This window comes from Glycine max, chromosome 3 (assembly GCF_000004515.6).
Source record: "Glycine max cultivar Williams 82 chromosome 3, Glycine_max_v4.0, whole genome shotgun sequence".
NCBI lineage: Eukaryota > Viridiplantae > Streptophyta > Magnoliopsida > Fabales > Fabaceae > Glycine > Glycine max.
The window spans coordinates 40,058,238-40,196,403 of NC_016090.4; the positions used below are offsets into that span (position 1 = coordinate 40,058,238).

At 32.7% G+C, this 138,166-nt stretch overlaps 20 protein-coding genes and 1 non-coding gene across 41 annotated transcripts; 12 read left to right on the plus strand and 9 right to left on the minus strand.

The window, feature by feature from the left end:
• The first annotated feature begins 1,471 nt into the window (after positions 1–1,471).
• LOC100812698 (serine/arginine-rich splicing factor RS2Z32) lies at positions 1,472–4,180 on the plus strand. 2 transcript variants are annotated; one of them, XM_003521310.5, is made up of 7 exons: positions 1,472–1,577; positions 1,849–1,973; positions 2,715–2,754; positions 2,935–3,030; positions 3,164–3,351; positions 3,471–3,572; positions 3,697–4,180. In XM_003521310.5, the coding sequence occupies exons 2-7, from the start codon at positions 1,867–1,869 to the stop codon at positions 4,025–4,027; spliced, it is 864 nt and encodes a 287-aa protein (XP_003521358.1). In that variant the 5' UTR covers positions 1,472–1,577; positions 1,849–1,866; the 3' UTR covers positions 4,028–4,180. The 2 variants fall into 2 exon arrangements, with proteins under 2 accessions (XP_003521358.1, XP_006576996.1); XM_006576933.3 differs by lacking the exon at positions 1,472–1,577 and having other exon boundaries at positions 1,844–1,973; positions 2,473–2,754.
• A 1,817-nt stretch (positions 4,181–5,997) lies between these two features.
• On the plus strand, positions 5,998–9,684 carry LOC100813237 (RNA recognition motif-containing protein). Of its 7 annotated transcripts, none has more exons than NM_001361476.1 (8): positions 6,061–6,126; positions 6,440–6,564; positions 7,436–7,475; positions 7,642–7,737; positions 8,463–8,656; positions 8,779–8,877; positions 9,019–9,407; positions 9,513–9,684. In NM_001361476.1, exons 2-7 carry the CDS (start codon positions 6,458–6,460, stop codon positions 9,380–9,382), a joined length of 900 nt encoding a protein of 299 aa, NP_001348405.1. In that variant the 5' UTR covers positions 6,061–6,126; positions 6,440–6,457; the 3' UTR covers positions 9,383–9,407; positions 9,513–9,684. The 7 variants fall into 7 exon arrangements, with proteins under 7 accessions (XP_006576250.1, NP_001348405.1, NP_001242616.2 ...); XM_041013812.1 differs by having other exon boundaries at positions 6,074–6,288; positions 9,513–9,617; XM_006576187.4 differs by having other exon boundaries at positions 5,998–6,126; positions 6,425–6,564; positions 9,019–9,617.
• Positions 9,685–12,065: 2,381 nt separating this feature from the next.
• LOC100813774 (uncharacterized) lies at positions 12,066–16,312 on the minus strand. The gene is made up of 4 exons (XM_003521312.5): positions 16,106–16,312; positions 15,819–15,994; positions 13,202–13,397; positions 12,066–12,490 (listed from the first exon to the last, which is right to left on the minus strand). Exons 1-4 carry the CDS (start codon positions 16,170–16,172, stop codon positions 12,258–12,260), a joined length of 672 nt encoding a protein of 223 aa, XP_003521360.1. The 5' UTR covers positions 16,173–16,312; the 3' UTR covers positions 12,066–12,257.
• A 1,327-nt stretch (positions 16,313–17,639) lies between these two features.
• On the minus strand, positions 17,640–20,042 carry LOC100814304 (protein ALUMINUM SENSITIVE 3-like). The gene is made up of 3 exons (NM_001254536.3): positions 19,594–20,042; positions 18,721–18,966; positions 17,640–18,109 (listed from the first exon to the last, which is right to left on the minus strand). Exons 1-3 carry the CDS (start codon positions 19,909–19,911, stop codon positions 17,798–17,800), a joined length of 876 nt encoding a protein of 291 aa, NP_001241465.1. The 5' UTR covers positions 19,912–20,042; the 3' UTR covers positions 17,640–17,797.
• A 2,229-nt stretch (positions 20,043–22,271) lies between these two features.
• LOC100814837 (dirigent protein 17) lies at positions 22,272–23,949 on the minus strand. The gene is made up of 2 exons (XM_003521314.5): positions 23,791–23,949; positions 22,272–23,015 (listed from the first exon to the last, which is right to left on the minus strand). The coding sequence occupies exon 2, from the start codon at positions 22,991–22,993 to the stop codon at positions 22,514–22,516; it is 480 nt and encodes a 159-aa protein (XP_003521362.1). The 5' UTR covers positions 22,994–23,015; positions 23,791–23,949; the 3' UTR covers positions 22,272–22,513.
• Positions 23,950–31,348: 7,399 nt separating this feature from the next.
• Positions 31,349–32,781, plus strand: LOC100815366 (uncharacterized). Its single transcript, XM_003521315.5, has 3 exons — positions 31,349–31,608; positions 31,718–31,838; positions 32,013–32,781. Exons 1-3 carry the CDS (start codon positions 31,532–31,534, stop codon positions 32,436–32,438), a joined length of 624 nt encoding a protein of 207 aa, XP_003521363.3. The 5' UTR covers positions 31,349–31,531; the 3' UTR covers positions 32,439–32,781.
• Positions 32,782–37,725: 4,944 nt separating this feature from the next.
• Positions 37,726–40,739, plus strand: LOC100815902 (probable protein phosphatase 2C 38). Its single transcript, XM_003521316.4, has 5 exons — positions 37,726–38,321; positions 38,407–38,821; positions 39,424–39,791; positions 40,120–40,356; positions 40,452–40,739. Exons 2-5 carry the CDS (start codon positions 38,533–38,535, stop codon positions 40,629–40,631), a joined length of 1,074 nt encoding a protein of 357 aa, XP_003521364.1. The 5' UTR covers positions 37,726–38,321; positions 38,407–38,532; the 3' UTR covers positions 40,632–40,739.
• A 1,459-nt stretch (positions 40,740–42,198) lies between these two features.
• On the minus strand, positions 42,199–44,736 carry LOC100816435 (protein MODIFIER OF SNC1 11). The gene is made up of 6 exons (XM_003521317.5): positions 44,320–44,736; positions 44,153–44,230; positions 43,923–44,051; positions 43,756–43,816; positions 43,585–43,658; positions 42,199–43,460 (listed from the first exon to the last, which is right to left on the minus strand). The coding sequence occupies exons 1-5, from the start codon at positions 44,583–44,585 to the stop codon at positions 43,623–43,625; spliced, it is 570 nt and encodes a 189-aa protein (XP_003521365.1). The 5' UTR covers positions 44,586–44,736; the 3' UTR covers positions 42,199–43,460; positions 43,585–43,622.
• An 899-nt stretch (positions 44,737–45,635) lies between these two features.
• Positions 45,636–48,322, plus strand: GSTL1 (glutathione S-transferase). The gene is made up of 10 exons (NM_001255211.3): positions 45,636–45,706; positions 45,809–45,883; positions 46,027–46,087; positions 46,598–46,684; positions 46,776–46,874; positions 46,965–47,067; positions 47,149–47,225; positions 47,468–47,575; positions 47,754–47,834; positions 47,961–48,322. The coding sequence occupies exons 1-10, from the start codon at positions 45,696–45,698 to the stop codon at positions 47,964–47,966; spliced, it is 708 nt and encodes a 235-aa protein (NP_001242140.2). The 5' UTR covers positions 45,636–45,695; the 3' UTR covers positions 47,967–48,322.
• Positions 48,323–48,387: 65 nt separating this feature from the next.
• On the plus strand, positions 48,388–48,454 carry MIR10199 (microRNA MIR10199). The gene has a single exon (NR_161657.1). It is a non-coding gene; the product is annotated as a microRNA MIR10199 (primary transcript).
• A 4,920-nt stretch (positions 48,455–53,374) lies between these two features.
• Positions 53,375–57,589, plus strand: LOC100817490 (ATP phosphoribosyltransferase). The gene is made up of 11 exons (NM_001255287.3): positions 53,375–53,606; positions 53,694–53,753; positions 53,837–53,950; positions 54,035–54,100; positions 54,175–54,282; positions 54,395–54,478; positions 55,876–55,977; positions 56,119–56,232; positions 56,319–56,399; positions 56,557–56,676; positions 57,069–57,589. Exons 1-11 carry the CDS (start codon positions 53,430–53,432, stop codon positions 57,162–57,164), a joined length of 1,122 nt encoding a protein of 373 aa, NP_001242216.2. The 5' UTR covers positions 53,375–53,429; the 3' UTR covers positions 57,165–57,589.
• Positions 57,590–59,413: 1,824 nt separating this feature from the next.
• Positions 59,414–62,865, minus strand: LOC100818024 (probable serine/threonine-protein kinase PBL7). The gene is made up of 5 exons (XM_003521320.5): positions 62,461–62,865; positions 61,640–61,830; positions 61,217–61,406; positions 60,735–61,126; positions 59,414–60,177 (listed from the first exon to the last, which is right to left on the minus strand). The coding sequence occupies exons 1-5, from the start codon at positions 62,558–62,560 to the stop codon at positions 59,911–59,913; spliced, it is 1,140 nt and encodes a 379-aa protein (XP_003521368.1). The 5' UTR covers positions 62,561–62,865; the 3' UTR covers positions 59,414–59,910.
• A 2,719-nt stretch (positions 62,866–65,584) lies between these two features.
• WRKY29 (WRKY transcription factor 29) lies at positions 65,585–75,230 on the minus strand. Of its 3 annotated transcripts, none has more exons than XM_006576935.4 (7): positions 74,805–75,230; positions 74,552–74,705; positions 68,837–69,094; positions 68,620–68,751; positions 67,444–68,093; positions 66,633–66,791; positions 65,585–66,228 (listed from the first exon to the last, which is right to left on the minus strand). In XM_006576935.4, the coding sequence occupies exons 3-7, from the start codon at positions 69,053–69,055 to the stop codon at positions 66,042–66,044; spliced, it is 1,347 nt and encodes a 448-aa protein (XP_006576998.1). In that variant the 5' UTR covers positions 69,056–69,094; positions 74,552–74,705; positions 74,805–75,230; the 3' UTR covers positions 65,585–66,041. The 3 variants fall into 3 exon arrangements, with proteins under 3 accessions (XP_006576998.1, XP_014629344.1, XP_025983670.1); XM_014773858.3 differs by having other exon boundaries at positions 67,444–68,054; positions 74,805–75,201; XM_026127885.2 differs by having other exon boundaries at positions 74,552–74,655; positions 74,805–75,199.
• A 4,324-nt stretch (positions 75,231–79,554) lies between these two features.
• On the minus strand, positions 79,555–82,365 carry LOC100818561 (adenylate kinase 1, chloroplastic). Its single transcript, XM_003521321.5, has 4 exons — positions 81,998–82,365; positions 81,341–81,481; positions 80,864–81,136; positions 79,555–80,784 (listed from the first exon to the last, which is right to left on the minus strand). Exons 1-4 carry the CDS (start codon positions 82,241–82,243, stop codon positions 80,641–80,643), a joined length of 804 nt encoding a protein of 267 aa, XP_003521369.1. The 5' UTR covers positions 82,244–82,365; the 3' UTR covers positions 79,555–80,640.
• An 858-nt stretch (positions 82,366–83,223) lies between these two features.
• Positions 83,224–86,173, plus strand: LOC100805021 (thioredoxin-like protein AAED1, chloroplastic). Of its 10 annotated transcripts, XR_003266529.2 has the most exons (8): positions 83,237–83,589; positions 83,673–83,750; positions 84,042–84,078; positions 84,170–84,249; positions 84,390–84,481; positions 85,259–85,290; positions 85,468–85,583; positions 85,764–86,173. XR_003266529.2 is itself a non-coding variant. In XM_026127887.2 (7 exons), exons 1-6 carry the CDS (start codon positions 83,587–83,589, stop codon positions 85,577–85,579), a joined length of 402 nt encoding a protein of 133 aa, XP_025983672.1. In that variant the 5' UTR covers positions 83,224–83,586; the 3' UTR covers positions 85,580–85,583; positions 85,764–86,173. The 10 variants fall into 10 exon arrangements, 7 of the variants coding, with proteins under 7 accessions (XP_025983672.1, XP_040870047.1, XP_025983674.1 ...); XM_026127887.2 differs by lacking the exon at positions 85,259–85,290 and having other exon boundaries at positions 83,224–83,589; XR_003266527.2 differs by having other exon boundaries at positions 85,259–85,583; positions 85,764–86,143.
• Positions 86,174–86,253: 80 nt separating this feature from the next.
• Positions 86,254–92,781, minus strand: LOC100805564 (pentatricopeptide repeat-containing protein At5g02830, chloroplastic). Its single transcript, XM_026127886.2, is given in 13 exon segments — positions 86,254–86,424; positions 86,455–86,643; positions 86,812–86,872; positions 87,262–87,472; positions 88,311–88,408; positions 88,721–88,801; positions 88,934–88,999; positions 89,590–90,165; positions 90,318–90,482; positions 90,879–90,986; positions 92,194–92,265; positions 92,267–92,399; positions 92,613–92,781. Coding segments are annotated over 13 exon segments (2,004 nt in total). The 5' UTR covers positions 92,759–92,781; the 3' UTR covers positions 86,254–86,326.
• A 2,813-nt stretch (positions 92,782–95,594) lies between these two features.
• Positions 95,595–98,691, plus strand: LOC100806617 (zinc finger CCCH domain-containing protein 11). The gene is made up of 8 exons (XM_003520591.5): positions 95,595–96,058; positions 96,167–96,251; positions 96,338–96,478; positions 96,589–96,677; positions 96,818–97,006; positions 97,096–97,226; positions 97,409–97,517; positions 98,140–98,691. Exons 1-8 carry the CDS (start codon positions 95,888–95,890, stop codon positions 98,293–98,295), a joined length of 1,071 nt encoding a protein of 356 aa, XP_003520639.1. The 5' UTR covers positions 95,595–95,887; the 3' UTR covers positions 98,296–98,691.
• A 1,490-nt stretch (positions 98,692–100,181) lies between these two features.
• Positions 100,182–101,970, minus strand: LOC100819096 (uncharacterized). Its single transcript, XM_003521322.5, has 2 exons — positions 101,732–101,970; positions 100,182–100,545 (listed from the first exon to the last, which is right to left on the minus strand). The coding sequence occupies exons 1-2, from the start codon at positions 101,892–101,894 to the stop codon at positions 100,280–100,282; spliced, it is 429 nt and encodes a 142-aa protein (XP_003521370.1). The 5' UTR covers positions 101,895–101,970; the 3' UTR covers positions 100,182–100,279.
• Positions 101,971–104,838: 2,868 nt separating this feature from the next.
• Positions 104,839–108,873, plus strand: LOC100807156 (protein REVEILLE 8). Its single transcript, XM_003520592.4, has 10 exons — positions 104,839–104,847; positions 105,214–105,344; positions 105,647–105,704; positions 105,802–105,925; positions 106,012–106,170; positions 106,297–106,422; positions 106,517–106,626; positions 107,473–107,532; positions 108,198–108,321; positions 108,405–108,873. Exons 1-9 carry the CDS (start codon positions 104,839–104,841, stop codon positions 108,300–108,302), a joined length of 882 nt encoding a protein of 293 aa, XP_003520640.1. The 3' UTR covers positions 108,303–108,321; positions 108,405–108,873.
• A 755-nt stretch (positions 108,874–109,628) lies between these two features.
• On the plus strand, positions 109,629–115,395 carry LOC100819636 (60S ribosomal protein L4). Of its 3 annotated transcripts, none has more exons than XM_026127892.2 (3): positions 109,629–111,136; positions 111,382–111,413; positions 115,269–115,395. In XM_026127892.2, exons 1-3 carry the CDS (start codon positions 110,042–110,044, stop codon positions 115,348–115,350), a joined length of 1,209 nt encoding a protein of 402 aa, XP_025983677.1. In that variant the 5' UTR covers positions 109,629–110,041; the 3' UTR covers positions 115,351–115,395. The 3 variants fall into 3 exon arrangements, with proteins under 3 accessions (XP_025983677.1, XP_006577004.1, XP_006577005.1); XM_006576941.4 differs by lacking the exon at positions 115,269–115,395 and adding an exon at positions 113,899–115,232 and having other exon boundaries at positions 111,382–111,421; XM_006576942.4 differs by lacking the exons at positions 111,382–111,413; positions 115,269–115,395 and adding an exon at positions 113,899–115,179.
• A 14,196-nt stretch (positions 115,396–129,591) lies between these two features.
• LOC100808212 (APETALA2-like protein 3) lies at positions 129,592–132,556 on the plus strand. The gene is made up of 10 exons (XM_003520593.5): positions 129,592–130,330; positions 130,427–130,452; positions 130,543–130,573; positions 130,665–130,752; positions 130,842–130,987; positions 131,177–131,221; positions 131,340–131,443; positions 131,573–131,715; positions 131,845–131,961; positions 132,066–132,556. The coding sequence occupies exons 1-10, from the start codon at positions 129,903–129,905 to the stop codon at positions 132,315–132,317; spliced, it is 1,380 nt and encodes a 459-aa protein (XP_003520641.1). The 5' UTR covers positions 129,592–129,902; the 3' UTR covers positions 132,318–132,556.
• The last annotated feature ends 5,610 nt before the right edge of the window (positions 132,557–138,166 follow it).

A 138,166-nucleotide genomic window follows, 5' to 3' on the forward strand; every position in this document is an offset into this window, starting at 1 on the left:
AATTCACTAATTTTCTCTCTAGTTTGGCAATTCATATTGTGAATGATCTCAATAGCTATTATATAAAACATTTTCAAGAATTGATGAACCTTCAACAAAAGTTTACTACTCATGGGAAATATACTTTGGAAGAATGAGTTTAAGTCAATTGGCTAAAGCTTTTGAATTGATCTTGTAAAGCACATTAGGAATATATAGGACGAAAATCCTTCATAGTGATTATATTTTTTGGAATAAGAATAATATCAGTACTATTCAAATAATTAATCAGGTGGAAAAGATCTGTGCTCCAACCAAGCCACACTGTTTTGGAAAATTTCATCACCTAATAAATTCCAAAATCTCTTATAAAAGACTAGATTTAAATCATCGGGTCCTGATGAGAAATTATCTAAGTGCATCTAAAAAAGAGCATTCTTGAATTCTCACTTCTCTAAAGGTGTCAAAAGTCGTCACACATGTATATATGCAGCATTTGATTAAGTCATACATGTATATTCCGTCACTTACTTTCTGTCTCCATGCGTTTAAAACTTAAAAGCGAAACATTAAATAGTCATAACCTTAATTAGGCCAAGAGACTCATGGAGAAAAGAGTAATCATTGCATCTTTTGCTAAAATAATACCAGTGCAAACAATAACGACGGCAAAACTAGATAATAATCAGGATAGAGAATTAGGTAAGAAAACATCCATAGATAAATAGATTACTTTCGCATTAAGACGGTATTTGATTGAGAGAATCAGAAAACAAATTAGAGAGAAATTTTGTGCATTTCACGAAAGCCTCACATCTTTTACCTTCTATTTCAATTAAAAAAATTAGTAAAATATATTTAAGGTTGCTATAAAATTTAAAAAATATTAATTTTATCGTTATAATTTTTTTAATATTAATTTAGTCATTATAAAAATGAAACTTATTTTTATTAGTTTTTAGTGGTAATTCTATTAGATAGTAAGGTAACATAATTAACAAATTTATACGTATAATTTGATTACAAATGTATTAAACAATTTATTATGGTTAAACTTTTCAAATGAATTAAATAATTTATGACAATTAAATATCTAAAAAAAATTGTAATTTTTCGTCCAACTTTCTAATAAGATTAAGAGAATGCGTTGAAACAACAACGAGTTTGGGTGTTTTACAGCAACCTCAAACATATTTTACCTTTAAAAAAATTATTTTTATTTAAATCCTTTCTATTTTAATTCTCTAAACCAAATACAACATAAGTTACAAGATCAAAGTACTTTAATTTTGCGTTAAATTTTTAAATAATGTGGTAACACCTTCAGGTTCAGGCTATATAAAAAAAACTCTTTTTAAGTACCGACTATATTACAATAATTTATACGGGCTTTATCTGTAGATTAGTTGGCAAGCCCTTCGAAAGCCCATTCTTAGCCCAATTTCGATAAATGGAAGAAAAAGCCCAGTTACGTCAGGACAAAAGAAAACGTGGGCATCGTCGTGGTCTTTTATAAATATTGTAACACACGGTAGGGAACAGAACACAGATCCACTTGAAAGGGTTAGGTTTCGGGAGAAAAAGCAATCCACTCAGAGGTAACTCTTCTCTTCTTTCCGTTCCCCTTTCGATTTCGCTTCCTTTTCAATTCGATTTGTATCTGCAGTTTTCAGTTTTTGATTTTCCAGTTTCAATAAAGGAGCGTTTTAATTATTCATTGAGTTTAAGTTTTAAATTGATCCTAAGGGTTGAAATTGGATCTAGCGTCATGTGTTCCGATTTGTTATTTGTTTCATTCACAGAGAAGGGATCTCTGGGTTACCTTTTTCTTAGTTAATTACGCAATTTGAGTTGTTGTTGATTTTGCAGAGCTAGAAGAATTCAACGATGCCTCGCTATGATGATAAATACGGCAATACCCGCCTCTATGTGGGGCACTTATCTTCGAGGACTCGTTCCCGGGATCTGGAGCGTGCCTTCAGCAGATATGGAAGGTAATTCCCCCTTTTCTTATCATTCCATCGTCGAGCATGGTCTTAGTTATTTGCTATGTGCAATCACAGCATTTTCTGAAAGTTGTAATTTGCATGCAATTCCTAATTGTTTATTCTTTTTTGTATCTTTTCCTTGTATGTTCTATTATATGTTTATTGAATGATTTTTATTTGTACGAGTCCCGCCTTTCTTTTTGAGATCCGACAGGAAATTTCCGTAATCAATTTGTATTGTTTTATCGCCATATTACAAAATTTTGTGTGGGGAACTAATTGTCAGGTCTCCTTGATTAGTTTTTATTTTTTGAATTGGCAAGAGAGCTAGCTAAATTAGTGACGAGTAGACATGGGGTGTCCTTCACGAGTTTCACTGAAGCTCGGGGGATAATATACAGGTTTTTCCCAAGCTTTGTTTTGTGCTTGGATTTATTCGTCATGTTATGTCTGGGAACTGTACCCCCTAGGCGTCATGTTTTTAACTTGAATAATCTTATTGAAGGTTTCTGGGGTTTTGGCTAAACCTGGAGAGGTCTGTGGTGGGAGGTTTGCCATGGTGGAATTGGTGGAAATTCCTGTCGAGTGTTGACTTTGGCGATTCTTTCTGTAATGTTATTGCTTGTTTTTATGGAAATGGCATCAATCACAAACTGGTGTTTAGTTCGTCTTTGAGGGGCGAAGTATCATACAGTTCAAGTAGTTAAGTAATGATGGCCTTACTGTTTCTGGAAACCATTTCCGCAGAGTTCGGGGTGTGGATATGAAGAATGATTTCGCCTTTGTTGTAAGTTGTCACCCTTTCTTTATCTTTGTCTATTTATTTATTTATTTCCTAGGACTTCAATTTCTTCTTATTTATTTGCTAAAATGTGGCTTCTAGTATCTGCTTGGAGGAATTCAGTTGTAGATGATGGTATGATTTCTGTGTTACTTTCTTGGCTTGTTCCTTACAACCTTTGGACAGGATTTTAGTGATCCTCGAGATGCTGATGATGCAAGATATAACTTGGATGGTCGGGATGTTGATGGAAGTCGTATTATTGTGGAATTTGCAAAAGGGGTATGAAACACTTTAATACAAGTTTTATGATATTATTACAATAGTTGTACATGGACTTGGGAACTGTTTTTGTTAGATTATTTGCATTTTATATTTTTGTATTGTTGTCTGATCATCACTTGTTTTTAATCAGGCTCCTCGTGGGTCCCGGGAATATTTGGGGCGAGGTCCTCCTCCTGGCTCTGGACGCTGCTTTAATTGTGGCCTTGATGGTCATTGGGCACGGGATTGCAAAGCTGGGGATTGGAAGAATAAGTGTTACCGCTGTGGGGAGAGAGGACATATAGAAAGGAACTGCAAGAACAGCCCCAAAAAATTGAGGTATGCAGTGCTATTTAGTTTCCAAGGTGGTACTGCTTCTGTGTTTTCTTAACCTGCTTTTTCCATTTCAATGGAGTCTCTGAGCTCTAAACTGACGATGCTAATCTGTCTGATTCAAGCACAAGGCGAGGACGGAGTTATTCACGGTCACCAGTCAGGTCACATTCACCTCGTCGTGGCAGAAGCCGTGATCGCAGTTACAGCCGAGATCGCAGCTACAGGTAAGATGATTTTATAGTTCGGAATTCTTATGCATGCGATGTAGTGATGCAGCAAGGTTTCACATTTTTTGTTTGTAAAGTCTTATCCTGTATGCTGAGTTTTGGGTGCCTTCGGCCTTGCTAGTCGATCACGATCCCCTGTCAGAAGAGAAGAAAGCCCCGTTCGTGAAGATAGGTCACAAAGCCCTCAACACAAAAATAGTCCTCAGCCCTCCAAGACAAGGAAGCATAGTCCATCACCTGACCGTAGCCCACAGAGAAGAGGTGACACATCTCCTGACAATGATAGGTTGAGCAGAAGCCCTGCAAGGGACCGCGAAGATAGGGGCTATGACAGCCCTAAAGTTAATGGTCGTAGTGGCAGCCCTAGCCGTAGCCCCAGGGATGATGACAGGAGCCCCATTGATGATGAAGACAACCACCGCCACTCACCAAGAGGCAGCGAGTCACCTTAAGAAGTATTTCTTAGAGAAATGAACTCTGGACGTGGCCTATAATTTATCTGCTTTGGTTATCTAATGCACTTTGTTGTGAAGTATGGGACAATTTTTTCGCTTAAAAGAAACTATTATGAATTGTTTATGATTTATGAAGAACGGTTTTATGTATGGTATTATTCAGTTTATCTTTGGTTGCGCAATGTATGGCTTACAAAGAATATAACCTTCCCAAATTTGTGTTGAAACATTGTGAATTATGAGAAATTTAAATCCAGCATGCTTAGCATCATTCTTAATTTAATGGGTATTTATTTGTCTTTCTCGCATAATTATCTGTGGATGTCACTGTGTCAACGTAATAATACCCTATGATGTCTAGTTTTTATGTAAACGTCAGTTGATAGTGAATTGAATTATTTGCCTATAAGTTTTATTTATAACTTAAATGAAAATGAAGTTTATGTCATAGCAATCGTTGAAAATGGTTTATTTAACTTGAATAGTATCTGTACATAATTACATGAGTGGAATTAAACTTGAATACGTCAAACATGATGACATATAAAAAGAAGTACATGTGGCTCAATAGGAAGGAGTGATTATAAAACTCCTTAGTTAAGAATTTTTTTAAAAGCTCTTTTGTATAAAATAAAACAATACCCAAAATATTTTCTCTCGAGATAAAGATTTAGAGACGGTATGATTTGTTAAAAATATAGTGTCGGATAGGACAAGAAAAGAAAAGTTATACATACAATGCAAGTAAAATAATAAAAACTTTATTAAATACCTAATTTATATTAAATTTAACGTGTTTATCAAAATAAAGAAAGAGACTAAAATAAAAATCTCGGTGTTTTATTTCTTTAGTTATTATTTTATAATTAGAAATTTTATTGTGTTTCTTTTATTTAATTTGTGTTATTTCTTAATTATTTTTTAAATTAAACATGAAATAAAAATATTTATATTTATCTTGTGTGGTATGATAAATTAACAAATCAAACTAATCCTTAGGTTCATAATACAATAATGTTATATATATATATATATATATATATATATATATATATATATATATTAAACACAACTTTAAAAAATATATTAAATATTCTCCTTTAAAAATTTATTATATATTTATTTACTATATATTAAAAAAAGAATTTTAAAAAGATAATATAATTATGATAAAATGATAATATTTTTATATATCTAAATTTTTTAAACATATATCTTATCTTACTATGACTACAAATATGTAACATTTTTTCCAAATCAAATATTATAAGATTTTAGGGGAGTTAGCATTTTTTCTTTCTTCTTTTTTTTTCTTCCAAAAAGTAGTATTAAATAATGGGTGTTGCTAGGTGCACCCAGCAATTTTCCATTTTTCTAAAATTGTCCTTCCATAAGACTTGAACTTGTAGCTTTCAGGTTATTAACACAAAGCTCTAACCAATTGAGCTAATGAACCAATTACGTTATAAAATAAATAATGTTGTTATGCATAACACTAAAATTTCTAATGTATATTTAATGCACATGTAAATAATTCGTATGATTTATATCAAAATTAATTGTCAGAAAATTTATTATTTAAATTTACATGCGCATTAAATATGCATTAAAAATTTTAGTATTATGTATAACAACATTATTTATTTTATAATGTAATTGGCTCATTAGCTTAATTGGTTAGAATGTTGTGCTAATAACCTAAAAGTCATAGGTTGAGTCTTGTTTGGATTATTAATTTTAAATTAATTTGCCACAAATATTTTTCAAAAAAAATTAAAAGAAAACTCTTACACTTTATGGAAGAATTTCTTCCATAATGTAAACTCTTACGGAAGAACTTTTTCTATAAAATTTTATGAAAAGACAATTTTAGAAAAATGGAAAATTGCTGGGTGCACCTAGCATCAACCTTAAATAATCCGTCAAAAGCCCAACTGTCGGCCCAATTCCACTTTTCAATTAAAGAAACCAAAAAAAATCTATGGAGATATGTGGCAGTGGTGTTTGTATAAATAATAATAATAAATCGTAGGTAAGAATGCAAGATACCGATCCACTTTGAAAGGGTTCACGAAGAAACACCAATCCGCTCCGAGGTTGTAACTCTTCTTATCTATCCCACTTTTTTTCTTAGATTTCATTCTCTTCCCTTTCAATTCGATTCACCTTTTCACTTTTGGTTCCGAATCTCTATCGGATTCCGTCTCTGCATGCTTATTTTCATCAATCTCATCAATTCCCGATTCAACAATTTATCGGTTTGTTAGTTTTCTCCGAATTAGGTTTCAAATTGATTGCATGCTTGAAATTCAATTTTTTATTCGTTATTGTTATATGCTCAAATGATACGATTAATAAGGGGTCTCTTTGTCTAATTAAATTTTGAAATTTCTGTTGTATGTTTTGCAGAGCTAGAAGAAATCAACGATGCCTCGCTATGATGATAAATATGGTAATACCCGCCTCTATGTTGGACGGTTGTCTTCGAGGACTCGTTCCCGTGACCTGGAGCGTGTCTTCAGCAGATATGGAAGGTAATTTTCCCTTTATGATTCATCATTATCCTTCAAATTATGTATAGACCAGTCTTTATCCTTCAAATTATGCAATCTCATCCTTTTAAAAAAAAGTTTTTTACTTGCAAGGTGTTAAATTGGGGCTGTGGCTTCGTCACAATCTTTAATGTTGTGGGAAATCTTGTAAAAATATGGCGATACTTCTGCAATTGCGGAAGTCTTGGTCTGTGACTGTTTTAAATCATTTACTTGTAAATGACGTTGGTTATTTAGTCTTTTTCATGATTATTATGATTGCGTGTGTGTCTATTTGGATTTGGATGAATGTCTTATAATTTATTAGTACATCATTTCTTGGTTAGAGACGGCAGGATGTTGTCCGTTGTTATGTCCTATCACACTTTAATGTGTTAATTGTTTAACTTGTGCAATTTATGTTTGAAATTGTTTAACTTTAAGATTTATTGTTTAAATTGGCAAGGGAGCTAAGTTGGTGATAAGTTGCCATGGGGCGTTGACCATGGGATGGTATACAGGTTTTTCCCAAGCTTTGTTATGAGCTTGGAGTTATATTGGTTATTTGTCATATTATGTGTGGGAACCAAATCACCTAGGTGTCATGTTTTGACTTGAATGATCTTGTTGAAGGTTTCTGAGGTTTTCTCTAAACCTGGAGGTCTTTGTTGGGAGGTTGGCCTTGGTGGAATTTGTGGAAATTCCTGTCGAGTATTGACTTTGGCGATTCTTTCTGTAATGTTATTGCGTGTTTTTTATGGAAATGGCAACACTCCCAAACTGGTGTTTAGTTCGTCTTTGAGGGGTGATGTATCATACAGTTCCAGTAGTTAAGTAATGATGGCCTTATTGTTTCTGGAAACCATTTCCGCAGAGTTCGAGGCGTAGATATGAAGAATGATTTCGCCTTTGTTGTAAGTTGTCACCCTTTCTGTCTTTATGTATTTCTTTTTTACTTCAATTTCTCCTCATGCCTTTGCTCCAAGGTGGCTTTTAGTATCTGCTCGGAGGAATTCAGTTGTAAATGAAGGTAAGATTCGGTGTTACTTTATTGGCTTGTTCCTGACATATTTTGAACAGGAATTTAGTGATCCTCGAGATGCTGATGATGCTAGATACAACCTGGATGGTCGTGATGTTGAAGGAAGTCGTATTATTGTGGAATTTGCCAAGGGGGTAGGAATTACTTCCCTTCATGGTTTACCTTTCTATTTTATTTTATTTTTTCAGAATTGCTTATCTCATTTGTTACTAGCGATCAAAGGGATATTTTCCGTTGGTGCTATATTCTTGGGTTAATGCATATGTACTGTAAAGAGTTCAGTCTTCACCTGAAAGTGCTTGCTTTGTGGACATATATTTGCATAATTGTTGGATCTTACAGTTACATATAGGGATTTTTCTATATAATCTATTAATTGGGCTTTTATATATCCTTTGTGTTTCTAAATTCTAATTGCACAATTAGTTCTGTTTTCAATATATCTCTTCTGATTAGATTAGTCATTTTCTAATCAAAACAATCCCTTGAATACTGATTGAAGAGTACCTAGTTTAGTATTTGATAAATGCTTTGATTTGTTTTTTGACTTTGTTGTTGATTTTTGTATTATCAACCTAACCTTTTTGTATTTAAGTAATAAGTAACAACAAAGCCAAAAAACAAAATAAATTTCAGTAATAAGTACAAAATTTAAATTAGGTATGCATAGTTGTATACCTTTTTCTAATTTGTTTTTATTACTGTTCTAACTGTTTTCCTAAATACTTCGTACTCAATTTCTTCTGAACCCTGCCATTTCTGATATCACTGCTATTGTTCTTTGACTTGTTTGAACAAATTTTGTTAGCTTTTGATTTCTTGTTAATTTTATTTTCTCATTGGATCTCTAATTAATCAGGGTCCTCGTGGTTCCCGGGACCGGGAATATATGGGTCGGGGTCCACCTCCTGGATCTGGGCGATGCTTTAACTGTGGCATTGATGGTCATTGGGCCCGAGATTGCAAAGCCGGGGATTGGAAGAACAAGTGTTACCGTTGTGGGGAAAGAGGTCATATAGAAAAGAACTGTAAGAACAGTCCCAAAAAGTTGAGGTAGGCCATAATCTAATTTCCAAACTTCTACCTCGTGTTGATTTGCTCTTAACATGGTTATTGCTCTCTAATGGGTTTTATGAGCTTTAAATCATTGATGTCAATTTGAATTGTTCTAACAGCCAACGTGGACGGAGTCTTTCACGTTCACCAGTAAGGTCACGTTCTCCTCGTCGTGGAAGAAGCAGGGATCGAAGCTACAGCCGAGACCACAGCTACAGGTTTGATTTTAACAGTCACTAATCTTATTGGTTCTGATGCAACGACTCTGCAATTTCAATTGGCTGTAGTTTCAGTAGTCAGAATTGTTTTATAACATCTTTGCTTGTAAGCTGAGTTTTGGTTACCTTGGTTCTTGCCAGCCGATCGAGATCTCCTGTCAGAAGAGAACGAAGCCCAGTTTCTGAAGATAGATCACAGAGTCGTGAGCCCTCCAAGATAAGGAAGCATAGTGCATCACCTGACCAAAGCAGCCCACGGAAGAGAGGTGACACATCTCCTGGCAATGATAGGTTGGCCACTCATCAAGATGGGTCTGACTACAGTGATGGTCCTAGAGGGAAAAGTAGAAGCCCTGCTAGCCCTGCAAGGGACCGTGATGAGGGTGGCTATGATAGCCCTAAAGCTAATGGACATAGCCGCAGCCCCAGCCGGAGCCCTAGGGATGATGACAGGAGCCCCATTGATGAAGATGATGACAACCACCGTCGCTCACAGTCACCTTGAAAACAGCACTTCCTGATAAAATGAGGTCAGGATGTGACCCAATTTGTATCTGCTTTGTTTATAAAATGCACTCCAGCTTAATTATGTGACAATTGTTTCTGAAAACAGTTTTATGTATCCTATTTTTCAGATTCTTGCTGGTCAAGCAGCATGTATGGCTTACCTAGAATATGGAGTGCATGAATTTGTTTCAAATGTTGGCATAATTTAAATCAATATGAACTATTGTGAGAAATTTAAATCTGGCATGTTTTGAATCCTTTCAACTCAAATAATATAGATCTTAAGGTTTTTCTATTTTTTTCACATTATTTTGATAACTGGCTACATATCAGTGTTGTGAGCTACTTCGATGGCTTGCATGTTATAGTTTTTTTGGTTACGAACAATTTGGTATTTCTCATTATTCATTGTTTTGTTTTATTTTTTCAAAAAACATGTTTGGAAGGCTCCAAACACGATTGATGAAACAGGACAGGTGGCTCCGGCAGTCGCAGCAGTGGTTTTTTGTTGAGAAACAAGACCTGCATACACTTGCACAAAATATCCGATGCCAAAGTCAGAGTGCAAGAGGTGAGTAATGAAATTAAATTGTATACATGTAGGCATGGGATGCCTTGTATAGCGATAGATGAAGGAAAAGTTTAAGTAACTATTGTGGGCCATGGACCACATGGATTCACAACAGCTATCTAACTAACTTTCCCTTCATCCATCACTATATAAGGCATCTCATGCCTACAGGTATACAATTTAACCTCGTTACTCACCTCCCAGTCTTTGATTTTGGCATCGTAGTGTTTGTGCAAGGTGTTTGCAAGTCTTGTTGCTCACAAAAAACCACCACTGCTGCCGCGAGAGCCACCTGCTTCGTCCACCTTGTTTGGAGCCTTCCGAACATTTGGAGCTAGAAGTTGAAAAAAATAGGCCTGTTTATTTGGAGATATATTTATATCTTGTTTTCAATTTTAGTTACAAGAGAAAATAGATAATGTATTAATTTTTTGTTATTCAATAATGTATGATAGTTTGTTTATTTTTACAAACAATTTCTGATTAGTTACCTAGTTAACCGTGTATAACTTTTTATACTGTCAACATATTAATTAAACTTTCTTACAAAAAATCTTTAAAAAGTAAGATGATATTTTGTTAGACAATAAATGTTTTCAGAACGTTAGTTAAAGAATTATTAAGTTTTTTTTTTATTAAAAAATGTTAAATGAACCTGCAACTTGATTTTCACAAGACTATGAATTATTATATCACATCTTTAACATATAAATTATAAAGTGGTATTTTTTTTATAAAAAGTAAAAGCAGAAAATAATATTTTCAAAGAACTACTTCCTTGGAAATTTTGCATAAATTTATAATGTTTTTCAAAATGAATTTTTTTATATAATTATAATGAAATTAAAAGAATTTGTACTTTCATGAATTTTTAAAAATTTGAATTTGCAAAAGTGTTTTGATGACTTTTGTTGACGTTGAGGTGGGAAATTCCATCATTCGCCTACCTTATAAAAAATTAAACAGTTTAACTCGTTCTTCGCTAATGATCCTTCTATTTCTAATTGACATACGACCATAAATTGACAAAAATTCTCGCATTTGAACATTAAGTTTTGAGTTACACTAATTGATAAGTTTTGAGTGAACATTAAATTATATAAATCATTTTGCATATGAAAACTTAAAAGACCAAATGTTCACGTTTTTAAAAGTTCGAAGATTAAAATAGACGTGATAAAATGTTAAATACTATAAGTTGGATTTTTTTAAAAAATAATCATACTAGTAGGTTCGATTCATATCCCAAAAGGTTGAAGTTTGTCCTAATTGATGGTGAGTTTCAGAGTATTCAATTTACCTGTGCAAAGTGCAGAAACTCGTGTGTTCAAAGATCATTCCGCCAATAAAAATAATGGTCCAAGCTCAAACGCCTCACTCTGCTTCTTGATTCTTTTGTTATTTTTCGGGCCGAAAACTGACGCTAAATAGTCTAAAAATAATTTTTGGAGGGTAATAAAAAAAATTATACACACGCGTATTGCATAATTAATCCTTAGAAAATGGTTTCCAACGGTCCATCATCCCCACATAAACATTGCAGCTGAGATGTCCAGTTTCCAACAATTTAGAGCTGCAGTGCTAAAAATTGAGAACTAGTTGGCATTATCTTCAATTGGAACTTCGATAATTACTACAATTAGTTACCTTTCTAGTTTGGATTGGCCTTATGACAGCTAGTAAATATTCTTTCATTGAGAAACAAACACCTGAATTTCATGAGGGTTCAATATTTTGCCAATAATTTTCAAGGATAAACCTTTTTCTCTCTGTTGAAGTTTTATTTCTAGTCAACAAGGAACCTCAGCAAACAAGAACTTGGATTCAATTTTCAAATCTAGACCATTTTATATTTTAACATCCTGTCATTTACCTCAAGGATTGGTTCATGAGTTGCTACTCCTTTTATCATAACCGAGTAATCTCACACCATCATCAGATCACAGTATGAACTCACATACAGTGCCTAACCAGCATCTGAGCTTTGGTTCCACAGGTAGAGGCACACACGTGTATAAGTTGCATAATGTATTCTTTTAATCTCCATTGAAGATGGAGGAATCATTGAAACCTTAGTTTTTACTAGATTGTTATAGCATTTTCAGTTAGATGAAGTCCAAAAAGAGCCATATGAAAATGTGTAGTATGTACAGGTGATATGAACAACAACATATTGCTGTCCACTTTGACGACTATCTCTTATAGTGTAAGTTGCATGTCAAATAAAAAAATATTTTCTCATCCATTTTCTTGAACAAAATTGTGAGGAAAACCTACTGTACAGGGGGTATTTTGTTTGCTGTCATATTATAGTGCCAAGGCCGAGCTCATCCTCAATATCATCTCCTTCTTCAAAGAGCTTCAAAAACCGAGCCTGATCCTGCTCCCTCTTCCTCTTTTGCCAATACTTGTATGTACCCAACATTCCCAGAATCAATATGGTTGAGCCCAAAATACTTAGCAAAATGATAACTGCTACATTCATTCCTTTTTTATTGGGATTGTCATTCTCGGCAGGTGGTGCAGAGACAGAAACTACACACATGAACACAGTTTTTGCAAACATAAAATTGCAAATATTAGCAAGTATAGATGCAAGCATACACAAGAAAAATAATTTGGGAAACAACATGAAAGGTTGATTCAGAAATGCAAGGAATTGGAACAAAGTTAATTTGAGCAATCCCACTAATTCACAGATCCACAAGAACAAAACGAATCAACATTGAAGAAAAAAGTCTTTCAGACACAAGGTGATAAACTGATAGTATCAACACTAATCAAGCGTTATCCCACAAGGTGGGATCAGACCAAAGGTAATAATGTTGAAGATACATAGCATACTAATTTGAAGTTTAAGATAAATAATCCTATGCACCTTGTGTTCAATCAATACTGTTTAAGGGGCTGGGGGAGTCAGGATAACTTTTTATTTCTTTAGATTCTTAACTAAATCATCTGCTATAGTTAATTTAAATACTTAGATAATTGAGGTTACTTGCTCTCTGATAATTTAAATACTTAACTAAATCAAATTTTTAAAAACATAACTGCAAAATTGAACTGTAAGCACCATCTAGAGTTAAAAGAACCATCAAAGTTGAAATTGATTTCCTTTGATGACTTTATATTTGTTGCATTGGCATCATATATGTCACAACTACTATCACACTGTTGTTTGCAAAGTCTAATAGCATGATATCCGTAAGAGGAGTTTTCAAAGAAAAAAGGTAGCAAGAAACTCACCACCAGAAAAAGATAAGCACTCTGGACACAGAAAACTAGCATTGAATTCTTTTTCCTTGAAGTGGGCGTATCTTCCATCAGGGGTGGTAAAATCAGAAGGACACAATTCCCACTCATCAAACACATCATCTGAAAAAATGTCTTCCTCATAGATTCCACATCTCTTGCACTTTTTACCTGAGAAATTAGTTAAAGGCTGGAACCAAAAGGCAAAATCTCAGTAGTTGCTCCAAAACTAACACTGGTAATTACAAATGCAAAGCCGCTTGAATTTAATGAGTAAGCTTCAGGTTACTAAGCAAACCCCTAACATACATATAATAGTTGTTTTTTTGTAAGTAACATACATATAAAATAATGAGATGAGCTAGCTGCCTAAATTCAAAAATAACTGTTGTTTGGCTAAAGAGGCAAGGATTTCAATCAACCAATTTATCATAAACCATGTTGTTACCTGAGCTAAAAGCTGATGGGCCAGGTCATCATTGCCAAATAACTATCTAACCAGCTCAACATAACTGAATAATACCTACCAGTATTCTTTTGTAATTTTAACTGTATGCTGAGCTGTTATAGGATGCATCTTACCTCAGGGAATTGCATATTGCAATAGTCCCTTTTCACTAAATACTGTACAAGTGACATATTGCTGAATAATGAGAATAATAATTCATTTGGTTTGGTCACTCCTATTTTCTACAATCACTTTCATATGATGGAATCAGAGCTCCACTCATAGAGCTCTGTTGTACACTCTGACATGGATCACACAACTCAAACTAATGTTTATCAAACACTAGCAATGGAATTATTGATCTCTAGCAGAATCCATTATGATGGACCTTCTCTATTGTCGTGACTCCACCATTGAACGGAGCAAACTACCATGCCTGGCTCAGATCAATGCAAAGAGTGTTGAATGGGAAGAACCAATTCAGATTTGTCGATGGAAGTATTGACGTTTCATTGGAGTTAGGTCTATGTTATCAATCATAGGATTGTTGGATTATGAATGCAATAGATGTGTGGAAGGACTAGAGAGAATGACTCTCTCAAGGCAATCTCATTCACATATCTGAAATTCAGCAACAGATAAATGGATTGAAGCAAGGCTCAATGTCAGTGACTAAAATTTTCACTGAGTTGAAGGTTCTACAGAAGGAACTTGAGAGCCAAAGACCGGTTCCAACTTGTAGTTCTCTGGATCTAAGTTCATGTGTATCCATGAGAAATGCACACATGTTCCAACTTCAAGATCAAGTCATCCAGTTCTTAACAGGATTCAGTGACCAATTCTCTGTTTTAAAATCGCGAGTCATTGGTGGATCCATTTCCACCACTCCGTGGTGTTGCAACAAGAAAGGCAAGGAAATCTTGCTAATCTTGATGATTCAAAGGTTCTGGTCAGTGCAGTTGAGACTCCTTGATACTCGAAAGCCACAAGGCCAAGGAAGACGAGCAAATAGCAACAATTATATTGGAAGAAATTCGAACTGGGGTTGTATATACTGTAGGAAAACTGGACACACCAGTGAAACATGCTATAGAAAGCATGGTTTCCCACCAAATTATGGGAAAGGTGTTCAACTTGTAGCAAATGCTACACAACAACTGCAGAAAACTGAGTCAAAGGATGAAGTTATGGTTAATGAACAACTACAAAACAATTTACATTCAATCTTATTTCAGAGTCTAAGCTTTGTCATTTTTTGAGTTGTACTCTCCAATTTCATGAGTCTGAGTGCATTCTGCTGATCAAGTTGAAGGGCTATATCACTTGGTGATTGATGAAAATCAAGCTGAAGTTCTATGTGTACATAAAAATGTTTCTGTTGCCATACCTGAGCCAAGATTGCATTGTCACACTCCTGCTGGGACACTTGTAACATTAGAGAATGTCCTTAATAAGTAAGTAGTCTTTCTTTACTCTTTCCTTTCAGTCAATAAGAAGTGTGATGTATGTCATTATGCTAAGCAGAAGAGATTACCATATACTCTTAGTCACAATAAAGCTTCTCAGAGATTTGAATTGCTATATTTTGATATATGGGGTCCCTTGTCCATTGCTTCTATTTAATGGACACAAGTATTTCTTGACTGAGTTGGATGATTTCAGTAGATTTGTATACATTATATAGTTGAAATCCAAAGCTGAAGTAAAGCAGGCCAGCATCATATTTAGAATTTTGTTGTTATGGACTTATGGCTGAAACTCAACATGAAGCATAAGTGAATTAGATTCGTACAAATAATGGATATGAAATTCTGATTCCTCAGTTTTGTGCATCTAATGGAATAATCCACCAAACATTTTGTGTTGAATTTCCCCAACAAAACAGGAGAATTGAGTGGAAGCATCAACATAACTGAATAACTACCTAACAATTATTTTTCTGTAATTTTAGCAGTATATAGAGCTATTACGGATGCATCCTAGCTCAGGGAATCTTTCCATACAAGTGACATTTTTTCTGAACAATGAGAATTACAATTCATTTGGTCATTCCTAAAAAAATAAAATCTTATGACTTAGATAGGCATGCTCAATTAGCAAAAAATAAAAATCCAGAATGATCATAAACAACAGACACGGTTAAGGAAAAGCCGTAAAAAGAACCTGCCAAGACTCTTCACCCTTAAAAGAATATAAGAGATGTGGTTTTTTGATGTCAGGCAATTCAGTTTTGTTGTCCCCTTTGCACAGAAAATAGACAGTTGGAGTGGCTTTAAGCAACTCGTGGGTTGTGAAGATCTCAATCGAGCTCAGCGTCATGTCCGCAGATATAATCAATCCTGTGCTACCAACATGTACGCGTTACGTTGGGTTTCACCAAAACTATAAACACACAAATAAATAAAAGAATAAAGGTGCGAGTTTGTGTGAAGGGAAAATTGGAAAATAACCTGGGAAATAGGTGAAGAAGAATATGAAGGTGAAAAGAAGGAGAAGAGAATTGCGCGACATGGACATGGCAACACAGGTTGATTAAGGAAGGACCAAGGTGGAGGGACAATTTCAGATTCGAAGGTTAAACGACAGCGTTTAAGATTGTGGCGCGGGTGATCGCGACTGCTTAATTTTTATTTCTTACGGTCTGTAGTCTTTCTCTCTCTCTCAGTGGTGTATTTTGTTGTATAAATATCATTTCTCATTTTAAATCAATTTTCTGATAATCAAAAAATTTATGTAACATTTTTATTATTTATCTTAATCTAATAAGAGTAATGTGATAACAATTAAACTCATAAGATTTTCACCTCTCATGAATTTTTTTTCGTGGAAACTGTTTAAAAAGTATTTCCAAAAAATATCATTTCCCATAAATGATAATTTTTTAAAAATAAATATTAAACATAAAAACTAAAATTTCTGTCTAAAATTCTCATGAAACAAAAAAATTTTCCCTACCAAAGTTTTGAAGGAATAATTCGGGGAGGCAAAGGACTTGGGTTTTATTTCAGGTCAAAGTTGTCAAATATTTGATTAAATTTATTTATTTTACTGAATACATAGGTTGAGTTTATTTTTAAGTTTGATTATATAACTGAATTACATTTGATTTAGTTAAATTTCTCAACAAGTATTTATAAAAGTAAAATGAATCAAAGTTTTAATTAGTTTGAGTCATATGTAGTTTAAATTTTAAAGAAATTAGATGAAAGTATTTCTTTTATAAATAAAGTGTATAGATATATATATAAATGTTAACATATAAAAATGTTTAATTTATTTTATATTTTTATCTTAAAAAAAGCATTTGTTGATAAATTTATCTAAATTGAACTTTATGTGTATTTATATTAACTTAAAAAAATTCTTTTGATGATCAATTTTGTGTTAAAATTGATTGTATACAAATTATAAATAAGTTATTATAAAGAATGCCTTTTGAATTTAACAAATATAAATTTTTTTATATATAAAATATTTTTTTTCTGATCATGATATTGATAGAAAATAATTCTATTAAAAATTATCATTAATCTTTATAAAAAAATATAAATATACATAAAATGAATATTTCCTTTTCAATATGATTTATTCTAACAATATAAAAAAAAATTGGAGTTGGAAAATAATTTGATCCAGAAATATTTGATGTTTTAAATAAAAACCAATCTTTTTTTGTACTGAAAATAAAACCAATCTTGTTGAGTACCGTAATATTAAACTATGATTGATTATGTCAAAAAAAAAAAAAACAGATTGATTATAAGTAAGCTTTTAGGTTTTGATAGATATACATTTATAATTTATTATACATGCACATATAATATATATTAGTTTTCTCATTAACAATTGAAATAACTTAATTTATCTTTTAAAATGAATCGCTTACATTTTGATATATATGACGTGTGACTATTGAGAAGATAAAGCCTGTAAGTTTCATGTTTTTTTAGAAGATTGGCGTAGCTATATACGATCATGAAGTGCAATCAAATACCCGCGTATTTTTAATGAGCTAAATCCATATTTGAAGAGTGTAAGATCATTTTGATTTACACAAAATTCATCTAACCACTTTTAACAATTCAAAATTCAACAAATTCAATTCTACTGAACTCGAAATCACCGATTCAAGTTAGGTGGAATCAACTTGAGAAGACTTTGGTTTCCAATTGGTAGGCCTTGGTGAAGAATGCTGGCCAACAGAGGTATGTAGCCATTATGCTGCTAACAGTTGCTGCACCAATCATCATATTCATCACCACAATCTGTAGTTGAATTGCTTCCAACGGCGATGCCCCACCCATAATGAGACCAGTCATTGCCCCAGGAAGGGATATTAGACCCACTGTTTTGGTGTTGTCCACCACCGGAGAAAGGGCCAATATCAGAGCCCTTTTCACTTGTTCATGCGTTGCTTGTCGTGGGGTTGCACCAAGAGACAATGCTGTCTCAACCTGAAATACAAATTAATACACTCTTTCATTCATCCCTCTCAATTTACTCATCCACACCTATTACAAATAAATGTTAACCCTAAAGCCTATCAAATCACTTGTCGTGTGTGTTTCAACCTTATTATGCATGAAAAAAAATATTTCACTAAAAATGATTTGTGAGATTCTAGTCATTAACAAATTTAATAGATATTTTACATGATGATGAATTGATGAGAAAAAAAATCTTTAACTGTATAGTAAAAAGAAAAAATCATTGTACAAATATTTTTTTAAAAATAAAAACAATTATTAAATGATTGCACAAAAAGTAATAATTAATCATCAAAAAAATTATAAGGCTCCATTTCAAATTATTAAAAAATTATAAAAAAAAGTTTCATAAGTCAAATCAATTATTAACTATAATCTTCAACCAGAGAATTTTATTATAAATACTAAACGAAGAACTTTAAATTAGTGGTTGCGGTTAAAAGAGCTGGAGATTTTTCATTGACTTATAATTTTTTTTGTTTGTTGCGTGTGTGGATCTGTTCAAACTCAATGATCTGTTCAAACTAGTTTATAAATTTATTATTAGAAGGATACGGACGAGTACAACTAAGACATACCAAGTTCATTTGAGTTTTGATGTCGTCTCTGAGTCTTTTCATGGTAACACCGGTAACTGTCATTGAGTTCCCAACCATCATGCCAGCCACAGGTATGATATATCTAGGAGTGAAAGGGAACACGCTCAAAGCTACCAGCACCAACATGGTCACTGCAGTTCCTGTGAGAATGGAGGCCCCTGCCACATACTTCCCACGAGGAACATGTTTCGCACGCTGACCCGCAGTGTAACCCGCTATTGATACCTGCAAGGACAATTATATGCATTTTTTATCGATAGAAATTTAACAAGATACTCACTTATCTTATTCAATGTCTTTATAGACAAATATATACATTGCTTAGGAAAAGGCTTCTAAAATTAATTCATCTTTTATTAACTCTATATATGTTACGGATGCCATCCAGATATATGTACATGTACATATCACAGAAAGACAAAACATTAATCGATCAAATCAGGATAATAATTAATTGTTGGGAAAAATCCTTTTTACACAACAACGAGGATCAAAGGATAGATTACACACAAAATAACACCATGAATGAAACAATCTAAGAACACAAATTTAAATGTAATTCGATATCTTTTGCTTAACAGGAAGATCTCTAGAAATATATTCTGATAGAAACTACTTAATTCATACCAATATCATGGGTAAGCAAAACAAAAAAAATATATCATAAAATATTTAGTATCTCAAATAAGATTAACCGTTAGAGGTAAGACAACATAAATTCAAAAATTGAACTTTGTCATATGAAATTAATCTCTGGACATGTACATCCAAAACGAAGAAAATGGATATATAAGACGTTATTATGGAACATAAATAGGTTAAGAAATTAAGAATGAAGAGTGGAGTACAGACCATGAAAAGGTATGCTAGGAGGATCCATCCAGCGTTGTCCTGGCGGAAAATGAACTCCAACACAAAGCCAATGATAGAAAGTTGAATAAATGCCCTCACAATGGCAACAACCATCTCTAGCTCCAGCCCCAGCTTCTGGTAGAAGGACAAGGCCACAGCCAAACACACCACTGCAGTGGCAGCCACTGGCTTCACCATACCCTTCAGGAACTCCATCATCCATGACCAATCCGTGCCAACTAAAGGGACCACTAATTCATGCTGCAATGTGTGGTTCAGAGTTAGCATATTGGTTTTAAAGAAGAAATTAGATTCCATGATACGCTAGCTAGCTGGGGAGTGGAGGGGAGAGTAAACGTTGCTTTAATCACAACATGTATTATGTATATCTGAAAGGGCAAAGTCAGAAACGACCTTCCCCAGAATGTGTGTCACCACGTGGAGTCACTAACCTTTGCCTCTGGCGTGACACAGCAACAGATTCATTCCGATCAGCACTATTTTGGCACTTTCTTAGTTTACTTATCATTTTTTTAACTATTAAATTTCATTTCTGATCAATCACAATTCACGGCTAATATCATCGTGGGACCCCAGCCACATACATTATATTATTTTACACATTTTATTCTAGTTAAGAAAATAAATTGAAAAAATCAAATAAAAATGCTAAAAAAGTAAAGTAAAAAAAGTTTTCTAGAGTGTTCGGGAACTTTTTTTCACCTGCAAAGAATAAGAAATAGAGTAAAATAATTTTATATTGTGATTGAATTAGGATGTAATTAGTAATTAGATTATCAGTGTGCAATAGCCTATTTTCTCTTAAATTATTTTGCCTTTCAAAATATCGATCTCAAAGTTCAAAAACAAGCAATTGAATTTCATAAACAGTTATGCGTAGTGGGGTATTTACTAGTTAAACTTGCAGCTCAACCTATTGTCCAAATGCGGTTTGGAACGGCGCATGTTAGTGGAAGTATGACAAAGTCTTTCAGCTTTTTAGTTTAGCCCTTTTGAGTTCATTTTATTTTAATTAATTTTTATTTGTTTTAACTGGGTCGTGGTGAGTTTACGGAAATGTTGTGGCTTTCGTTTTGTGGGTCACTGTTATCCTTTTCCTTTTGGTTTAGGTACTCTGGATTGTGCAAGCACATGTCATCGCAGCTTATACATGTGATATTCTTTTTTCTTCAACATTTAACATGAATCTCAGTTCGTTCGATCAAATATTCTCTCAAGATCTTAACCGTTGAATTAATTATTCTGTTCTGGTATCATAATATTAATTATGTAAAGATCTTAATTAACTGTTGAATTAGTTATTCATAGCTTACATGATCAAGATCCCGGGTACAAAAAAAATCTGCAGGAGAAATAAAAGAGGATCTCACTAATGAAAGAGAGGAATTGTATCAAAACAAAATCCGATACATTATTGTTTTGTTTCTATTAAAAAATATAAAACAAAATCTTAATAATATACGTCACTCTTCAGATGTCAACTATCAATTAGATAAATTGTACTCTTATCTTTCGTCACATTATGTTTTTACTTAATGTTTGGTTTAAGATGATGAAAGCCTTAGTTTTAATTTTAATAATAATAATAATAAGACATAATATTGGTTATATTTTGATGAAGATTAATGACTTTCATGTACTACATAGTTTAATGACTTTATTCAAAGCGTTATGATACACTCCACGTTAGTTATTCGTACTTTTTGTGTGTTTAGAGTTCCTATTACATAACAGCTCTTCTAATCAATATAAACCTCTGTATTCATCTTTCTTTCCTTTATCTAGTTTATTTAATTTAACAATCAAGGGAGCTGAACTATGAAAAACTGATTTTGTTTTTATTCAATACGTTTTCATAAAATTGGATTTCATTCATAGGACAATACTTTTAATTTGTCTTATAAACATTGTTAGATTTATGAACTAGCTTTGCCTAGGTGATTTATTATGCTTGATTAATTTGTTAATTGAATAGTTAATTACCCCTCATTCTCTAAATTCCCTTTATCTGTCTTTTCCTTCAACTCAATATTGTTAACAGTTTACAGAAAAGAGGCGAACTGGGGAAGAGAGTCGAATATAAACACTTGCAAAAGAAGTAAAGAACCTTACAGCTCAAGGTTCGCTAGGCAATCAGCACGTATCTATACACTTTTCTTTCAGGCTGAGGGCAATGGAAAAAAAAAAAATCAGTTGTCATAAAAATAAAAGGACTACGATGAATCCAGAAACAACCCTTTGTTTTGTTCAGGCCCAAATAGTTGGTTTAGAGAATCCTTTATATGTCAATAATGTTTTGACTAAAATAGTTGCTTTTAGAAAATCCTTTATATTTGAGGAAGGAAGTGATTCTCACTCAAGTTACTTAAGAGCACCAATACATATACTACATCAGATGATAAGGGGAAGGCAAACTTGACCTTCTGATTTCGCGTCACCTTACGAAATAAAGCTGTCATTTCTTTGGCGCAATAGAAATGTATATATACTCGTATAACACGAATCACATTCATAATGTTGAATCAAACATGCTAATTCTCAATTTTCTAGTTGTTAATAACATAAAATCTTTGACTTGATTCTTTCCTTAATCTTTGGTGTTAATATATTGTTACGAGGAATACTATCTTGCAACTATATTTACACAGAACAGAATATCATAGAAAATCTTGTTGTTGCCATTATAGTAATGTAATTCACCAGGTAAAACAATTTTCAATCATCACTACAACAAGCTTTGTAATTCTCCTTGGGATCAATTCCCTAACTACAAAACAAACAGTCCCCACTGCTGTAACAAAAATAAATAAATTAATTGCTCTTTCAGTTGAGCGTTTTCAGAACTGTTCAGCATGCTATGCAATTGATATCTACAAACCACTAAAATTTCATCTATGATCTACTTTCCTTTTGTTGTACTTCTTTTGATTTGGGGATTTTGTGAATGAGCAGCTTCCTTCTTAACAGATTTAGGAACAGATTTCTTGTCTTTTCTGACAATCCTCCGTGCCAATGCCTTGAGCGGAACTGTAACGTCCAAAGGAAGAAGCACCTCTTCCAACTCTTGCCAATCAAGATCTTCTGAGTCACCATCTTCATAGTGAACCCTGTACCACCCAGAATCTTTGTCGAAATCAGTTACCATACCTGAGAAATATCTTCCCATAAACCACTTTTGGACATCCCTCCCTTCAAACCATTCACCCAAACCTGAAGGCGCATGCATTTCAACCTTGCTTGAAGCATTACCGGGAGCAATGGTGCAGCCACCAGGGATTATGTCAGGCACCCCATTAATTACAATAGCAGGTTCTCCAGGTAATTCATAAACCCCTGCTGCTGAAGCATTTGACTGCTGCTTAATTCCATTGTCTTCCATTTCAAAAATAAGTTCCCAAAATCTACGGAAAAACAGTAAACAATCAAATTATGCATGAAATGATAATCTTGTGTCTACACTCCAAAGCTTTATGAAGATTGTGGCTCGGAACATGATTTAACAAAATTAGTGTTTGACAAAATAAATCAAAGAACTAAACAGATCATGCAAAACATTTCAGCTCCTGCAAAACTACAACACACGAGTACAACAAAGGATTCATATTCCATTAGTATAAATCAAGGTTTTAAATTGTGGTTTAGTTGCAATCCTTGATGTTGTGGGAAATTACAGATGAATGCGGCCAATATGACCACAAAGGCAGTTGCCGAGACCTCAAAATTGCGGCCAGAGTCGTGGTTGCAGAGCCTGACATAAATGTTAAAAATGTAAAAAGAACAAAATTATAAAAATACAACTAAAGGTTTTTGAAGCCTTTGCGCATCTAACATGGATACATGTCGAAGACTCAACTACTGGTTAGAAGTGTATATGCTTCTTAGCTGCAAAAATTGCGAGAGTTGTTTTATTCAAGATAATGTAAAAAATATAAAGTGAAAAAGATGGTGCAGGAATAACAATTACAGAACCTAAAATGGATCAATTTGTTTTGCCTTCAATAGAGAGCCTAAACCTCGTTAAATCTCGTTTAGATTCTATGTGAGATTAGAGAAGCACTCGAATTGCACAAAAGTCTCACTATATCTCTGATTTTTTTTATTTAACAGAAGTAAACTCAATTTGAGTGTAGTGAAATGAATCAAAGGGGAAAGAGAGTAATATCGCAAGACACGAACCTGTGAATGACCAGCGACCTTCTGGTGTGTTGTTTCGGTCATCCGAATGGGATTTGCAAACCGCACTGTCTCTTGCTCCTCGCACGCTCTGAAAACCCTAACAAGAAGTTGGTGCTGACTGCCGAGTGAGCTGTGACAAGGGATTATTTATTTTTGGATAAATAGTAACTTTCTTGTTAGAGACATATTTATTATAACTATCCACGTAAGTATTAATTTTGTGACATTATGGTGTCGTTAACTTTTTCCATATTTTTTGTTTATTCATTTTCATGAGTAAAAATCTTTTTTATTTCCATTTTATTAATTGTATTATTGGCACATGCATTATGCTTTTGATAAAATTATATTATATATACCAATTAAAAAATAATAGCATTATTAACACATATATTTGTTTTTTATCACTAAATTCAAAAGGAGCTTAAATAATATAAACTATAAATGTAAAATTATTACACTGTTGATCAATTAGATCATTCTTAGTGTTTGATGTTTAAGGTGGACTATGAAAAATATTATGATTCAATCAATGGGGAGTTTCTAATATATATGCTTCATAAATTGAGCTTTTATGAGAGATGGATTGAGGGATGCTTGGTGAGTAGTAGAGTTACGGTGTGGTTAATGAAAGTCTGATTAAGGAGTTTGTAATGACAAAAGACTTAGATAAGGAGATCCGTTGATCCTAGTTTAAGATTGTGACAGAAAGATTAAGTGAAATGATGAGGGAAGCTATAAAGAAGTTTATTCACAAGTTATCATGTGGGAGAGCATAAAGTTCCGATCAACCTTTTACAATATATGGATGATACCATTTTTATTGGAGAAGCCACTTTGGTCAATGTGGTGACTATGAAAAGCATGCTTAGAGGGTTTGAGCTTGTCTTCGGGCTTAAAGTCAATTTTCTTTAAAAGCTGGTTTGATACCATTGGGGTACTGGTTGAAAACATGGAAATGTATACTCAATTGTTGAATTGCTTGACTTTAGATTTTTCTTTTGTGTACTTAGGTATCCCCATTGCCATAGGTACAAACCCTAGGAAACCTATTGTTGATAAGTATGCAAAAATTTGTCTAGTTGGAAACATAAAACTTTGTGTATGACGGGGAGAGTGTGTCTCATTAATTTCGTTTTGTCATTATCTTTGTTTTTCTTGTCTTTTTTTAGAATTCCTAGGAGGGTGGGTAAATGTCTTATTCAAATCCAAAGAAATTTTTTGTGGGTATGAGAGGAAAAAAATAAAATTTGTTGGAAAAGTTGGGACAACTTGTGTCTTCCTAAAGAGAAAGGGGGTCTTGGCATCAAAAGTACTTTTCGTTTTAATTTAGCACTTGTGCCGAAATGAAGGTGGGAGCTTATGAGGGAGAAAGAATGAAGGTTTATGGTGTGGTGTGTTGGGATCATTATGAGGGATGGAGGGGTCTAGAAAAAGAGGAGATATCAAAATCATTTTCTATATGGTGGAGGGATTTGTGTAAAACTTGTGGTGGATTAAATGAGTCCAAATGGTTTGATGATATGGTTGTGAGGAAAGTGGGAAAAGGAGACAAAACTCAGTTTTGGAAGGATATTTGGGTGGGAAATCAATCGTTGGCAAGTGAGTACCCAAGATTGTTCTTAAATTCTCTTCAAAAGGACGAGTATGGAGCCAATTCAATATGGGGTAGTGAGATGAGGGAGTCTGGAGGTGGAATTGTGCTTGGCGGAGAGAGTGGTTTGTGGGAGGGTGACATGGTTGAGAACAGTTATGGGGGTGGGGGGGTCGTGTTGGTTGAGGGAGCGGAGGATTCTTGGTTGTGGCCACATGAACAATCTGGGTTAAGTCTTCATATAAGGCTTTGTGCGAAAGGATCGAGGATTCAAATATTAATGCACACTTTAGTTGATATGTGGAAAGTGAAACTTGCTCCTAAGGTGAACATTTTCCTATGGAGGATGATGAGAATCAGATTAACTAGTAGGGATAACTTGATGAGAAGAAACATAATTGGGGAAGATGGAGATTTGAGCTGCCTATTCTGTCAAAATTCCAATGAATTTGTAATACATTTGTCGTTTGGGTGTTTGCGGGTAGACGAAATTTGAAAAATTGTTATGCATGGCTGGGTATTAAAACTGCTTAATTTCCCATATCATTATTAGCAACATCGTATTCCTTTGGAGAACAAGTCATTACAAGCACGTTGGAGGTTCATATGGTGCAGCACTGCATGGGTGTTATGGACAGGAACAACATTGTTTTTAACGGTGGCCACTTTGATAAGCAGAAAATAGTACAGGAAATAATGTTCCAATCATGGACGTGGATTAAGGAATTTGACAAGTCTTTCTCCTACTCTTTTGTCCAGTGGAGCATGAATCCGGGTCTCTGCTTGTTGGGGCAATGAATCACGATAACGGTAGAATGGTGGATAAGCAAGGAAAAATGCAGGTATGCTAGGAAACAAAATTCTGGTATTGCCGGAATTCAACCACGTGCAAAAGGAGTAACAGGGGATGTCGGGTGGTGAAGTTAGAGAAATTAAAGGTGCAACAGTAGTTGATTTTGTCAATATGCTGATACATAAAACAACAATGAATGGTTGTTAGATTAACTTTCAAGAATGGTTGGTGAATATCATAATGGCTACAATGTGATTGGTTGGCACAAAGGCACCATGTGCTGATAGTGGCTTCGTGTAGGGCTGGAGGTTTTGTTGTTTTGACTCTAACTAGTAGATTGGATGATTTTTTGGGATAGTTTTATGGATGGGCTGAAACATGGTTCTTGATGCAGGATTCACAAGGAATAGTACATTATCTTGTAAATGGTTTTATCTGTGTCCTTTTATTTATATATATATATATATATTTGTTGATTGAAATATTAAAAATAATAACATTATAAAAATATGGTTTGTAATCGGATGTGATTGAATAACAACAAAACTACATGTATTATTTATTTATTTATTTAAAAAATATTTAATCACCACTATTTTTTTTATCATTTCAAAAAGTATTATACTGATCTGAATTATTCTACAAATAACACTTTCTGATAAAAACAATTGAAACGTGATATTATCTAATAAAAAATATATGTTTGAGAATTACTTATGTCAAGTTTGGACTTGTAACTAACGCCATAGAATGTCCTAAAGATTGGGTTTTATGAAATAATATGCCGGGTTCTGTCAAAAAAAGGTGTGGCACGATTTACTTCTAATCAAGTAATCATGTGAGTCTGTTGACAGTGTATGGTTTGACAAATGAGAGTCGAAGATGGTTGCACATTTGCATTGTAATGCGGACTGTAAAAGTTTTTTGAAAAAAGAAATGAGATGAAAATGAAATGACGTAATTTCAATTCAGGGTACATGGCTATGCATATATAATTCCATCAAATAGAAAACCCAGGAATATATTAAGTACCTGAATTTTTCTATGATTTTTTTCTGGTATATGGTACAAATTACAAAAACCCAGCATATATGTGTGAGTCTTGGGTTTAATTCAACAAATGGGAGCTTCCTGTCCTGTACCAAATTCTGTCGCATACTTACTTGCAGTCTTACTTCCTCTGAGGAGGGAAAGAGGTACATGCTTATCAGCTTATGTAGTCAGAAAATTTTATGACCAAAATGTTATGTTGCCACTGCCATTATTTATTGCCATACTAATGACAAAGTAATTAAGTTGGGTTTTTTATCAATCACAATTCACAAGTCATATTAAAGAAGAATCATAACAACTTGGATAGTAATTATATATATATATATATATATATCGCTTTTTATGCTAAATATTCATGAAGATTCTAGTTTGGCACTTAGTTTCTATAGATACATATATAATCGAATACAACCTGGCCCAGTTGCAACAGCACTACAGCAGTATTAATTTTGGCAGCTTGTGCTCATTAGGGATTATTGACGAAGCTTGCAATATATTCAACATGCAAGAAGCAATTCTTGCAACGCAGTTCTTTTAATTAATCAAAAGCTTGAAATAACATTAAAATTACTTCGACAAATTAAAGGCTTAAGGACGCACGAATTATTAATACATGCAAGAGTTGTTGCTGTTCTCAAAATATACACTGCTAGCTAGTTGGATAGTATATGTTGCTGCTATGCATATTGTTTTTTGTTTCTCAGCAAAATAGCTATGCATATTCTTTGGGGTATTAAAAATTGACTGGGAACTTCAGTTATGGGTTTTGGGAACTTAAAATTGATTATGGATTTTAGTTACTTTTCTACGTGAGTATATGTTAGGAAGCAAAGTCTACTTTACACTACTCTACTCCTAACATTCTACTATTAAAAGAACTACAAAAATAAATATAAACTGAAATATTTTATTCATTGATCATAGGTAAAGATAAATACACTTATATAACCTAAGGAATATTAATTAGTGGATAACAATTATCCAAGTATTAACATTATATTATTTTAACATAAATAAAATAAAAACTATAATTTATAAATATCTAACTCCATCCTATATAACCTTTGAGTTACTTAATCATCCTTCTTTTCTGGTATAAAAGCTACCAAAAATTGTACCAATAAAAAATGCCAAAAGCACACTGACTTTTCTGGTAATTCCTTGATTTGTTTTGGATAATGGTGGAGTTGGAAACCCATTTCTAGCATTAGGCCAGTATAAACAAGTACTTTAGGTGCACTGCTTCAGTTGAACATTTGAAAGAGATGGATGTGTCCATGGCCAAATCTTGATTCCAACTGGGTGAGGTTCATTATATAAAGTTTCAAAATCACATTATATATAGATCGAGCTTTCCTTTACCCACACCATGATATTTATCTTAATATCTCCCACCCGGCCAGCTAGTGATCGGGGCATTGCCACTTGCTATGGCACTAAATTATAGTAGCGGTAGATCGACATGTATGGAAATTAGCTTAGACAACATATTTATGATATGAATTAATGTAATCATATATTGTGGTGCGCTTTATTGTGAACGTTTTTAGTTGGGTTGGAAAGCTCTCGATCATAAGCAATAGAGATTTTGGTTCTCCAAGTTTATTCAACTTAATTAAGTCTACTCTCTTTAAATTAAGCAAATTTAATTAGTTCCTCCACGACTTTCTTTTACCTAATATTAACCTTCACATTCTCATTTTCTATCTAAATATTTGATGAGTTGACGACGGATTAATTTGTTTTAATAACATTTTTAAAAGTTTAGAAATCATTATTTAGTGAATTTTTGAAGAAAAACAAATTTAAAGGAATTTATAAGAAGTGAGATTAGGGTTTAAGAGGGGAAAATTGGAGAAATTTTTTTTAGGTCAAACATCTTGATGCTTGTATTAGTGAGTTTTGAATGGAAGGTTTAAAACAATTTCATTGAATCAATTTATGAAGATATTGAGTTGTAAATGAAAACTTGAGGATTTCAAGTAAAAAATTAATGAACCATTGAATTACTTTTGTCACAATATATTTTTTTGTGATAATGTTAAAAGTTTATAATAATTTATACATATTATTTAATCTGCTAAATTCTCATTACATTTTTGTCACTATATTATTAATAGTAGTTTATAAACAATTGAGAGTGTATTTTATTCTCGAAAATATATTTATTTTATTTTATTTTTTCTCTTTATCTTATAGTACACTTTTGTATTAGGTTGGTTAGATCTTCACATGCATGTGGAAAGATATTCATTAAATAAAGTAATAAAGACGAACCCGCTCCCCGACAATCCTCACTAAAATGTTTACATAAGAAGATGGAAGCACATGATGGCAGCAATGTTGTTAACAATTGGACTTGGGTTTGTGACCCTACTCAAAAGGAGGGATAGTATGCCCTTAAATAGAAATGGAGTGGTTCAGGCAAAATGTCAAATAATAAAGGTGGAAGTTTAGAGTTCTTTCTTTGCATTTGTTTATGGATAGAATTTCTTTAATGCATGTAGTTAGGTGGAAGGCTTTGATGATTCATCATGTATCGCAAAATCAAGTAAATAAACTGCCACTAATAATGCTAATCCATTTCTTTGAGTGCAATGCAACCCTAATACGAAACCTCATAATGATAATTTATTGTTCAGTGTTTAGAGTTTTAATGGAAACATGAATTTGAACACTTCCGCTACTACTTTCTAGAATGCACGCATAGTTTGGTATGATAATAACGACTTGGGCCTACTCGCCCATTTGGTATGTTGTACCCATAGTTCTCTTCGTGGTTGTCAATACTACAATGGTCAATGAGGAATGAAGGCTAAGGATCCCTACAATATCCAATTCTAAGGAAATATGCTCTATTTTTAGAATAATTACTTTAAAACACACACATATAACAAAAAAATGTATAATTTAGAGGAAAAAATAATTTATTAATAGTTATATTAACTGATATAACTTACTTTTTCATTATTAATATTAATATATTATAATTATAAACCAGAGAAAATCAACTAACATGGGTTATTTCTTTCCGATCAAAGGTTTCGAGTTTTAGTCTTCTCTTTCAAAAAATATATATATAGTAAAAAAATTAGTAATATATTTTTTTGATATCACACAAAAAATTATTTCATTATTAATTTTAGTTTTTTAAGTATATTTTATTAGTTGATAATGTTTTTTTTACACTGATAATACATATACATGAAACATTTTTTATATACTGAAACCTGCAGACAAAGAAAGAAGTTCTATCCAAATCAAGCAGAAGGTTAATCATTCGGGCAATGTAAATTTATAGTTGCGATTGATTTAGAAAATTACTTTTTTTTCCTGCTTGGTCGCCTGCAAAGCTCTGTTCATTGGTTATTGAAACTTGAAGTTTTTATTATTATTTATTATATTATAAGCCTTAAGAATTTTTTGAAGCTAGAGATCGCCCGTGAGACGATATATATTGATATAATATTACGGAGATGAGATGGTGGAAAAAACTAAGGAGATTAGGCATTAAACTGAGCATATAAGGGAAGGATGTGCATAATAAATAATATTGCGTATTAATATGGTGCACAAATGATAAATATCTTTTCTCAAGTAATACGGCTTTTGTTTAATCCACTAGATTTAGTAGTTTACACATGACTGTAGATTTTAATCTCATTGAGGTCATTATAAAAATAAAAAAAACTTTCTTTAAAATATTTTTTACAAGAGACTATTGATTTCAAGTTGCAATCCATGATGCAACTATGTCAGTAATAAAAAAAAACTATCATTTTTAATGATAATGCATAACTCGAGCATTATAATCATCGATCGAGAACTTTAAATTAACATGAACTAAAAGAAATTCAAGCTATGTCTTGCCATTTTACAAGATTATATAAAATTATATTATTCATATAATTTTTTAATCTCTATTACATCAGTCATTTTATATAACATATGTTTACAATATTGTTATTTTTTCTCTATACAAGTATATGATACTTGCATTTCCTTTTTTTATTATTATGATTATGATACTTGTATTTCTTATCCTTCTTAAACCTCTCTAATTATAAAAACACATACAAAAAAGTTTCTTACAAATACGTTCTGTTCTGCACAGCACCGATTGGCATATTTTTTAATCTGTACAGTTACACAATACGTGTTCTCTTTTCAAATAAACCAGAATCATCACCTTTTCTTGTTTTCTATAAAACAACAGTGACAGTGACAAGAGAAACTTTCAGTTCTGATCTGAAGCCGTGATCATAGACAGCACTACTAGCACTTTTCTGCAACACTCAAAGATGGCAACTTGCTGTGGCCTAAGGTCCGATAATAAGCCAATAACAGCTGCCACTATTAAGCAGAACCACGCATGGAGGTGGATTTCTAAATTCTCTCTCACACATTACTCTTTAAAATGTGCTATCTCACTGGCAAGGAAAAAAAGAAATAAAATGGAACTCACATTGTTCAAATGGTTGTTTCAGTGGCAAGAACATGGAAGGACATAATGGTTTGGATACTCTAGAGTGCCTCAGAGGGAGATTACTAGCAGAGAGACATGCTTCAAGGGTGGCAAAAGAAGAAGCAGAATCATTGGGCAACAAGGTAATTTCATACATTGCTAGTTGTTTCATTCAAGAGACAATTTAGATTAAGGAAAGAAAATGGCATTGCTATTGTGTTTTCTGAAGCATTCTAGTTTTTGCTAGAAAACTTTTTTATTAGATTTTATTTCACTCCCTAAAATTGAAGAGAAAAAAATTATTGGGTGGTTTGCAGTTTGTTGAGCTGGAAAAGAAGCTTAAAGAAGAGATAAAACTAAGAGACAAAGCAGAAAGAAAGCTTAAGCTTTTGAAGAAGAAGCTTGAGTGTTTCAATAATGTGACCACCCCATCATGGCAAAAATCTCCTTCGTCTGAGATATGTGAAGATTCTTGCGGATCATCCTTATGTAGTGCTGTTTCTAGAGATTCAGAAGCAAATGAAACGAAGCTAGTTCATACAGTGAATCCAGCTTTGTTAGAAAATGAAGTCCACAACCACTATGTAGCAGAAGAATGTGTACTCGTTCAGACCCATAATAGTCCATTGACTACCAAAGATTGTAATTCAGACCAAAGTAACTTCCTCCCTCAAATTTTGGGCAATAATCCAAATCAAAGCTCAGATAATTTGAAGAATGATGGAAACAGGTGTCCAAGATGAAATTGGAATCATTGCATTTGACGAAAAATTTGGATCTTATAATTGAATATTTATTGGCTGATTTTGTTTGGCTCTATGTCAGGCTTTCACTTTCAAGCTCGAAATCATTGCCAAAAGGTTATAATTCATTGTAGCTCAAATCCAAGCCCAACTAAAGCTTTCCCTGAAAATATTTGCCATAACTCAAATCCAATTTAATAATAGCAGGTATTACATTCGAACATGCATTGCGGAGACATTATGCTGAGTAGTTTTTATCCTTCAATTTAATTTCTTTGTGATGGCAACCAATTTTGAACTTGGGGATATGTTTCAGGCTTTAAACTCAAAATCACCATAACTTACTGTCCCTACTTGCTGTGACTTTTCCAGTAACATAACTGGCCACTTGTAATAAAAACCATTTAATGGAAGAGTACTTGAAGCTCTAGATTTAAGTTGGGAATTCAAGTCCAATGATTTAAGTTGCCGATATTAACCTTATAGAATGCATATTGAGATAGTAATAATGCTAAGTTGTTTCTATATTAATGAATGTTTGGAGGTGAGAAATATATAGAATGCAAATTAATTTGATGGGAACAGCATTAGACCGTGTGGCCCTTGGTAATAACTAATACTATTAAGTTATTAAGATCACTAGCAGAAGAGTAATAAAGCTCATGTGAGTTATGGTTTCGTTTATCACATAAAGCATGTGAAAGTGAGGATTTGGTGTTAGTTCTAGGATTTTGACTTTGGGGTACAACTCTTTTGGCCATGCTGTTTTCTTGTGCCTTTCTTTCTATAGTGTGTGCACTTCTGGAAAATTTCGATTCATTGAATGCAGTCATCACTTGATTCCTGTGAGGTAGTAACTTCCATTTACATTAGGCAGAAAAAAAAAAGGAAAAAGAAAGCCGGTTCGATTTTCTCTGCTAACAACTACATTCTAACAAACTAACATTTAATTATAGAAAGAAAAGCTTTCATTTACATTATCATAGTTGGACTTGCTGGTTTATAGACTGAAAAATCATAACAGGAGAATTTTATGATTTGCTGCTTTAGCATACATCACTGATCACTTGGCAACCATCACAAACATTCACGCTGGACAAACGTGCCCACACATGGATGGTTAGGGATCGAGTTTATCAGGTTAAGAGTGTAAACTCGAGAGACCAAGTCAACCGAGTGTGTTCAAGTTTACTTGAATGAAATAAATTTAAAACTTGAGTTTGTCTTGATTAGATTTTCTTTACTAGATTTTTCCTTAAAATAATATTTCATTTGCTTATTTAATGTTTAATGTATGCTTTTATATTAAAAAGTAAAGTAAAATTATGATAAAATACCATTTTATATTTATAAAAATGACTAAAGATGAGAGATGCTTTTTTTATGATGAAAATGATATATTTTTTTTGGATAAAATTTATAAATATTGATTTAAAATATGACTCTTGAAAATTGACATTAGGTAAATAGTGTGTATATAAAATAATAATAAATAAAATTATAATTTTTTAGGTAAATTTAATCAATAAAACTGTATTTAAATGAAATGTGTGTGATCATCAAAAACATAAATTAGTTTACCGTGTATTAATATGCAGTTATGTTAAATATTGGAAGAGTTATTTTATAGGCCATAATAATTATAAAAAGGTCAAATATGATTGTTTTTTTCCGGAGGATATTTGCGATATCAAATTGAATTCACAATGTAAAATCTTTTGCATTCATAATACATATTCATTAAACTCCAAATTGAATAAGAGTTTTAGCAACTGTTATGGTATTATGTAGTGAAATTTGCTCTATAGATAAATTTAAAACTTCTGAACTTACTTCCTTTTAATTTGACTCAGATCCCTCCTCATTCTAATTTTCTAATTTGTTCGATCCCACCTTGTTCTTGTCTTCTTTCACCAATCTCTTTCTCAATCATCAATTTTTTGTAAAAAAATAAATCCTTGATGAAGTAAATACCCTTGGAATTGTTGGCCTCATATTGAAAAGAATTACATAAATTTGGAAACGAAATCTCAAGAATTAGAGTTAAGGTTTCTAAAATTAGGATTTAGGAATATGAGAGCGATATGAAGATATAGGTGTCATAAAATCATTCACATCAACTCCATATCATATTATATGAGGTAAGTTGAATGTCACTTTCACAAATAATAGAAGTATTGGAAGGATTATGCGGAAATGAAAAAGGGTTTTTGAGAAATTCATTAAAATCATAAATTTCTCGAAAAATAAAAAATTTATTTAAGCCATTGGGGTATAATACACTAGCTAGTTAAAGAGTTGTTGGGCATTTTAGTCTTACTACCTTGGAAATAAAGGAAGCATGATGACTTGCTTCACAAAGAAAGACCAGCAATTGACCTATATATGACAAGTAACATGCATTCTAATAATCGAGCATCCCATGTACTAGTGTTATTGTATTATTAAAAGTTCTGTTGCAAAGTTTTTGCTAGCAATCCAGATCTTCTAGGAGTCTTAAAATGAAATTGACCTCTTGCAAATGAAAATCTTAGAATAGATCATCAGTGATTTAAATTTAGTTTTAATATTTTATCATTAAATAAATTATTTTCAAGAATTATTTGAGATCTTCTATGTTTAGAAAAATTACGCAAGATATTGAACATTCACGCAAATCTCAACCATGTTTAAAAAAGTAAACCCAAGTATAATTATCTCAAATTCTTCATAAATTTTGGAGTAGAAACATATGGATAATTATAAAAAAAAAAATATGATAAGGTAAAAAATATTATCTATTAACTTGTTCAAAAGTACGAAAAATTATGAGAAAGGGCATATGATTAATCCACACAAATTTGTAAGGATTAATTTATTAATTTAATCAATTGATTAATTAATGTGTTTAAATTAAGATTGAATTGTTTGAATAATATAAAAAATTATTAATCACGACGACAATTATTTTTTTAGTCGGTAAAGTGTACAAATATTTATTTTATGGTAAATTAAGATAGAAATATGAAAAATTCAAAATCAAAAGTAACTATCCTTAATAAAATAATCTTATTGTGTAATAAGTTATGGTGATCAAGTCACATCTCATATGTACGATTTTCATTTATGAAATTCCATTATTAAAAAAAAAAGACACTATTTGTTCTGTTGTACATACAGGACTTCAAAGATCAGGAGCCATATGTTTCTCTATCATAAATTCATAATCTTAACGAATTCTGTTATGCTTTTGATTTAACTTTTTTATTTATTAACTTTATTAATAAATTAGCACAAAATATTTCATATAAGATTTTTTTTTGTCAAGCAAATATTTCATATAAGATACTATCATCTTTAAAATGTCTCTACCACTAGAGTCGGCCTGGTAGGGAGTTACGTAATATGCATGAGACTTAAATTTTAATCTCGGTATAATTATTGTTCACACAAAAAAGAAAACTTTAAAATAACTCTCTTAATTAATTTTTTTAATAAATATATTCGTTATGGGTTGAACTTAGGTTCAATCCATAAAATGATCAATCTTGATCCGATCATTGAGTCACCATGTTAACCAAGGTCAATACTAAAAACAACATTCTTAACATACACTTGTGATTTAGTGTGAACACTGGATCAAGTCTAAAATAAAGTTACCCGGTCCGTTGATATCCTAAGACAAAGTATTATTGCTTGTGAGATCCAGGCCTTGGTTTTCATACTAAGAAATTTAGCCACCTCACATCTCTATAAATATAATCAATGTCACTAGTATTATTTTGGTGAAATTCTTATTGATTTTAGTATGTGAGAATTTCATGGTGTCTCAACCTCATTGGGGAACTAACCACATTAAGAAGACTACAAACCTCAGTTCACTTAGAACACTTCCCATAAACATCTACTAAAGCTTAGTCTCAATCAACAGTCCACCTTAGACATGTCAGCTTAGTTTATCTCAAACAAATCAAAATTCATCAAAACCATTTAAAAAATAATTATAATCCAAAAAAAAAAAATCAACATCAGCAGAAAAGTATGGTAGAAATTTGAGGATGAGTACATGTTACTATCATTAATAATTTCTTTTGGATCTATGTTTTTCATGTTTCCATATTGAGTGAAGTTGAGTTGACAAGCCCACCTGCTAGCCTGACTATTCATTGAAAATCTTTTAATGCAATATATATGATGTATCATGCGGTCCTGTTTTTAAAACTATTCTATGAAGAGCTCACATCCAAATTTATTATAAGTGGAACCCATACATAACTATCATTCACTTTGCCAACATCCATAACCACAATATATAATGGCTAAATCCGTCTTAAAACCCCTTTTATATCCATAAACTAATGCTGGCTAACTAATACACGTTCACCAAATTATAAGATGACCACAAGTTTATATTGTTGGTTGAGGAATTAGAAATTAAAACCACAGTCTGTTGTCTACAGAGAATGCATGCACGATTTCAAGTTCCAAGATGTCTTATCCAAGTATCATATATTTTTGTGATGGCAACAGCTGAAGTCCCTCGTGACCCTTCCCTATCATAACTTTCAAAAGCTTATACCAAAGGGGTTGAGTTTATCAAAAGGGTTAATATCTCTTAACATATCAAATTAAGGTTTAAATCTCAGTCAGAAGTACTTACATTTAGTATATTATACGGTCTCCAATAAAATTGTCTTAAAAAAAAAGAAAAAAAGAAAAATGTTGATTCATGATGCAGTGAGTCGGTGACAGAAATTCCAGGCTGATCCATATCGAAATGAAATGACTACACAGGAGAAATTGGGTGAATGAATTTGGTACTGCATAGATAGATATGACCTGGCTTTTAACATGGTCCATTTTCTTTTCCTGGTAAAATTTGTTAGGTCAAAGCAAACGTGAACTTTGCCTTTTTACTTAAAATCTATTTGACCATCTGAAACATTTTTGTCCACAAAATCAATTAGGTAAGTAGTGTTAAAGTCTTAAAGAACCACTTTTAGACATATTTTACTCCTAATATTTTATAATTCACTTTCATTTTTCTTTATCAGATATTTACATTTAACTAGATTTTACACTTTTCTTAAAATTCAGACGTATAGGAATCAATCGATAATATGTTTGGTTCCAGTTTAATAATTATAACTTATGTATCTCAATTCTCAAATCTAACTCAATTATTTTTCAACGAGTTTTCAAACACGCTATTATTCTCAAGTAAAACAAATAGATATTTAACAGAAATCTCGAAAGAACTACTGTTACAGTTGAAAAGATCAAGTGCATGAACCAATTATGGTAAGAGGGTCAGCAAAACCGGTGGGCCCTAGACTCTAGATCTAGTAAAGTCATGAATTATCACGAAAGTTAAACCAGGGAAAAAAAAAAAAAACATGACGTTTACCCAGAAAAATGTAAAGTGGAAATTGTAGACAAGCAAAGTTACCTAACAAATGAGGATTATACCCTCTTTTAATGTGATGGAACTGAAATTTTCCCAGCCATGAAAACCTTGGGAACCCACATGGCCACAAAACTCATTAAAATCATGTGGGACAAACATATGAAAGGACATGAGTTACAATGTCAGACTTTGTAGTTTAAAATCTCTTTTCATTTTCTCATCCTTTAGATCTAGCCTCAGTGCTCTGAAGATCCTCTGTCAAAAAGATCCAAAACCCTTTTCTTATCCATTGTTTTGTTTCCTTTCATCACTCAAATCTTAGACCAACTCTGCCATATCGAGTCTTTTATGTGCTTTTACAGCTAAGTCTGTTGCTGAAAATTGGCACAACTCGAAGCTCCCAAGTGCATGCAGCTCAGGTTCAAGGTACATAGAACCAACACGCCATCAGTATTCTCTGAACTTGCATGAAAGCTACTTGCTTTTCTCATCCCAAGGTACACTTCTCAGTTAGTTTGGCCCATACCAACTTGGTTTTTAGCTAAAGGTTGTTCTTATCCTATGATGTCTGTTTTTTCCTAGGTACATACTATATAACAACTTCAGAAAAAAAAAAAAAAAAAGAGATCGTGTGAACTGTGAAGCATAAGCAGCTAAAGAAAAACTTGATTTTTTATTACTTTTAAAGGATTGTTGCAAAAAAAAACTATGGTTAGATTCTGCTGGAGACCAGCTGCGGTGGGTGATGATGGAGATGTGAATGGTCGAGTTGAAGGGCTTCTATGGTACAAGGATTTGGGGAACCATCTTTATGGAGATTTCTCAATGGCTGTGATTCAAGCTAATAGTTCATTAGAGGATCGTAGCCAACTTGAATCTGGACCATTGACTTCTGACTATTTGGGTCCTCAAGGAACCTTTGTAGGTGTATATGATGGTCATGGTGGCACCGCAGCCTCGCAGTTTGTCAGTGACAATCTTTTCTGCAATTTCAAAGGTATGTTATATATGCCCTTAACTTTATTTTATAAGCATATGTGTATTTATTGGAAGTATAGTATTTTTTTTCCTCTTGATACTTTTCAAATGAACTGAAGACTGCGAAAAGGCATTAATATGTTCTTCCTTAACCCATGTATTCAAAATTATAACCATTCACAACCAAAACTGCCAAGTAACATAATTCGAACAATTGGACCCTATTTTTTGACAGTGAAAACTGGATTGTTAATGATTTTAAGTATAAAGACCTATTTGAAAATCAAATTGAAACAAGTATCATGTATAAAGATAAGGATCTTGCTAACTAATATTGGTGAAGAAATTAAAAAAAAGAAAGTATTCAGTGTGAAAATCGTAGGAGAGAGTAAAAATGTCACGAACAATGAAATTTTATGCATCTCCATAAAAAAAAAAATTGCTTTTAGTTTCTTAATCAGTATCCTTAACCAGTATCCTTACCATACTGGTTGGTATTTGCCTAAAGACAACGTTAAATTGAAAAGATAGATGTTTAAGAAACTTACTCCATAACAAGCATAATTTTGTTCTCTCATTATTAATATCATTTGTGGTGATGCATTTTTCTGTGTGAAACAGATTTGGCTGGTGAACATCAAGGCATATCGGAGAATGTTATACAAAGTGCCTTTTCAGCAACAGAAGAGGGTTTTCTGTCTGTTGTGAGGAAACAGTGGCTAAGCAAGCCACAGATAGCATCCGCAGGTACATGTTGTTTGGCGGGGATAATTTGCAACGGCATGCTATACGTTGCAAATGCCGGAGACTCGAGGGCGGTGTTGGGGAGAGTGGAGAGAGCAACAAGGGAAACAACAGCTATCCAATTGTCTGCAGAGCACAACGTTAACATCCAAACTGAGAGAGATGATGTTCGGACCAAGCACCCTCATGATCCACAAATCGTGGTTATGAAACACAATGTTTGGCGTGTGAAAGGCATCATACAGGTACAAAGTCGATATATTCATGGCACTAGTTGTTAATGAGGAAGCTTTTTAGTGATCTTTTTCTTTATGAAAGATTAAAAAAAAAAACATGAGCATTTCTCTAAAAGTAACTGTTTATTCTAGAGCCAAACCCTTTAAGCAAGAAGACTCAAAAACTCAAAAAGTAAAAGTAACGTGCTTATATACCTATAGGGAGAATGATGAGTGCCATTCATGATTGGTCGGTCATGACTTATGATTGACATTGTTGAGAAGGCTATAAGCTACAACAACAACAACAAAATCGTGTTGATTCCAAGTTAACAGATTTATCATTTATCCTTTGCAGGTTTCAAGATCCATAGGTGATGCATATCTGAAGAAAGACGAATTTAATAGGGAGCCTCTACCGAACAAGTTTAGACTACCTGAACCCTTCTTCAAGCCAATTCTTAGTTATGAACCAGCAATATCAGTGCATAAACTTCGCCCTGAAGATCAATTTATCATCTTTGCTTCTGATGGTTTATGGGAGCAACTCAGCAACCAAGAGGTTGTGAATATAGTCAGCAACAGCCCTCGGAATGTAAGGTTCCTTTACCTCTCCATTAAAGTATGTTCTCTTATTATGCAATGCAAGAGTCCTCTATGAATATTAATGTTTTGTGATTCATGTAACAGGGAATTGCTAGGCGGCTTGTGAAAGCGGCGCTTCGAGTAGCGGCTAGGAAGAGAGAAATGAGAGTCTCAGACCTTCAAAAGATTGAACAAGGAGTGAGGAGACACTTCCACGATGACATTACAGTTATTGTTGTATTTCTAAATCACAAACTCATTGATAATAGCTCTCTCTTCAATTAGAGGAAGTTTTTAGTTCAAACAATTATGCGCTTCCTGTTTACTACAGAAATTGTTACCAAAAGATGAAAAAGAAGATACGCAAATAATATTAACATCACACTTCCACAACCGCAGCATACTTTTCCATGTCCTTAAAGCAGTTTGTGATTATTGTTGAAGCTTGAAGGTTATTATGGTTTGAATCTTTCAAAACCTGTGATCAAAGGATATACTGAAAAGAGGAGCATCTATACAGATTGTTCCCAACTCCACCACCAATAAATAAATAAACAGAAAAGTCATTGGTAGTATTTTTTTTTTATGTAGGAATTGAAGAGAGTGTCAGGAATTCTTATAATAATTCACTCATCATGTTCAATTAACTAAGTTAGATCTCCTTAACTAGTCATTGTAAATAGTAACAATTTACATATATGGAGACAAAAATAAAGCAATTATCACTATAAACAATCAAGTTTAAGACTTCTGTTCTGTTTTATGATCTGGTTAACGAGAAATATATTTTTTGTGCAATCTTGTGTTTACTACGACGAATCTACGCCCTCAGGACGCTCAAGAAAGGGCGCATAATAGCTGAGCTTAGTAATTTGCATACTAATTTGTCCTTGTAGGCATTATGGAAATGCATTCAGTATATTTCCCACACCACGAGCCAGCACCGAGGACAATAAGAAAAACGTTGTATCGAAAACTTGTTGCTTCTCTAGCTTGCGATTTTGAAAGTTCTAAACGCTAGTAGTGTTAAATACAGACTAAACCAAACATTTATCAGTGAGTCAGACAATGTGTTGCATTTGGAGACAACTGGTTTTTTTCGCTATTACATATCATCTATTATTCACTGACCTGTGACTTCTTTTTGTATTGTTATAAAACATAAGGAAAGAAATTAATGGTAAAAATAATTAGAAGAAAATGTTTACTAAAAATTTAACACTATCATCGGTTACAAATTTGTCGGAAATCACGGTATAAATACCACTAATGAAACTACTCTTGTAGCCAAGTTAGCTCAAGATCTTACGGAATTGGATAATTTGAACAACTATTCTAGTCCTGCAGTTCCATAGGTCATCAATAGTGCCGTGCAAAATTTTGATTTTTAAAGAAATCAAACCACTCCCCATAAAAAAATAAAATCAAACCATTATGGAAACAGTTCAGTTAATGTTTTTATAAAATTATTCATTTTTTTTCTCAAAACAGTTCAATTTTTACAATTTAAGTTCGTTATATTTTGGATCAGTTCAAAAAATTTTTTTACACCCGTATCAGGAATTCAACCTCGTTTAGAGCACCCTGATAAGTTTGGGAGGCTCAGACTGGGAATTGGAAGAAAATTCCACAGGTTATACCCCATCTTCTTAAGCTTAATCTCCCTTAAAAGATCGACGCTATAGAAAATTAAATATAAATGTGTTAAATTTTTTGTTTTGAAGATGTGTTTCACGAAAAAAAAAAATGTAATGTTTCGCATAAACTTGGGGGGTCATTTCTAAATATGAATCACATGAAGTAACGGTCCTTCCATTTATACTAGGCTAGCAAAATATATAACATTCAAACATTAGAACAAACAAAGCTTAAAATAAATTACAGGGTAATAATACAACAAAAAGTAAAGAGTTCCCTCCACATCCAGCCCTACAAATGTACAATTCCGAATTTTGGCAACCAAGTAAACAACGAAACATCTTCAAACTTCAAAGGGTTTAACTTATCTTAAGGTGACAGTAAAGATAATAAAAATTGGAAGCTACAGCCTTGAAAATAAACCGAGTTTTAAAACCGACTTGAAAACATACAGAATTCAGCCCCACCAAAACATTCAGCTAACTCTTTTCTTGAGTGCCAGAAGATAGTACCAGGAACTTGAGCCTCAACATTTCTGCCGATCCAAAGTAAAGTAGTGCAATAGCTCTATACCAAACATGATAACATTTCCACAAGGTACCCAAACATAGTATATTTATCCCCTTTTCAAGAAACATGCTTCTAATCAACGTGATGTGCTTTAAAAGCTACTTTCAAATAAGATCGAAAAACAATGAAGCAAAAAACACTAACAAACAACCTAAAGGAGACTAGGATTGAGGAAAAGCAATTTCAAACACAAGCCATCAGCCAATTTGACAGACAACCTAAAGAACACTACCCCCAAAACACCATTGTAAAACCAAAAGAAAAAAAAGTGATTCAAGATTAAGGATGATGAAATGTTAACTCTTAACTCTAACCCCTCTTCCCCTCAATGCCCAAAAGATGTATAGCATTAACCAGAAACAAGTTCATCCTACAAACAAGCTATATTCTATTTGAGGGCCTATTTTCTCATTTAATCATCACTCCTCCAAGACATATCAAGCAACAAAACCTATCCTAACATTACCTCATTCTGGATCAGCATGATGTTGGATAAAAAAAAACCTACCTTGTACTACCTTTTAGCACAATGATAATGATAATGATAAGGAACATTTCAAAAGCAGTAGATTAAAGACCACGATAAGGATGAAACTAATCAAGAAAAAGTTTTGTTTCTGCATATCTTCATCTATTAAATTCTTTTAGGCTGTAGATTCCAAAATTCAATTTTTTGAAGATTTTTAAGACAAGTAACCCTATGAAGATTTTTAAGCTGTCATCTATAAAGCCAACGCTACAACAAAACAAAAAACAAGCTTCTTCAGACCACTTGAATCTCTTCCATCTCATAGAGGAGGGCATCAGTGAACAAATGAAAGATAGGCACATCTGAGATTAATATGCTGAAAAGTAGAAACTGTGTGGAGGTTGCTCTTCAAATCTTGAACTGCTAAAAACTAAAAACTGCAGTAAAAGTTGAGGAAAAAAGTCTCATAATCCAAAAAAAAGAGAGAATAATATCACAAATCAGATATGCAATATGCCAAAGCAAAGGCTAATAAGCAAGAGCAAAAGATCATTGACTTACAAGAAAAAATCCTACAAATTAAAGACGCAAACTGTCATTCAGGTCCCTCCTCCAGCATTGCCTGCAATAGCAGCCTTGAAACAAAACAAACAGAACAACAGTCAACACAAAAATACATTTTTTTTCATCTTTGTATGACTCAAAGCATTGGAAGTGAAAAAAGGGTCTTACCGGCTCAATCTTTCCCTCACCATTAACATTAGCTATAGAAGTTGATGATGGATTCGCAAACCTGGGAAAGCAAAACAGAAAGACCTAATAAGACACCATGCATGCTTGATTTTTACAAACAATATGAATTGGGAGAAACAAAATTATGACATGTATGATGTACCCACCTAAGAGCCCTTGCTTTCCTCTTATCTTCTTCTTGAGGATCAACTTTGGAAGCAGGTGCAAACCTAGCAAGTCGAGCTTTCTTCTTTGCCTCTTCGTCAGAAGTTGTAGTAGGACTAGGCATTCCAAACCTGTGAAACAGGATAAGTAAAAGTGTTCATTTGCATTTCACAATGAAAAATAAATGATTCAGAGATTGTCAGGAAAAAAAAGGGGAAATAAAAAGTGATACCTTTCTGCCCTAGCCTTCCTCTTCAGCTCCTCCGATTTCGATGGCTCTGATCCCTGCGAAGCGGAACCAGTGCCGAATCTGCATGTAGAGAAAACGTCCAATTAAGACAAACCTAAATTACTAGGGCATCCAAATCAACACACTAATAGATAGATTTGGAATTGGACCTTTCGGCTCGGGAATTGCGCTTCTCTTTCTCGGACAACTGGACGGAAATGCCGAATCGCTCGGCGCGGCGCATTTTCTTCTGAATATCGGAGAGCGGAGCGTCGTTTCCAGAATCGGGCGGCGGGGAAGTTTTGGCGTCGGAGTCCTTAGTGTCGGCGGCGGCGTCGTCCTCGGTGGCAGGGATTGGATCTGGTTCGGTGGGGTCTAGGGTTTTGTTAGGGTTTTCCTGTGCAGGGTTGTTATTGTTGTCGGTAGGGGTTGTCATTGGAAGCGGGAGATGGATCGATCGAACGATTAACGATTCGGAAGAGGAATGAAAGGACGAAGCAGAGAATCAAACACCGAGATGGAATTGCAAGTGGCGTGGGATTCCTGTTCTAAATTGCAATTAAACAAATTGTTGATGTTATTACAGGAAATAGTAGTATAGTACATCTGAATTTTAATTTCTCGATTCTCTGCGTATGGGCTACTGGGCCTGGGCTGGAATAGTGAGTCCAACTACATACTATTCTAAAACACCATTTTAGAATGAGAATTTTGAAATGCAATAGGAGATGCATAATATAATTTAAATAAGGAAGTGTAGATTCAAATGTCCATACTACATGCTTCTCAATCTCCACCAATTTAATTCAAATTTTTCATGTTAGTTCGATTAGGTTACATTTTTAAATTTTTAATTTGATATTTTTTATAAAAAAATTATAATCCTATTGTATTATTTTTTAAGTTGAAAATTTCAATTAGAATGTAATTCTTTAAGACCATTTTTCATGTATGTTAATTATAATTTTTCATAGTAATTTAATTATAATTTTTCATGTATATTAAAAATATATTTAAGACCATTTCTAATTAATTAACCATGTAAAAATATCAAATAATTGATGTCAAATAACTAATTGGTCATGTATGAAAGTTAACACTTAAGTTGAAAAGTGGTAATTTGAATATCAAACAGTTGATATCATATATAGTACTAATTTTTATCTCATTTTTTGTAAGAATTCGTATATATAGACTTCTCAAAATTCAAAATGAACAACACCGCTTTAAGCAAGATTTGTTGCTTAATGAGAATTATTTGCAATTAACATAAAATAATTTTGCACCTCTTCCTTCAGATACGGCTACGCATTCATGAAAATCTTTGAATAGCTATTAGCCGCCAGACTCTCAAATCTCAAACGTACCTAATGCTTGGTGCCGCCCCCACTTGTGTAGAAATATCGTCACTGCTTGCGACTTCAAGCTTAACAGTACAAATTTAATTATGTCCTATAAATACAACATTCTCTTCTATGCGAGTGTCATTCAGTATTTGCTCTAAGTGTATTACTTGATCACCTTTTTTGAGAAAAGATATATATCAATGGCAACTCCGTAAGATTTATATCATACGTTTCTTTACTTTCTAAACAATTTTGGTGCATGGTAATTTGACCATTTCATCTTTTCTAAGCTTGTGTCCCTTTGTCAATTCAGGAGTGTGTTAGAAGTCCGCCCTCCTGCTTTAACTTCCATCTCTGAACCACTTCCATTTTTTGATGGAACCACAAGGTGTGGCATCTATCAATCAACTCTGTTTTTGTCAGTAATTATAGTCTTCCATTAATCCAATTACCCTATTGTCCATTATTTTGCTTCTTATTATAAATATAATAATCTAATTATGAGTGTGTTAACTTGGATTGTCTTTTCAGGTTATACATTTGCTATCTGTGCCCTTTTGCACAACGCGCATGGATAACTAGGAACTGTAAGGTTGTTTTCTTCACCATGCATCTTTTAGACAAGTGCTCTCATTTAACCTCTGTAAAATTTGAAGTATGTAAGTTGATTTTAGTACTCAATTTAGTTTAGATTTAATATATAAGTTAGTTTTTGAGCTATTTGAAACATTTTAATTAGAACCTTAAACCAAAAGGATTAGTAATTAGGTCTTGATTTACAATTTTTGTATTTAGACATCTGGTGTAAATAAAGCCCTCATAGATTTTTTTTCAAACAACATAAACTAATTTTAGACATTACAAATATTTTACAAGATCAAAGATTCAGTTATAAAAAAAATAGTTTAAAGATATAATTAAATTTTTCTATAAAAAAAAATCATGGGCTTACTGATTTATTTAACCTTCATTTTACCTTCTTGTTTTTTTTATTAAAAAATATCTCTGTTAAAATTTATCCCTAATATCTAGTTCTCTTTGAAATATCAATGAAAGCTTTGTCCCTTTTGTTTATTAATTAGTGATGATTTGTGAACTACAGGGACTGCAAGACAAGATCGAATTGGTTCCTATTGATCTTAAAAACAGGCCTGCTTGGTATAAGGAAAAAGTTTATCCCACGAATAAGGTAGAGATACCGTACGTGGTCATATATTAAGTGGTGAAAGCTATTTGATTTGCTTGATTGATCATATCACGTTCTTCTTCTTATGCTATAGGTACCTTCGTTGGAGCACAATAGCAAGGTTTTAGGAGAAAGTCTTGATTTGATAAGATATATAGATGCCAACTTTGAAGGGGCACCTCTATTCCCCACTGTAAGAACTATATATTAATATTAATTATTCCATACATTATTGCCAACCATTTCCTAGGGTATATGTCTGTTTTTAAATGGAATTTTCCAGGATCCTGCCAAGAGAGAATTTGGTGAGCAGTTGATATCCCATGTTGATACATTCACCAGTGGCATATACCCTACATTTAAAGGAGATCCTATACAACAAACCAGTAAGTTTTTAAAGTTTCTGAGTCAAAAGAAAATATGTTGAGATATTGGATGGTTTAAATTTGATATATAATTTGAATCAGGTGCTGCTTTTGATTACCTGGAGAATGCTCTTGGTAAATTTGATGATGGACCATTTTTCCTTGGTCAATTTAGTTTGGTAAGTTGACATTCTTATCAATCTTGAGATTTTTTTAAGTTCATTGGCCATTAAGAGCAATTGTATTCATTCACCAGAAAATTTTGTGGAATTCTGATTCATATATGATCTAGTTAGAAGGAAAATAGAAGCCCTTAATATATCATGATGTAATAAAAACATTGTTTTATTATAAGCAAAAATGCATGATATTTTTCCCCCAACCAACATTCTGATGATTTATAAATTGTGGTTATCATCAGGCGGATATTGCCTATGTTTCATTTCTTGAAAGGTTCCAAATTGTCTTCTCTGAAATTTTTAAGCACGACATCACAGCAGGAAGACCCAAACTAGCCACATGGATTCAGGTTCGTAGTTCTGTGCAATCCAAGAACATAGTAATTTGAAATTAATTAAGTTCGCATTCATCTATAAGATGAAATGGAATGGTCTATTTGAATAAGGCCCGACCATCCTCCTAATTTTGATTTCGTTAGATTTTTCTTTTCCAAAATATGTACATGATTTTGTCAATTGTTAATGCAGGAGGGGAATAAGATCGATGGTTATAAGCAGACAAAAGTTGACAGGGAGGAATATCTGGAAGCTTTCAAGAAAAAGTTTTTGGTATTATGAACTTCATTCATCAACTCATGATAAATTTTGGATCATTTTGTTTGAAAATTTGTGGTTGCTGTCTTGTTTATGCTTTTTGCTAGTTTGCTAAACGTTTTTCATGTTTATACTCTGTAGGCTTAACAGAGAACGTGAATTGCAGCCCCGCTGCATGGTGTTTAAAGATATGGAAATGTGGAATGCTTTTAAGATATAGTAGTCAATAAAGATTTATTTCCATTTGTGGAATGTATCAGAAAAGCAGCCCACAACACCAATCCAGCCCACTCATCAGGCCCAAGCTCAACATTGCTCCTAGAAGTTTCTAGAATATTTTTTGATGCTATGAACTGTTTATGCAGCTGTCATGTATAGCTGTTATTAGCTATCATTTTGCATAGGTGTCTTTTTAATAGATTCCTTCTTATCCTTTGATATAGCAATATATATTTTAATGTATGCTGCCAATGATTAATTCAAATGAAGTGAGCATTTCATCATTTTTGTCTAAGTTTTCATCCATAAACAGCTCATAGCATCAACAAATATACTAGAAACTGCTAGAAACTTCTAGGAGCAATGTTGAGCTTGGGCCTGATGAGTGGCAGTGGGCTGGCTTGTTGCTGTGGGCTGGCTTGCTGTTGTGGGCTACTTTTCTGATAGAATGCTTTTTCAGTTTAAAAATGATGTGTTCTATTTGCTTGTTACTTTGACTTCTCATTAATGCTTTTGTATGGGAACATCCAAATGTATAGTCCCGCAATCTATAATAAATAAGTTGAAGACAAGTTTGACTTGGAATTGGTGACTTGATGTTATGTGCTTATCATCAGTATATTTTGTTCTGATTTTTTTTTTTTACCTTAAAAGATAGACAACTTTTTTAAACCGAGTAGGAACATGTAAAATTATTCACAAGTTTCCATTAATCAATTAGCGAGTTAACTTTCACCTATTCTTTTAGCATACTCAACTGCATGCGATTGTTAGTTAAGTTATAGTAGAAGAGCCGCACGAGAATGAAATTGTAACTGGTTTATAAAATTTTGGAAACCTAGTTGGGATCATAAGCGCTTAGGTAAGGCTAGCAAACCTTCGTTTATAAAAAAAAATTACTGCAATATTTCTCACTTTTAAAATTAAGTTTTCCATCCCAAATTTTATTTAATAATTTATTTACGAAAAAAATGATAAAATGTGAAACGAGGTTAATTTGTATAAATTGAAATGAAAAAAAATATAAAATACTTTAATGAAATTAAGAAAAACAAAAAACCTCGCATAACTTTCAAAAATTTTACGCATTTTGCCAACAAATCTTTAAAATTTTGCACACTTTACCCTTATATTTTAGTTAAGCATATTTGTTTTGAAAATTAGGTGACAAGATACATGAAATTTTGATAATTTCATAACAAAATATGAAAAAAAGTTTAGTGACAAAATATGCAAAACTTAAAAAATTCAGTGACAAAATTTATAAAAAAAAAATGAAAAATGGATGACAAAAAGTGCAACTAAGGAAAATAGAAACAAAATAAGACAAATAAAAAGAGTTTTATCATTCAAGAAATGTTCGACATTCAACAATCATCTCAAATAAAGAAAGAAAGCACTATTCTAAACCACCCTTCACTTCAGTTAGCTTACAGATAGATTAATCTGTCAGAATTAATATGAAATTATCCCCGATAACTTGGTCAGTGGTTGACTCTGTTTCTTACCAATTGATGATGATAGATATATAATAATTTACAAATTAAAAGACATTATTAATTCATTATACACTACCAAAGACAAAAGCTGCTTCTTATAACATTCACACTTAGTATGAAAACTAAAGGCAAAGAAATCATCACTCTGGTGCCAGCACGGGACTAAAAATTTAATGTAAAAACTAAGCAACGGTTTCCTTGAATGTAGCAAGTAAACGCCTCTCTTCTTTGCATCATTTATCAGATCGCTAGCATTTCGCAAAATCATTAGATCAATGGCTACTGCTTAAGAATTTAATTATTTCTTTCAATTCATATTCCCAAATCCAAATTTTGGTGACTGTTTATCTGAATCAATTCGTTTCCTCCTACGCTTGGTGCCAACCTCTCTTTGATGGAACAATCAGGATAATTCACCCTGTTTTCATGGTTTTGTTTCGAGGTTTGCAACTTTGCATGACCATAGATTTTCTAATTCAATGGATTTGGGGACAAGCGTGATTTCTGATCCAGAAACAAAAAAAAATATTCTCATATTGGACCCTTTTTATCTTTTAGGTTGTACATGAGTTATTCGTGCCCATCTGCACAACGAGTATGGATCACTAGGAACACAAGGTTATTTTCTCTATCTGTCTAAAGTATTTGTTCACCCATTCCTGTGTTTGCTAGAATAATTGATTTATTTTTTTGTACGTTAGGGTTTACAAGACAAGATCAAATTGGTTCCTATTGACCTTATGAACAAGCCTGCTTGGTATAAATTGACTGAATAAGGTAGGTAATCTTAGGGGGGAGGGGGTAATTATTTTTATAAAGCAATGAAAATTTGACTGAATTATTTGATTATTCATCATGTTTTCCTTATATATATATATATGATAGGTGCCATCTCTTGAACACAATGGAAAAGTTTTAGCAGAGTATTGACTTGATTAAATATGTAGATGCAAATTTTGAAGGACCGTCATTATTTCCTAACGTAAGAATAAAAACATTAGCTTATTCATGATAAAAATTCTCTTTCCCCTAACTCTTATTCCTATTCGATAATAGGATAACCATGTTAAGAATAGATTTTTCAGGACCCTATCAAGAAGGAATCCGGAGAGGAACTAATAAAGTATGTTGATACTTTTACCAAAGATATATTCGGTTCATTCAAAGGCGATCCTACAACACAAATCAGTGAGAATTAAAATGATTACGTGGAGAATTCTCTTGGTAAATTTGATGATGGGCCTTTCTTCTTTGGCGAATTTAGTTTGGTAAGTTAAAAAAAAAGTTAGGAGACTTGAAAATTAGATTGGTTAGCAAGTCATCTTTGAGGAATTAAGTAGTCATTTGATATCTTGATAGATAAATTTTGCAGCCATGGCCATGATTAGAGTTTTTCATTCTTAAACAAATAAATAATTTATGGTAATTATCAGGTGGATATTTCACTGAAAGGTTCTAAATTGTCTTCTCTGAAGTATTCAAGCATGACATGACATTACAGTTGGAAGACCTAAATTAGCAACATGGACTAAGGTATTTCAGAATATTCTTTGACTTTCTTACTCAACCTAAATAATAATAATAATAATAATTCAAAATTCATGTCTAACATAAATCAAATTATTATTTTCATTTGCTCTTGAAGTCACCTTACTCTGAAAATAAAACTCTAAGGGTCCACATTTGACCACTTTTGATAGAAGTTAGGCCACAATGATAAACTAAAAAAAATTAGATGACTGGTCTAATTAACAATTTTTTACAGGAGTTGAACAATAACGATGCTTATAAGCAAACAAAATTGCTTGATCCACAACAGTTCGTTGACTTTATCAAAAAACGCTTCTTGGTACTGTATATAATTCATTTTTATTGTAATTAATTTCAAGTTTATATATACTTCTTATCTCTTTATTAATAAAAAATGTTATTATTATGCAGGGTCAGTAATATCATCATATATACAGAAGCAGGTGTCTATGACATTATCCACAAAGTGAGAGGTGAATGCATCATAAAATGATTTAAGTTTTTTACTACAAACTTATAGGCTTGTGCATGTAATGGCCAGCGATGCCAATAGTTTGAATTTGTTATAGCAGTAATACTATTTCTGTACTAACGTGTAATGCAGTGTGTAATATTGTAATATACTAGTAATAAATTAAATTATGAGTGGTATATATATGAAATGTCTGTCTTGAAAATATGCAAGCCCAACAATGATCATAATAATGAAAACTAAAATATATGAGGAGTGCATATCCTCTAAAGTAAGATTGTGCGGTATATGATAAAGTAATAAGGCTATTGATCAATATAAGACTTCTATAATGAAACTAATCACACTAGATTATTTTTTTTAATACCCATAATTATTTTATTTCATTTATTTTATTCTTTTGTTTCTCTTTTCTTGTTCGCCCACGCATCAAACCAAGACTATAAAACAAAGTTCAACAGAATTGCATCAATGTAACCATGTACTCCTAACTAAAGTCTAAAGCATCGAAACTTGTTCTATATAATAGCTGATAAATAAAGCTTTGATTGAATCAAACAGTCATAAAAAGATGGTTTAATGCTCTCAAAGCTTTGTTTATCAGCCAACGCTAGAAGCAGGATGAGAGAGGGAAATGTAGTAACATTTGTTTGAAGAGTGATATTTTGAAAATGTTTTAACATGACTTTTTTTTTTTTTTTTTTGTATTTAGGATGGACTTTTGTACTGGTTCAGTGTAATATTAATTAACTTGTTTAATTTGCATATGTGGCAATGAATTTTGTTATACCTGTGGATAGAGCTTCCCAGTGTTCTCAAAATGTTTAGCAAAGAATTGCTCGAGGCAATTAAACTCCCAAGAACATAGCAACAATGTGATCATATATACAACTAAGTGAATGACAATTTTTTTTTCGAAAAAAAAAAAAAGATCGTAATAAATATTATAACTTCTAAGTCAGAGTCATAACACCTTTTACCACTTAACTTCTATCCTGTCATTAATTTGAAATCCATCCTATATGAAAAATAAAAAAAAAATATTCCTTTTAAGTAAAAAAAAAAACCCTAATTGTTCACAAACACAAGCAACAGTCATACTAGTCAAACTCAAGCTTCTATCCCAACTTGAAAAGAGATCACAAAATGTAAAACATGAAATTGTACGTAATTCAAAATGGAGATTTTACCAGATATATAAATCAATATATATGCAGATAAATTCTTATATATGCATCTAAGACAGTATATGTTTTTTATTTTTAGTAGAGTATAAATAACAAATAGTTAATTACTAGTATTATTTTTTTAATAATAATGTATTATTATCTGATAGTATAAATAATATTATTTTTTAATAGTTGTCATTATCATAAGAACCTATATATGTGATATAATAAAAAAAGAACGTATATGTGATCATCTAAGATAGTATAATTTTAATAGTTGAAGATATGAAGAGTTTCTCATAGGAACGCATTAAAAGTCTCCACAAAATTATTTCATAATAAATTATTTGAGTTCATCTATTATGTGATTACAAGCCAGCCATCGGTGCAGCTAAGCATAAGGAGCGATTGAGGTAAAGCAAAAGTCCGTCGCGGCGGAGAAGAGGAGAAGATGCGGTGGGGAGGTTCAGCGAAGGAGAGAAGTGTCAACGTTGAAGAAGAATGAGTGAATGACCTATTGACGTTCGCAATTTCAAGGGCATATTAGGTGTTTAGGGCAGCTACTGATTAGTTTAACGGGTTGGGTTAGTGGGCTTACAGTTTTAGAAGCCCAAACACGTTTTAGAAGCCTAATTTTAACCCGAATGCACAAACACGTTTTGAGACGCCGTTTCCACGACCTTGCGATTCAGCGCAGCATTGAAGGCGATTTTTTACTAGCATGGCAGCAATAATGTTGACGACTATGAATATTCCTCTGCACACTTCGGTTTGGGTTAATTCCCGGCGGAAGAGTTGGTGCTGCTACGCCTCACTTTCGCAGCCAGATAGGAAGGAGATCCGTCTCGGTTTGCCCAGCAAAGGTCGCATGTCCGCTGACACCCTCGAACTTCTCAAGGTCATTCCAATTTCGACTCGATTCGCCACTGTTATCTTCTACATTCTACACTACTAACTAACTCTGCATTCTTTCTTCTGTGTGAAGAATTGTCAATTGTCAGTGAAGCAGGTCAATCCTCGTCAGTATGTTGCTGAAATTCCTCAGGTGCCTTCTCTTTTTTCCCTTTGCTTCCATCAATGTACTATATCTCTACATGACCATAAGCCAATTCTCTTGCACTATTGCAGCTATCCAACCTCGAAGTTTGGTTTCAGAGGCCCAAAGACATCACAAGAAAATTGTTATCTGGAGATCTTGACCTTGGTATTGTTGGACTCGATACTTTCAGTGAACATGGCCAGGTCAGCATTTTCGCATTTGCAGATTAGTGCCCCTGTGTATTCGCCAGACTCAAATTGTTTTATCGTCTAATTTTCTTTTGTTAGGGTAGTGAAGATCTTATCATTGTCCACGAGGCTCTCGAGTATGGTGATTGCCGTTTATCCCTTGCGGTGAGTTTAAATTATGATGTTACTAGATTCTGCTCCTGTCATTGTTTTGTACAATCAATTGTCTGTTATTTCAGATTCCCCAATATGGAATATTTGAAAATGTAAATTCAGTGGACGAGCTTGCAAAAATGCCTCAATGGACAGAAGAAAAGCCTCTACGAGTTGCTACTGGTTTCACCTATGTAAGCGTTTAAAGTTCAACTGATGTATCCAACCATTTATCTATGTGCTAGAGTTTCTACTGTTAGTTTTAAAAAGAGAGAATTTGATTTTAATTTTGGACCTACTTTTCAGCTGGGGCCTAAATTTATGAAAGAGAATGGACTTAAGCATGTCACATTTTCAACTGCTGATGGAGCACTGGAGGCAGCTCCTGCGGTGAGAGATAGTGTTTGTTTTATTAGAAGTTGCTCATTTAAAAATTTTAATTATCAAGCATATAATTGACCATTCTGTGTTATGACAATATCTTTTTTTTTTCTGCTGCCAGAATGGTTTGGGTTTGGGATGATCTTGCTTGCTATAGTTATTTATGGATAATATATCTTTGTTCTATAGCTTCATATACTAGTCATAGTTAAACACTGTTTTGATCCCAAAATTCATAGATATATATTCAATGAATGTCTAGGGGCTGAAACTAATGATGTTCAAATTTCATATATAGGATATATGACTGTTTAACTGCAGATACATTGTATTTGGCTAATTGTTGCTAGATATGCATACAGCTGTTAACTGAATTCTAAGAGAAGATATTTTGAGAGAAATGAAAAACTTTAGAAATGAGAAAAGGGAAATATTATTAGCCACTGAACTCAAGGTTACAGTTTAGAATTTATAGAGTGAACAGTTAGTTATGACAGCTGTCATTAACTAACTCACTAACTTGGTAAACTAACTCACTAGAACTAACTAGTGTAACTGATAGTCTGATACAAGGAAAACAGTTGAATAACTTCAACTCTTACAATACTCTAATAGCTGTCAATGTTTTGCATTCAGTGAATTAAACTTATGTGTTTCTTGAATGTTCCCTAAAAATATTTTTTTCCGATGCCAAATATTATTAGCACTATATATGCTTTTGTTGTAATCTACGCATTGTCGTTGTTAAGGTATGTGTACCATGGTGATCAGCATTTATTAAAGTGTCCAGTTTTGATGACAGCATTACTTTGTAATGTAAAGAATGAGGATATGAGTGATGTCACTGCTTGCCCAACCAGATCGTTTTTCTGCATATTTTGTCGCAGGAGAATGAGAATGCGAAAGATTTTAAAAATTCTGCAATGCTTTTATTGAATTGTGGAGTTTGATCACATTAACAATTTCTGGTTGGCTTTTGTTAAACTTTAGGTACTTCCATTGTGTGTGTGTGTTTATGTTTTATTCTATGGGGAGAAGTTGTGGGATGTGAAATGTGGTTAACTACTGGGCTAAAGGTCTGTTGGCATTGCGCTCTGCTTTTAGTGAAATGACTAAACAAACTTGGGAGTTCTTTATGTGGCAACATCTATTACTGTGATTGTTGGTTAGGATTTTACTCATTTCATGGTGCAACCAACAAACTCTTTTTTTAGAAATTATATTCCTTTCCCAGACATTAACTTTCCATTCTATTCCTTTGCATATGATTCTCATGTCTTTGCACCTGAATTGAAGTATCGATTGCTGCTTGTTCATTTTAGTGATGCTGCTGCCAATATATTCTGGATGCCTGGATGTGATATTTATGATTTATCTAAGTAATTGTTTGTCTTTTCTCTTTTTAGATGGGGATAGCTGATGCTATCTTGGACCTTGTAAGTAGTGGGACCACACTGAGAGAAAACAACTTGAAGGAAATCAAAGGTGGAGTTGTTTTGGAAAGCCAGGTTATCAATTGTTAACTTTTCTGACCTTGACTATCACCATTTGTTGGTTTTTCAATTAAATAAAAAAGTAGGCATGGGAAACCTGCTCTGTATTATGCATTGTCGGGTTCTGTCTCACTCTGGCAATTGAATGCTCTTCAGGCTGTGTTTATTGCAAGCAGGAAATCGATGATCCAACGGAAAGGAGTTCTTGAAACAACACATGAGATGCTTGAGAGGTTGGAAGCACATCTGAGGGCCATTGGGCAGTTCACGGTGCATAGTTTATAATTCCCAATCCCCCCTTACTCCACCAGTGTCTGCCTTTATTTTAATTCCATTTCTAATGCTAGACTTGACAGGTTACTGCAAACATGAGGGGAAGCAGTGCAGAGGAAGTGGCTGAGAGAATACTGAGTCAACCATCATTAATGGGTTTGCAGGTGTGATATGAAATGAAATTTGCTAACCTGGCTTTCCTAAACAACTTATTCCTTTCATCATTTGTTTTCTGCATTAGCAAAATCTGATGTATTGTAATTATGACATCCTTTGATACAACTCTTCCAATTATAAGCACACTTGATTGCCTGTCTGCAGGGACCCACTGTAAGTCCTGTTTTCTGCAAGCATGATGGGAAGGTAACACCAGACTATTATGCCATAGTCATATGTGTGCCTCAGAAGGCACTATACAAGTCTATACAACAACTGAGAGCGGTGAGTTTCTGAAACTAATGTTAAAGTTGTTTTTCGATTTATTATCATTTATCGAATGGGTGAAGATACTTGTGAGCTTGTGCGGGAAACATAGAAGGAAAATTAGGAGATGAAGGTAGAATAGGTTGTGGTGGTGGTTTGAATGAGCAGAGTGCAGACAATACAATTGTAATACTCGCTCTGGATAAATTATTAGTCTATATAATTCCTGTTGTCGCTGGCTAGCTGCGAACTGATTTCCACAAGAAAATTCTTGAATTCCCTTCAAAGCTTCTGCTTATCATGTGGCATTATATTTGAGCTTAATAAAATGCTTTTTATTTTGACTTGCGTATCAAAAACTATATGATTCTCATACTTGGTTTCCTGTTGACTACACTCGTATGATGCAGATTGGAGGCAGTGGAGTTCTTATATCACCCTTGACCTATATTTTTGATGAAGAAACTCCAAGATGGCGTCAGCTCCTATCTAAACTTGGGCTGTAGCCATTTATGATCAATCTATGGAGTCATTTGTGGATGTTTCGTTTTTCAGATACTTCCAAAGTAGATGAGCATTAAATCTATGGTGAAAGCTGCAAAAGCCTAGTACACCAAAATGGAGGACGTAGATAACTAAAATTGCACTTTTAGATTGTAATTTTTGTAGCAAGCCTGTATCTTCTTCCTTTCGTTCTCTTCATAACATTGGTAATCGCTAGAGAAGTGACTGTCTTCTTGGTCCTTTCCGGGGGGATTGTTATTTCAGTTGAACTGGGATTTTGCTTCGGTGTTTTAATTTTAAACTTTGAAGTAGATTTTATTTTATTTGTGACCTTAATGAGTTGGCCATCTTTCGAATGATGTTTGATACGTTAGAATGCCCAGCGAAGAAATGTGTCTAATGAATAAAATTTTGGTTTTTTTATTTTTATTTTTTTTGTCAGCTTTGCTATTTGTACTCGAAAATTTTCAAGTAAACAAAATAGGCTTTAAAATTTTGAGGTTAAAATGTAATTTTTATCTTCCTATTTTCTCTAATGTGATTTTAGTTTTTTATTTTTTAATTAAGGCATATTATCTTTCACTTTTTAAAAAATTATAATTTTAGTCCTTGTGATAAATTCTTGACGTTGATTTATGTATTTTGTAATGTAATTTATTGTTTACATGATAAATAATTTTTTTAAAAAATATTTAATTGCTAACAAACTCAATTTATTAAATAAAGAATTAAAAAAAAATACACAATCTAGTCTGAAATTGATCAAAGAAATTAAAATCATAAATTTTTTAAAAGTGATGAACAAAATATCTAATTAAAAAATAAAAATAAAAATAAAAATTACATATTTAAAAAAATAGGGGGACAAAAATGACATTTTTGTCAAATTTTAAATATAAAATGAGAAAAGGGTTATATAATAACAGTGTGAAATTTGTTATCTATTCTTCAATAACAACTCATACTATATGATAATATTTTTTATTTTTATGATAATTATTTTAAAAATTATATAAATAATAATTTATGATTGAATCATATCATTAAACTCATAAAATATTGTCCTAAGTGTGTTTTCCTTAAGGCAGATTATATTATACAGTATGGACTAGAGCTCTCTGAATGGAGGAGGAAATAATTTTCCTTAAGGCATAAACAATAAGAAGTTGATTGATTGAAAGAAAGACCCGTGGGAGGTTATATATGTTCTATTAAACTATTCCCTGTTACTTTTTGTCATTTACCAATTTTTTTAAAAATAAATGAGTCAAGCCTTTTACTATCAAATCACTTTAGGATAGTAGGATCAAATGAGTCAAGATGTTGGATTTGTTTATATTGACAAAGCCTTGTCTACAAAGAAAAAAAAAACAAGTCAACCATTTGAACTTTGAAGTTTAACTATAAAGTCACTTTAGGATAGTAGTTAGTAGGATCAAAAGATCCAAAATATAGGATTTGTTTATAATGGCATAGTCTTGTCTACAGAGGAATGGGATAGACGTGATGCTACTTGCTGCATTGGTTCTCATTTATTTCTATCCTTATAGGTTGGTGTTTAGATGATTGATTCATTAGCATCGCCAATGAAAGGAAAAATATACATAACGTGTTAATGATTAGACCAACGATCCTATTTAAAATAACTAAGTTTGTAGTTTCGGCTTTGTAGTGAGGCTTCCTGGAAAAATAAAATGTGCCCAACTATTATGTTTTTTAATGAAACTTAAGATTTATTTTACATGGCATTGGAAAATCTCATTATTGCTTAAGCTTTGGGCAATTTTTTTTCTTTCAAAACTAAATTTTAAAGTATTTAAAATATTACTTTTAAAATTAATTTTACCTCTAACTTATGTAATTCAAGTTTATATTAATATTTAACAAAATAAAAGTCTAATTTCAATAATAATTTTAAAAGCAGCTAGATAACATCATTTTAAGTTTTTCCCTTCTAGTAATGCCAAAATAATTAGAAGCGTCTACATACATAATTCAGCTCAAGTTCAAATTGGGCTACAACAAAGATACTTCGTGCCTAATTACACCAGCTGAAAAATGCAAAATGCTTAGCCAATCTGTAAACTTCTAGAGATGGTGAAATCATCCCATAACAGGATATATGTAGACTGACTTGGTTGAAAAAGCTATATTTTCAGAGCTTAATAAACTATACAACATGACTAGCATAAAAATGTTGGTTTAGTTGGTAAGGATCAAACTTGTATCCCATAAGGGCGCAGTCGAATTCCGCTACCGATGTGAGAACCTTATTGATAAATGATATATAAATACCATTGTAAGCGTTCAGTGAGCCTTAAAACATCATGCTTTAACCCTGGTGAGCCCCTAGGACCCTACTCACTTAAACTTTTCCCCATTAAAAAAAAAAGTAAAGGCATGGACATAACATTGCCAACATAGAAGGCACATGAATTATGAATCCAGCAATTTGCTCTTAAATAAAAATTTCGAGGAAAAAAGAAAAAGAAAAAGTGGAAGTACTATCTTAGCTCCAAACAGAAATGGGAGCAGTTTTGACTTTTGAGTTTTGAGTACTAGAACTAGAACAGAATTCCATAAGTTTTTTTTTTCTTTTCCAACTGTGTTCTGAACTGAAAGAACCCACCAAAGGACAACTGATATTAACATCTATAAACCTATATCTTGAAGTTGAGAAGGCCATTAAATAATATATTTGAATTTTTCTCCAGATTGTGTTCTATCCACCAAACATTGAGCTCCAAATCATATCCCCCTCCTGGTTCTAGGAGGAGTACTGGGAGCATGGCGAGAGCTTTGGACTGTGTGTGTATTGGGGTCATATTTTTGTGAAGCAAGGTAAGACAGTGCTGTGACAACATCGGCTATGACTGGACGCAAGTTAGCCTGTTCCTGAACACACATTGCTGCAACAGCAAGGGCCTGGTATAGCCCTCTTGGAGGATATTGACCGTGGAGTGTTGGATCGGCCATTTGTGAAAACTTTCTTCGATCTTTAAACAAGGGTCTAGCCTGCAGATAAATCAGAATAGTTCATCCCAAAGTTACTACTCAAATAGTCAAGGAGAAAGTGCAAGACATGTATCAAATTTGATTATGAAAATTTCCAATTTCTCCTGTAAGGAGATATACAAACCCAGTTAAAGAGTATCTATGCAATATGCAACTTAAAAAGTTCACATTACTTCTAAAACAAATATCATGTTGAAGGGACTCTCCTATCATGATGACAAATTTTCTCTCAAAGCATTATCCATTAATCATATGCAATGTTTTGTTATTTTTAAGAGGCAACTGTGAACTAGAGGATTGTAAAGGATTTCTTACCACAAATTCTCAAGCTTAAGTATATTGAACCAATAACATGTAAGAATTTTTTTTGCAACAAGACTGATTCATATGAAATTAATGCCTACCCTTAAATTTAATCGATTATATGTAATTGAGCCAATAGCATTTTCACTAAGATTGGTCTACGGGTTGGTGTAAGTGACAATTCATATTTTGGTGTGCTGCTTTTAAATGATCAACCAACCCAAGGAGATGAGACAACTGTAGAAGACTCTTACCCATGCAACAAGATTCTGCTCTCCTGCAGATTTTGAATTGTCAATTGCCTTCCTTCCGGTAATTATTTCCAGAAGAACTACTCCAAAGCTATAAACATCTGATTTCAGAGTCAGTTGACCAGTCATTGCATACTCTGGAGCACAATATCCATAGGTGCCCATAACCCTTGTTGATACATGGGTGTTTTCCCCAACTGGACCAAGTTTAGCCAAACCAAAATCAGATAACTTTGGATGATACCCTTCACCAAGCAAAATGTTGGAGCACTTTAAGTCTCGGTATATGACAGGAGGATTAGCTTTGTCATGTAGATATTCCAATCCCTTTGCTGCCCCAGCAGCTATTTTCATCCGCGTGTTCCAGTCAAGTCGTTTCTTGCCAGGAGGAATGTCTGCAAATCAAACATATATAACCAATATTAACTTCAACGTAATAAAAAAATTAAAGGGATAAAACAACTTGCGTAGTTGAAATGAAATACCATGCAAGTGGTCTTCCAAGCATCCTAATGGCATATATTCATAAACTAGAAGCCTTTGATCTCCATCAGCACAATAACCAATAAGGTTGACAAGGTTAGGATGGTGAAGTAGACTTAACATCAACACTTCAACAAGGAATTCCCTATTCCCTTGCAGTCCATTTCGGTCAAGTTGCTTAATCGCAACAACCTATATTCAACATAAGAAAGGATGAAACATGTTACAAACTCAACCTACATAAAATTTATGCAGTGTTTCATGTTAGAAAAAATCAATCTATCAATCTGGCTGTTGGAAGAGATCAATATGGAAAAGGAGGAAATGATAAATAACAAAGCAAAAAGCAAGAACCACTTCATTTCCAAGCACCTCTCTCCTATTTTTCATAAGCAAATAACAAAATAATGAGAAAATAGAGTCACCTGATTAATACTTTCCAAACGCCCTTTGTATACTCTACCAAAGCCTCCCTCTCCCAAAAGACAATCATTTCTAAAATTTCTAGTTGCAGTTGCCAACTCACGGAACGCAAATGTCTGTGCTGCAATGTGATCAGGGTTCCCATTTTTAGATGTATCTTTGGATTTCGTGGATGAATTCCTTTTCAACTTTCCTGCACTCAATTGACAAGAATAATATTTAAGGGGGAGAAGCACAAGCTACAGCAGGCCTAGATTTGTCTTCTAAGACCAACACAGGTTAATGCAATCGTGAAAATACTACCTGGCATGTTTCATTTTCCAAGCCCCAGAAACAAATAACTAAAGATTATGCAAACATGAATCACAATAAGATTCTGCGTGCATTATGCATCATTTCAAATTTACCATCACTAGTACAAATTTAAGCTTGGCATATAGTACTAAAGATCAAAATGGAAACTAAATTAACACCACATCAGACTAGCACTAAAGATCTTTCTTAGGATATATAACTGAAAATAGCAGATTATTAGATCATACATATGCAGATTCCAATCCTTTCCCCCCTTCCCCCTCTCAATCAATTTTTTTCTATAATATTAAAAAGCTTGCAATCACACACATTCAGGACACCAATCGGCTGTACCAAAGTCATAAACCTCACTCAAATTTATTTTGCTAGAAACAATTGCATAACCCCCCAAACTACCTTAATTAAGTGAAAGCACAACTGTCCCCAACAGAGTCTCACTATCATAATTCCATTCATGTTTCTCTCTTTTCCTGAACAAAAACAAAAATGATTATTTTATTTTTTTTACCTGGGGTGGCTTTGATCTGACCAACGAGACTATCCTGAACTTCCATCTTCTCAACCTTGTTCTTAGTGCCAGAATATCCAGAACAGGGAATCCAACCCATGTTTGATGTTTCCTCTTCAATGGACGCACCACAGTGATCAGAAAGAACCTACAAATCACTCTCTCAATACAATACAATACCCGACCACACGGTGCTCGGGAAGCTAACTGCAACAACAACTTAGAGAAACAAAACAGTCTTTGTTCTTTCTCTCTCTTTGTTTGTGTTTTGTGTTTTATATTTTGTGTTTTTTTTTCCTTGGTGTTTTAGTTTGAGTTCATTAATTTATTCATTGCCTTCTCTTTTGGTCGGAAAAAACACCATGATTGGTTGAAATGCGCCTCACTGGATCACCTCCAAAACCAACTCCAAACAAATCCCACATAAAAAAATATTTAAATTATTTGCCTTTTTTTATTTTGGCTAAATATACAATAATTGCTTTGATATTAAGTTAAATTGTCATGTTTGCCACTCCTATTTGCCCTCCACACACTGCTTACGATCTACAACAGGAATCATGAATTAGATGCCCTTTGCTTATATTGGAACAACTCCTACTTAGTACCATTTTTCATTTAATGAAATAATAATGTCCATTTAATTTGAACATGTGGTGCGATTTAAGTTTTTTTATCATAAAAAAATTATTAATTTTTATTAATAGAAGAAATCAAACTTATGAACTTTTTTATTTTTATTTTTTAATTATATTTGATGTAATAATGTCTAACTTAATAATCATAATTTGACCGCCATCATAGTTCAAATTTTTAGCACACAACTGAACAAGTGCTAACAGCTGTAGATCTTAAAGACATTCCTATAATTATTACAAAATGGGCTCATGACACCAGCTAAAATTAGTTCTCTTTCTTTTCTTTGATTTTATCCCCTTTTAGTCAATAACAAATAATAGTAAGTCTTTGGAGGGAAAGAGGATATCGTTTTACCAACTGTTTTTTATTTTAAAAAAGTATTCAGAAGGAAAAATTAAGAGACTAGATCAAAGCCTGGATTCTTCTTTTTGTCATATCACTTTACTTTTCTTCCTTTTTCTCATTATTTCTACTTCCATTTTTTTTAATGTATATCAATCATTTTTTTTATTCTCCTTTCATTTTTCTTATTGCACAGTCATTATTTCATTCACGGAAAAAGAGAATGGGAGAGAGTTCAGACCAAATTTAATTCCTTTAAGAAAATAATGAAAAAAATATGGATAAAGATTTCGCGTTTAAAAGAATCTATTACAAGGTGACCGCTGATAGGAAACGCTTCTTTAAGAAAGGCTCATCTGTTTTTGTAATGCAATCATATGTTTTCTTTTTTCTTTCTATAATAAAAATCGAATTATTGGCATACATTTTCTTTATAATAGCATATATTTTTATTATTATAAGTTGTAAGTTAAATTTTATAAATAAAAATATAAAGTCAGAGTAAAGGCTATGGCTTGACAAAGTGGCAAACGATTCAAAGTTAATTCTCATCTTCTTTCTTTTGAAACAATTCTCATATTTCTTATAAATGTGAGTTTGATTTTCTTGACGTAACTAAAATTTTATTTGGTGAACAATTTTAAAAAAATCCCGAACACCCAAGGAGTGATTAAGTAGTTGATATGAATAAAATTATTTTCTGTTTAGGTTCGTGTAATAATTTTTTTTATGTATCTTTGTTAATAATCTAACATGTTATTCACATCTTATCTAATATTAATATTAAGAATGTCGCTTCACTCTACAATTATTATTTAAAAAAAACCGAGTTAATTTTCATATTTCATATAAAAAAAATATAGTCCAGAGATTAGACAAGGTCTAAAGTTGCTTCCAAACAAGTATCTTGCGAAAGAGATTGTGTTTTTGAACGAAAGAAGCAATACTTCCTCCCCTTTTTTGGATCATTTTTTAGAAAAATCATTTTGCTTATTTTTATTTGTCTTTAGAGAAAATGAATGCAATATTAATATTTTTTTAACTCTATCGTCAATATTGATGAGTAAAGAGAAAGATTCATAGTGTGATAATAAAATTTTGAATATTTCAATTAAGAGTAGATTTTTAATAAAAAATACAATAATACTTATTTTAAAAAAAAATTATAATGTGTTAAACCTAAACTTTAGGTTGGGAAGTGACCATTTAAACAAGTTGAATCCTTTCTACTACTTTGCTACATAACTACTCATTTACCCATAATCTGTTGCTGACTGACATTTTTGTTTGCTTTAAATATCTCCAAACTTTATCGTCATAACTAACATAAATATCTCCAAACTTTTCATTTCTCCTTTTTTATGATTATATGCTTTGTCTTCATTATGATTTTAATTACTCAACCCTCATTGCTTACTCTCACAAATGAACAACAACCATCAAATCATTACAACCCACACTTATCTTTTCGCTAATTACAAATTTAAATGTCAAGATTATTTACTACACGTGAGTTTTTGTTTTGTTATATGCTTATTTATGATCCTTCATTTTTATAGCAAATTTAGTTAATGGCCTGTGATGTTCATTTTATAAAAATAAAATATAACACACTTTACTATTAGTTGTTTATATATCATCCAATTCAGCTATATTTTCAATATATTATATTATCATATGAATGCTTAAATTAACAACTAGTAATCAATGAATTTTAGTTCAATTGGTTAAATAAGTATTATAAACTTTGAAATCGTGTTTAATTTTTACGAAAAAAAAAATAGCAACCAGTAATTAAAGCTGTAAAAAAACAATTAGTAATTAAAGATCGGTATATCAACCAAAGCATGTGAAACCTTAAATTGAGGCTGAACCAAACACCAAAGTAGCATTCCTCTTTTAGAGGAAATAATATAATCTTCCATGCGCTTTAAAGATAAAAGTCTCTCTTAACATGTAACTTTTAGAACGAGTGTGTGACTACTTTTCAAATAGCACCATAGCCTTTTTGACAAGATGGTACCAACAAGCAGGTCGTCTACTTTTGTTTTTCTTTTCTATGGCGATCAATGATGACTGTTGGCAATAATAGACTATTGCTCACCGATAACGTATTGGACAAGAAAGTACAAACTAAATCAGATTAAACTACATTAAGAAACAAAATTATGTCATTAGCTATTACTGTATAAAGGTCTTTTGGGGTTCTTTCTGGCGATGCCAGTGATTTACAATAAAAACTATTAGCATATGATATATAATACTCCAGATTAATGCATATATGATGATATAGAATAGAATATACCGATTTTGTATACAAAGGCAGCTAGCAGAGATAGAAAGTTATTGAAGGGCAGTCCTCTAAGCCAGTGCCCTTGATTCCATATATAATACAATTTATCAGCACCAATACGGTTATTATCAACAAATATCCTAGTCTAAGTAGGTACTGCATTTGAAATTGTCAATGTCTTGATCTTTCTGATCAACTTCAATTATTCTGAGCATACTATAGGATATAAAAGGAATGCATCCTCTGAATTATTTCAGATGTCTGCCAATGCTATTGAATCATACTTGTTAACTAATTGAAGTGTCAATCATGGTTTATCTTTACTAAGAGAAGCCTGTGAATCTCTTTCAGATGCTACAGTTCCTGTGTTCTTGAGTGGCATCTCATGATTGTGCTTTCCCTCATATGTAGTCACAAATGATCTCGGGTCATCTATTGCTCTCTCCACGTGTTTGCGAACGTTACACATGATATTAGTACATCTAAAGTAACTTCTGCAAGACAAATTAGTTGGTGCTGTTAGAAAACATTATGAAATAGGAGAATGAAAACAGATACTAGTGATCAGTAGTTATTTGATTAATAAAAAACTAACAAATTAACAACTACATTGGCCCGATAAAAAAATAGTTATTTGATTAGGAGCTCAAACTCAATTGAGTTCTTAATTTCAAGAAATTATTGTATCTTAGAAACCTATGAGGCTAAGATAAGGGCAATGTTGCATCCCTTAACTACAATATTGCAGCAGCATTTATAAGTTAAAAGATCATCATGGCAATGCATGGCAGAATCCAAATTATTCTTTTCAAAGCGATCTTGAAGCAAATCACTTTAAATAGTTATTTGATGAGAACATAGAAACATATATTGATAAGAACAGGCAACAAGTATAAACCTGGGGTATGGATTGCCTTTCACCACCTTCTGCCCATATTTCCTCCAGCGAAAGCCATCTCCAAGAACTTCAGAATCCGTAAAACTTTGCATCACAATCCGCGGCTCTACTAAACCTTCCTCTGATAATGCTGCTTCATTGGATTGATTCTCATTTTTCCTGAACAATGAGAATCATTCAATATAAATTACCTTCTAATTAAAAATGGTAAATGATAAGGTAGCTAGCTCAAAAATGAAAATTTTACTATGTTACTGGATGAACAATTTTTGGTTATTGACAGGTTAGGAGATTGCACGAGAAGGGTATTATGAATCATGCATCCCAAAATCTCATGCAACTACTTAACTTTATCCATTTATCTGACATGCATGTCACATGATATGAGAGAGTTATTGCATACTATGGATAAATAATAGTTCAGAAACACTTTTAGGAAAAGAAAATAAAAAAACTTCGTACTCCATTACCCAGAGGCTCTTCGCTATGCGAAGGTATGGGGGAGGGATGTTGTACGCAGCCTTACCCTTGCATATGCAAAGAAGCTGTTTCCGGATTCGAACCCATGACCAACAAGTCACCAAGAAAATAAGAACAAAAAATGAAATGAGCTTCCCCATAAATTAAAATTAGCTCATGCAATAACTCTCAAAAGGATGAAAGAGGTTTTATTAATTAGTCTGTGCATAAGGTAATTTGAGTTTATGGAGAAGCTCATTTCATTTTGTTTTCTTCTTATTTTCTTTTCCTTTAAGTATTTCTAGATAAACTTAACCAAACAGGTCTTACAGTTTTAGGAAAGAGTTTTTACCTTCTTTTACTTCTGTGTTCATCTTCCTGTGCCTCAAATCCCTTGCTTCCTTCCTCATATTCCCCACTTAGACCACAAGAGTTTTCCATGCTTCCTCCACCAGCATTAGTTGCACCAATATTTAATGAAGAATCATTAGGCTGTGGAACTTTGACATAATAATCTGAATGCATAGACAATCCTGTGTTCTCAATTCTAACTTCATTGCCTTCGTTCCTCTCACTGTGACTATTACTCCACATATCTTGAACCATTCCATCAGACATAACCCCTGATCCTTGTGTCCCTGCTGCTGAGTTTCGCTTATGAAGCTGTGGCTTCGAATGGTTGTGTTCACCTTTATAAACAATTTCTGCAATATTCCCATCAAATGATCTTTCAACCTTCTTTTTCACTGGACAATTAGGATGTGTGCACTTGTAATAACTTCGCGGGTACTCGCTCCCTTTCACTTGCTTCTGACCATATTTCCTCCAATTGTATCCATCATAAGAAGGTCGATCACAATTCACTGAGGATGTTAAAGCTTTTTGGTCCTCCTCTATGTTCTGCTGCACCATCTTACTAGGTTCACTGCTCTGATAATTTGTTTCTGTTTGCGGGGTAATACTCTGATCGAGATTCGAGCTCGTGTTAGTACTGCAATTTCCCTTCTCCAAAAGAAGAGAAAAGAATGTCACAAACATAATGTTTAATTTGAGACAAGTGTGTGGAAAAAAAATATTGATCATTCGATCTCACTATGAATACTTAAAATTAAAATGCATATGTCATCATTTTTTAAAATAATAATGCGACTTTGAATGGAAGTTGTGCCCGAACCCATTAGACTGAAGACACGCTTGCCTAGGTGTCACACATTGTTACTCCAATACAAAATTAACAATGTTTGTGCAGGGTGTCTGCTGAATTCCCACGAGCACTGTCTTGTGGTTGATTGAAAATTGGGTTCATGACCAACTTTGTTGTGATAAAATGATGGCCGTAGAAAAAAAAAAAGTAATGTAACTTTTGTAAGTAATCATGTAACTTTAAACTAATTTTCATCATCTATGTATAGTTATACCACCTAAAGTTACTTACCTCACTTTAATATAAAAATTATTTTCTTACTGAATATGTCATGTAAATTAACAGATGGTGAAAGATTAATATGTATGTGTATATGTTACAAACCATATTTGCCAAAAGAGACACAGTTGTCTTTGACACGAGTTTTGCTGTTGGCTTGTATATGAGGGACTGTTTGGTGTCAAGTTTAGGACTCATGTCAGAAGAATTATCGAGTGCAGCTCCAAAAGTATCAGCCTGAAATTTTAAAACACCACTTATCATGGAAATCAAAAACCTAGGAAGAATGAAGTGTATCCTATTGAACTGAAAGTTCATGCACCTGAGAAGAAACAAACCCAGCAGGGGGTTGATTCATTGCTGGCTTGAACCTCACTGTCTTTGGTCTAATGGCAGAAACTGTAGTTGGAGAAGATTCAATAGCGGGAGAAACATTGATTGCACCTGCTAGGAGCTCTGAGAAAGATTTGAAAGTAGAACAAGTTGGCCTTGAAGCAACTGGTTTGGAAATGACCACCCTTTGTGCTTCCTTGATATCCATCTTCAATGTGTGCAAAGTGTGCTCCCTTTACATGTGTTTCTGTTTGCAAGAAAAACAAAATCATCACCTAGCATATATGGTTAATCAACATTACATATTACAAACAAATGCTTAATGAATCATGGTTCCTAATCCGAAAAGAAATTCAATATCAAAATTATGAGTCTCACCCATCTACGCGCACGGTATGTAGTCCATAGTTATGATATTTGAGGGTAATTAATGTATGATATAATCAGATATTCTACCATTTTGCAATTGAGATTAAATGTGATAATGAAAAAGTTAAGGAAATATTGAAGACTCGGAAGCATAGATGAAAAGTTAAAAGTCAAAAGTCAAAACTATCTTCTCGCTAACCAGGACAAAGCTTTTTGCGCAAAGAATAGTAACATAGGGTTACACCAAGAAACAGAAAAAAACAAGCAGCACTTACAAGAATCGAGAAGTTCTATCACATTGGACCACATTCTACTGTATTCGTCACGGGAATTTCCATGCATTTTTTATAATGAATTGTACTCGGTCGGTGAAAATCATCGGTTAACTGGTGTGCATTGTGATACACTAGGTTATATATGGACAAATACTGTATTATGGAAGCTGCTTCTGTTCTCAATCTAAATCATTTTTTGTTTTTCCCTTTTAACTCAACATGATAGATAGAGAGGCTAATTTCTGCATCTTGGTCAGGCAATCCTTTTATACATGATAGCATGATCAAATTTGAGTATCTTTTGTTATCATGTTACTGTTCTGTTTTGTATTGTGAATGAAAATAAATAAAAAATTAAATTAAAGTAGAGGGTAGAAATTAAGAAGTGTTGCATGGAATAAATTAATGTTGTTTCAACAAGTTAGATCTCATTTCCTATTTAACTTGGCAAGTGTTGAAATATAGGATGCACAATTGTAGACATCTTTATCTATCATGGACTCTGCCAATATTTATTATTTCTTTTTTAGGTTAAATTATAATCTTGGTTTTCTTAATTTTTCAAATTTATAATTTTAATTTTGTTAAATTTTAATTGTAAAATTTGATCCCTTTAGTTTGATAAATCAGTGATTCTGATCCTCTTGATAGATTATTAACAAATAATTTTAATTAATTGAATTACTAAACTAATTATAAATTAATCAAAATTATTAATTATTAAAAAATTATTAATCATAATTTTCTACAATGCTCCTTCTCTTTTGCGCAAAAAGCTCTTTTACCTTCATTAGTGCAGTGACTCTACCGGTGGTAACACCGTATTAGAATTAATAATTTTTTATTAAAGTTTAATAATTAATCATTTTTATTTTTTTATAATTAATTTAACATCTCTAATAATCATAATTATTAGTTAATAATCTATTTGAGATACCAAAATCATAAATTTATAAAATTAAGAAGATTAAATATTATAATTAAAAATAAAAAAGAACCAAAATCATAAATTTAAACGAGATATTAAACAGAGATTGACATCAACTTAGTTTTTCTTTTTTTTTTTCTTTTTTCTTTCTAGATATTAACGAGAGCTTCACATCAACCTAGTTTTTTTCTTGTACATTACAGCCACTAAAAAGGAACAGAGGCAAATGCTATTTTTCTTGTTTATTTATTTATGATTAAAATATATTTTTCTCCTTTATAAATATTAAAATATTTAAAATTTATTTTTGTGAAATTTGAAATATGTTTTTTATCATCACAAAATATAAATATATAATATTTTGATTCAAAATTAAATTTGGATAATTTTATCTCACGTATCAATGTCAATAAATTAACACTTCAAATTCTAATTGACACTTAATAAGGATATGTCATTGGCACTAAGATAATATCTTTTAAATCTAATCTCGAATTAAAATATTACACATTTATATTTTATAAGAAAAAAAATATATTTAAAATTTTACAAAAATAAATATCAAATATTTTAATATTTATATATAAAAAATATATTTTAACCTTTATTTATTTATCATGACAGGATAAACCGCAAACATGATGTATCAAAGTCTGAACATTCCAAACTGTCACAAGAAACTTCAGTGTAGTCCTGGCCATATATATAAACGGTACAATCCTTGCTGGCACATATATTCTTGCAAAAATTTTGGGATGCATAATTATTTTCTCTCACAAATTATATACAAGGCTGTGGGTCTTTTTTTTCTGACACCATACCGAGTCGCTTATTTTATTGATAATTCTCTGATCATCTCTAATTCTGTGTTACATCATTGTCTTCGAATAGTGTAGCCATTAAAGTAATGGTTGCTTAAAATAAGACACCAAGATAATTAAACATACTCTAATGTCACATCACACAGAACTACAAACTTATGTCCATTTCCAAGTCCTAAGCACTTTCTTTCCTACATATGCAAAATGATATTTTGAGAGAAGAAAGACATTTTTTAGATTTGAAAAGTTAACAAAAGCACTCTTTAATATATTATTTTAAATATTTTTCTATCATTAATTTCTAAATATTTTTCTATCATTAATTAAAAAATAAGGTGCATACACATTAAAAATTAAATTTTTATTACTAAGTGAAAGATTATCTTTTACTAGATGAATCTTAATTGAATGAATGTATTGAAAATTGTTTTTTTTTTAACTTAAAAAAAACTTATTTATTATATTTGTTGACAATCTTTACTATAAATAAAGAAAAAAATTAGTAGAGAAACATAACACATGAAGAGAGTGTGTGAGAAGAGAGACTATGAAACAAAGTCACTTTGTTGACAGAAAAGTGTCTTTGTGTAAGTGTTATCATTTCTTGTAACCATTGAGTCAGATACTTTGTAGGATGATACACTATTTGGGGTGAGTTACAATATTGTAATCATTTTTATGATAGTTAAATACTTTGAGTCAATTTCGTGAACGTAGGCAAGAGGTATCGAATCACGTTAAATTATTGCGTTTGCTATCATTTTTCCTATAGTGTAATCTTTGGTGTACTCTCATGATTTTTGTGGGTGTGAATAATTTTATTTATGGGAGCGTTGATTACCCAACAACAGTATCATAAGGTTAATTTCCCATCAATATGTTTGTGATAGATAAACAAGAGTGGTATAAAAAGGAATTAATATAAGATCAAAAGTAAATTACAAAAAAGTTTAATAATGATGCATTTGAATTTTTTTAAACTATTAACTAATAAAAAAATCAGAATTGGTATGATTTGTAAGATATTTATGATAAAAGTTAATAACTTTATTATATATGATAAATGATAATTGAATAATATCGTAAAATTGTTATTTTTTATGCATAATATATTTTCTTATAATAAAATGTGAAAATTTTGAAGTGTTTTGAACAAAAATAATTGTCTCATCACACTCTATTTATATAAGGAGTGTAAGATAGGCGTGGAGAAGAGAAAAGAAAAAAAGAAGAAGAAAAGAGAGAAGTAAAAGATGTGATAAAAAAAGAGATAAAGAGAAAAAAAATGAATGTAAGATATAAAACACTTGCAAAAAAATAAGTTATATTTAAAAAATAAGGCCGGGTGATGATGATGAGAATTTGTTTCGTCTAATAAAATTTTACAAAAAAATCATATAATTAATTTTTTTTTAAAGTGTTAAATAAAGATAGATAAAAAACTGTTATTAACATAGATCACTTTTGTATGTTTTAGTTTCAATTTTTATTACTTTTTTATCACATTAATTATTGTATTTTTTTTTTTGTTTTTCTTTCTTGACCCTATCGCTATTTTTCATTTATCTCATTCACCCCAAAATGTGATGGACCATAGTCATTTTTTAAAAAGCAAATATAATTATAAAAAAAGTGTTAAAAAGTATGCTACATGAATAATATAGATACATATTTGGATAACCATTAAAATTGTTGAAACGTTCATCTCAAGATAATTTTAGCGCATAAGCAAAGAGATAATAAGTGCATGTTTAGAATAAAATTAAGAGAATTCAAAAGTATTTTTACTTTGAAAGTAATATTTTTTCTAATTCATTTAATACATTAGAATTTATAAAAAAAAATACTTTTTAAACCTTAATCCAAAGAAAAACCTAAATGCTTTGGCCAACTTACGTTCGTGGCCAACCTAAATATTTTGTTTTTCCCCCTAGGGGACGGTGCCTTTGAATTTGGCTAAACGCCAAACTTCAAATAGAGGCCCTGGTAGGAAATTAAAGTAACAAACATGAAAACTGTTATTTCACTTATTTTGTCTGGTCGATGTCGGTCATCAATCTCCATGCAATTTTTCAAACTCACAAAAACTCAAATCTTCACAGATTTATCTCTATATTAGATAGCCATAGTATATGGTAATGTGAACTACTGTATCAAAAAATAAGTTTTCTTTTTTTTAGGTAAAAAGAAAAAAGGTATTGTACAAAAAAAAAATGGTAATGTGAACAAGAAAAGTATGCTTGGATTATATCTAGCTAAATCTTAATAATAGAGATAAATCTGTTTTTTTTATATATATAGTTTAGTAAAGTGATGATTGGATTAATAATATAGACACTTTATTAATATTAATTCTTTTCTTTTGTTTTTTTCTTCTTATTATATTATATTATTTATCAGTTATATTTTTCTCTCTTTTAATCTAGCTTTCTAGCTGCTAAATAAGGTTTTGAGTAGTACCTAAAAATCATTTTGCTTTTACTGAAATACAACTTGTTTTTTTATACTGATAATATAATTAAGACTATATACATATTTAAACACAAATCAATTAAAATTTATTCAAATACATTGGTAGAGTTGCACTTTTGTGTTTCGTTTAGATGAGAGGAAAGGAATTATAAGTAAGGATATAGGTAAAGAAAAAATGGAAAAATAACTTAAAAAAATTAAAACTTTCTTTCTATTTTTAATTTATTTTTTATTATTTTATTTTCTTTCTTCAATTCTTTGTTTAAATTGGAAATTAGGCCGGACAGACATCCAGCTAAACAAGAATTTTTCAACTATTTGTGGACGTACTCTATATATATTTGAGTTTGTGATTCGCATTGGAAGTTCCCCTGGTCTGTACAGAAGATGTCTTACATAGACTTCGCACATTCCAAATGAGAGGTGATGATGTTGATTGGCAAAACTAACAAGGAGGGGGGGGAGAGATGAGGACTGAAGAGTGATGATTGAATTTGTGTAGAACATGTAGAAAGAAGAGTGCAAGTAACTTACACTCTATATATGTGAATCTGTGATATATGAAAACCAAAAAGATCTATGAAAACAAAATATAGTAGTATTAGACTTATTACTGGGTATTTGATTTTAGGTTTGAAAAGTCCCGAATTAATAATGATTTGGACCAAGTTTTGTCTAAACCATATATAGTTCAAAGATTTCCAACGGAAAAACAAAGAAGCTAGCTTTTCTCTTCCTTCTTGTTTTTATATTTTCATTCCGTTGTTTTCTGCTAATTAAGGGGTGTAGTGTTATAAAAAAATTCAGAAAACAAAGAAGAAAAAGAGTAGAGAACTAACCAGAAATCCGAGAAGTGGCAACATGCTAAAAAGTGGCAGCTGGTTGGCTTCACAGTTAATTTTCATTTCCCAGCTGAGTGTATGAAAACTGAGTTTAACCTCTCCTGCAAAAGGCTCAGAATTTACAACAAATAATTACTCCCAACATGTGTGTCTGGACATCAAAAATAAAAATAAAAATATATCAGTTCTTAATGAATTCAAAATGTACGTGTATAATAGTGTGTGGCCATCACAAATAAAAATACAATACCTGAGTTTCACAACTAAGATTGTCTTCTCTAGATCCAACCAAAGAAACCAACAGAAAAAAAAGGACCTTCAGCTTCTTCTGGGGATTGACCTTATACAAATACATGAATATTTATATGTATGTATACTAATGCAAACCAGACAGAGAGGAAAAGAGGGAGATAGAAGGGAGTGCTTTGATTCCAAATTAGATTTCTGAATCTAAACGATAATGTTCCCTTTCTAAAAAATAACCACACTTGCTCTCTAGTTCTTAATAATAATACAAACTCCACATTACAGTCAATGATTAAAACTATTATTTGATAAAAATAGTAAAAGGTGAATACAGATCAACTCCACATTACATGGTTATTGGGAAGTATGAATCTTGGGATTGGTGGTTCGCAGTGGGTGCCAACCTCCAAAAATGTACGGACAACTAACTATCTCAGTGTCCTCTTTGACCATTCGCTACGTATGGAGAGAGAAATTAATACCAGAACGATGTCGTGTTAGTGTCCTCGCATCATATAAGATTCCCTCACCGCCCGAGATGTTTCAACTCATTCTGCAAAAGCTTACGTAACTTAATAAATACGTCAATCCCAATGTATTTTTTCGTTTCCTTCCTTTCACAACATGTGTAATTTTGCATAGGGTAACTGGGTAAATATAGGATAAATGACATTTTATTCTGCGTAAAAATTGCAATAATTAGATTTCACAATTAAATTTATTAGATTATTTTATCTTTTAATTTTAATATTTAAGAATTAATTTTTAATAAAACTTAAGAATTAATTTGATACTTATTAAGTTGTATTTTTAGAATTAATTTAATATTAAGTTATAAAATTTAAAAATTAATTTATCGTTAAATTATATATAAGAGGTACTTATTATATTTTTAGAGGCATCAAAATGGATTGTCATCCGTGCATTTCACCACGGGTTTGGATTGAATTAAGTTGAAAAAAATAACTTTTTCCAATAATGACAAAAAATTGGTCCAACACACTTTTGACTTGGCCCATCTTATTGAATTCATGGTGGACGAGATTGGCCTGCGAGTTGTCTAGGTATTGAATTTTATCACATTTCGATAAGTTACTCGTTATTTTTACCTTTAGTTGAATTGATTTGATTATTGTGAGTTAGGTAGTTAGGTTTAAATGTCCAGGTATTTAATGTTGCTTGAATTGCCGATGAAAAAAAGCTACTTGAATTTGTGTTTTTGAATGATTTTATGTTGAATTGTCACTTATTTACAACACGATATATTTCTTGTTTGGTGTGATTTCTCAACGTCGAAGTAAAAAAATGAAAAGAAGTGAATAACCGGGATTGGAGGAGTCAAGTTCTCTATATGAGCAATAAATGTTGCTAGTTGTGTAAATTAATAATCTAGAGTGAGTGTTATTTTGTATTATTGCTGTAAAAAATTCAATATCATGACAATATTCCTCTTTTTCTGATGTAAAACTATTTAGGCTATAGTGTGCATTAGATTACTACTACTAATGAAAGAGATATGACGATGACACAGTCACAGATGTCTAGAATCAAAATTAGGGTTTAGGCGTAATATATGGTTTGAGAGTTAGTTGAGACGTTGGAAAATTGGAATGCTAGTTGGGAAGTGCACGCGTGGGGCGGTGCCTTGCCTGCACGATCAAAACTGGATTTCTAATTTTCTATAGCTATGACTGGCAGTTGTGTTGTGTGTGTCCCAGAGTCAATTTACATTTTTATCCTCACGTTATTAGTAATAATTTTATCTGTCATTTCATACATGAAAAATAAAAGAATTTGTTATGTGATTTCAAATATCATACTTATAATTTTTGTTGATCCAATTACGTGGAAAATTGTATTGCGAATGGGAACTTCATATCTAAAAATTGGAATAATTTTTTTCCTGTTAAACATAATGACAAATAGCGCTACTCCAGTTTGTGTAGGGTTAATTTGCTTTGTAAAGCGCAGTAATATAGTTTTTTTTTTCATCATGAGATCTATGTGAAATATCTACATATCATTGACTATTTTTCCTAAAATGTCTGACTTATCACCTTAATCTAGTGAATTTTTTTTCCTAATTAACTTTTTTCTACCCACAAATATTAAATTCGAAATCTTACTAAAAAGATTCAAACTAAATATCATTCCAACCATCGGCATGTTCGATATATTTTGATTAATTCTAATAGATATTTACGCCCCTTAATTTTTTTTATATAAATTAACCAAGTTTTTCATTGGACAGGTACCAACTATATATACATATTTAGCATAATCTAAATGATCATCGACATCGAGTGAAGACCTATCTCATAAATTTCAAAAGAATAGAAATCTACTTAAAAAAATAAAATTATGATACATTTTTGTTTAAATTTCAGTAGAAGTACTATAACAACCTAACCCAGAGGTCCTAACTTTTTCTGGACAAAAAATGCAGTACTATATGTGCTGACATGTTGTGGTGTTGTTTCCCAATTAGATTTAGCGTTTATATTTAAGCTAGATTGGCAATGATCACCGGTAGATGTCCAAATACACCCAAAAGTTTGTGATATGAAAGTTTTCTTTTGGCATGTTCAACTTGACTCTTGTTTGAATCTCAGTTCTAATTGTAAAATGCAAGAAGTGATGATTGTATACCCTTACATGGTGAACATAATTTTAAGAAAACTAGTTTATTGGTGTTTGTTTTTTCTTAATTATGTTTAGAAATGCTCGATGTGCACCCTGTCACTATGACTGCATATAACTAATGCATGCTGGCCTCATGCGTCATTATTTATGTTATTTGCATGTGACTACACAAAGTTGAAGAGGATAAATTAAAATAGATTAAAAATACAGTTTATCAAAAATAAAATTAGCATGGATATCTCATTAAATAAAATTAAAATAGATTAAATTTTCCTTGATAGCATAACTATTATGTCATCAACTAATATTATTACTTAATAATGTAAATTAAACAATTCAAAAGATTGACTCACTAATATAAGATTTTGATAGATTCATATAAGAGAGAACAATTTACTTAGCGAAAGAAATTGCAAAATTTCCTTGGGTCACAATCATACACCACAAACATAATTAATCTCTAATCTGGTGAAGAAAGATATGTGGTTTCGGAGTTAGGAAAAAAAAAGATAATATGGAATAAACCTATAAGAGAGAAAAAAACATAGGAACTCAACATGCTAAAAAATGTTTAGGGACTAAGAATTTTTTTTTTACAAAAAAAAATATATTCTACTCCTAGTAAGTCAGACAACCTAATTCACGTAAACTTCTGGATCCCAAACATTAAGAAATTAATCTCTAATTCTCAACAAGATACGCAGGCACCCAAAATATAGCATGAGTATTTCCATCCTAGGATTTTTTCTTACTTCTTACACATCTTTAGTGAGTTTCACAATGACATAGTATAACTCATTTTTACTTTTTACAACTTAAACAATTGTTCTCTCCAATCAAACAACTTGAAGTAATAAATTATAAATAAACCCCACAAATAACCACAAAATCTTTACAACTTATCAACATAACTTATTATCATATAAAAAAGTGTACTGTATGAGGAAAAAAAAAGGTCAAGCACCAATGCTTAAATAAGCACCTGGTAAACAAGTGGTCCGTAATAAGATACACCTCCAATGCAAGATTTTAACAAGGATGATTTAATAAGAAAAAGGAGTGTAAACACCACCCCAATAAAGATGACCTTTTGACATGGTGCACTATTACCAATTTTAAGCCATTTTCAACGTTATTTTCTTTTCTGTCAGCACAAGTTTTTAAAACGACGATTTAGTTATTTCACAATGGTATAAATGTATAATTGATCAAACAAGTTTTTAAAGAAAAAACCGGTTGAAATATATTCCCCAAAGCTTATTAACATACTCTTTTATTTTATTTTATAAAACATACCTTTTTTTCTTAAAAGTAAATAAAACATATTGTCAGTCGTAGCTGTTACATACAGTTATTTTTACAAGTATTCTAATAAGGTAAAATATGAATGATTTTGTCATTTTTTTATAACATTTAGCACAACGTTTCATAACGAATATTGAGTTCTTTCAGAATCACATACAATTTAAAGGGTAAAAAAACTTCATTGTGTTACACCCACCCCTCCCCAAAAGAAACAATAAACTTGCTGCCAGCTTAGAATGCTAAAAAAAATCCAGCGAAATTAATCAAATGAACTAGGTATTGTTCGAACAAAATGTTCAACCCCCCTACCCACAACACTATCAAAAAACAAAAAAGCAATATAACCATTTTACGAAGGAATAATGGAATTGTTAAGTGGCACCAATCATATTTATTCTTCCCGGCAAAAAGAAATTAACCATTCTTGATCAAATTGCAATATATAACAAATTCAACATGTTCAAAACATAATATTCAGCAAAATAAGGACGATAAGTATCCACTAGAAAACTTCAACCACGGGGTCAAGCACATTGGTCAAGGCCCATAGCCAACGCATGTAACTTGGGGCAAAATAATAGAGACATCTTAGACACAAGGGCTTTTGATGTTTATTCTCCGATTAGAACTAAAGTTTCACTTCAATAACTCATTAACCTTTCGTGCAAACATTTATCTTATAAATTACCAAAGTGAAAACTTTAATTTTGATCAGAGAACACTAAAAGCACATAAGAAACTGCAGCCAAATTTTGTCGGAAGGATGGACAATGGTGGAAGAAAAAGGGACTCGAGACTATTTGAGATAAAATGTAGGGCATAATCTATCTTGCACCACAAAAACTTGAGCAGTCAAGAGCTGGTACTGTGCCCTGTCTTAATTTAGCAGCTGATTAAACTTACTGGCTCACAAACACTTAAGCCAACCAGCTCGGCCAGCTGCGATGTAGCAAAACCCCACCCCATCACAAATTCCATGTATTCCTAAAGAGACTAGTATTGATAGAATCATTGAATATATCTATAGTCAAACTCTAATTTTGATTGGAGAACAATACTAAAAGCACATAAGAAACTGCAATCAAATTTTATCCAAAGAACAATGGTGGAAGAAAAAGGGACTTGTGACTATTGAGATAAAATGTCGGGCATAATCTATCTTGCACCACAAAAACTTGAGCAGTCAAGAGCTGGTATTGTGCCCTGTCTTAATTTAGCAGCTGATTAAACTTACTGGCTTGCAAACACTTGAGCCAACCAGCTCGGCCAGCTGCGATGCAGCAAAACCCCACCCCATGACAGAATAACTTAATATAGCAATAAACCCATATATCAATTAAATAATCTAGATGAAAAATAAAATTGCATCCAAACATGATCAGATATGTGAAAGTCACATTCCTGTTAACAAGAAAAAGAGAACTCCTAGGATTTGAACCTACCAAAATATGCATCCAAAACATAGTCAACCAAAATTAGTCATTAGTGGGATTGTGAAATCGGCAGGCAAAGAAAAACAGCATAAGAAGAAATTAATACAATAACATTAGTTCTTTTGTATTTCATATTTCAGTTACAACACAATACTTTATGTGCCAAATTTACTGAAGTTTATTGCTAAATGCTAATCAATCAGTAATTCTGACAGAAATATGTTCCTGACAATGTTAGAAACCATCAAGCCATGGCCATATATAACTGAATTAGAATAACAGAAATCCCAACAGGGAAGAAGTTATATCAGATTCCAACACCTCATGATATAATTATTTATCCAAATAATACCAATAGAGAAGTAAACCTTCTTTGGTTCTATTTCCTGCAAAATTGTCAAGCATGCATGCATGCATGCAAAGAATGAAATACTCATTTGTATGGTATGCTTATATATTTTATGCTGCAGCAGATTGCTTCTCCTCATAATCATCAAGATTAAGAGCTTGCAGCAACTTAGGCCAAGATTCTGGGATACCTCCTGGCAGTTCAAACTCCAACAGTTTCCCTCTACTACGGTAAAATCCCTCCACAGGCTGACTCTGCAAGGATGATAGAAAAAAAAATTATAAAACTATTAGAAATGAATGAGGAAGTTTGACAAAATAAGAAGACAAATACCTTTTCATTGTATATACGAAGCCTTTCTTTGACTACTGATTCAGTATCATCTGACCGAGCAATGAGCTTTGACATACAGTGTGCAGGAGGAAGAAGTGGAGCCATGACCATTCCAGGACGCCCATTCTCACCCTTGACGCTAATGGAGGCAATATTAAAATTTCCTCCACATTGATTGCAAATTCTTCTACCAAGGCATTTTGCAAGCAGTGCTTCTTCTTGGAGCTTCAGATTGACCACCAGGTCAATGTCAGTTACCCCTTCCAATATTTCCTGAGAACACAGATTTTAAGCACAATTTTAGTAAATCGCTGTTATGAAAAGTGAATGTCAGGAAATTGTCGCAACTTAAAGGGGGGAGGACAGAAAATATAGCCACTTGTGTGGTTAGTTAGTCTCTAGAAAAATCACAGTCAACTACAAGCACATATGCTAATTAATATAAGGACATTAGGTGGGTATCAAATCAATACTCACCGCTTGCTTTATTGTTCGTGGAAAACCATCAAGAATAAATCCCGATTCTCCTTTAGCTTCCCCATCAGCCAGCCTCTTTGACAATAAACTTATGATGATTTCATCTGACACCAATTTTCCTTGATTAACAATTTCTGATAGCTGTAAAAAGACCAAAAATTGAAAATCACAAACAAAAGAGATAAATATACTATCATCTTATAATTTGCTTTTAGTTAAAAACTATGCTACTTCTTAAAAGTTCAAACCATGGTAATGGTATCTTCATTTCACACTTACCAGCTTCCGATAAACAGATACAAAATTAAGGTACACCATATGATGCATTGAAATTGAAATATCATAAAATGGAAAAATAAAAAAGAGAAGCAATCAATAGCCAAGACTTCACTTTGACTAATTCAGAAGACATACAGGCAGGCTTTCCTTATAACCTAGTAAATAAATTGCCAAGATTTACTTAGATAAGTGCATAAATCACGTGCTCAAAATTAACCACCATTATACAATCTACCATTAGATTTGTGTTTCACAATGCTTACCATAGCTAATCAATTTGCTAAATTCAAAGACAATCAAACCAACAAAACACTAATAAAAAGGTGAGATTTTGAATCTCTAGAGAGAGAAAGAAAGAGAGAGGAGGGGGGATGGGACCTGGGAAGAAAGGGGGCCGTTGGAGGCGAGCTCGTGGCGGACGAGATCGCCGGTGGCGATGTGAGGGACGCCGAGGAGGTTGCAGAGGCGACTGGCGTAGGTGCCTTTTCCGACGCCGGGGCAACCCAGGAACACCCACTGGACATTCCTCTCCTCCTTGCGCGGCGGCGATGCGTGAGATGAGAATCCACGCGCCACGGAAGAGAGGGAAGAGGTGCGATTTAGGAGGCGGGTTATGGCCGCCATTGGAAAACGCAGCGAGAGGAGAGGCACAGCACAACAACGTGACGGTGGAAGTGGTAATGTTGTGTTATTATAATGCTCTGTGTGCAATTGATCCTTCTTAAATCACTCTGTAAAAAATTAAAAAACACTCTTTTTCTTTTATTTTGGTTTAACCAGATTTATATGGGTTGGGCTTCGTATTTCCATCATAGATCGATTCACAATTACTTTTGATTTTATTTTATTTTTTGGTTAAGTGTGTGCCGTCTGATTGACTGTGATTTTCTTTTGATTTTTGCTCAAAATGTCACTTTCGGGGAGAATTTTTTTAATTAATTTTCTTTTGGCATTACCTTTAGCCGACCACTGTGGCTTGACTTTTAAGCCATGCTCTTATTCACTTATTTAACCCTAATCTTTTTTTATAATAAGTTCCTTAGTTAAAAGTTATACAAACCCTAGTCGCTTTTCTTTAAAATATTATGTACATTAATCTTTTGCTGAAATATCTATCTCCTGGTTACACGATATTTTCTCATGTAATTTGGCTAGGAATGTTAAAAGATTCTTACGAGCATATTCTACAAGTAATTAGTAGTACACAACCACTTTGTTTTAATAAGACCCTATCTTCTTCAAAAAAAATAAAAATAAGAAAGACCCTATCGACCTTTATACCAAAAATCATTTTTTACATTTAACCTTTTATCATCAATTTATTTGACATATAATCTAATTAGCGTACAATAACTTTTTACTCTCAATAAAGATAAAACCCTTTGTTGTTTGCATTAAAAAAGAATTGGATCTTTCGTAAGACTAATTCTATAGTTTACATTTTTTTTTATCGACGCATAAACTTGTTTTCTGTCACTGTTTAAAACATCAAATAAGACTAAACTTTATTCTCATTATTGTCACACTTTTCTGTAATTGAGGTAAAAAAAAAAAAAAAAACCTGCCTCACTGTTGAGTGTTGAATGTTGATTAATAGTATTCATTTTCTGTTTTTAGTTGCAACTGCCATGCATCTTTTACATTATTAGAGTTAACTTCAAGAGAAAAAAGTCTTAGAAGATGATCTTGGTTCTTGTTTTTTGAGTTTATAGTATCTAGTATACATGAATCTTAAATCAAAATGTTGGTCCAAACATGACTAGTGGTTTTTGTCCCCTTTCATGTGTTGAATGTTTGGATAGCTTCCTTTTGGCGTAATCTCTATTTTACTTTCACTAGTTCTGAATGAGGATATCCTCCCCAATCCTTATGGGGTGTAAGGCCATAACATGAGTGCCAATTTTCTAGAAGATAGTTTGCAATGATAACTTTTGGCTAGAGGAATCCTACATCATCTTTCGTATGTCATGGTAAATGTTTAGTGGTAAAATAGAAATATTTCTATTTAACCAAGACTAATATGTCTACTAACATGGATATGTTCTGCTAACAGGATATAATGGATGCATCTGGTGTGGCACTTGTATTGATTGGACCTGGGAGCATTGATCAGGTATATCTGACTTATAATGTATTGATCTGTACTTTTAGATCAGACCTGTTAGGTTGGATTTTTTATTTTTTTTTTTCATTTTTGGATGTTGTATATTCTTTTACTCATCTTCTTGACAAGGTTCATTAAACTTAAATCCTCAGAACATGTTTTCATAGGCTCTAATTTATAGTGGAAAAGAGTACAAGAGATTTCTTATCTGCTTCAATTGGAATATAATTCTCCGTCCAATGCTTCCAAGTATTGATTTCTTCTCTCTTATCATCCGAATATGCTGGAATTTGTTGCTAATACCTTATATTGGTACAGGCCAAATCCTTTTCTGAGAAATCAAAATTTGAAGGAGGTACTTTGCAGATAACCTTATGCTTGTTCTAATTTTAGTAATTTATCCATCTTATATCAGCACTTTGACAGGACCTTGTTATCTCTTCTAGAAATCTATGCAGACCCCACTCACTTGTCATACGAGGCCTTAAATTTTGTTTCTGGAGTTTTAACCACATTTACCCCCAATGTAAGTCACAAGTCTCTAGATCTTTTATTAAACAAAAGGTCCATAAAACACCTGTGGCTGAATGATATATGTTCATCAATTGAGATTTTTGTTAACTGTACAAAGGACATCCTATGTTAATTTCAGCTGTTACACCGCAGGCAGGTCTTAAGATAATACAGCTATATCTGGAAGGTTATCGACAACATTGGAAGCTTTCATTTGAAAAGGATACAGTTAGCAGAGGAGGCTGGTATGTGAATTATCTCACAAGAAATCTAAAACTATTTGATTATGCTAATTTTTCCAGGTTTGCCTAGTCTATTCCGCTATAAAAAGGATCCTTCTTCTCCAAACTGATAAATAGGCTTTCCTACTACGAATCTATGATTTAGGAACTTATACATAGCAGATACCATTCCATCTTAAGGGCATTGGTCCATCTATTACACCCTACTTCCTGGTAGAAGAGAACTTTGGTTGAACACTTCTTGTTACATTAACTATTGTGGAGGAATATTAACATTGTTGGGATAAAGCTTCTCCCATTTTATTCTATAACAACTAACAAAATTTCATCTGCTTGAAAAAAAAAACTTCATTTGACCATTGATGTCTTGCCTGAGTACTTGACTCATGATAATTACTTATTAGACAACAGAAGAAGAGTGTTTGACACTTGAAGAGTATTTAGACGTGTCTTGGATGTCTTAACATGAGGCAATAATTAAATTTGTATGTAAGTCCTATGGATTCTGTTGACATTATAGGATTTAGGTTGGAAAAGAAGGAAACGACAAAATAAATATTGGATAATGACATATATTACACTGATAAGTTATATTATGAAATACTGAATAACCCCTATTACACTGATACTAGACTCTTAAAATAATCCAACAAATTATAAAATGAAAATCACTAGTAAGATGTATCTTCTAAGTCATTGACACTTGACAGGATCATGTTTTCCCTTTTCTGCATGACTGAAGTTCTCTTAACTTTTCCTTCATATTTGACATGGTGGCAGGAAACAAGGAGGAACTATAGTTGCAGGCCCCGGTAAAAATAACATCTCATACCTTCACAACCCCCTCTAATATGCCACATCCTTTATATAATATATTTTCCTTGGTACATGTTAGCAGCAATTAGCCAATTAGTTGTCAGTCAGCATAAAATTCATGGCCTATAAATGTTTTCCTGATTTCATTATGTGAAATATGTTCATGAGAGCAGGACAAAGAAGCAGGGGATGACCCAGAAATTGAAGATATCTTCAAAGCATGTTGCTCGTGAAGAAAGAAGAGAAGGATCCCCTCTTTCCTGCTTTATTTATCCTGCTACGTGAAATGGTATTCGCATCACACGGCATTGTACATCATATTTAAGATGCTTCTTATGCTGAACAGTGGCTTTTCTGAGTTTCAGTTAAAAGATATAATGTTATTACCTGCCATTTATCTGATGACAACTCACAATTTGGAACCTATTACTATGAGGCTCTTAATTTAAGATTCTATTGATTATTTCAGGATCTTGTACACAATATTTTTCTTTCCATTTCAAGAGAAGGTGGTTTCTTCTATTTTGTTCTTCTTACTGATGGAATGAAGGAATAGGTTACATCAGTGTTGTATCATTTTATTTCATTTTCCAATTTGCGATGGAATGGACAGGACTCTAAAACAGACTTGCATAATCACTGTCTTTATAAAAACAAACTATGTTAAGCGTCCAAACCTTTTTAAATTCACTTTTTAGTAAGTGTGGGAGTCGGTGCTAATTTTAAAGATTTTCAAAACCATAATGTTTCTGAATTGCTTTAGTTTCTCTTAAACTTGTTTGTGATCCTGACTTGAAAGAGCAGTCGAGCAATTGGGAAGGACAAGTATAAGTGGACAGAAACAGAGAATAATTTAGTACATGATTTGATTCCACGGTACTAGGTATCATTCATTATGTTACACCTATTTTATTACAGATACATAGGCAGCTATATACCCAAATGCAATATATACAGGGTTGGGAGAAAAAATGACATTTTATCTAAGATTTGTACAAAATTTCTGTAAGTTATAATGGAACTCTTTAACGCTTACTTCCTGTGCAACCAACTGTACAATGATTTTTTTGTGACCTTCAACCTTACTAGAACTCCGGGTCTCCTTGTCTGAAACCCCAATGCATTCTCTCCTGGTAGTGCTTCGATGTTGAGATTTGAACGGTTGGGGTACTCTAACTTTGCTGTGTCACATAGTGCTAGTCTGGTTCTGGCTGGAAAAACTTCAAGCTCCAACTCATTCCTAAGAAGTTTTATTATTGCCTCTTGCACTTCTAATATGTGTTTGGATGGATTTTCATCTACTTTAGTAGCTCCTATGATGATCAAGATATCATCATTTACTGAATGTCCTATATCCACAAATGCCAACCGTGTTATGTTTAGTTACATGGATTTTCTTTTTTTCTTTTCTTTCTAAGTTCATATGAATATGAATGCTTATGTGGACTAAAGACCATGCAAAATGAGCATGCAACATGGCATTGTAGCATTATATATCTAAAATCTCCCACTCATACCTAAACTGTAATTCTCTTTGATCATTCGAAGAACTGCAAGAACAACCAAATGAGCTTCAACCTGTTGGCACCATAGGTTTGATAACAAAAAGTAAGAATTAGGACTTTTCCAAAATCAAATATAACTAGCAAAATACTAAATTGTTTTATTTGCTAAATTTCACAGTAGTGATAGAAATCCAGAAAAGATATGGAAACAAATGAATTGCTGCAAATCTGCAATTAACAAGAAAAGAAATGCTAGCTATACATTTTATTGAAATTCATTTAAGACTCACTAAATCATGATTCATGAGTTCCACTCCCAATTTAGTGGGACTCACATGAAATTCACACAATACTTAAGTGTATGTTGAAAAGATAGTATTGCTAGCTTTTCTACTAACAAAAATGTCATGCTAGAGTTGAGACAGATTTATGGAAAATATTAAGTAAGGAATTTATAGGCACCTTTGTGAGCCCTTGAACATCAATTGCTAGGATGTCAGCCACCCTCTTTAGCAGGTGGGCTGCAATTTTTTCAAGAAGTAAACTATGGGGTCTCTCTGATTCAGATTTATTGCTGGAAGAAAATTCTCCTTGCTTCTCTCTGTTATCTTGTATCACTCCTTCACACCACTCCTCAATCAGTTCTTCCAGATAGTAGTCATTGGGTTTGTACCTGCAATACATAAGTTATTTAGTTTAAACGAAGTGATGTTGGTGTCAAAGGATATTCTGGTCATTCCCTTAAACATTCAAGATAGTCCTGGATCACATCATTCTGTTCAATCTTTTGTATGCAATAATATTTTGGAACTTGTTATATTGTACCATGAGGACAATGAACGTCAAATATTTGGATCAGAATCCCCTCTTTTTCCCTAGACAATGAGGGATTCATGTTCCTTATAAATTCAAGAAGACCCAAAGAGGATCATGGTATAGGTAACACTTCAGTAAAGCATATTATTTCATCTTGAATTTGGGTTGGGCCTAACTCAATCACAAAAACTAGCTCATGAGGTAAAAATTATTGTTCTACTTTGGCCATATTTATAGTCGATGTGGGATCTTAACACTCCCCTTACGCATAGGATTGGACATCTAGGGCATGGAGCTTGTAGAACTTTTTTAATATATTGCATTGGGAAAGCTGTGAGGCCAGGTAGATCTTTGGACAGTTGAAGATGGCTCACTATCATATCCATGGTAAGCTCCGATTCCATCTTGAAGTTAGATTAAACCTAACTCAATCCTAAAAGCTAGCTCATGAGGTGAGGATTTCCCAAACCTTTATAAGCTTTAATTTCTCAACATCTCAAACAAATTTTTACCAACAATACTCTCTGGGAGAAATTATAACTAGAAGCAACAACCTACAACACCAAATCAGGCCTAATAGTAAAGGAATTATATTGAATAGGATCAGGCATACCCAGGTTAACATTATGAAGTAGCATCTGCAGTAAACTGTTGCATTATGTATGCATGTGTGTGTGTGAGCAAAGCTAACATACCCTGCCTTTCGCATATCCTGGTATATAGCCAGGCATTGTTGCACCTCGTGTAGGGAGCCGTATTTACTGCGTGCCTTCAGAAGTGTGTTATATGTCACCTGAGAGATAATTAACAAAATCAATAGAGATAAGTTGATGAAGCATACTCTGTTAATTTTTCCCAATATCACAAGAAAGTTGTAATTTCCATTTTTTTTTATATTTACTGTATTATGCGTTGTCTGCCATTTCTTTTCGTCATGAGTAGATATGTCAGCCATTGTACTTATATTTTAGTTGGTTTTTATGGTTGTAGAATCTTAGAGCAGCCTCATCCATGTTGCATTGAGTTCGTGGATAGAGCTATCTAAGTTTACCATTTTGTGAATAGAATCATAACATGATAACAACTAAAGTCACTAGGCACTCACCCAACTTGGACGTATCTCGTAGCATTTCATTTCTTCATATAATGTTAATGCTTGCATAAAATTCTTACTTTCAACACAAACCTGTGAACCAGAAGGCAAAATTCCCTTATGTCAAAGGCCATATAAATTTAAGATAGTGAAAAACATCCACTACAAGTGTACAAGTAATTTCATAAAATAAAATAAGCTAATTTTGACAGAAAAGCCTTTGACCTTCATGGCTGTTGTATATGCAATAACACCAGGTTTAATTCCAGCATCACCCATGGTTTTCAAAATCTGCATGGGAACATAGTCATCTGATCAGAGAACTAAATGCATTATCATGATACAGATAAGCGAAGTACAATGATCAGTACTCTGCATATCAATATTCAGGCAGACTATTATTTCTCAGCGATTATTTTGAAGTCTGGTTTTATATGGAATATGACTTATTGACTAGATAAGCTAATTAAAGAGTGGTCCATAATGAGTTTCCATGGCTGCAATTTAAAGATGATAACTCTGAAGTTACACTATTCATCTTGCAGCTATAAATTTCTCTTGTAAATGCTTTGCTTTTTAACATTTTGGAGAAGGGTTTTCCTACTAGCTGTTCTATACCTCAATAGTCTTTTATCTAATTATTTATTAAACTTACACATTCAATTGTACCCAACCAAAAAATTGAACATATCAGGCATACTTATGAGATTAACAAACACTTTCTTGCTGTTCTTTTGGTGTGTCTAAATAATGCAAGTGATACATAAAAAACGTCAAATATGATAAGAAAACCATGATGTTCCTGTTCCCTGTGGCACCAATCCTAATACAACTTGACTAAAAAGGTTTCCAAAAAATGTTCTAGATTATTAAATTTTTACCTCAATGGCACCCTCCACATTTGCTGATGCTCCACATATATCTATCAAAATTGACCAGCTTATCTGATTAGGGGAAAGACCTACTGTTTCCATCTCTTTTATTAATGCTTTTGCATGGTAATAATCAGTACCACAGGGCTTCAGCAAGATATAGTATGTTGTTGTAGTTGGTGTGAAAGGGAACCTCTCAGAAAAACTCAAGATGTGTGAATTAGAAATGCCATTTGGCATAGAAGTAACATTATGCATGTGTCCCTGCCCTAAATTGCTATTGTAGCCTTCACCAGATGACCCCAACATCTTTTTTCCCTTCCAAGAATGGAAAAAGCGAAAACCCCTGTCATATTGGTAAGCTTCAACACATGCATTTAAAATGATGTTGAAACACTGCGTATTAGGTTCACAGCCTGCCAAAAGCATTTCTTCAAATAACTGAATTGCCTGCTCTACAAGCCCTGCATGTGCGCAGGCATTGCTTAATGATGACCATGCAACAATATTAAGAGAAACACCAGCAGACAGCATGTCTTGCTTGATTTTTAGAGCCATCTGCCACAACTTTACATCTGCAAAGACCTGAAATTGATATTTGTCAGGAGATGTCAAATATTTTGTACTATAAAATAAATGTGTTACATATTACTTCACTGAAGAGAAGTGAAGGAGAAGGTTGTGGGTACCATGCAATATCAAATGAAATTATGGTGATTCTGTATCTACAGTAATACCTTTATAATTGTGCTGTAGGTAAGGACATCTAATTTTAGCTGTCCCACTGATTCCAAATGCTTAAGTTCCCTATAAATGCCTTGAGTCAGATCAACTCTTCCAGCAACACAGCATGCTTTCAGTAGGATGTTATAAGATGTCATATCTGGTTTTAAACCAAGATTCTGGATTGTAGAAGGAATTTAGCCAATATGCAGTATTTGCTCAGATGAAGAAAAACTTTAATGCTCCTGCCAAACTCATGGCATGAAAATGAAAGCATATGCTGTCAATTAATATGTCAAGTTACGCAGAAGAAAATCTAATTAGTCTTGTTTTCTCATTTTTTAAAGGATGCCAAATGAGCATAATATAGACATAATTTGTTTGTGTGGTTTATTTTATTCAATGAATAAAAAATTATTGTGAGAAAACAGGAACTGTAAGGACAAGTGAAGTTTTCATAATCTCTATTAATATATGCATGAAAGCATATCTCTGTTCTAGAATTTTGCTTTTATCTTTTGGTGTGTGTGTGTGTGTATGCATGTGATGATGATATTTGGGGGGAGAAGGGTTACCTGCATATTTTGATATAGATTTAATGTGTAGCTAAGATCATGGGAATTCACATTCATGAGACTGTTGAACACGTATATATTTGGAGTGATATTTTGATTATGCAAATCCTGCACCAGACATTGTGCAAATGAATGTTATAATACACATCTGAGAAGAGAATAAATAATACAAAACTTGTATTGTGCTTGTCAGTCAACAGTATGACCACTAATATGGTATTTATCTTTCAGAACAATAAAAGTTCATATTTTGAAATTCTAAGACAGCAACATTTTAGGAAACATGTGAAGCCAAAATTACTGAGTAAGCCAAAACATAATAAAAAATTAATTACAGTTTCTGTATCCCTGGCCTGAGGACATAATCTCCCATTGTATTACTTATTTCTTTTGGACAATTTAAGGGCAGCAAGGAGAAAATAAAAAGCTAAAACTAGATAAACTACCCTATCCCCATATTACCAACTATGCAGTGTGAGTACATGGTTCATGTAGGCATGCTGTTCATTTTTTACACTATTATTACAATTTACAAGGCTTTCTTTAAAGAGAACCCAGTATAGTGAGAGTATTCTGTGAATATGATCAATCCTATAAAACTTTTTATGCTGTAGCAAACAATAGTGTGTCAAATTCACTATCGGTGTAAAAGCTTGGTCACTGAATCCAAATTAAATCCAGATAAAAATATAGTATGATTTGGTCTCTATATGATAAGTTTGATATGTTAGATACACATTTTTCAAACTATAAGCCTTGGGCCATTTTTTGTAGCTATAATTGTAGTACTAGTTGTTTGATCAATAATACCAACTCTCTTGCCGTCTCTTCTCATTTCCCATCCAACAGGGTTCTTGCGCTTTAATGCTGCCTTTTACTGCTTCATATTCAACAAAACCATGGTGATTGGAGAGGTAAAATTTCTGAGTAGGTAACAATAAAACAATCCTTATTGTGTAACACTATTGTCCTAAAATATTTACTATTCATCTGTACTACAATGTAACAAGCGATTAGCTCAATACTTTTAAAAAACTTTTAATTGAAAATGCCAATTAATTCAATGCAGTGTTCATATTCATTAAGATTGCTCTGCATTAGATATATCTATGAATGTTAAATTAAGAGAACAAGAGCAAGAGCAAAAGAGTGCACAAACATGGGGGGTTTGTATCATAAGAACTACACCTAGAAGTATAAAATACTAAAATAGAACTCATATGTCATAACTCTTGGAATAGACCTTTTGCTTTAAGTCTTTAGCAAACAAGTTGAAGTTAGGCAATGTAAACTGCCTTAGAAAATAGCAAAATACCTCATATATGTGCCTAGATTTCATGTAATCACGACATAGACCACAAGCGTCAATTGTTGCCCGGTATATGTAACATATTGGGAGTATCCAGATGTTTCTTAGACGCCTCATACGCTTTCAAAGCAGAAATTAAATCCCTCCTTTTGCCAAATTCTGATATAATATTGCAGAACAATATATGTGCATGGGGAAGAAGACATGCATACCTGAAAGATGTGATACTATCATATAGAAGCTGATTACATAGAGAAAATCAACATATATGAATATGAACTATTTAGAATACCAAAGCAAGCACTAGTTGAGAAAGCATAAACAGAACTTTATATTAAAAATTAAAGACAACAACACATTTTAATGGAAACAATATGCTTAAGAAATTGAAACAATCTGTCTTTTACAACAATATCAAATCATACCTCAGAGCTAAAATTGGGTTCCGACTAAGAACACATCGTTTAATTATGTCAGACAGCTGAACAAGTTCCCTGATTGATATCTGGAAACCTGAAGGAAAAAAATAATGAATTTTAATTATCACAAAAGTCACAACAATGTTAATCATTAGGAAGCTGCTCTAATGCTAAATTATTTTTTGGTCCCTTTTTTATTTAATTTATTCAACTTAGTTTCTTTATTATAAAAAAATTTAATTTGGTCTTTTAATTTTAAAAATTGAGTTGTCAATTAGACAGAAAATACAATATTGACTCGATTTTAAAAATTACAAGGTATTAAATTAAACTTTTTAACAATAATGGAAACAAAATTGAATAAACTAAATAAAAAAATATCAAAAGAATAATTTAGCCAATAATTTAATTAAATTAAATACGCAACATTTCTCAAAATAAATTATATAGAGAGAGAGTTTCATTTATGTGCAGTTGCACATATTCAATAAAAAATCATGATTAGTATAATTTTTAAATATTATTGTGAAATTGAACAAATTTAGCATATATGTCAATCTGTAGTTAGCACAAGCACTGCATGTAAGACTTTTAAGGATGGATTCATGGTTTTAAATTACGGTTGCTGCCTTACTGTTAAGGTATTTCGGCACTCTGCAGTTGCATCAGGACTGCATTGCAATTTCATGGATGGATTTTATAAGCATATGGATCTTCATGTTGGAAATAATTCAAGTCCCACATCGATTAAAAGTAATCTCACATTAGAATATATAAGTGAGGGGCAACCCTCACCCCTTGAACTAACTTTTGGGGTTGAGTTAGGTCTCTCATATTATATAACTAGCATGATAAATGCTTATATAACTGGGTAGGTCACTCTAATATAGACTAATATGATTGCATTTTGTAACAACATGGATAGATTATAATCTTTTATTTAGAGCCATAAGGCTTGTTTTAAGTAATGGGGAGGAGAGGGGGGCGGGGGGGGATAAGTAGTGAATATAGGGTGAAAGGATGAAAAAGGATAAATAAAAGGACATTTCTTGCAAGATTTAGATTTGAGTCTCAATGTTTTTGCTTTAGAAAAATAAGTTCACTCATCAAGGTGTGCGAAGGTTACCCCACTTGTGTTGATTATGTTCTTATGCTTGTGAAGGTTACCCCACTCCTGAATCAGTTTCTACATCAAATTTCTTCACGTGGCTTTATTATTTTCATTTTCTTAACAAGATTCTTTTAAGAGTCTAAGTTATTATAAGTAACACATATTTGAAAAATATAATTTAGAAGAGCTATAACCATGGTAAAATGTAAGATATATGAGATTAAAGTTGAATATTGACAAATCAAGGTGTGTGAAGGTTACCCCGCTTGTGTAGAACATAAACATTATAATCAAGAAACAAAGTTTTAGTCTGATTAGCCAACGCATTAGTATCTGCATTGGCTTATCTGGAGACATGTTGCCAAATCACAGAATGCACAGGAGAGCAAACATTCCAAATGTTACGAACGAAATTGGTGACTGGGTGATTCGGAGGACAACCTTTCTTCAGAAATTGAATAACACTTTTAGAATCAGACTCTACTACAATATTATAGAAGCCTCTTCAAATGGCCACTTGAAGATCCATAAGGATAGTCCTAAGCTCAGCATGCATAACAGGACAAGACCCCAGGAACAGGAAGCAAACAATAAAACACCATTCTCATCACATAGAACACCTCTAGTTGTGGCAATAGTCAAAGATGTAGAAAAGGCTCCATCAGAGTTCAATTTCACCCATCCTTGGTGAAGGGAAGCATAACTCCAAATAATGGATTTTCAGACCCAATAAATGGAATTTTCATCTGAAGAATAGTAGTATTTATAGTATATAAATAATTATTTAAAGCAAGGAATCATAATTATTAATCCATTAGAATTTATTAGGTAAGAGAGAAATTGGAAGGGGAGAAAGGATAGGCCTTGTTTAGTAAGAGAAAAAGATGGTGAGAGTAATTTTAACAATAGTGATACTTGCATATTTTTTATTTATTGAACTTCTCATTCATAACCCATAATAATATATATATAATTGTCCAATCATCAAACACAATTACACATTTCAACATTAAAACACCTCTAGTTGTTAATAAAAAAAATGAATGGGTCGGATCTAAACCATCGACCCAAATAGTGAAGATAAGTTAATTCAGACCTAATTTATATTCAAATTGATTAAAATTTCTAAGGTTCAATCCAATTTTATGTCGAACTGGAATCAATTTAGAAATTAATAAAAAAAAGTAAAAAATTGATTCTATGTAAAAAAAATTCAAAGAAAAAAAGTGATTTATTATGTATTAATGTCGCCTAAGAGTGATATTTACATATCTTATAGCACAACATGCAAAAAAAAAAAAAAAGTGATTCAAATTCTCTCTAAACCTTGGTATAAGTATTGACAAAGTTATTTAAATTATGTTTAACGATACTCAAATTAATAATATTACTTTAGGATTATAACTTATTGTGAATACTCATTTTATGTTTAATAAATATGTTTTATTTTTAAAAAAATATATTATAATATAAAATTATAAATTATATTAATAAATTATTATATTTTATTTAATATTTATTATATATTATTAATCAGCTATCCAAGTCTATTTCACCTATTAGATTATATGATTCTGACCAAAAAAATTCATTTCTATTTGACTTGTTTTTTCTGTTAATCTAAAGCTTAATTATAGGTAGACTAGACCGGTCCATTGGACCAGGTGTATTTTGCCTATCCTAGACAACCTATATAACTTTTTTTTTTATTTCTGCTGCGCATGCAAAACGAACTCACTGGTCTGGTTTTTCTATTCAACTAAACACCTTATTCATACTTTATTTTAATTCACTCTTTTTATTTCCATTTATCATATTCATCTTCTCACAACCAAACACAGATTGCCGTATATAAATTATGTAAATAATTTTGGAAAAAGGATGCATGAATTTATGAGAATGAAAATGAAAACATGGATTCGATAATTCACAAATTTGATGAAATGGTGGTGCATTTTGATTTGGTAATTGACGCTGGGGTGGGGGAGCAACCCGACGCCGACACGTGTAGAGCTCAGAAGAGTAAGAAGACACAACGGGAAAATTCAAAAATTTGGAGTGTGGACCCCTCCGGTTTAAACCCTAACCGGACAGCCTGTTCCCGGCAACACAACAGCACTGTCACCCTCTAAACCCTAATTTTTGCTACCCTTTTCACTCCCCAATCTTAATGCCGCCGAAGCAGCAATCAAAAGCTGATCTTGCGAAGAAGCAGAAGATCGTAGAGGACAAAACCTTCGGTCTCAAAAACAAGAACAAGAGCAAAAATGTCCAGAAATACGTCCAAAACCTCAAGCAATCCGTGCAACCAAATCCCGACTCTTCAAAACTCGCTGCCAAGGTCCCAAAGTTTCTTATTACAACTTTAATCATTGATTATCATCGTTAATCTGTGTCTGACTTGGTAAGATATACCAATAATGCTGATTTGTTGAAATGATGGTGGCAGAAAAAGAAGGAGGAAGAGAAGGCCAAGGATAAGGAGTTAAATGATTTGTTCAAAATTGCTGTTAGTCAGCCTAAGGTGCCAGTTGGTAATATCATCTCAGTTTCATTGTGGGTTTGTTTGTGTATTACTATTCGGTGTTGCAGGGAACTGATATGTGAGTGATTTGAGCAGGTGTTGATCCTAAGTCCATATTGTGTGAGTTTTTCAAAGTGGGGCAGTGTACCAAGGGCTTCAAGTGCAAGTTCTCCCACGATTTGAATGTTCAGAGGAAAGGGGAAAAGATTGACATTTATAGTGATAAGCGTGACGAGGGTATTTAATTATAGTTCAAGAGTGACAAATGACAATCGTTTGCTAGCTTGTTGTTTTGGCTTTCATGGCTTTCTGTTGTTCTAACTTTTGGTTGGCTCTCTTTTTGTCAGAAACAATGGAGGATTGGGATCAAGAGACCTTGGAGAAGGTAGTAGAGTCGAAGAAAACCGAGTATAATCAGAACAAACCAACTGACATAGTAAGTTGTTTCATTTGATTTGTCAGGGTGTCTTTCGAATATTTGTTTGATGGTAGTGCATTTGTTTTTAAGTCATATTTGCTGTTTGACTTGTGCAACTCAAAATGACCATTATCTTGCTGGTTGTGTACCCTATTCAGGTCTGTAAATACTTTTTGGACGCAGTGGAGAAGAAGCAATATGGTTGGTTCTGGGTCTGCCCCAATGGTGGTAAGAATTGCCACTATAGACATGCCCTTCCCCCTGGATACGTTTTAAAATCTCAAATGAAGGCTCTATTAGAGGAGGAATCTGAAAAAATAACAATAGAGGAGGAGATTGAAAATCAGGTGAAAATGTTTTTCTACAATGAGCTATGCCAGTGCCACTTGATTATATTGCATTAGGTTACCTAAAAGAATATTGTATCATGATTTAGCGCGCCAAAGTGACAACTACAACTCCTATGACTCCTGAGTTATTCATGCAATGGAAGAAAAAGAAGATAGAAGAAAGAGATGCCAATTTGGCTGCACAACAGGCAGAAAGAGCTAAGAATGATCGCATGAGGTAAGCCACTATCTTTGTCTTAAGGTTTGCAGTTCACACGGGAATGAGTCTTATTACTCAAAAAGAAAGTATATTCTGCACATTGTTGAATGTGTTTTAATGGAAGGATCACAGTTGATTATGAAGGCTGGTGACCTTGTTTGTCAATAATCATGTCATGTTGTTTCCATCCGCATTTGCAGTGGTCGTGAGCTATTTTTGTCAGATGCTAGCTTGTTTGTGGATGATGATGAAGCATACGACAAGTACCAAAGAGAACCAGAATCTGAATCTGGCGACACTGAACAGAATGTTAGTTTTTTCTTCACTTATTTCTCTGCATGATTTGGTTTCCTTGCCTATTTCATGCATATAGTTACAACTTAGATTAGAAGCAGCCTGGTGAATGTAATTGTGAGGCATATTATGCTTGGAATTCAATCTGTTAGAGAAAATGATGTTTGAGATTTAACTTCTTCAATTTCCAGACTGGCATGCTTGTTTGTGTCATTTATATATTCTCTGTTTTTTGGGGGGTCTATTGGAACTTGGGTTATGGTGGGATGTGGCTCAGCCACTTTCGTGACCCCACAGCACACACATGCTACATAGACAACACTAACAACCATGGTTAAATCTGCATTGTCTTAAATAACCCAGGAAGACCAGCACTTTGCTTTTGTAGTTGGTAAACTACTTGTGCTTGCTTTAGAACACATTGAAATGGATGGAATATAATGTATCTAATGAGTTCCAAAAAATAAAAATATAAAGTACTTGGACCAAAAACTGTACTTTCATTATTATTTGCATCTAGGTTGCTTCTTTTGCTCTATTGAATGCTCAGCTAAAATATGTGTTTGAACTATTTCAGTGCTGCATCTTTATTTATTTACTGTATATTTCAATTTGCTAATTGTCGGGTTCAACTTAGGCGAATGGTAATGCTACTGAAGATGGTCCCAGCACCTTGATAGCTAGTGCTGATGTTGATGATGACGACGAACTGGACATGGACGAGTTGGATGAATTAGAAGCAAGCTTATCAAAGACATCAATACAAATAAAGGAGTTAGGAGCTGAAACTTAATTCTGAGGATTAGTTATAACCTTCATGTGATATTTTTATGCATCTAATGCACAATAGAGCATGTGCTTGTAGCCATTAGCACTTGTTTCTATCAAGGAATTTTTGAATGAAGCCTTTGATGATAATGAAAGTATTCTTCTCAACTTTACATTTGGTAAGAATAATTGTCTGTGTGACATAATGTGATATATTCTAGCTTTCTCAAGTTAGATCTCTCATTGGACCTACTACACACATTTTTTTATTTGTTGTTTGAACACTAGGTTGTCTCAGCAGTTTGTATCAGTTTTGTTATGAGTTTATCTATTTCAGAAATCGGCACGGGGATGTTCCATATTGCTTTATGCCGTGTAATTTTTGTTAACATTCAAGCGTAAAGTGATATTTTTGGTGTCTTGAATGTTCAGCTTGTTTATCTTCCGTACAATATCTATGAAGATTTGATCTTTAACTTAGTCCAGTGACATTGTTTTATTTGTTTAGTTGCCCTCACCTAGTGGGATAACACCTTTGTTATTGATGTTGTTGTAGAAGTTACCAAGATGCCACAAACTACGTCCTTTACGCATCTAATCTTAAGTTAAAAAATCAACAATGGAAGATCTCAATCTTAATCTCTTTTTAATGATATTAATAAAAAAATTTATAAGTTTTATAATTATCACATGTTGAATTGGCGATTGCGTTGTTTTCATTGTTTGTGGAAGGATCTCTATCGTGTCCATGATTTCTGGCATTTATTGCCTGGTCTGACATGCATCTGTGGAGGAGAGTGTTGAAATGGAAAAGTCTGAAATTATTTGTCTCAATTATTGAGGGTGCAATTTGAACTTTAAGGAAAGAGTGCTTATTCATCATTGCACCTTTGAACTTTAAGGAACCTCATTGTACCAATTTGGAAATCATAATATGCTTGTGAAGCTATTTTTAATATCAACAAAAAGAAAATTGTAATTTAAATATCAGTGTCGAATGAGCTGAATTTTTTTTTTCTGCATTCTCATCCACAATAAAATTATCACTGGTGTATACTATAAGAAAGGAATACTGTATGAGGAATGCTATCAATACAATCTTATTTAGATAAATTTCACATGAACTTCACTAAACTTAGGCTCATTCTCTGTTTAGTGAGAACTCGATACTATTGTTGTCTCACTATTTAATTTTTTTTAACGGCAACAATGAAATTCAAACATGAGATCTTATGTTAACTACTCAAACCTTCTATCACTAAGTTGATTCTAGTGGGTTCTCGCTATTTAAATCTTAATGTTTGTATGAGAATGATAAAATTTTGAAATATAAATTTCTTATTTTTAGAAATCCTCTCATAAAGTTAAAAAAGATTTTTTGTTTTAAATATGTTAAACTAGCAAGACAATTATAGACATGACATAATAACTAATACTAATTAGAGATGTGATGTATGTAATCATTCCTAATACAGAACTGGAACAGAGAACCACTGCCTGCCCTTATCGCAGCCAAGTGACAAAAAAAAAAAGAGACGAGAAATTAGTTAAAAGTCAAACTAAGCTAACCCAAAATGATGGTCCTAAGGAGGGAAATTGTCAAATTGATTGATAACAAGGGGTTATCAAGTCCATCAATTGATTAACCTACAACCAATTACATAACCTATACCTAATTCACTAATTGTCATTTACTAGTCTACTCAAGTCCAACATTGATCTTGTTTTGACTCTTCAAGAATTCTCCCCAGCAAAAAACTGGTTAAAGCAAGCACATAATGTGATCAATTTGTTCCATATTCATATCTCAATTCAGCATGTGTAAAGACCACATGTAAATATGATTGGCTATGAAAAGCCAACGACAAATCCGAGAAAGAAATTTGTTTCAAGTGGGTGAAGCAACAGAACTAGAAAAGAAAATGGAGAAGCCATCAATTACATTAGTAAAGGATTTACATTTTCTGTGAAACAATATTTCAGTTTGAGTTATATTGCTTTAAAAGATATCACTTGATTGGTGCAAGAATGGTGTACAACAGAAGAAATGTGACAATTATAATTGCACCCCCTAAAGTGAAAGTTGGACTATTCCAGAAACTGAGGTTTGATCTCTCTGTTCTCTTGATAGGGTCAACCTCCTCAGAAAGGGGGAACTCTGAACGCCTAGGATTCCAGCTGACATACTTATCTGAAAATTTGGAGAAGGGTTTTTTTCCTCCTTGCTTTTTGAATTTTGACCATGCCTTGTCCCAGTCTGTTGAAGATTTATCACCTGAGACATTTAACCAACAATTATAAGTCGTAGTTAGTTCTACTTCTACACTTTATTTCGGAATGGATGAAAAATGGATTTAAATACTTTTGGATGCAATGAAGTTTAAGGGTAAAATTTAGATTATTGTGTTCAGGAAACAAAGGGGAAAACGGGAGGAAAAATAATTAGCAAATATGGAGAGAAACACAGTTATTTTCAATGATAATAAAAGGATAATCAGGCATGGGTGAAAAATTTGGTAGTTGTCTATACATTTTCAGTTCCTTACACCAAATGATATATTTCAAGATTAGCATTTTGTCCTTGTAAAAGAGACTTTAGTGGGGGTGAGAGGAGATGATATTTATAAACAATCCTTGATCTTAACTTCTAAACATGCACCCTCGTGCAAGAGCCTTTTAGGCTTGAAACGTAATGCACAAATTCACTTTGTATTTTTTTTAATAGAAAAATTCACTTTGTTTTAAATCTTAGAGAAATGGAGACGACAATGATCGAACTCTAGATCACTTTGTTTATACAAAAAATGACACGAAAACGTAAGCTAGATATTCTTTAAGTTTTTCATGGTGCTATTTTTTTTTAAAATCAACTTTGGAGTTTTAATTATTCGACAATTTTTCCAACCTTTGGCATTGATTTTTAACGTGTAAGTTACCGAACTTGATCCTAGCTTGAGGACCCAACTAACGATAATGTTTCGATCTTAAACAAAATAATAAAAAAAAGGTTATTGATTTTATATTTTTTTTAACAGTAAGAAAGTTTCTGTATTAATTTCGATGAGGTGTCTACACATGGTATATGATCATGATAAACAACTGTACATCAAAATATCTATCGTCACTTTCATGTGTTTAGGCCACATTTATGTTAGTATTTTTTTTATCTAAAGACTAAAATATTCTTGCTGTTAATTTGATCAATAAAATAGAAGAAAGATATTTTAGATGGAAAAAAAATTAAATAAGAGTGATAATAAACGCATTCAAATGTATGGTGATTTCAGCAATATCTGTTAATTAGAAAACACATCCCATTACCAAGAGCAAGGTAATCCGAAATCAGAAATGGGAAAGAGCTCCAAAATGAACATAAAATAAATTCATAAGAAGACAAAGCCTATCATGATGATAATATATACAATAATAATAACAGAAATATGGAAGAAGAAAAAAAATACCCTTGTTATTGTTATCGTCGTTTCGTTGAGATTCCTTGAAGTCTCTGTTGGAACAGAAAAGCTTGAAAGGAGAATAAGAAGAAGAAAGTGATGGGCATTGGTGTCGTGAAGAAGAGAAGCGATGCGATATGAAAGATGGTGTATAAACAATATCCATTTGCATGCAAAGCAAAGCAATTGAATTTGAAGCTTGTTTTTAATTTGCCGGAACTCAGGAAAAGGATCATCATCACTTGTTTCTTATCCTTTGTTGCCTCTTATTTCGATCTCAAAATTTACCAACTCTTCACACGTGTCTTTCCTTCCGTTTCCACAACCACAAGTTCCACCTTACGATCACTTTAATCTGTAAATTATTTTTTTTACGTTAATATGTAATTTAAACCTCCTTTAAAAAAAATGTAATTTTAACCCCCAACGACAACTTTATTATTTTTATGTTATAAATTTGCACTCTTATAAAAATTATATAGTTTTTTTTTATAATTCTGTCACATATTTTATGATTTTATATTAAATTAAATTATTATTATTTTAATTAATATCTAATTTTTAATAATATTAAACATAAAAAAATCTAAAGGTTAATATTTTATTAGTTAAATTTAATTTTATTATTTTCAAAATTTCAAATGTATACACTTTTATATTTTAATTTATACAGTAAAATATCTTTACTTTATTATTTTTTTAATATTTTACACATATTTATAAATCCACGCAAAACACAATCATACTTGTTATTTTTAATTTAACTTAAAGCACAATGATCAGTATCTTTTAATTTTTTAAGGGCATCCATCTATTGAGAATATATCAAATATAAGTACTAAAATTTTAATCTAACCTATATTTATATAATTTAGAAATGATTTGATACTTCATTAATCAATTTTATTTGAACGAATAATATACTTTTCAAAATATAAATAAATTTTAGTTGTAAAATTATATACTTATAAATGTTTAGTTTATCTAAAATTTAACATACATCATTATTTAAAATTGACATATATATTTTTAAGGGGAAATATATAATTATTAATATGATGATATGACACATTTTTTTACAGCATTGTATCACACGATTTAAGAATCATATTTATAAATTTTGTATTATGGAATTTATTAAAAGAAGTAAGCATACAAAACTTATTAGGGGTAAGTGAATCCATTCTCTTATATGACTAGTTTGGTGGCATTGATTATGACATTAGAATTTTGATCTTTACATCAGAAAAAAAAAATACTTTGACACTTAAAAAGAATATCAAATTAATTTTATAATTGAGAAAGAATGTAAGGTCTTACTAGCGGAGAATTCACATTCAATTTTTTATATATACAATTTTAGAACAGTGACAATTATGCATAGCAAAATCAGTATATGTTTTTAAACATTATTAATAATCAAATACGTAAAAATGGATAAAATCAAAACAACCTAGCTAATTAAGTACACACTTTTTATGTTATGCATGTATTTGATGTATAAGTTAAAAGGTGTTTAATAGAAACTTTTAAATACTTTAACTGCTTAAAAAGTGTAAAGTGTTTAACAAATTTTGTATTTAAATATAATTAGCATTTTTTGAATAAATTTATATTTTTATTTCCTTAATCTATATACCTAATGCACATATTTTTAAAATAAATGTTGTTTACGATAGAAGTAAAAATTGCTTGAATTTTATTTATGACAAGAATTAAAAATTGTTATAAAAACTTTCATATTACAAAGCTACCAATTAATATAATTTTTTATTACTTTTTTTGAAGAAATATTACTTTTGTTATAACTATCAATACTCTCATGGTCTACCTTAACAATTAATATCAATTTATAAATAAATATTTTTTTCATTACAAATATGTTTTTATCTTATGTTTTATTATATTTTTGTACAAATATCTTCTCTATAAATTTTTATCTATATAATTTAACATAAATTACATTTTAATTATGTTTAATTTAGTTTAAACTATACGTTACCAATGTTTTTTTGTCATCACAATAATGATGCAAAGTATCACCAACTTTATAGATGATTAATTTTTATAAAAAAAATTGCTTGTCCATCTTTAGTTTCTTCTTATCCAAGTTGAGACCTTATATAAGAAATTTAAATTCAATAACTTCAGACCAACAATGTAGTAATTTGCTAGTGATATATTAATAAGGAATAAAACTTATTTTTACTGTTTATGTGTATAAGAGCTAATTATCTTATTAATTAATTAAAATTAAGAAAAGTAGTTAATTTAGTTAATAATAATAAATTTTTCTTAAATTTATAATTTTTTAAAAAATTATCTTTGTCATTAATATTTCTCTTTCTTTTATTGGTTTGTCAATATATTCTTTTTCTTCTTTTAACGAGAAATATTTTTAATCTAAAAATAATTAATGAAAAAATAAAAATTATGTCTTAAAAAAAAAGAACAAACATAATTTCAAATTTGAGTGTTATAAATAAAAACGAAGGGAGTATATAATTATTAATACAATTCAGCTAATAATAATAAATGTCCACTTTTATACTTTAGGCCTGGACCAAATAAAATCAATAGGTTTTGCCGCGCCTTCTACCGAACTAGAAAGACAATAGCAGCAGCAATAGCACATGACTTCTTAACAGGTCTTGTGGTTCCAAGTCTTCACAGAACCCACATACCAATCTTTCAATTTTCATGGTCACGGTGTGACCCACTACTTTGTTTTCTTTCACTATCATTTCCTTATGTTCACAAAACATTGCCCCCCTCTCAACACCCCCATGCCCCTTCTTTTCCCTATACCACCTTCTCTCTTTAATCCTCGTCGTTCATCTATTTACGCCGCCAAACTATTGGACACCATATAACCATATTGTCAAATCCTTATTATTTTTGGGTTTCAGACTTGTGTGACACACTTGAAAAAAATGTGTATTTAAGATGTTTTATCTTATATTAGAAAATAGAAAGTGTGCTTTGCTTTATAATAAGTTCTTAAAATGTATTGAAATTTGTTGATTCCATGGTGGGAGAAATTTATATTTACACAAGTGGAACGATTAAAGTGATCATAGTGCTTTTCGGATGTGCCAATGATATGAGAGGATGAAATGGACGTGGTGGGAGTTTGGTTTTGTGGCACTGACCTAATTAACAACTGTACACCTCATATAACCACACAATCCAGACCGCCATTCCTCCTTTTTTTTTTTTTCTTTTCTTTTCTTTCTCATTAAATTTAGATTTAACTTAACTTCAAAAACTAATGCATATCATTGTCATCATTTATATACACTATTTTGATTATATCACTATTCAACTCCAACACATCCTCTTGAGTGTGAGATTTATAGGATTAGACATTTTTCATGATCTGCTAACGGCTTGATAATGGGTGATCCGATAGGTCCAACATAAATACTATAAGATAGGATATGATACCATATATTGTTTTTATTATATTTATTTTTTCATATGAACCATAGCAACACTTGAAGTTGTCAATCAATGGCAATGGTGGGTCTGGAAAGAAGGTTAGAAAGCCTTATACTATTACCAAGTCAAGGGAGAGCTGGTCCGAGGAAGAACACGACAAGTTTCTCGAAGCTCTTCAACTGTGAGTTCATATTCATAACCATAATGCTGCTTTACTTCACAAAATATTCATTGTTGCTTATTCTATATTGAGTTTCATTCTCTAATGTTGATTCTTTTCGACTTTTGGATAGAAAAAGGTGCACAACTTAACAAATTCGTTGGTCATCTAGCTTTTTTGGTCTAATATATATATATATATATATATATATATATATATATATATGTATGTATGTATGTTTCCTCTTTGCTTTGAATGTTTGAGAGAAGTATAAAGACATTCTGCTATTGAATTACTGGCTTCTTATATTTTTTGCTATTCAGATTTGACAGAGATTGGAAGAAAATTGAAGATTTTGTTGGTTCAAAAACAGTTATTCAGGTTAGGAAACAGCTCTTCAGCTAGGTGTTCTAATTTCTATCTTCTGTTATGCCATTATGTTGTATCTCTCACAGTCTCACTATTAAGTTGTCTTCAGATCAGAAGTCATGCCCAGAAGTACTTCTTGAAAGTTCAAAAGAACGGGGCAGTAGCACACGTGCCTCCTCCTCGGCCTAAGCGCAAAGCTTCTCATCCTTATCCACAAAAGGCATCCAAAAATGGTTTGATTCTATTCAACACAATGATGTTCTGTTCCTTAAAATCACAGAATGCACATTCTTGACATGATGTTTTTATGGTTTGGCAGTTTTGTTGCCATTGCCAGCTTCCATGGTTTATGTTTCTTCCACTAGTGCCCTTCCACCTGGGTATGTCACATGGGATGAAAATTCCTTGCTCATGAATTCTGGATCCAACAAATCAGTGCCTTGTAATGATGAGCTCGCCTATCTTCTTGGAAATGAAGGCATGCATGCTTCTTTTAGTTCTTATATTTACTGGTTCAATTGCTTGTTTGATATGATTCTGCAATGGCTGTACTAAATGGAACTTGTCCACCACTTATTTATGTTATATGACGTTACTGATTCAGCTGATATTGGATCAAAGGGGATAACACGAATTGGTCACAGCAGTCTTAGTGGTGTTGGGAACTCTACTAGAAATCTGCCTGCTACTGAGATGGCAAAACAAGGGAAACAGGCTCAGGTGATTCATGGTAATGATCTTACATGCATTTTTTTTTCATTTGTTTTCATAGTAAAATTATTAGTAACTGGTGGTGATTGTCTCATCTTGACCAAATTTCACAGGTTTGCCAGATTTTGCTGAAGTTTACAGCTTCATTGGAAGTGTTTTTGATCCAGACACAAAAGGTCATGTCCAGAAGCTGAAGGAAATGGATCCTATAAATTTTGAAACTGTAAGTTTAATAGAACTTATCAATATGCATTTTATTTAATAAAACTTATCACTGTGAGTTCAATAAAACAAAGGTCATTCTATGGAAGATAATCATTATATGCATTTGAGGTACCATAAAAAGCTACAGCCTTTGTGCTTAATTTTTATTTCAAGGAAAGGGCGTGGCTCCTTTTGGTTCCGTTTTCCAAGAAACCATTAAAAAAACTTCGTACCCCATTGCCCGGAGGTTCTTCGCTCTGCGAAGGTATGGGAGAGGGATGTTGTACGCAGCCTTACCCTTGCATATGCAAGGAGGCTGTTTCCGGATTCGAACCCATGACCAACAAGTCATCAAGGCACAACTTTACCGCTGCACCAGGGTTCGTCCTCTTTCCAAGAAACCATTGAAAAAAATAAAAGTTCTTTTGGTAAGATTTTTGAGTGGTTGTCACAACTAAGTTCGAAATGAGAAAGGCCTTGAGCTTTGCATGAACCAGGCAGGTTCTTGTTCACATTTAGTATAATCTTCCAAATCACATTCACAGGGATAAATAATGCAGTGGTTTCTTTTTATGATCTCTTTTAGTTGCGAACTAGTAGACCATTGTTCTTGTTCTCTCTGAACATTTCAACGTCAAAAGTACGAAACACCCTTCCATTTCTGGATCTGGCTTCAATTGCTTCCAATTTCTTTCATAATAAATTGGTCCTCCTGTTCCCCAACCCATACCCCCTCTCCTCCCCCATGTTTGAATGTACTACAAAAACTAAAAGAGGCTAAAAAGGGACTAATGAGTAAACTAATTATAAACTTTTGATTATCTGTTGACTAAAAATTGACTTACATATATTTGGTGTTCTGCAGGTTTTGTTGTTAATGAAAAACCTCACTGTCAATTTGTCTAGTCCTGACTTTGAGCCAGTTGTAAGTTTCAAAGTAAATCTCAATCATGATTATATGCAATACGTATAGAGATCTGCACTATTTGCACTCCGATAAATTAAGCATGATTGGTGAACAGCCTTTTATGAGGATTGACTGGATTCATAAAGGTGAAATACCAAATCCACGATAAATTATTAGATGGTCAGAGACCATCATTATCCTCATTAATCAATATATGACATGTAATTGAGTGTTATTAATCTTTTCTGGTAAATTGAGTACATGTCGCATAGAAATTGATTGGGACCATGATAATTTCTCCAAATCAACAACATATCTTCCAAATCTGACTTTGCTATCTGTGCCCCATGCGGCCCTTTTCATTTCATATTATATTATTTGTTGAAAATAGAATATGAACTTATGACATGATCCTTGTTTTGGTAAACAAAAAAAGAAAATCTGTACCTGCTAGAAGATACTGATGTCCTTGCCCTGTATCATTTATAACATAATTAAAAGTAATACTTCGAGATAAAATTCCTTGTGAATAGTTGTGATGACTATTGAATGCTAATGTAATCTGCTTCATTTTTGTAGAAAGTAAGGCATGCTCATGAAGTTGTTTTTAACTTGGATGAAAACTTTGTCTTTAAAAGTTGAATGTGAGATTATAACAGTTCATCTTTATTTGTTTTGTATAGAGGAAGGCCATGTCATCATACGATGTCAATACAAATACAGTAGGAGTTACCGCAGGAATCGACGTCAAGAAGCAGACAAATGATCTATCATGTCAAACAGCTTGACAACCATTAATTGAACTTAGTAAGTGTTTTTCCTCTCATGTTTTGTACCTTTCTTTTGTTTTCCATATCCGTTTGCATTGTAACGTTTCCTATTAATTACAGTTATCAAATTTGGATGGAAGACTGAGGTTTTGCATAACCAGCAGCATTAGCACGCAATGCATTCACTCGTTGTGAAGCTTTGTAAATGCAACCAAAGCATCAGCCTATGTAACCTCAACCAGGATACCAAAGCCAAAAAGATATTCATCAGGTAAATTCTAAGGTGCACAAGGTTTTGTAGTATTGCAGTGATTATAGTGCGTATTAATAGGATGTGGTTTTCAAGTAGACACATGGGCCTAATAGTAGGATAAGTTTGATGATTCAGGTGTATTAAATGGTGGTGGTGGTGGAGATGGTGAGTGGGGGAAGGGTGGGGGGCTAGTGATAGTAGCTTATAATATCAATGTGGTCTAACTTTCAATGTATATGATAAAGAGCATCATAACAGGAAGTGGTCCCAATTTCTAATTCTATTTACTTTTTTAAGCATCAATAATTGGAATGCAAGTGTGAAGTTAACAAGAAAGCAGTTCAATATATGGCCCCTATGTTTTACATCAAAAATCAATTTCCTACAGGATACAGATACTTCAATATAAAATATGAAATTAGACACGTTCAGTTATATTTAACGATTTAAAATTAAATTTACTAAAGAGACATAATAGGCGTGTTTTAGTCTTTTAGATAAAGGTTGTAGGTCCAATTATTTGACATGAGAATGAAGTACCGGTTAAACTATGCAGTAGAACGTAGAACGGTAAGCTTTTCTGGTTAGTACGAATTTTATTGTGCAAAAACCAGCAAGTTTGAAATTTAACAAACCGTTTATTGCATGACAATAATACATGAGGGAAGAGATGAAAAGTAAATGACTGCGTAACCGTTATTTTGTCTACTTTCATCAGTTTTTTCTTACTATAAAGAATTTGACTATCAAGTTTTTTTGTACTACTAAAAAGAATTTCTTGCAGTAGACAGAATACCACTGAAGAACCGTAAAGAGAGATTTGTATAAAAAAAAGAAAAGAAGAACCATAAAGAGAGAATCCTCCTTAGACAGATCTTGACTTAAGCAGTTAAGCATTTCCTATAACAAATTAACAATAAAATGCTTGCTTCGCACATCACTTGGGAAACCATCATCCGAAGATGGCAAAATGCAAGTACAGTAATGCACGGACGAAAAAAAAAAGTACAATTATGCAGAATTATGATAAGATGGTGATAAGAGTGGAACTATAAAGGGATGTGTGTGCCTAACATCATTCTTAGAACAGCCACCATCAATTAATTTGTCATAGAGGTTATTTAACTAATTCCTCTACTCATCAAGAGATAGAAATTGAGTTGTAGACCTAAGAAGAATCTTGTCAATATAAGTAATATAGACAAATCCAATTAGCACTATCTACATTATTAACTCTAAATATAAAACAAGAGTGTCAGCGCAATGCTTTTTTTTTAATATATTTTCTTAACTTATTTCAATAAATTTTATAGTAATTAAGTTTATTATGGGCCCTTCATTGAAAGTATTAGCCCAAACGTGGACGGGGCCTAGACAAGTCGGAAGCAAAAAAAGAAGCCCACTTAGAAGGACTCTTTAAATATATTTATATTCAACGTATAAAACCTTTGATGCTGTTCTGCCAAACCCCAAACCCTAGTTTTGTCAGTAGCACACTTCACCCATGGCAGTAGCAGCAGCTCGCCCTATCGTCTCCGTCCAAACCCTAGAGGGCGATGCAACCCCTACCGTTCCTCTTCCCGACGTCATGAAAGCCTCCATTCGGCCTGACATCGTCAATTTCGTCCACTCCAACATTTCTCGCAACAGCCGCCAACCCTACGCCGTCAGCAAGCGCGCCGGCCACCAAACCTCCGCCGAGTCCTGGGGCACCGGCCGCGCCGTCTCGCGTATCCCGCGAGTCCCCGGCGGTGGTACCCACCGCGCCGGCCAGGGCACCTTCGGAAACATGTGCCGTGGCGGCCGCATGTTTGCTCCCACCAAGATCTGGCGCCGCTGGCACCGCAAGATCAACGTTCAACAGAAGCGCCACGCCGTCGTCTCCGCCATCGCCGCCTCCGCAATCCCCTCGCTCGTCCAGGCTCGCGGCCACCGCATCGAGTCCGTCCCGGAACTCCCCCTCGTCGTCAGCGACACTGTCGAAAGCGTCGAGAAATCCAAAGAAGCCGTCAAAATTCTCCAGAAAATCGGCGCATTCACAGACGCGGAGAAAGCTAAACTCAGCCACGGAATTCGTCCCGGGAAGGGAAAAATGAGGAACCGCAGGTATATCTCTGGCAAGGGTCCTCTTATAGTGTACGGAACAGAAGGTGCTAAGGCCATTAAAGCCTTCAGGAACATTCCCGGTGTAGAGGTGGCAAACGTTGATAGGCTCAACCTTCTGAAGCTGGCACCCGGTGGCCACCTTGGAAGGTTCATTATTTGGACCAAGTCCGCATTTGAGAAATTGGACTCTATCTATGGATCCTTCGATAAGGCCTCCGAGAAGAAAAATGGCTACTTGCTTCCCAGGCCCAAGATGATCAACTCTGACTTGGCCCGTATCATTAACTCCGACGAGGTCCAGTCCGTGGTCAGGCCCATTAAGAAAGATGTTAAGAGAGCACCTCTCAAGAAGAACCCTCTCACGAACCTCAATGCGATGTTGAAGCTCAATCCCTATGCTAAGACCGCTAAGAGAATGGCTCTTCTCGCTGAGAAGCAGCGCATTGTGGCTAAGAAGGAGAAGCTTCATAAGAAGCGCAACATTGTCTCCAAGGTTAGTAACTTTTTTCCTTTAACCAATTATCTTGATTATAAATTATTGTTGATTTTGATAAACTAAATGTTCATTGAGTGCATTGTGGTGGTTAGTTAACTGTTATGTGGAAGGATAGATTATAGAATATGTTTTAGAAATGGGATTCACGTGTTGTGCTGTGTGAGTTTGGATTTACTTAATCAATTTGTTTGTTGATGTTGGTTTGAACTGACATTGGTGGGGTCCTATACCATTGTTGTCAGGAGGAGGCTTCTGCTATCAAAGCTGCTGGAAAATCTGTTGGTAAATATTTGTGTTTTAATTTAAAATTTATAAATATATATATTAATTCTATTTTATAAAATAATATTTATTTTAGATTCTCTTAAGATTTTATTTTAATGAGTCAAACTAGTTTGTTATATTTGTTGTGACAACTGTATGTTAGTTTTCCAACGGTCATATTTTGTTGTTGCAAAATGCCTATATATATCTATTTCCTCTTTTCTAGAAAGGACAGACATGAGAGCTCTGGTTTCTTTCTGCCAAAAATTTATCTTTCTTTTCCTATACAAAACTTAATTTTTGTGAGAGCAAGAGCATTGGTGTTCATAAGGTTCAGGGATCCTTTCGCTGCACACGATCGGAACCAACGGGTTGTCGTATCTTGGGAGAGGAGCGCAATCAAATTTTCTTACCCGTGCAGTGGGGGCGTTTTCTCTCTAAGGATAGTGTTTACGCGCTTCAACCCAGGCTATTTAATTCTTTCCCTTGATTTAATTTTTCCTTGTGCTCAATGTATGATATAATGCATTATTTATGTGTTGTCAATTAAATTTATTTTGCTACGGTTATTTCGTTATTTAATTCAAGACTGTGCATCTTCTTCATATTAATTTTTTTTTTCATTTTTTGTTTTATTTTCCAACAGTCTTAGAGAGAAAAAGGTTTTATTTTTTCACTTTCTTCTTGCATAGTCTTTTTGCAGTAGCATCCTATTTTATCAAAATGTCCGCCATGGATATGATTAAGTCCCTTTCCAGTAAGCCTGAAAAATTTATGGGTGAAATTTTTTTCTGTTGGCAACAACAAATGAAATTCTGGCTTACTGAATTGGATTTATACTCTGTGATTTCTAAAAGAGAAATAAAAACTTCAACTTCCTCTACTGATATAGTTCAAACTGATGCAACTATTAAGCATGATGTTTCTGATAAAGATATTTTATGTCATGGACGCATTTTAAGTGCTTTGGCTGATAACATATATAAGATTTTTTGCCATACCAAAACTTCTGTTGAGTTATGGGAAGCACTTGAATTGAAATATGGATCTGCTGAAAAAGGTTTAAGTCGTTACTCTTGTGAAAAAATGATTGAGTTTCAAATGATTGATGGAAAATCTATTTCAGATCAGATCCATGAATTTGAAAACATTATTTTATGACATGAAATTGAAAGGAATTGTTTTGCCTGACATTATGCTTGTGGCTTTCATGATTTCAAAATTGCCTCCTTCGTGGACTAGTTTTGCTCGAAGCCTAAAACATAAACGTGAAGTTTTATATTTTGTTTGTCGTATTCTTAATAGAGTACCTTATAAAAAAAAATTAAAAAAATCTTTATGAGCTATGGAGAAAAAGAGAACTAAATCTGAAATATCTTAAAGTGTGGGGGTGTCTAGTAAAGGTTAATATCCCTATTAATAAGAAAAGGAAAATTGAAAAAAAAATATTAATTATATTTTGTTGGATATTTTTTTACATAATACTACTTATAGATTCTTAGTTATTAATTCAGAAGTATTTGAAATTTCTAATGGTACTATTATGGAGTCTAGAGATGTGACTTTCTTTGAAAATATTTTTTCTTGAAAAATAAATTGTTAAATCTTTGTATGGTTTGAAACAAGCTCCAAAGCATTGACACAAAAGTTTGATTAAGTTATTCTTTTGTATGATTTTCAAATTAATGATAGTGATAAATGTGTGTATGTGAAACAATTTAATAATAATGAACGTGTCATTTTATGTTTGTATCTGGATAACATATTGATATTTGGTAGTAAATGAATTTCATAAATGATGTGAAGTTTTTCTTGTCTAGAAATTTTAATATGAAAGACCTTGGTTGTGTAGATGTGATTTTGGGTATTAAGCTTATAGAAAAAAAAAATGATGGTATGATTTTTTATCCAATCTTATTATGTTGAAAAGCTATATATTAAAGAAGTTTAATTATTTTGATGTGAAACATGTTTCTACTCCTTATGACTCATCCATCAAGTTAAAGAAAAATTTGAGTAAAGGATTTTCTTCACATATTCTCAAATTATCGGTTCTTTGTTGCATTTGACAAACTTCTCTAGGCCTGACATTGCATATGCAGTTGGTAGATTGGAAAGTAATTGAGAGATTTAATGATACAAACTTGAAGTTCTTATTTTGATGAAATAAAATTGACAAGTGGTTATGTCTTTGCTTTAGATGGTTGTGTAGTATCATGAAAATCTACTAGACAAATTATTATTTCACATGAAAGCAAAAATTATTGCTTTAGATACTGCTACTAGTGAGGCTGAGTTTCTTAAAAATTTGTTATGTGATCTACCATTGTTGAATAAGCCTATACCTCCAATTCCAATGCATTGTGATAGTCAAGTTGCTATATCTAAAGTTACTAGCAAAAATTTTAATGAAAAAAAAGAAGACACTTAAGAGTGAGACATAAGTCTATAAGAAATTTGATTTCTCATGGTGTCATTTGTCTTGACTTTGTCAGGTCATAAAATAATATTGTGGATCCGCTTACAAAAGGGTTGACGCGTCAACAAGTACTTGAGTTGTCGAGGGGAATGGGATTAAAGCCCATTATTTAGTTACAACAATGGACACCCGTCTCCGTGTGATTGGTGATCCCATGAATGGAGTTCAACGGGTAACAACGAAATTGTTTGTTGACTAAAGTACACCAAAATGAAATTTGACGGAGCTGTTCCGTTTCTCATTCCTATGACGAGGTGTATTATAAATTGTGGCAATATTAAGGTTGAGGTATTTATATATGTGTATTTTTGATGGAAAAAAAATACCTCTTAATGAATCCGATGACAATTATTGTAGGGGTGAGGGTCACAACTCACTCTTTGAGGATTCACCTAGTGAGTGTGGTGGTGGGACCGCCACTGTGAGATATGGGCTAATCTCTAAGTGACACTCACGAAACAAGATACAAGCGCAAGGCCGTGTAACGCGCTACCACTGATTAGAACCTAATTGAACGTCAATATTGTAGGGGTTGTGTACTAAAGTCCGGTTAAAGAATATGTAGTTCAAGACAATCAAGTCACTACATTTTTCTCGGATGGAAGTTCATAAACACTAGGTATAAGGCTCAAACCCGGAAGGTTCCTTATACCGAAATACAATATCACATGCTCTTTCTCTTATATTTTTATCTTTCAGAAAATATATTTTAAAATTTTAAATTATGTGGGGGAATGTTGGTAAATATTTGTGTTTTAATTTAAAATTTATAAATATATATATTAATTCTATTTTATAAAATAATATTTATTTTAGATTCTCTTAAGATTTTATTTTAATGAGTCAAACTAGTTTGTTATATTTGTTGTGACAACTGTATGTTAGTTTTCCAACGGTCATATTTCCAACGGTCATATTTTGTTGTTGCAAAATGCCTATATATATCTATTTCCTCTTTTCTAGAAAGGACAGACATGAGAGCTCTGGTTTCTTTCTGCCAAAAATTTATCTCTTTCTTTTCCTATACAAAACTTAATTTTTGTGAGAGCAAGAGCATTGGTGTTCATAAGGTTCAGGGATCCTTTCGCTGCACACGATCGGAACCAACGGGTTGTCGTATCTTGGGAGAGGAGCGCAATCAAATTTTCTTACCCGTGCAGTGGGGGCGTTTTCTCTCTAAGGATAGTGTTTACGCGCTTCAACCCAGGCTATTTAATTCTTTCCCTTGATTTAATTTTTCCTTGTGCTCAATGTATGATATAATGCATTATTTATGTGTTGTCAATTAAATTTATTTTGCTACGGTTATTTCGTTATTTAATTCAAGACTGTGCATCTTCTTCATATTAATTTTTTTTTTCATTTTTTGTTTTATTTTCCAACAAAATCATGGTATCAAACTATGGTGTCCGACTCTGATTATGCAGAATTTGACAACTTTTCTAAGTGGCTGGGTGTTTCCCAGTAAAAAAATTGAGACCCAAGTCCGCATTAGTAAAATTTTGTTTTGTTACTTTTCTTTGCAGTTTTCAAAGTTGCATTCTTTGTTCATTTTTTTATGTTTTTACTCCGCATATAATTTGAACGTCATATTTGGATTGAAGTCCTAATCCTTTTTTAAATGAGATTGAAAGGCTCTTAATTTCCTATGAATTAAGCGCGCTCCCTGTCGTTACATACCTCTGCGTAAAAAACCAATTGAGTATAATGGTAACAAGTTAACAAATATACTTTTCATGGAGTATATGAATGAATTGGAAAAATTTGACTGACATGAAAGAATCCAAGTTTTTGCCAGCCTTTGTAATTTCTGAAAGATGTGTTTAAGCTATAGTCCCCACTAGGAGATCAAATAGACAAATACTGACACAAGCAGAGATGAGGGTATACAGTGAGTCCGGTCCCAAAGGTCCAATCAAGTGAATCGACTTCGATATTTTCTAACTCAAGTTTGCCTAAACGTTGGTGTGAGGTCAAACGTTTTGTTTTGCCAAGGAGTCAGGATCTTTTCTTTTGTGCTTATTTTGCATTAAACTGTTAGATTTATCTTGAAATTCATGTAATAACAATTTGAACGGAGACCAAACATGTACTTAGTATGGTGATATATTTTGCTTCTTTCAAAATTGATGTTTTCGTAACTTATATTTGGTCTAAATGCAATACTAAACTGCCAAACTGGGTTTGAAAAATGAAATCCATTTACATTTATCCTTTGGTAAAGGAAAAATATGCGGGGAAATAATACAGTAGCAGAATTTAAAGATGTGGATCTCACTAGTTATTTTTAATATATTTTCACTTATTTTTATTTACTTCTTTTTTTTATCTCAAACAAAACACCAAGAGACGGACCTAGACATGAATGATGGGAAGAGCCGATTACCAACAACAACAACAACGCCTTATCCCACTAGGTGGGGTCGGCTACATGGATCAACTTCCGCCATAATGTTCTATCAAGTACCATACTTCTATCCAAATCATTAATTTCGATATCCTTTTTGATAACCTCTCTTATAGTCTTTTTGGGTCTTCCTCTGCCTCGAATTGTTTGTCTTCTCTCCATCTGGTCTACTCTCCTCACTACAGAGTCTACCGGTCTTCTCTCTACATGCCCAAACCACCTAAGTCTATTTTCCACCATCTTCTCTACAATAGGCGCTACTCCAACCCTCTCTCTAATAGCTTTGTTTCTAATTTTATCCTGTCGAGTCTTACCACACATCCACCGCAACATTCTCATCTCCGCTACACCTACTTTATTCTCATGTTGGCTCTTGACCGCCCAACATTCTGTTCCGTACAAAATCGTCGGTCTTACCGCAGTCCGATAAAACTTTTCCTTTAGCTTGATCGGTACCTTTGCATCACATAACACCCCGATACTTTTCTCCATTTCATCCATCCTGCTTGAATGCGATTATCGATTATCGATTATCGAAATTAAAATTCATTTAAGCAAAATGTATAACTATCAAATTTTATATATTTTGTGTTTTTAATCTATCCAAGAAAATATAATAAAAATATATTTATAAGGCAATCTAATTTTTTTGAAGAACCAAAATTAAATATTGTTTTTATTAGTTATTTTATAAAATATATAAATTAGAATGGATGATGTTACTCGCTGGAGTCGTGACCAACAACCATTAAAGTAGTTTTTTTTTTTTTTTTACAGTCCAAAGAAGAAGTAGTTTTTAGATAGCTGGGAAATATTTTTATTGCCAAACTAGCTCACGGACCTAAAATTTTTTTTAAAAAAATAAATATACAAAAAATGAAATAAAATTAAAAGAACTAAAAGATTATTTAAAAAAACTAAAAATGACATTTTACAGTATTAAGTAGTGGAAATATCTTTAAACAAAACTTTTCCATCATCTAAATATCCAGTAAAATGTCAAAAATTCAATATCTTCTACATCAATCAATAATAAATATTAAAACAATTTCCATAACCAAACATCAAATATTTAACACTCAAACACCTTAAACACATTAAGTCCCTTTTTATTTTTCAATTTTCATAATTATTTTATTCTTTTAAGATTAATAAAAAAAGGTATCTATTCGGATTAAATTAGTTTATCCGTAAACCCACAAATTAAACCCGTTTAGCTCATAATTTAAACGAATTCGTCTGTGTATACATTCGCATTTAAATTAGTTAGATATTTACCGTTTTCACATCCGTGCAAGCTATAAGTTAAACAGACTAATCACATGCCCCAACAAATATACCCAGATGTAATTATACATAGCTATCATACGAAAACAATAGATCGATACGTCGCGAAAAGACATCGTACATAGCTTCCATGTTGTCATGTTGATGTGTATATACGGATTAAATACATATCACAATAAAACAACGTTCAGTTTTGATTCAAATCAAATCCCCCTCGATCGTCAAAAGAGGACTGTCCAGATTCTACCACTTACTAACTACTAACAATAATTGTGCCCTAGATAAGATAAGATTACTTGAAGTTGAAATCCATTGACGTTGAAACATGCTTTTTATTGTCTCTTAAGATAATGTATACTTTTAGATTTACTCAAATATAAGAGATTTGTGATGATTTGAGTTTAAAAAAAATTGACAAAATTTTAAAATATGAAGGATTTTGTAAGGTGAAAAAGGCAGAGAGATAAAGATTTAGAAAAAGGTTAAATTTGGATTTTTAGTCTAAATTCTAGAGTTAAATATAACACGTCTTGAATGATGAAATTTATGTAGAAGAAGGTTTAATAAGTTTAGCTTATGGAGATTTTGAGGGGGAAAATATAATTTAAGTGTTTTATGTAGATAAAAAATGTTTATGGATTTGACTATAGTAATACAAAAATAAAAAAATAATACTTGATTATAACAATTACAAATTAAATGACTAAATTTGAGTAAAATATAAGATTATTAACAGATCAAAATCACGCATGAATCATAATAAATGTAAAAAAAAAATACAGACAAGTCTAACTTTACCAAATAATACTCTTAGGGGGAAAGAAACTTTACCAAATAGTACATACAGTTTTATACGAGTATACATTTTCCTATTTCGGGCCAACAAGATGAAATGGAGACAAAATTTATGTTTCATTAAGAATGCATAGTTGTTTCATGTAAGCCTTATAAGTTAAGGCAATGACAGCCGTACGTTTCTACAAGTTGTACTATTTTTATTAAAATAAATAATAGATGTACTGATAGTGTAATTTTTTCTATAATTTTATATAATTATAAATCATCATATATATATATATAATAAGTTTGTATAACAATTATTTTAAAAGATGTACATAAAATGATTTCTAATTTATTAATACTGTAAAAAGTTTTCATTGAAAGTACATGCTTAATAAAAAAATTATAATGTGATCTATTTTAATATATAGGCAGAGTAACTCAATATAGATATAGAGACAAAATGAAAAACATCACAGAGCATGGTATATGACTCCAAAGAGATATGCAAGTATGATTGGTCACTGAACCACTAACCTAGAATTAGTTCGTCACTAAACCAAGTTGCTTTTCAACCATGGTATCGCAAATTGCAAAGTGAGGTTCGCTTTCATCTGTTGGGCTGACCTGCTTCCATTACGTGGAACGCAAATTGGGCTTTATTCTAATAACTTGGTTTTCGTCCATAAAGGGAAACCCTTGTGCGAACCTATAAATTCTCGAAAACCAAAAGGTGAAAAAATGGACCACATCAACAAATAAATAGCAACTTGCACTAATAAATGTACCCTCCAAAGAAACTTCACTAACACTGAATAATGCTACGGAAATTATTATTATTATTATTATTATAGTTCTAATTACGTCAGCGAATTAATTTGAGAACGAAATTAAGAGACCTCCACTTCGTGTCGGTAAGGTAACACCACCTTATTCATAGCTAAGGCGCTCTTAATTGGCATTATTTAATAAAGTAAGCCAAAGTGGTTCTTGATGTACATATAGATTCAATGCATAATATGTTGTTGTGTTGCGTCTTAATCCCATCCCAAACTATACAGTACCTTTGACTTTATGTATTCAAATATTAAATATTAAATATTAGTGGGATCTTAACATATGGACATTGTCCAATTGTTTGGAGTATCCCACTTGAACAACTTTATCATAGTCCTTTTTACCCCCCCTGATATGCAATATATTTCACATATTTAAAAATATCACACGCACCACGCTTAATTTTATTGGGTTCGAGTCATAAGTAGTAATAAAAAATATATATATGATTTAGACCCAAAAGAACACTCACATAACAAAAATATTATTAATTTGATTTTTTTTCACTATAGTATACTGTTTAAAAAATCTTGTTTTTATCATTTTCATATTTTTAAAATAAAATTTAAATATCAAATAAGAAATACCCTAATTTATCTATTTGATGTTTTGGACAGAAAGCTGTGGTGAGGGGCAAATTGATAAATTGAGAAGGCAAAAAGCGGTAACTAAAACCACAAGTACCGCAAAATATTTGATTCCGTACTTGAAACCGCCGTTGGTTTTGTGAGATATTCCATTCACATTCATATGCAGTTATTATTGTTATTCAACAAACTTCATTTATCATTATGCCCCTCTAAAGGATATTCTAGCTATTGGTAGGGTTAAAGTTTGGTATATTTTTGTATTATGATTAAAGTATCAACGTACAAACTAGAGACGATTTATGTATAAAAAAAAAAAACTAGAGACGAACCAAATTGAAGATAAATTATACTACACCTCTATATGGATATGGTATCTCAGAAGCACAGCAAATCTGAGACAAATTAAATTAGACTACACATTTGGGAGGGCCTTTCAGATTGCATCTAAAAGATGAGGGTGTTAATGACGGTGTGGTGGAGGCAAAATAATTATGCATGCATTCAGGGTAGTTATTTATATTTTTGTAGCGAAACAAATATCTACAACGGTAAATAAAATTAGATTTATTATATCTAACCGATGAAAATACTGATTAAAAATCGAGTGATTGATTCTTTTGATAATTATAGCATTAAAAACTAAAATAGAATTTATAGGCTCTTAACATTAAAAGTTGACACAAAATTTTAGATCAAATTTATCATAATTATATATGTTTTAAGTTTCAATAACACATATTCCTTTTAGAAATATAATAATACACAACAATATCCATCAACAATAACATTTTTATATACAAGATAAAAATATACAATTACTTCAAGTTGATTTTTTAATTATTTTTTAAATCACAACAGCATTATATTAAACATTTTTCAAAGACTTGTCGTGAACCGATTTTTGATTAATAGTTTCAGTTCTTTGATTGATTTTTCTCTATTTATTTAGACCAAACACTTAACCGGTTTACCGATTTTTCGAGTCAAATCGTCTTATCTAATTTTCAGAAAAATATATAAAAACTTAATAAGATTAGATTGATATATAAATTTATATTTTATTAAAAAAATTATTAAGTCTGTGTAATTTTGAATTTTATAGTTTTAAAATTCTGTAATTGACAAACTCTTGCTAACTCAACACTGTTAAGTTTCATGTAAAACAAACACTGTTAAGTTTCTGTTAACGGAAGTTAATTCATTGGAGGTATCTCATTTTAGGGTTGTTTTGGAATTTAATGTGGATACAGAAACACATTATCATCATTTAGGAGGTTGATCTTTGAGAAACGTTCCTTACCAAATGAAACATTGTTTGTGTACTACTTTGCACAAAAGAGATAAATGATAATAGATCTTATTCTAATAACTTATTTTACAAGGTAAATGTAAGTAATTGACTAATTATAGTTATGAATAAAAATTAACTATTAATAGTATATGTATAATAAATTATAAGTGTATTAGCATATACTCCGTTGATATTTTTTTTAAATATCAAAATCCATTATTACTATATTTTCCATTATTCATCACTTTACAGAATAGAAGTCTACGAAAAAAATAACCATACTAATTACAACTAATTAAGAACCTATATATAATAGCTCAACATGGTTTTGGTTCAAGTCCCATCTACTTGTCACACCCTTTCTTACTCTTGGCAAACCTATCGGTTATTAACTTTGAAAGCTCAACAAAAGTAGCGTTTGAAATACCCCACTAGGAAAGAAAGGAGAAGAAAGTGCAAAATGAGACCAAGCTTGTTTTAATTTAGATCTTGCTACTTGCTAGAAAAAAATAAAAATCCAACAGCACCACTAGCGCGAACATGTTAAAGACTTCTTAAACCTGTGATGCTTCATTGAATTTCAAGATTTATGTATATTGAAAAGGAAAAAACACCGTTAAAAGATGTCTTGTGCTTTAAATCCTATTTGGATAAGTTTCTCTATAAATAATTAAATACTTACAAAAAAAGAAAAAGAAAATAAAACAAATTAATTTCTCTCCTAAGTTGAAAATAACTTATACATGAATTAAAATCAGTTTTTGGAGAAGTTAATTAATTTATGCACAAGTCTCCTTTAGTTTATAGAGATCACTTGTTCCATTTTTAAGTTTTATCTTTTTTTTTTTTTTCTATGAGTACTACTTATGAATAACCAGTATCCAAAGAGAGCCTCAAACTCTTACACAACTTCAAATAATTAAACTCTAATAAAAAAATACTTTATTTTTTAAAACAAAAATTCAAATTAACTAATAAGATCAAATAATCCAAACCCTAAACTGTAATAAATACAAGGTCATGCATAGCTATTTCCAGTTTTAATCCGACCCTATCACTTATTTGAAGCCTCTCCTGTGTGCCATTGCAGCCACCGCTTGGACCGCATTTGTTGTGCTGCTAAACTACTGTTGTTTGTACTAACACTCGATCACCTTTGAACCTACCTAGAACCTATATAAGAACCTAGCAATTTCAAGTTTAAGTACCACCAAAACACAATTAATTTCAAAATCATTTCCAAAGGTTCATTTCTAATCAAATAAATCAAGGTCCATATATGTTAGTATATAATAAGCCAAATCATGCACAAACTTTTGATCACTGTGTTTCGCTCTTGGTCACAATTCACCAGCCAGTTTAGGGCTACACGGTAATTAAGTCGGTAACACGAGCGGTAGGTGATAGATAAAAGAGCACTTGCACGTTTTACACATTGTGTGTTGGAAATCCCTTGATTTAAAGGTGTTGGAATTTTTTCTTTGACTCTTGATAATATGACATTCATCTTAGAAAAATGGAAATTATATTTTCAAGGGTTCTTTGAAATATGAAAATTAATTAATATCCATTTATTATTCTAGAGAGAAGTCATATCCCTTCACTATATAAATGGGAACTTGTGAGGACTTGTGACAAACAAGCAAGTGAGATCCCTCAAAAGTGATAGAGTGAGAAAGTTTTTGTAATCCTCTTCAAGAAAAGAGAGTTATATATTTTTATCATACTTGGTGAGTGTTTGAGAAATATTATAAACCATTCTATTGGATGATATTGAGATCATAATTTCTTGGTGTTGTTCTTTTTCTCTTGCTCTCTTAATTTATTTTTTTTATTGCCCATCTTAATCACATAAAGAGGGAAATTTATTCTAGGTATTTCCAATAGTGGTATCAGGGCTAGGTTGATTGAAGGAGCTATCATCTTGTGTGATTCAAGATGGAAGGTGTTGTCACTCATGATGGAGATATATTTAAGCTAACTATTGAAAATAACTCCTATTGGAAGCCGATGATGGAAGACCATTTATATTGCAAAGATTTGCATGAGCCAAAGGGGAAGATCAATGACAAAGAGTGGGAGCTCCAATAGCTATGATTTGAAAATACATTGACCGAAGCTTGTTCGAGCATGTGTCAACTTATAATAATGCATACGAACTGTGGGCAAAACTTGAGTCTATGATTCAAAAGAAAACACCTTGAAACAAAGCCCATCTTGTGAGAAGGTTGGTAAAGTTGGAGTACAAAGATGGCCATAGCATGATTGAGCACTTAAACATTTTCAAGGGGCTTGTGAATCAATTGACGAAGATTGACATGAGGATTGATGATGAATTGCAAGCTCTTCTACTTCTTAGTTCCCTACCGGAGAGTTGGGACACATTAGTAGTTACTCTAAGTAACTCAACCCCTAAAGGGAAGCTCACCATGGATATCGTCATTGATAGCTTGTTGAATGAAGAAGCTAGGAGGAAGGAATGAGGTATGGTTGTCCAATCTGAAACTAACATTGTAGAAAACCACAGAAGAAGTGAGAATAACGGAAGAAGTGCAAGTAGAAGTCGTGATAAATCTCGACGTGATCTAAATCTTGCTTTTCTACGATTACCTGTCACTACTGTGGCAAACCAGGTCACAAGAAATCTAAATGTCGATATCTCAAGCGAGATAAAAAAATTGGCACTGTTAAGCCAGACCAAATTGATCTGAAGAAAAAGGAGGATCAGAGCATTACAACCATGGCAACAGATCAAGATGACGATGTATTCCTCATTGGAGAAGATAACTATCTTAATGTTGCTTGTGATGATTGTTCATGGATTGTTGACTCAAGTGCGCCTTTCCACGTTAGCCTACATGGAGGATTTTTCTCAACCTATCAAAGTGGTGACTTTGGTACGGTAAAAATGGGAAATTGTGTCACATGCAAAATAGTAAGCATTGGTGACATCACTTCAATGATCGACACAGGGCATGAGCTCGTGTTGAAGGAGGTGAGACACGTATCTGACATACGTCTCAACCTTATCTCAATCGGGAAACTTGATGATGTTGGGTTGGTCAATCACTTTGGTGATTGCAAATGGAAACTCACAAAAGGCAGTATGATTGTAAAGAAGATACCTTATATGTCATGTAGGGAAGAATATGCTAGAGAGAAGCCAATGTTGCCCATGGTGACTCAACCATGAAGTTGTGGCATAAACGACTTGGCCATATGAGCAAGAAGGGATTACAGATCCTTGCTAGGAAAAACCATCTTCCTAATGGAAAAGGTCAACTACTTGAATCCTGCACAAATTGTTTGGTTGGAAAACATGTTGAGTATCATTTCAGAAATCAGACAAACCCAAGATGAGAAAACATGTTTTTAACTTAGTGCATTCAGACGTTTGCTCAATGTCTGAAAAATGCCTTGGAGGTGCGTATTATTTTGTCACTTTCATTGATGATCACTTGAGAAGAGTATGGATATACTTGTTAAAAACAAAAGATCAAGTAATTAAAGCATTCAAGGAACGTGAGACCGAGAGAAAATTGAAATGTGTGCGAGTTGATAATGGTGGAGAGTATTGTGGCCCTTTTGAAGCATATTGCAAGACATATGGAATTAAACTTGAGAAGACATCGCCAAAGACACAACAATTAAATGGTGTGGTTGAAAGAATGAACTGAACTATTGAGGAGAGAGTTTAGTGTATGTTATCTCATGCCAAACTCCCTAAGTCATTTTGGGGAGAAGCTGTGAAGACCGTTGTGGATGTTATCAATCTATCATTGGCAAGTCCTTTGGATGGAGATATCCTAGAGGAAATTTGGTCAGGAAAGAGGGTGTCATACAACTACTTGAAGGTGTTTGGATGTCGAGCATTCATCCACATTCCTAAGGACAAACAAGGAAATCTTGACTAAAAAACAAAGCAGTATATCTATCTTGGTTCACCAAAAGAAGAGTATAGCTATTGATTATGGGATCCTGTGAACAAGAAAATTGTTAGAAGCAAAGATGTTGTGTTCTTCAAGGACCAGAGCATTGAAGATTTGAAGCAGTCAAAGAAACCTAAATGTAGGGTTAACTTTGATCATGACTCATTCCCCACGGCACACGATGTTTTAAGGGAACAAGTTGTAGAGATAAATCAAAATGAAGTTGATTATGGGTTCGAACACAACGAGGCCTCTATGGAGCAATCAATAGAGACAAATAATACAGAACCTATTAAGGCAAAAGTTGTTGAACAACCTCAATTGTGATGTTCCACCAGAGATAAATGTCCCTATAAAAGATATTCCTCAAATGAGTACATGACACTTACAAATGAAGGAGAGCCTTAAAGTTATGAAGAAGCTATGGCCAACAATGATAGAGAAGAATGGGTTAAAGCCATGAATAAGAAATGTGATCCTTGTATGATAACCACTCATATGACCTAGTGGAGTTGCGAAAAGAAAGACGAGCCTTGAAAAATAAACTAGTGTATAGGCTCAAAATTGAGGAGAATAGCTCGAGACCAAGGTATAAGGCTCGAATTGATGTCAAAGGATGCAATCAGAAAAAGGGCATTGATTTTGAAGAAATATTTTCTCTTGTGGTGAAGATGTCATCCATTATAGTTGTCTTGCGTATAGCTGCAAGCCTAGACTATGAGATCAAACAACTTGACGTCAAGACAACCTTCTTATATGGAGATTTAGAAGAAAAGTTTTATATGGAGCAACCTAAGGGATTTGAAGTTTTGGGTAAAGAAAACTTAGTGTGTCAACTAAAGAAGAGTCTTTATGGTCTAAAACAATTTCAAGAAGACTCACACCGACCACTGTGTTTTTATAAAAAGGCATGTTAGTGGTGATTTTGTCATACTTATGCTTAATGTTGATGATATGTTAATCGTTGGGCATGATAAAAAGAAAATAGTTGCCCTTAAATTGGAGTTGAGTAAATCCTTCGCTATGAAATACTTGGGACCAACAAAGAAAATCCTTGCGATGAAGATCACTCGAGATCAATCTAAGAGATTATTGTGGCTATCTCGGGAAGAATACATTGAGAAAATTCTTGATAGATTTAATATGTACAAGGCCAAGCCAGTTAGCATTCCACTTGTCGGACAATTTAAGTTGAGCAAAAAACAAAGTCCAACAAGTGAGGGAGACAAAGAAGAAATGAAAAATGTTCCTTATTCATATGTTGTTGGTAGTCTCATGTATGCTATGATATGTACAAGATCTGATATTGCTTATGCAGTCAGTGTTGTGAGTCGATTCTTGTCTAATCCCTGGAAGGAACCTTGGGTTGCTATAAAATGAATATTTAGATATCTTCTCAGCACAACCAAAAGGTATTTGTGCTTTGGTAAAGGAAAGTCTGTGTTAGAAGGATACACAAATGTGGAATGATTGGAGATGTTGATTCTAGAAAATCGACATTCGGATATCTAACTACTTTTGCAAGGGGAGCTATGTCATGGCAAGCCAAACTTCAAAAGTGTATGCCTCTATCAATTACCAAGGCTGAATATATTGCAGCTACTGAAGCGTGCAAAAAGATGTTGTGGATGGAGATTTTTCTTCATCAGTTGTGCCATGAACAACAAAATTAGGTGGTGCACTGTGATAATCAAAGTGTCATACGCCTAGCTAAAAATTCAACATTTCATTATCATTCAAAGCACATAGATGTCCCTTATCATCGGATACGAGATATCTTAGAAGAAATTTTTTTACAGCTTAAGAAGGTTCACACCAATGAAAACTGGTCTAACATGATAATCAAGGTGATACCAACTAAGAAGTTTGAAAATTGTTATCAAGGTGCTGGTGTGGTGGTGCCCCCTAATTAAGTTGGGAAGGGGGAGATTTGTTAGAAATCCCTCCATAATTATGGAACACCACATTCAACAAATCTTGATAACATCAAATGCAGTGAAAAATAAAAGATGGAAATTCCAAGGTTTTGAAATTTCATTTTTGACTCTTAATGATATCACATTCATCTTAGTAAAATGGAGATTACATTTTCAAGGGTTACTGGAAATATGAAAATTAATTAGCATCCACTTATTACTCTTGGGAGAAGCCATATCCCTATACTATATAAATGGGGGCTTGCGAGGAATTGTGGCAAACAAGCAAGTGAGATCCCTCAAGTGTGATAAAATGAAAGAGTTTTTGTAATTCTCTTCAAGAAAAGAGAGTTATATATTTTCACCATACTTGGTGTGTATTTGAGAAGTGTTGTAAACCATCTTATTGGGTGAGATTGAGATAATAATTTATTGGTGTTGTTTTTCTTCTCTTACTCTCTTAATTTTTTTTATTATTCATCTTAATCACATAGAGAGAGAAATTTATTGTTGGTATTTTCCAACAACACTGTGATTTGTTTTGCCACAGCCAAAATGCTTGGCACTACAATTTGTATCGTCAAATTTAGGTTCTTTAATTCTATATCACCAAACCCTAGCTACGGAAACTGTTTGATTGGTTGGAGACATGGCCAATTTGAATGGCGAGAGACTGTGGGTCGTGGCAAATTGGGTACAAGGGTGTAGTCTTATAACTATCGATGCATCTTACTTATATGCACACCAAATATCTAGTAGTCTAATTATTTATATCAATTTCTTTATACTATGATGTTTTATTGCATTCATTTGTACAATTTGCAGTGCACCCATAAATAGCCCTATCAAACTCAGCAATTACAATGTTTCGATTCTCCATTTCTAGTTTCTTCTTTATTCGTACGAGATGTCAATAAATATGATATTTCGACTAGCTGCTTACTATTATTGTATGTCCACAAAAAGCACGGGCATCGTACTGGGATTTTATTTATCTCGTGTTTGTTATATTTCAACCCCAATGTTTTGAATATCAACTTCAATGTATTACTCGCCAACGTATAAATTTGTGACTTCTAGTCTTGCTAAACTCACTATCTTGTGGCTTCCATGTTAATGGAGGATGACAAATTAATTATATGATTTAAAATAAAAAAAATTCGTTAAAATGATATTAATACATTTTTATTGTGTTTTTTAATGTATTGGAGGTAGCTTTGATTTAAAAGTTTATATTTTGAATTCCTTAACCAGTACCCTTAAATTTAATTAGAAAAATGTACCTTAAAAGAAAAAAATTAATTAGAGTTGTTGATTAAAAATTAATAAAAGATGCATAGTTAAACAATATTATTTTGACATATGTAGTTACATTTTATTACAATTTTAACTATTAATTTTATAATGAATAACTATAATATTTTATCATGTAAAGTATTATAAATCTTTTATTTAGAGAAGTCAAAATCAAATTTTTGGTTTAGGTCGTGTTCACAAACAATGTGGATCTTAAAATAAACATAAATATACATAATCCAAATACGGTAAAAAAAAAAGATATTTTGTATTTTTTTTCCTACTAATAAACGTAAACTCTAGGCATGCATTAAAACTACAATAATATGGGCGGCAATGCGCATGGATCATGGATGAGAAGGAAACTTTGCTGGTTAACTTGCACAAGAATACCGATAGATACATGTACTTGGGTTTCAATTTTATTACTTTGTTTTGGTAAACATTTTTATTACTTTAGGTTGGCGAATAATAACTACAAATTACTACAGACATTAAAAAAATTAAAGTCATTCACATTAGAGCAATAAATTTTAATTTACACTCTTTAGATTTTATTATATTTTTATGCTCCTCTGAGCTCTTATGTGATATAAACTTTGAATAATTTCATGCACAATTTAAAACAAGTACAATAATTTATAATCATCTTTCTATATATTAGTATATTACCACATTAATATAATAGTTTCAATCGTCAAGTAATTTTTATTACAGTTATTTGATTATAATAATAATTTTATAGGTATTTTCTTCTTGATCATCATTTTGTCTTTTCAAATATTCTATTGCAATACAAATACAAATATATATTTTGTTTGCTCTTTAATTTTTCATAAACGATTTTAGTTATTCATTTTATTATACATTAGTTATAAAGATGATAAAGCTTTTATATCATCGATCAATAAGTAATTATTGTTAATATGATTTTTAATATAATTATTATAAAGAAATTAACAAACTTACTTTATACAATTGTTTAGGATTAGATAATCAATAAAATTATTTTATGTATCACTATATAATCTATTTTATCAATAAATAAATATATTTAAGTCTCTTACCTAATCCCGTTTTTCTCACAGAGTACTGTAAAAAGAAAGAAACTGTGGAAAAAACTGAAAGGGATGCCAGTTCACTGATTGAATGATATCGTGAGTCCTCAGCAGAATGAAATTGGATCCCAAATTTTATTTTAATTTTAGACACACTATCTCTTAATTAATTACTAATATCACAATGTATTGTTTTTTATTAATGAGATGCATGCGTCAGTCTTATGCAAGTATTTTACTTGGTTCTACTAGGGGCTAATTATATTTCTCATTCTGATAAATAAATAAGAAAAAATGGCAGGAGAAATTGTTTGTCCCGGATAAAGAAATATAGAAACTGAAAAGGGTGGGGAAGAGAAATTACAAATAAATGTGTGGCAAGACTTTAAGAGGAAAAAGAAAAGGAGGCCCAGCATTGTTTCATACAAGAACAAAACCCACGCACTCTCTTCTTCTTTTTTAATCTCCCTCTTCACTGCTCTCGCTGCATGAAATTCCGTCCTATATTGTTACACATTCAACAAATGATGTGAATCCCTTCTTGTTGCCGTAGCCTCACACACTCACTTCTTCCGTTGTAACTAACTTTACTTTTCCTTCCAAACGGCTTCTAACAAACTCTCGCCGCGATGTTGGATCTCAACCTCAACGCCGATTCTGCCTCCGACGCGCAAATGGAGAGCTCCGGCAGCTTCAATTCCTCCGTCGTCAATGCCGCCGACACCGACGACTCCTGCTCCTACGGCGACGCCGTCGCCTACAACTTCGCCATCCTCAACACCACCACCACCGCCACCTCCGACGGACCTCCCCTGGCCGCCGCCGGAGAATCCTCCGTTCGCACCATCCAGCTCTTTCCGGCGGTCGAATCGGGAGCCTCGCCGGCGTGGCTGGATTTTTCGTCGAAGGTGGATCAGAACGGTGCTCCGCAGGAGCAGAGGATCCCTCCCCGGCAACCGCCGGTGAAGAAGAGCCGGAGAGGACCGCGGTCGCGAAGCTCGCAATATCGCGGCGTTACATTCTATCGCAGAACCGGAAGATGGGAATCGCACATTTGGTTAGCACTTAGTAATAATCGGTGATGCTTAGTAATTTTTGTAGTAACACGCTACCGTTGCTGAATCCACTGTGTGGTTTTTTTGTTTATGTGCAGGGACTGTGGGAAACAAGTGTACTTGGGTGAGGACGCAACGCAAGTAGAAGATTCGTTTTATGCTAACTGCTTCAGTTTTCTTTAATATCGCTTTCTTTTTCTTTATTTTCTTTTAGGTGGATTTGACACAGCGCATGCTGCGGCAAGGTAATTTGAATTTCGTGATTAGGTGTTTTTGGTTTTGTTTAAGCATAAGAAATATTTCGTACTTTTTTTTTATTATTTTTTTTTGTTTCAGGGCTTATGATCGAGCTGCGATCAAGTTCCGTGGCGTTGATGCGGATATCAATTTCAACGTTAGCGATTACGATGAAGATATAAAGCAGGTTGTTAACTGTGAAGTGATGTTTTTAATTTGTTGCTATTTTTTTTAGAAACTTGAATTGAATTTGTAGTTTGTGGATTTTATGTGCAGATGAGTAACTTCACGAAGGAGGAGTTTGTGCATATTTTGCGGCGACAGAGCACTGGTTTTTCAAGGGGAAGCTCCAAATACAGGGGAGTTACTCTGCACAAGTGCGGGCGATGGGAGGCTCGTATGGGGCAGTTTCTTGGTAAAAAGTGAGAAAACAGAACTATTTGGTTGAATTCAGAGAGGGATGAACTTGATATGCTTTGATCACCTTGCGTTTTAATTTTGTCATTTTTTTTAATTTCCATGTGCGTTAATATGTGAGATTATTTATGTTGATTCTTTTGTTCTTGATAAATCAGAATTTAAGTTGACCAGGGTTTATTGCTTGCTTATAGGTATATATATCTTGGGCTATTCGACAGTGAATTAGAGGCTGCAAGGTTTTACCCATCTAATATCTCAAGACTAAATTCCTTAACATTTTGGATTCCGTATATATACATATATACAGACACACACTTGGTATGTTATTATTGACTTGCTGTATATTAATTCCAGAGCGTATGATAAGGCTGCTATAAAATGCAATGGAAGGGAAGCAGTTACAAACTTCGAGCCCAGCTTCTATGAAGGGGAGGTAATTTCCCAGTCTGATAATGAAGGTACTACTTGTTTACTGTTGAGGATCTTCTTTTATTTATTTATTTCCATTGTTTCATGATCTGCTTATTGATTGATCTATAAACTTGTGGATTAACATTTAACAACACCTTCATTCTGATATTATTCAGATAACAAGCAAAGTCTTGATCTGAACTTGGGATTAGCTCCCCCTTCTTACTCTGATGGTCAAATCAAGAACACACCCAGCAATGGGAGTGGTATGATAACTCCGCACAGCTGGGATAATATCCCTCTCGACAAGAGAGTAATGGTAAGGTTGAGGAGTGTTGTATGGCCGTATGATTGGATTCCTTTGAGTCTGCAATTTTCATTTGTTTCTGAATTAGCTAGCACTTTGTATTGATAGCTTTCATGATATATTTTTCACTTTGCTTAATAGTTTGAGCACTCTGCATCAAGATCACTGACCGTTCAGCCATCTCATCATGGCTTCTCCGTAGCATCTGGGCAACATCCTTCCGTCTGGAATGGTAGCAATTTCTTTCCTATCTACGAGGTGATTGCCATATATTTTCACAGCAATTTCTTTTACCCAATGTTTGCCTTAGTATTACTTATTTTAGTGCTCACTGATCATTCATTTTCGTTTTGTATTTACAGGAAACAGCAATAGAGAAGAGGATGGAAGCTGCTCCAGTGCCAAATTGGGCATGGCAAGTCAAAGGTCCTTATGGCGGGGCAACTCTTACTCCACCCCTCTCTACTGCAGCATCATCAGGATTCCCTTCAACAATATTACCATCAGCTGCGGATACTCAAATTCGTTTTCCAAACATGACATTCCTCCACTCACATTTTCCACCATCAATCACTAACTCCGGCACCATATCCCCTTTCTTCTGCGGTAGCTGAATGCATCGCATTGCATTGCTAGGTAGACCAAATCAACTGCAAATCTTCTTGATTTCACCATATGGTTGACAAACTAGTAGGACTATAGCTACAAGTAGTAATTGAATTGCTTGGTTCCAGAGCTTTTACTATTTGCCACTCTACTAATTTTCTTCAATGTAAAGAAATGCCATGCCGCGATGACATGTTGAACTCTGCTTTTTACTGATTTGAGACTAAGCATTTACTTTGGTATCCAACATTCAGCCTCGGTGCTTTTCTATCTAGAAAATACTTGAAAAGATGAGTTTGATCTTTGAAGAGACGGAATTTGTAGATTTGAAAGCATGCTAAGTTCAATCCGGCTTTGTGGGTCATAGTTGTGATTTTTCTTTGCTTCCGTTAGTTAGTCCTTAGTCGCCAGTAGCCAATGTTTATTATTGCCGACATAACACTATTCACAAATTTTGGCTTGAATCGCTTCACATGGTTATTCTTATATTTAAGGAACAGCAAAGCTGTCTTATGGTCTTTGTTATGATTCCTCCCCTATCCTAGGTCGAAGTTTATATATTGATTTTCTGCGCACGGTAGGACGTCCAAATCACTTTATGTCCCATTCCTATGTACATTGTTAACATTCCATGCTTCTTTCACATTTTTTTAATTTTTACTTCCCACAAACAAAGATCTATAGTAGTGCGTAATAAGCATCATTGTCAGAGAGTTCGGAAACACTGTCCGAGAAGATAATGAAAGAAGTTATAACCAAACTGCTGATGCATCATTGCCGACGCTTTACAAGCTTTATAATATTACGCAAACCAGACAAACACGATTTCCTATATTTTTAATCTCTATTGCTGATGCATCTTTATATGTACAGACTTCTTTTTTTTTAGGTCAATGTGTGGTTACTTAATAAATCAGATTCGAGAATAAAAATTCTCATTGCACAATAGGTAGGAGGGAATGTAATGTATGGTCGGAGATTTTGAATGCAAAATTAATATTGTAGAAGGTTTTTAAGTGACAATTTTTCGTAGAAAAATGTTAAAATGAGGTAGATTTAGTTTCAAAGTGGACTTGTGTAAGTTTTAAATTAGACCGAACAAGTGTTGATTATAGGAACTACATAGTTCTAAGATTAGAGTTTGTAAATTTGAAATTGTGAATCAATTTGATTTATAAACTTAATTAGTTAATTTTGATTAAAATTGAGTCTAGAATAGTACAATTTATGTCGGGAAACTTATGTTTCAAATTTGACATTTCACAAAATAAATGTTATTTGGCTGCTATAAATTAAAAGGTTTAAATATTTTTTTTCCAGTAATTTAGCATTTTTGTTGTTGTTATTTTGTTCGTTTTAATCTTTTTGTAAAATGTATTTATTTTATTTTTTTATCTTTAAAACACCTTAAACAGTAAAAAAATTGATATCTTTGTACCGAGAGAAAAGAAATAACAAAAATTTCATTAGTACTTGTTTGGAAATCTTCTTAAAATTGAAGTTACAATAAAAAAAATCCGATTCCCTGTAATTTAATGCAATTAACATTAATTCCCAACCCGTAACATTTTCCTTTGAATTATAATTCTTAACTTCACCCTACATATAGCTACTTTCCTTATATTTGTTATTTCTATCTCTTGTACTTCTATCACAATTATTGTTGCCTATATCCCTTGTTTTCATAATTGTTGCTACTACGACTAATTCCCTCTCACCCAACCCATCACCTCCTTATCCCATAATCACTGCTACAGCCTCCATTATCAATTCTATTTTTATAGCTAGTGCCATTGTCACTTATAAATCATTTTTTTTTATCAAATATGATGCAAATTTACTCATGGTTATTCTAGAAATTGAAATTTAATAAAAATAATGATTTTCTACTTTAATGCTTTGTAAAATTTAAATATAAAAATTATAATTTAAACTAGATATAATTTTAATTCCATAATGCGCAGCATATTCGAAGTTTGAATAGAAAATCTTTAAATTTGAATTGATTAAAGTTGGAGAAGTTATGCAGACAAAGAATTATATAGAAGGTAAAAATAGAATTAAAATGGAGAAAAAGAATTGGAATTGACATGGTAAAGAAAGGCATGGCATAGGATGGCAGATGCCAAAAGGACAAGAGGTACGAGATTGAAAATGATTTGTTTGGGGCGTTTTGTCGCATGGCATGATAATTTGCGGCCACGTGTAGAAATAGGGGCTCGCTATGTCCCGTCCCTTTCCTTGGATTAAAGCAATTCCGCATTCGCCGGCTTTTGCCAGAACCTTAGGATTAGGACTCAGTGAACTCACTCCTACATCTATCTGCAAACAAGAGAAAAGAAACCCCAAACCAAACCTAATGCATGTGTAATAAATAAATCAAAATTAATGCCCTTAATAAACCTTGAATTGTGAACATCAGTTTTTTTTATGAATAAAAAAGTAATAAAGAGAAAATTAATTTGTAATTTTTTTTTTACTTTTTTGGTCACCAATCAATTTTATATCTTTTACTCAACGTCTGTCTAATTTAATTTTACAGACTATACTTGTAAGATAAATATTATTTCTATTTATATATCATGATTTTTATCATATTATTAATTGACATGAATATCTAACATTTTTTATGGTGAGAATCAAACATATCAAACATAAAATTTACAAGAATAAAAATATCATGTGGATATATAATAAGTCCAACAATAATCATTATAATATAATTTAATACAAATCCTTATCAAATCAGTTTGTAAGACAAGAGTTTTCTTTTCTTACATGGGATGTCCAAAAATAAATAAATATAGTTTAACAAGAGGTGAGGGTGTGGGGGCATAGCAAAGCAATGCAATATTGCAATGAATGGCATCATTCATGCAGCTAGCTGTATGTATATGTATCATGAGCAGCATGAAAAGCCTGTGGCCTCTCTCTCTCTCTCACTGTACTGTACTTTGTATATATTAGTTTCTATATGTGAATAGTAAAAAGTTGATTATTCTGGCAGGGGCCACACTTTGCCCTCAAAAGTAGGTGACCTATCAAATCCGTACCAAGTTACTGACCCTATCTCTCTGTCACTTTTAAAATTGCCCTCTCTCTGTCCTTTCTTTCCAAACTTCAAGGTTGCCAATGAATGGGCTAATCTCACACTGTAACTTTGGTTTTTCCCTTTGTTTGTTGGGCTCTATGCTATTCTATAATCTATTCACTGCCAACCTATTTTCCTATCTACACCACTTGAACCTGCACTCATCAATTTGTTCATTCACATCGGTCAGTGACGATCGCAACTGCCGACATCATTATCCCTGCCCATAATTACAAATCTTCCTCTATTGCCCTGTGTTTTTTCTTAATCTTCTTCTTCTTCTTCTTCTTCTTTTTAACCTAAACACATAGAAACAACAAAATTTACCGCCTCTGCCCACAATCAATGACCTCCAGATTTGCAGTCTACAGTTCATGACTATTACATTGGTTCCAACTGAAAGTTGTAGTGTTTATATTTGGATTAACTCTGACTCTTTGTGTTGCTTTGGTTAATAATTACTTAAAATCTTTATAATAGTTGTCTTAAAACTTGCATGAAAAATAAATTTTAATTATGTTGATAATAAATTATGCTGGAAATGCATGTCTTTTAAACTCAAAAAATTACGTTGTTAATTCAATTATCTAAAATATAATTTTTAAAATAATAATTATCACAAAAATCAACTATCTTATTATATATGTTGTTATTGTATTCTAATTAAATTCTTATTTTATGTACACATGCCTTTTTTTAATTAAAGTGATAAATGAAGAGACACTTTTAATACTATTGACTAAGACATCCATGACCGCGTAACCGTTAAGAAAGACTATTTCGGTGACCTGAAAGCAATTTTACTCAATTACAAATACTTAACTAGATCTTATATGTTAAAAAATGTTGAGAAAAATTGTCCATCAAATAACAAAAATGTCATTAGATTTTTTTCTTCTCAGCGATGCCATTAGATTTTAATCCACGTATATGGAAAATGTAATAGTTCGTACCAATTATTTAATTGAAATAGGCAATTATTATACCAGTAATAATATTCATCTCACTCAGTCTTTTATAACTTATTTTTTCTCTATCTCGCTCTACTTTTTTTTCACATTATATATCATATATATTTTTCAACCTTTTCCTTTTCTCTCTGTCCACCCAAAATTAATGAGATGGACGAGTAGCATTTCCCTTGTTACATGCAGGTGCTTTTAAAAAAAACGGACAACAATTTTTATTGTCTTTTTTTTTTTAATGTTTACGCTCGTAACACTTTCCTATCAGGTAATGAAGCTAAGTGATATAGTCAAAGGTTTAACTTTTATGGACAACCATCTCAGTGCACGGCTCCTTTTGACAAAATGTTGGAGAAGGGCAGCATTTTTGGTAAAAGAGATTTCGGTGAGGTAGAGTATAAAACAATTTAATAGAAAAAAAATATCCCAGGTTAAATTTAATATATGGTATGAATTATGAATATCGACCAATATTTATTCATAATCTACAACTTGGGTCTTGTTAATGCAAGAGAGGGTCGGATCCAAGGATGGTTGTTTAATTAGGGCACGCGCGGTGGACCTAACAGTTGTTTCAGAGGACACCTGCCTTTACGATTTGAATTAAAATAAATAAATAAATCATAAACCTAAGGAGAATGGAGTGTGCCCTTTAAAATTTGTTTCCTATAGCTATATCTCGCGAGACTATGAAAAGTCAATTCACTAAGCTTATGATTATTGTGTTTTGTCTATTCAATAAAACAGAAGAAATGTGAGGTTTTAATGTATTCAACAGTTGCTAATGAGCTCAAAAACTAGGTTATTATACCTCATCTAAAGTTGGCACCTACTAGGTGATTTTGATCCTAGATACTCGTAAGTTTTACTATTGCGACGCTTTATATATGCTTCACACTCCTAATACACATTAATGAAGCGATCTTAATTCAGTTACATTGACAAGACATCTCATATTCCCATAGGCATATATATAGGAAAATATTATAAATGGATGAGTTATATTTCTTATTTTAATTTCTGATAATATTTTCTTTTAAAGATAATTATGTTCAAAATACTATTGGAATTAAATATAGATATCTCTTCTTCTACTCAAAATTTAAACATTGATTCATTTCATTAATTATAGGCTTCATTAGTCCTTATTTTTTTCTAGTCCCTTTCATTACACTCGATCTTTGTTAATATGAGCTGTACTTTTTTTTTTTAGAGGAATACGAGTTATACTTATTTATACACTTTTAATAACTTTTTTATTTTTATAAAATTTGACATGAATAATTAAAATAATATATATAACTATAATTTAATGGTTATATAAAGTTACTAATTACAGTAAATGTAATTTACTATATATGTTGATGCTTTCCATCTCTCAGACGCACATATAAATATAATTTAATTTTTATACATTATCATTATATATATTTATTTTTTTGCAGTTTCAACTATTTAAAAAAATTTCTATATATAACTTTAAAAAGTAATATTTATATAATTATATATAATAAAAAATTATCTTTAACTTTTATATAAAAAATAATTTTTATACAGATATATCCTGAATATATTATATATATTCATGTAATTGTAGGTGACGTGGATTCTCCATAATTACTAAATGTGGTCCTCGTAGTAAACTCTCCAGACTAACTACGCTTAAAATTAGTTGGGAATTATTGGCCTTCATTATTACATTAGAATTGGGAGACAACCTATCCTTAACATGCATTGAAAGCGACCTGTTCTGATAGTTACATTACACGAATAGTAAGTAGTTACACCAACCCATCTCAAA

What these genes read in the sequence shown, in the direction of transcription:
- LOC100805021 (XM_026127887.2), top strand. An exon ending in GAAATCAAAATTTGAAGGAG is followed by an intron (nt 84,079 to 84,169) that starts GTACTTTGCAGA and finishes TATCTCTTCTAG; the next exon opens with AAATCTATGCAGACCCCACT. An exon ending in ACAGTTAGCAGAGGAGGCTG is followed by an intron (nt 84,482 to 85,467) that starts GTATGTGAATTA and finishes TCATGAGAGCAG; the next exon opens with GACAAAGAAGCAGGGGATGA.
- LOC100814304 (NM_001254536.3), bottom strand. Translation starts at nt 19,911, where the DNA reads ATGGAATCTAATTTCTTCTTTAAAACCAATATGCTAACTCTGAACCAC. An exon ending in TCCTAGCATACCTTTTCATG is followed by an intron (nt 18,967 to 19,593) that starts GTCTGTACTCCA and finishes TTGTCCTTGCAG; the next exon opens with GTATCAATAGCGGGTTACAC. An exon ending in TCAAAACTCAAATGAACTTG is followed by an intron (nt 18,110 to 18,720) that starts GTATGTCTTAGT and finishes TTTGTATTTCAG; the next exon opens with GTTGAGACAGCATTGTCTCT.
- WRKY29 (XM_006576935.4), bottom strand. Translation starts at nt 69,055, where the DNA reads ATGGATATCAAGGAAGCACAAAGGGTGGTCATTTCCAAACCAGTTGCT. An exon ending in TGTCTCTTTTGGCAAATATG is followed by an intron (nt 68,094 to 68,619) that starts GTTTGTAACATA and finishes CTTTTGGAGAAG; the next exon opens with GGAAATTGCAGTACTAACAC. An exon ending in AAAGGCAATCCATACCCCAG is followed by an intron (nt 66,229 to 66,632) that starts GTTTATACTTGT and finishes TTTGTCTTGCAG; the next exon opens with AAGTTACTTTAGATGTACTA.
- LOC100815902 (XM_003521316.4), top strand. Translation starts at nt 38,533, where the DNA reads ATGGTTAGATTCTGCTGGAGACCAGCTGCGGTGGGTGATGATGGAGAT. An exon ending in GTGTGAAAGGCATCATACAG is followed by an intron (nt 39,792 to 40,119) that starts GTACAAAGTCGA and finishes TATCCTTTGCAG; the next exon opens with GTTTCAAGATCCATAGGTGA. An exon ending in TCAGCAACAGCCCTCGGAAT is followed by an intron (nt 40,357 to 40,451) that starts GTAAGGTTCCTT and finishes TTCATGTAACAG; the next exon opens with GGAATTGCTAGGCGGCTTGT.
- LOC100814837 (XM_003521314.5), bottom strand. Translation starts at nt 22,993, where the DNA reads ATGGAAGACAATGGAATTAAGCAGCAGTCAAATGCTTCAGCAGCAGGG.
- LOC100817490 (NM_001255287.3), top strand. Translation starts at nt 53,430, where the DNA reads ATGGCAGCAATAATGTTGACGACTATGAATATTCCTCTGCACACTTCG. An exon ending in ATGTTGCTGAAATTCCTCAG is followed by an intron (nt 53,754 to 53,836) that starts GTGCCTTCTCTT and finishes GCACTATTGCAG; the next exon opens with CTATCCAACCTCGAAGTTTG. An exon ending in CTTTCAGTGAACATGGCCAG is followed by an intron (nt 53,951 to 54,034) that starts GTCAGCATTTTC and finishes TTCTTTTGTTAG; the next exon opens with GGTAGTGAAGATCTTATCAT.
- LOC100813774 (XM_003521312.5), bottom strand. Translation starts at nt 16,172, where the DNA reads ATGTCCATGTCGCGCAATTCTCTTCTCCTTCTTTTCACCTTCATATTC. An exon ending in AGGGTGAAGAGTCTTGGCAG is followed by an intron (nt 13,398 to 15,818) that starts GTTCTTTTTACG and finishes TTTTGGTTCCAG; the next exon opens with CCTTTAACTAATTTCTCAGG. An exon ending in GTGCTTATCTTTTTCTGGTG is followed by an intron (nt 12,491 to 13,201) that starts GTGAGTTTCTTG and finishes TCATGTGTGTAG; the next exon opens with TTTCTGTCTCTGCACCACCT.
- LOC100819636 (XM_026127892.2), top strand. Translation starts at nt 110,042, where the DNA reads ATGGCAGTAGCAGCAGCTCGCCCTATCGTCTCCGTCCAAACCCTAGAG. An exon ending in AGCGCAACATTGTCTCCAAG is followed by an intron (nt 111,137 to 111,381) that starts GTTAGTAACTTT and finishes CATTGTTGTCAG; the next exon opens with GAGGAGGCTTCTGCTATCAA. An exon ending in GCTATCAAAGCTGCTGGAAA is followed by an intron (nt 111,414 to 115,268) that starts ATCTGTTGGTAA and finishes TTTTCCAACAAA; the next exon opens with ATCATGGTATCAAACTATGG.
- LOC100815366 (XM_003521315.5), top strand. Translation starts at nt 31,532, where the DNA reads ATGGCAACTTGCTGTGGCCTAAGGTCCGATAATAAGCCAATAACAGCT. An exon ending in AAGCAGAACCACGCATGGAG is followed by an intron (nt 31,609 to 31,717) that starts GTGGATTTCTAA and finishes TGGTTGTTTCAG; the next exon opens with TGGCAAGAACATGGAAGGAC. An exon ending in CAGAATCATTGGGCAACAAG is followed by an intron (nt 31,839 to 32,012) that starts GTAATTTCATAC and finishes GGTGGTTTGCAG; the next exon opens with TTTGTTGAGCTGGAAAAGAA.
- LOC100808212 (XM_003520593.5), top strand. Translation starts at nt 129,903, where the DNA reads ATGTTGGATCTCAACCTCAACGCCGATTCTGCCTCCGACGCGCAAATG. An exon ending in GGGCAGTTTCTTGGTAAAAA is followed by an intron (nt 130,988 to 131,176) that starts GTGAGAAAACAG and finishes GCTTGCTTATAG; the next exon opens with GTATATATATCTTGGGCTAT. An exon ending in TTCCCAGTCTGATAATGAAG is followed by an intron (nt 131,444 to 131,572) that starts GTACTACTTGTT and finishes GATATTATTCAG; the next exon opens with ATAACAAGCAAAGTCTTGAT.
- LOC100816435 (XM_003521317.5), bottom strand. Translation starts at nt 44,585, where the DNA reads ATGACAACCCCTACCGACAACAATAACAACCCTGCACAGGAAAACCCT. An exon ending in AGGAAAGCAAGGGCTCTTAG is followed by an intron (nt 43,817 to 43,922) that starts GTGGGTACATCA and finishes TTGCTTTCCCAG; the next exon opens with GTTTGCGAATCCATCATCAA. An exon ending in GTGAGGGAAAGATTGAGCCG is followed by an intron (nt 43,659 to 43,755) that starts GTAAGACCCTTT and finishes TTTTGTTTCAAG; the next exon opens with GCTGCTATTGCAGGCAATGC.
- LOC100806617 (XM_003520591.5), top strand. Translation starts at nt 95,888, where the DNA reads ATGCCGCCGAAGCAGCAATCAAAAGCTGATCTTGCGAAGAAGCAGAAG. An exon ending in CTTCAAAACTCGCTGCCAAG is followed by an intron (nt 96,059 to 96,166) that starts GTCCCAAAGTTT and finishes TGATGGTGGCAG; the next exon opens with AAAAAGAAGGAGGAAGAGAA. An exon ending in GCTAAGAATGATCGCATGAG is followed by an intron (nt 97,227 to 97,408) that starts GTAAGCCACTAT and finishes CCGCATTTGCAG; the next exon opens with TGGTCGTGAGCTATTTTTGT.
- LOC100807156 (XM_003520592.4), top strand. An exon ending in CTATCTTCTTGGAAATGAAG is followed by an intron (nt 106,171 to 106,296) that starts GCATGCATGCTT and finishes TTACTGATTCAG; the next exon opens with CTGATATTGGATCAAAGGGG. An exon ending in GTCCTGACTTTGAGCCAGTT is followed by an intron (nt 107,533 to 108,197) that starts GTAAGTTTCAAA and finishes TGTTTTGTATAG; the next exon opens with AGGAAGGCCATGTCATCATA.
- LOC100818561 (XM_003521321.5), bottom strand. Translation starts at nt 82,243, where the DNA reads ATGGCGGCCATAACCCGCCTCCTAAATCGCACCTCTTCCCTCTCTTCC. An exon ending in ACGGCCCCCTTTCTTCCCAG is followed by an intron (nt 81,482 to 81,997) that starts GTCCCATCCCCC and finishes GTCTTTTTACAG; the next exon opens with CTATCAGAAATTGTTAATCA. An exon ending in CACGAACAATAAAGCAAGCG is followed by an intron (nt 81,137 to 81,340) that starts GTGAGTATTGAT and finishes CTGTGTTCTCAG; the next exon opens with GAAATATTGGAAGGGGTAAC.
- LOC100813237 (XM_006576187.4), top strand. Translation starts at nt 6,458, where the DNA reads ATGCCTCGCTATGATGATAAATATGGTAATACCCGCCTCTATGTTGGA. An exon ending in GTCTTCAGCAGATATGGAAG is followed by an intron (nt 6,565 to 7,435) that starts GTAATTTTCCCT and finishes CCATTTCCGCAG; the next exon opens with AGTTCGAGGCGTAGATATGA. An exon ending in AGCCGAGACCACAGCTACAG is followed by an intron (nt 8,878 to 9,018) that starts GTTTGATTTTAA and finishes GGTTCTTGCCAG; the next exon opens with CCGATCGAGATCTCCTGTCA.
- LOC100812698 (XM_003521310.5), top strand. Translation starts at nt 1,867, where the DNA reads ATGCCTCGCTATGATGATAAATACGGCAATACCCGCCTCTATGTGGGG. An exon ending in GCCTTCAGCAGATATGGAAG is followed by an intron (nt 1,974 to 2,714) that starts GTAATTCCCCCT and finishes CCATTTCCGCAG; the next exon opens with AGTTCGGGGTGTGGATATGA. An exon ending in TTGTGGAATTTGCAAAAGGG is followed by an intron (nt 3,031 to 3,163) that starts GTATGAAACACT and finishes GTTTTTAATCAG; the next exon opens with GCTCCTCGTGGGTCCCGGGA.
- LOC100818024 (XM_003521320.5), bottom strand. Translation starts at nt 62,560, where the DNA reads ATGGGTTGGATTCCCTGTTCTGGATATTCTGGCACTAAGAACAAGGTT. An exon ending in TCAGATCAAAGCCACCCCAG is followed by an intron (nt 61,831 to 62,460) that starts GTAAAAAAAATA and finishes AATTGAGTGCAG; the next exon opens with GAAAGTTGAAAAGGAATTCA. An exon ending in AGCAGAATCTTGTTGCATGG is followed by an intron (nt 60,178 to 60,734) that starts GTAAGAGTCTTC and finishes ATTTATCTGCAG; the next exon opens with GCTAGACCCTTGTTTAAAGA.
- LOC100819096 (XM_003521322.5), bottom strand. Translation starts at nt 101,894, where the DNA reads ATGCAAATGGATATTGTTTATACACCATCTTTCATATCGCATCGCTTC. An exon ending in CGACGATAACAATAACAAGG is followed by an intron (nt 100,546 to 101,731) that starts GTATTTTTTTTC and finishes TAAATGTCTCAG; the next exon opens with GTGATAAATCTTCAACAGAC.
- GSTL1 (NM_001255211.3), top strand. An exon ending in GGATAACTAGGAACTGTAAG is followed by an intron (nt 46,088 to 46,597) that starts GTTGTTTTCTTC and finishes TGTGAACTACAG; the next exon opens with GGACTGCAAGACAAGATCGA. An exon ending in AGATCCTATACAACAAACCA is followed by an intron (nt 47,068 to 47,148) that starts GTAAGTTTTTAA and finishes AATTTGAATCAG; the next exon opens with GTGCTGCTTTTGATTACCTG.